The 140,320-nt window shown below is 37.0% G+C and overlaps 16 protein-coding genes and 1 non-coding gene across 19 annotated transcripts; 10 read left to right on the top strand and 7 right to left on the bottom strand.

Annotated features, from left to right (window-relative positions):
• The first annotated feature begins 8,936 nt into the window (after positions 1–8,936).
• NUDX1 (nudix hydrolase 1) lies at positions 8,937–9,897 on the top strand. The gene is made up of 2 exons (XM_022293416.2): positions 8,937–9,297; positions 9,391–9,897. Exons 1-2 carry the CDS (start codon positions 9,093–9,095, stop codon positions 9,681–9,683), a joined length of 498 nt encoding a protein of 165 aa, XP_022149108.1. The 5' UTR covers positions 8,937–9,092; the 3' UTR covers positions 9,684–9,897.
• Positions 9,898–11,141: 1,244 nt separating this feature from the next.
• On the bottom strand, positions 11,142–11,215 carry TRNAV-AAC (transfer RNA valine (anticodon AAC)). Its single transcript has one exon. It is a non-coding gene; the product is annotated as a tRNA-Val (tRNA).
• A 2,842-nt stretch (positions 11,216–14,057) lies between these two features.
• Positions 14,058–15,628, top strand: LOC111017586 (MIZU-KUSSEI-like protein (Protein of unknown function, DUF617)). The gene has a single exon (XM_022293397.2). It carries the CDS (start codon positions 14,613–14,615, stop codon positions 15,423–15,425), a length of 813 nt encoding a protein of 270 aa, XP_022149089.1. The 5' UTR covers positions 14,058–14,612; the 3' UTR covers positions 15,426–15,628.
• Positions 15,629–26,676: 11,048 nt separating this feature from the next.
• On the bottom strand, positions 26,677–30,324 carry LOC111017607 (RNI-like superfamily protein). Of its 2 annotated transcripts, XM_088128376.1 has the most exons (3): positions 30,180–30,324; positions 28,237–28,416; positions 26,677–28,114 (listed from the first exon to the last, which is right to left on the bottom strand). In XM_088128376.1, exons 2-3 carry the CDS (start codon positions 28,345–28,347, stop codon positions 26,879–26,881), a joined length of 1,347 nt encoding a protein of 448 aa, XP_087984502.1. In that variant the 5' UTR covers positions 28,348–28,416; positions 30,180–30,324; the 3' UTR covers positions 26,677–26,878. The 2 variants fall into 2 exon arrangements, with proteins under 2 accessions (XP_087984502.1, XP_022149116.2); XM_022293424.2 differs by lacking the exon at positions 30,180–30,324 and having other exon boundaries at positions 28,237–28,876.
• A 13,600-nt stretch (positions 30,325–43,924) lies between these two features.
• On the top strand, positions 43,925–50,645 carry LOC148209305 (protein decapping 5-like). Its single transcript, XM_088117869.1, has 8 exons — positions 43,925–44,354; positions 47,006–47,106; positions 47,764–47,835; positions 47,925–48,878; positions 49,266–49,331; positions 49,748–49,948; positions 50,058–50,171; positions 50,247–50,645. The coding sequence occupies exons 1-8, from the start codon at positions 44,207–44,209 to the stop codon at positions 50,391–50,393; spliced, it is 1,803 nt and encodes a 600-aa protein (XP_087973995.1). The 5' UTR covers positions 43,925–44,206; the 3' UTR covers positions 50,394–50,645.
• Positions 50,646–52,461: 1,816 nt separating this feature from the next.
• Positions 52,462–59,595, top strand: LOC111018662 (protein decapping 5). Its single transcript, XM_022294852.2, has 8 exons — positions 52,462–52,760; positions 55,849–55,949; positions 56,587–56,658; positions 56,745–57,698; positions 58,056–58,121; positions 58,563–58,763; positions 58,874–58,987; positions 59,065–59,595. Exons 1-8 carry the CDS (start codon positions 52,613–52,615, stop codon positions 59,209–59,211), a joined length of 1,803 nt encoding a protein of 600 aa, XP_022150544.2. The 5' UTR covers positions 52,462–52,612; the 3' UTR covers positions 59,212–59,595.
• A 1,309-nt stretch (positions 59,596–60,904) lies between these two features.
• On the top strand, positions 60,905–62,935 carry LOC111018610 (Cytochrome b561/ferric reductase transmembrane protein family). 2 transcript variants are annotated; one of them, XM_022294781.2, is made up of 5 exons: positions 60,905–61,418; positions 61,537–61,588; positions 61,676–61,872; positions 62,146–62,333; positions 62,529–62,671. In XM_022294781.2, exons 1-5 carry the CDS (start codon positions 61,269–61,271, stop codon positions 62,533–62,535), a joined length of 594 nt encoding a protein of 197 aa, XP_022150473.1. In that variant the 5' UTR covers positions 60,905–61,268; the 3' UTR covers positions 62,536–62,671. The 2 variants fall into 2 exon arrangements, with proteins under 2 accessions (XP_022150473.1, XP_022150472.1); XM_022294780.2 differs by lacking the exon at positions 62,146–62,333 and having other exon boundaries at positions 60,919–61,418; positions 62,529–62,935.
• Positions 62,936–63,816: 881 nt separating this feature from the next.
• LOC111018746 (SLH domain protein) lies at positions 63,817–68,442 on the top strand. The gene is made up of 11 exons (XM_022294978.2): positions 63,817–64,213; positions 64,294–64,380; positions 64,608–64,781; positions 65,584–65,672; positions 66,140–66,228; positions 66,304–66,407; positions 66,499–66,595; positions 66,664–66,739; positions 66,862–66,976; positions 67,147–67,678; positions 68,087–68,442. Exons 1-11 carry the CDS (start codon positions 63,943–63,945, stop codon positions 68,178–68,180), a joined length of 1,728 nt encoding a protein of 575 aa, XP_022150670.1. The 5' UTR covers positions 63,817–63,942; the 3' UTR covers positions 68,181–68,442.
• A 1,314-nt stretch (positions 68,443–69,756) lies between these two features.
• Positions 69,757–75,563, top strand: CHUP1 (Hydroxyproline-rich glycoprotein family protein). The gene is made up of 10 exons (XM_022294966.2): positions 69,757–69,932; positions 70,042–70,406; positions 70,620–70,678; positions 70,768–71,517; positions 72,424–73,809; positions 73,908–74,039; positions 74,258–74,439; positions 74,736–74,847; positions 75,012–75,155; positions 75,316–75,563. The coding sequence occupies exons 2-10, from the start codon at positions 70,298–70,300 to the stop codon at positions 75,415–75,417; spliced, it is 2,976 nt and encodes a 991-aa protein (XP_022150658.1). The 5' UTR covers positions 69,757–69,932; positions 70,042–70,297; the 3' UTR covers positions 75,418–75,563.
• Positions 75,564–75,592: 29 nt separating this feature from the next.
• On the bottom strand, positions 75,593–78,690 carry LOC111018739 (P-loop containing nucleoside triphosphate hydrolases superfamily protein). The gene is made up of 7 exons (XM_022294967.2): positions 78,351–78,690; positions 77,828–77,971; positions 77,673–77,747; positions 77,377–77,567; positions 77,093–77,264; positions 76,596–77,015; positions 75,593–76,172 (listed from the first exon to the last, which is right to left on the bottom strand). Exons 1-7 carry the CDS (start codon positions 78,564–78,566, stop codon positions 76,041–76,043), a joined length of 1,350 nt encoding a protein of 449 aa, XP_022150659.1. The 5' UTR covers positions 78,567–78,690; the 3' UTR covers positions 75,593–76,040.
• Positions 78,691–79,988: 1,298 nt separating this feature from the next.
• On the top strand, positions 79,989–83,495 carry LOC111018603 (uncharacterized). Its single transcript, XM_022294773.2, has 7 exons — positions 79,989–80,148; positions 81,038–81,100; positions 81,214–81,293; positions 81,676–81,784; positions 82,309–82,468; positions 82,679–82,842; positions 82,933–83,495. The coding sequence occupies exons 1-7, from the start codon at positions 80,146–80,148 to the stop codon at positions 83,293–83,295; spliced, it is 942 nt and encodes a 313-aa protein (XP_022150465.1). The 5' UTR covers positions 79,989–80,145; the 3' UTR covers positions 83,296–83,495.
• A 3,745-nt stretch (positions 83,496–87,240) lies between these two features.
• On the bottom strand, positions 87,241–90,519 carry LOC111018631 (uncharacterized). Its single transcript, XM_022294802.2, has 2 exons — positions 88,770–90,519; positions 87,241–87,648 (listed from the first exon to the last, which is right to left on the bottom strand). The coding sequence occupies exons 1-2, from the start codon at positions 89,626–89,628 to the stop codon at positions 87,629–87,631; spliced, it is 879 nt and encodes a 292-aa protein (XP_022150494.1). The 5' UTR covers positions 89,629–90,519; the 3' UTR covers positions 87,241–87,628.
• Positions 90,520–100,177: 9,658 nt separating this feature from the next.
• On the top strand, positions 100,178–103,854 carry LOC111018619 (transcription factor bHLH30). Its single transcript, XM_022294789.2, has 3 exons — positions 100,178–100,800; positions 101,105–101,350; positions 102,919–103,854. Exons 1-3 carry the CDS (start codon positions 100,519–100,521, stop codon positions 103,363–103,365), a joined length of 975 nt encoding a protein of 324 aa, XP_022150481.1. The 5' UTR covers positions 100,178–100,518; the 3' UTR covers positions 103,366–103,854.
• Positions 103,855–106,021: 2,167 nt separating this feature from the next.
• Positions 106,022–111,878, bottom strand: LOC111018682 (GC-rich sequence DNA-binding factor-like protein). Its single transcript, XM_022294883.2, has 6 exons — positions 110,506–111,878; positions 109,006–109,173; positions 107,707–108,383; positions 107,211–107,493; positions 106,782–107,071; positions 106,022–106,623 (listed from the first exon to the last, which is right to left on the bottom strand). Exons 1-6 carry the CDS (start codon positions 111,721–111,723, stop codon positions 106,431–106,433), a joined length of 2,829 nt encoding a protein of 942 aa, XP_022150575.1. The 5' UTR covers positions 111,724–111,878; the 3' UTR covers positions 106,022–106,430.
• Positions 111,879–112,860: 982 nt separating this feature from the next.
• Positions 112,861–117,200, top strand: SOG1 (NAC (No Apical Meristem) domain transcriptional regulator superfamily protein). Its single transcript, XM_022294947.2, has 6 exons — positions 112,861–113,117; positions 114,589–114,730; positions 115,265–115,451; positions 115,544–116,037; positions 116,368–116,742; positions 116,857–117,200. Exons 1-6 carry the CDS (start codon positions 113,110–113,112, stop codon positions 116,908–116,910), a joined length of 1,260 nt encoding a protein of 419 aa, XP_022150639.1. The 5' UTR covers positions 112,861–113,109; the 3' UTR covers positions 116,911–117,200.
• Positions 117,201–122,616: 5,416 nt separating this feature from the next.
• Positions 122,617–123,053, bottom strand: RTFL17 (ROTUNDIFOLIA like 17). Its single transcript, XM_022294948.2, has one exon. The coding sequence runs from the start codon at positions 122,928–122,930 to the stop codon at positions 122,799–122,801; it is 132 nt and encodes a 43-aa protein (XP_022150640.1). The 5' UTR covers positions 122,931–123,053; the 3' UTR covers positions 122,617–122,798.
• A 7,748-nt stretch (positions 123,054–130,801) lies between these two features.
• On the bottom strand, positions 130,802–132,509 carry GATL3 (galacturonosyltransferase-like 3). The gene has a single exon (XM_088118127.1). It carries the CDS (start codon positions 132,158–132,160, stop codon positions 131,159–131,161), a length of 1,002 nt encoding a protein of 333 aa, XP_087974253.1. The 5' UTR covers positions 132,161–132,509; the 3' UTR covers positions 130,802–131,158.
• Between the last annotated feature and the right edge of the window lie 7,811 nt (positions 132,510–140,320).

The raw sequence follows: 140,320 nt of genomic DNA, 5'->3' as shown, positions 1-140,320 counted from the left end.
AGCTCGAGCTTGTTCCTCTGCTTAGTCTCGAGAAGCAGGTAAGCATAGGAACCAAGCTGGGGGCCACCGACAGAAAGGAGCTAATCCACTTCCTCAGATCCAACTCGAACGTCTTTGCATGCTCTCATGAGGACATGTCTGGCATTGACCCAAAGATTATGACGCATCGCCTCAGCATAGATCCATCATTCCGACCTGTAAAGCAAAAAAGAAGACCTATAAACAAGGAGAGGAGTGATGTAATTGTTGAGGAAGTTAGCAAACTTTTGAAAGTTGAATACATAAGAGAAATTTCGTATCCCGAGTGGCTCTCCAATGTTGTATTAGTTAAAAAATCTAACGGAAAGTGGAGAATGTGCGTAGACTTTACGAACTTAAATAAGGCATGCCCGAAAGATTGTTTCTCACTGCCGAGGATTGATCAGCTCGTGGACGCCACAGCCGGGCACGAACTGCTCACCTTCATGGACGCCTACTCTGGGTACAACCAAATCAAGATGCATGTCCCAGATCAAGATCATAACGCATTCATAACAGACCAAGGTCTGTACTGTTACAAGGTCATGCCCTTCGGTTTAAAGAACGCAGGAGCGACCTACCAGAGAATGGTGAACAAAATGTTCGCCAAGCAGATCGGTCGGAATATGGAAGTGTATGTGGACGACATGCTCGTCAAGAGCAAGCGGTCTAAGTCGCATCTCTCCGATCTGACCGAAGCTTTCGAGGTTCTAAGGACATATCAAATGAAGCTCAACCCATCTAAATGTGCCTTTGGAGTCTCTTCGGGAAAATTCCTTGGCTTCATGGTGAACAACCGGGGGATCGAGGCCAACCCCGAAAAGATTAAGGCCGTGCTCGAGATGGAGGCACCTAAGACGCTGAAGCAGCTTCAGTGCCTCAATGGCAGGATTGCAGCCATGAACCGGTTTGTTTCAAGATCGACGGATAAGTGCCTTCCTTTCTTCAAAATCCTACGAAAGAAAGGGCCGTTTGAATGGACAGCAGAGTGCGAACAAGCATTTCAGCAATTGAAGAGCTACCTCTGTTCGGCACCTTTGCTCGCCAAGCCCCTGCCAGGGGACAAGCTCCAGTTGTACTTAGCAGTGTCTGACAGTGCCGTCAGCTCGGCCCTAATCAGGCAAGAGGAAGCGCGGCAAAACCCGGTCTACTACACAAGCAAAGCTATGACCGAAGCCGAGACCAGATACCCTCAAATGGAAATGTTGGCTATCGCTTTAGTCACCTCGGCCCGACGGCTTAGACCATATTCCAAGCCCATACTGTGGTGGTGCTCACTAATTTGCCCCTAAGAAACATCTTCCATAAGCCAGAAACTTCTGGACGCCTGATGAAGTGGGCGATGGAGCTAAGTGAGTACGACATCTAGTTCGAACCCAGAACTGCGTTGAAAGGACAAGCCGAGCTCACACCACCTTCCGAGCTGAGCGAGTCCGACCTACCGTGGACAATCTATGTCGACGGATCCTCCAATGAGAAGGGGTGCGGGGCCGGGGTCCTCTTGCTCGGACCAGGAGGCGAGCGATTTGAGTATGCCTTGAGGTTCGGCTTCCGAACTTCTAACAACGAGGCTGGCCTTGTGAAATTTCATATCGAGTGCTCTGCCCTCCCACTCGGTAAATCACTCTCTTATCTTCTTAGTGGCAGTATGCTTGGAGGCATACCCCCGCATGAAGGTGATACCCACATGAACGATCTGACTAGAAAGTCATTCAAAACTTGATCGAAGCAACCCGCTTTCCACCGGAGGGAAAGTCTTCCAAAAGCAGGTGCAAAAGTAGTAGCAGTAGCACGCGCCCTTGTATAGGTTGGGGAAAACGGAAGTGCGCTCTCTCTCCCCCGCAAGCGTCCTTCTTAGGTCGGCATATGGCTTTGGCCTTGCTTCTTCGGTTTTGGCTCATTCTTTTGATTGCCATGTCTCCTCCGTCTCGCAGAGCAACTCTCAACGGTCTGGGGGCCTCTTGTGTTAAGGTCTTCAGCGACTCCCAGCTGGTTGTGAGCCAGATCACGGAAGAGTACCAAGCCAGGGAACCCCGAATGGAGAAGTATTTGGGCAAAGTCAGATCGTACGTCGCCCAATTTCGAACTTACGAGGTAAGCCGGGTTCCCCGAGCAAAAAATTCTAATGCCGACGCCTTGGCCAAGTTAGCATCAGCGTACGAGACCGACCTGGCCAGGTCGGTCCTCGTCGAGATCTTAGATAATCCCTCGATCTCGGAGCCAGATCTGATGGAGATCGACGCTCCAGAGCCCTCATGGATGGACCCGATTGTGGACTTCATTAGTGGCAATTCACCACAAGATCCCAAGGAGCGCAAAAAGATGGCAAGGCAAGCAGCTCGGTTCGTGGTCCGAGGTGGAGCATTGTACCGACGCGGCTTTTCCTTGCCTCTATTGAGATGCCTAAACCCTGAAGAGGGCCTATACGTCCTCAGAGAAATCCACGAAGGAGTGTGCGGCAATCACTCAGGCGCCCGGTCGCTGTCAGCCAAAGTGATCCGACAAGGATACTATTGGCCGACCCTCAGCCAGGACGCCAAGAAGTTCGTTAGAACTTGCGCCAATTGCCAACGCTACGGAAACGTAATCCACCAACCTCCCGAGCTGCTCACTCCCATCTCGGCCCCGTGGCCATTCGCGCAGTGGGGGGTAGATATCATTGGTCCTTTCCCTTTGGGCAAAGGCCAGACCAAGTTCGCTGTGGTTGCTGTGGACTATTTCACAAAGTGGGCCGAGGCCGAGGCACTCTCCCACATAACGGAATCCAGAGTCACGTCCTTCGTATGGACAAATATCATATGTCATTTTGATATACCGCAGGCCATTGTGACAGACAATGGGAAGCAGTTTGACAACGCCAAGTTCAAAGACTTTTGCAGCAAGCTTGGCATAAGTCACCTTAGCTCGTCCCCCGCACATCCGCAAGCAAATGGGCAGGTGGAGGCGGTCAACAAGATCATCAAGCGAGGCATCAAACTTAGACTGGACTCCAAGAAAGGCAGGTGGGCCGAGGAGCTACCAGAGGTTCTATGGTTGTACCGGACCACCCAAAGAGAATCGACGGGTGAGACCCCGTTCTCCCTGGCCTTCGGCTCCGAAGCTGTAGTCCCGATTGAGATCGGCATGCCATCTGACAGAGTAGAGCATTACGAGCCTACAGCAAATGAGGAAGAGCTGCTCCTCAACCTCGACTTGTTGGAAGAAAGAAGAGCAATGGCCCAGCTACGCCTGGCGGAATATCAGGGCAGAATGGCCAGACACTACAACACCCGTGTTCGACCTCGAACCTTCCAAGTCGGACATCTGGTCTTAAAGAAGGTCCAAACCAATGTGGGTGCCCTTGACCCGACCTGCGAGGGGCCCTTTGAAGTCAAGGGAATAGTCCGACCTGGGACGTACATGTTGGCCGATCTGAAAGGGAACGTCCTCGCGCACCAATGGAACGCGGAGCACCTGAAGCGTTATTATCCTTGAAATGCCGAAAAGATTTTCAATGGATCTGTAAAAACTGTTTCAATCGGAAATGTGATGATTTAATTTCATGATTCCGAGTTCGACCAGAAATTAAATGGGGGCCACAGACTCCCACACGGTCACATTCCAACAGTCGGTTAAAATCCAATCCTCCAAAACCTAAGGGTACGAGGTGCGATGTCAAAACCACTGACGAGCTTAAAATTCAAACCTTCAAGGTAAAGGGGCGATGTGAAAAGTTCAAAATGATCAAGCCTTTGAACTTGAGGGTACGAGGTGCGATATGAAGAACAGCTACGGACTTAAGATTTTAGCCTTTTAACTTTTTTTAAGTTAAGGGCGCGATGTTAAAAAATCCAGAGTTTGTGCAATGTATTGAATACTAGACAGAGATTCGAATTCAAAATTTCAAGTATTTTTTAAGGCGCGACCTCAACAGTACAAGGTGCGAGGTGACATTGGCTTTAGCTTAAAGAAAAAGCAAAGAAAGGAAGGCAACAAAGTAAAAACAAATGGGAGCTTCTTTATTGAATGGAGAGCAGAGCCAAGGCTTATAGACCTTGCAGCTCTGCCCTGACACTTACAAACAAAGGAGAAGAGAAGAAAGACAGAGAAAGGCCTCATGAAGGATGACCGCCTAAGAGCCTGCTTGAGGAGCGCCCTCTTGAGTGGTGCCGACCTGGTCCTCTTCGAGATCGGAGTAGTCAGAGTCCAGATCTCTGACATACTTATCCACCAACGTTTGGGGGCCAGGGGTGCCGCCAAGCCCAGACGCCCATTGCTCGGCATACCTCTTCTTCAGACCACTGAGATCGATCTGAAGGTCAGGCATGTCGAAAGTAATGCCCTTCATGAGGAACTTGAAACCCGCGTCAGAGAAGTCTTTGGCAAATCCGTCGAAGTCAGGATGTTGCCTAAACGATTCCTCCAATAGGACTCCATTGCTGAGACGCTCTTTCGCCGTCTCCAGCTCGGCAGTCGCATGCTTCAGCTCCTCATCCTTCGCTTCAAGCGCCTGGAGCATGTCGTCATTCTCCTTCAGGAGTTGGAACTTCTCCTTTTCCAAGCCCCTGGTGATAGCATGGGCAGCTCGGAGCTGAGCCTTGCGTCTGTCCTCTTCCTTCTTCAGCAGCTCGGCCTTGGTCTCCACCTCGGCCTTCAAAATTTCCACCTCAGAGTGAGCCTTCAGCAGCTCATCCTTCATGGTAGAGGAAGCAGCCTCCAAGGCAGCAGAGAACTCCTCTTTCTCCCTCGCTGCCAGAACTTCCCTCCCATCCAGCTCGGCCTTTACAGCCAGAGTCGATTGAATGGAAGCAACAAACGCCTGAGAAAAAACACCAAGAAGAAAGTTAGACCGAGCTACCTGTTAGGTAAATTGAGCAAAAATGGAGACACCAATCTTACCTCAGCGGCATAGTCGATGGTCCTCGGCAGAACGGACCCAGGGTCACTTACAAATTTGGACGCCCTCCTTAGGCAGCGGTCCAAACTTGCAGCCGAGATGCGGGACACCTGATCCCTCACCCCAAAACTTGACGACTCAACTCTGAACCGTGCCGTCACGTCGGACGTCCCGCCCATCCTGGCTTGAGGATTGTCCACCCGATCTGCGAAGCTCGCAGGCAAGACCCCACGAGCTCCGACCTCCAAAGGGGTGGTGGTCTTCTTCTTCTTCCTCCTTCGCTTCAGAGGGACTTCCTCCCTCACCTCCTCGCCCAAGGGCGAGACGTCCACCGCCTCGGTCTGATCCCTGGGGCGCTTCTCCCTCGAAGGACCTCCAGAAGACTCTAGCTCGATCACTGGGGCTAGATCTTCCGAGGCTGGCCCTGCCACGGCAGGAGTGGCAGGTTCCGAACTCTGGGCGGCCTCAAGAGCATGGGCTCGGCCCTTGGACTTGCGTTTCACGTTACTCGCAAACCCGCAAACCATGGCTGCAAAACAAAGGAAAGAAATTAGCACAAAGTTAGAGGAAAAGGAAGGGGTAGCAAGCTCGGCATACCTAATTCGGAGTTCGGCCTTGGGGATTCAATGGGACGAACTGCAGGGTTGTAATCCAGCAGCCCGGACTCAAGCAGCAGCTTGTCGATCACCAAGGTTCCGACCTTCCTACCCCTCGGAAAATGCTCCTTGTAATATTTCAACGTGTCGAAGGAGGCTTGCGTAAGCTCGGGGACTGGTCGGATTGATACTGCACAAAGACAAAGTCCGAGTTAGACCTGAATGACAGGAAAAAATATGAACTACTCCGTACCTAGGTTCCCAAACCTAGTGGGAACGTCAAAAAAGGAACGACTTGACTCGTCCTTTGCAAGTCATTCCCCAGAAGCGTAGAACCACTTCCTCACCAATCCCTTGATGGAGGTCGGCCCCTTAACTATACCGCATGCGCCTTTCCTTGCGCACATATAGTACCGACCGGGCTTCTTAGCTATCCTTTTCGCTTCGAAGCACGCGAGGAGCTGGTCTACGTCCAGCAGCTCGACCTCTTCACTATCTCGAGCTCGTAGCCAAAAAAGGATGGCCAAAGCGAAAATGACACCCCACCCATTGGGGGCCACTTGAGCCGGAGCCAACCCAGTTCGGAAGAGAAATTCTTGGACAAAATGGTGAAGGGGAAGTCTGAGGCCGTACTCAAACATTTTGAAGTAGAGAGTGACCCATCCCTCTGGAGGATTGTCAGCTCTCCCCCCCTCCTCCGGAATCCTAAGGAGGATGTTCTCAGGAATAGCGAACCCCCTACGAAGGGGTCCGAGGTAGTGCTCAGGTATCCTAGAAGGGTATTCCAAACCCTGACCCGAGGTGGAGGCATCACTATCCTCCCCGTCATCGGAGAACCTAAAGTTTTCTATCTCCTCGAGCTCGGACTCTAACCTACGAGCTAAATCCTCATCGGATCCTAAGTCGTTGCTAAAAGAGGACGACATGGCAACTACGTTCGAAAGAGAAAGTGAGGGAAGAGACCGACCTACCAAGGGTTCGAGCTGCCTTCAGATCGAACTCCAAGAATTCAGGAAACGCAAGGTATGACCTGAAGGATTGGGGGTACTTATGGCTCGTCGGAGAAATTTCCCCACCGTACACGTGTGATCAACGAGCGACTAGGATCCTCCCGAAGATCCGAAGTGTCGGAATATTTGAATATTCCGACAACGGTTGTGTTTTCCCACGAATAGGAAGTCGCCACGCGTCCAAAACAAGTCGAATGAACTTCTCTGCCAGGTCGAGATCGGACCAGACAGAGAGGGGGCCAATGTTTGGGGAAAAGAATACCCTTGACACGTGGAGGACCCCTATTGGTGCTCTAAGATGACTCATGAGTCATGCCCAGCTCGGACCGCCGAGATCACCACCACTAGCGTTGACAGATGCTAAGTATGAGGGTCGAGGTGAACCTGGCCGAGGTCCGACCTACCGGGAAGCTCGGTAGGGGCCGATGTGAGCTACTGTCAGCGGCGTGATTATCGGGTGTAGTCGTCGGTCCCGAGATTACCGCGTGTAACCGACGGTCCCGAGATTACCGGGTGTAACCGTCGCGAGATTAGCGGGACTACCACCCATAAGTAGAGGACCTCACTCCACGATCAGGTACGATGATTTCTGACCTCGAACTAAACTGGGAATCCGACCTATACTGACTTGATCGTCGGAGTGCTCACCTTTTTGTGCAGGTCCGCCCAAGTATTCAGATCGGTCAGGAGGCCGAGTTCGAGCTGCAATCTGAAATACACTGTTGTGCATATCCTTGCATAAACAATATATAAGGTTTATTATTAGATATGCTTCACTAGTAAAATTACCATGTTTTTACCTTATCGAAATTATTATTTTATTCTTGTGTTTAAGTAATTTTGAACCTCTAACAAAATAAGTTATTTTTTTATAATAATCGGAAGACGGGAATTTGTCTTCTTATATCCACGCACATGTGCATGCCTCAAAGTCCATATCAAGAACATTTTATATTAAGCTCACCAAAAGGTTATCTGTACAATCAAGAGATTCCATATCCTTGCCGACGAAATCACCCATATATTCTTTTAACAAAATATTGAAAATAGGAAATAGGGATTATCCAATAATTTCAAAGGGTATCCGCCTTCTAATCATATTCCATTGGCGTCTCGTCGGTCAAGGTTTGGAAGCCCATTTAATAAAGTTGACGTCTTTTTCTTCTATATATTCACTAGCTTTCTTATTTAATTAAAGTTGCCTCCTTTATTTTACGTCTCTCTTTTAATGTTTCTAAATTTTAAATGAAAAAGAAGTATATAAATCAAACTACTACACATACATTTGAACTTCAGAATGTCAAAGTTAATGAGAACAGAGATTTGAAACTTTTAATTTAGTATTTTAATGAGTTGTATGCTCAAATTGAAATATCGTTTTAGTATAATTATTTAAGAAATATTAAAATGATATTTATTTATGGAGAAAAATTAAGGTTTGAGTCAAATATATTGATAAGAATGATTTAATAGGAGAGGGGAAGAAAGAGGAGAGAACAAAAGAGGAATCAGCAATGGCGCCGCCGCCCGCCGACACCGCAAGAAGCGCTCATTTACTTGACTACCCCCATAATTCCTTTTAAACTTTTTAATTTTCTAATAAAAGTGCCCCTAGAAATTTGAAAACTCTTTATTATTTTGAATTATATAAAAAATATCTTTCATACTTGTTAAAAAATTTGACGGTGATTAAGATAAATAGAAAATAAGTGCTCACCGGTAAGTATTCTTTACTCTTCTAAAAAAAACTAGTTACAATTTGGCGGTATTTTGCTTTTTTAAAAACATTGAATAAAAAAATTAGTTGTAGTAGGAAAAGGAAAATTTTTTAGGAGTATGTAATCCGAATCTGTTTGTTTTCAGATATTCAGTAATTCTATTGGGTAGATTTATTTTTTTAAATTATTTTTAAGTTCTATGATCTAAATAGTTGAACTAATAATGTGGTCCACTCCCATCAAACTTACCATTTAAATATTTTGTTTGTTTAAATCTAATTTCATCTTAAAACCAAAACAAATGTGTATCTCACGAACTAACAAACATGTCAAATCCGACGAAACTCACCTCAAGTACCACAAACTCACTTGAACACACTTCACATCTCATAAACTCATCCCAACTAACATACCGAGGTGGGAATCAAACTCACAACATCTCATCTAGATAGAATATTGATGTCTTAGATAATTATTATCTAGAAATTTACAATAAACCTTTCCCATGCAATCACTTGGAATAACTTAAAAAGGAAATACAGTCGCATTTAACACATATAATTACCAATTACCATTTGAACAAAGTCAATTCAAAAAGAAGGTAAGGGAAAAAAAAAATCCTTTCCCCATCTGTCAATCAATAGTAGACCGAAATAAAATTCTTTATAAACTGCAGGAAATTGAATATGGAGATTTTATTTTTATATATTAAATATTAATGGTATTTGAATTACACTGGAATCCAACTAAAAAAAAAGCATGATTCTTTTTCTTCCAGTTGCCTATAAATAGAGCTCATGATCCATCACCTTCCCTTCAACTCTTCAAACTGGACTATTGAAATCGATTAGTTTCAGTTGTAAGATCTTCAAATATGGTGTCCGTCGTCGCTGAGCCGCAACACACAATTAATGGAAATGCGAAGAAAGAAGAAGCAGCAATATCGCCGCCGCCAACGCCAACGCCGCAGGTAGCAGTCGCGATCTGCTTGTTAAAAGGGAATCGCGTGCTAATGGGGCGCCGCCTCGTGACCATTGGGAACTCCAAATATTCCCTCCCAAGTGGCCATCTCGAATTTGGTAATTCGCTTAAATGACCTAATCTCCTAATTAAATTAACAACTACTCTGTTTTAAATGAGCTCATGAATTCGAGATTATCACATTTTATCAGGGGAGAATTTCGAAGAATGCGCTGCGAGAGAGATGAAAGAGGAGACGGGGCTGGATATCGAGAAGATCGAGTTTCTAAAAGTGACCAATAATCTGTTTCTGGAGCAGCCAAGGCCTGCGCATTATGTGGTTGTGTTCGTGCGAGCAGTCTTGGCAGATCCGAACCAGACTCCACAGAATTTGGAGCCGGAGAAATGCGAGGGATGGGATTGGTATGAATGGCAAAATTTGCCGCACCCACTTTTTGGTCCCATTAAAAATATGGTCGTTGATGGCTTTAATCCCTTCCCATGAATACATACATCGTCATGTAGCTTAATTTCTAATTACTTATTCTTAATTAATGTCGCCATTCTTAGAAGAAGTAAAAAGAATAAAGAATTGTGGTTATAATGTAACAATTATGTGTTGTATGTTGTTTAATCTATGGCTGTGTGTTGTTGAGCGCAGACATCATGTGCTCTTCCTTTTTGTGGAAATATAATGTATCTCTCTTTTATTTTTTCTACTCTTCTATTTCAACATTTTTTATGTTGATAGATTTTAATAGGAGTGTTCATCCGCTGGGTTATATATAGGAACCGTCGGGTTTGAATTAGATGGTCAACCCAATCCAACCCAATATCTTCGAGTTGGGTTGTTGGATTGTGTTTTCTTTTTAATTTTTTATTTTTAATTATCATCGCAATGATCGAGAGTTAGGATTAAAACTAAATAAACGACTCAGATTAAGGTACAAAATAGAATAAGATAATATGAGAACTTTAAATAAAAAACTATGATTAAAATTAAATGAACGGTTGACATTGAATATATATATATATATATAATTAAAAAATACACATATATATATAAATTCGGGTCAGGTTGGATTGACCCAATTTTTTAAAGGTTGAACCCGAAACCCAACGTAATCCGAGGCTTCATCTATTGGGTTAGGTTCGTCAGGTTGTCGGGTTTTTTGAACATCCCCAAATTTTACAACGATAGAAGGGTTGGTTCGACATTTCAATAGACTAGTATCGCTAAAATTAGATAAAATATTAACGATTTTTAGCTTATTTGGAAGGGGGGAAGTACTTTTTTTTTTATTTAAATATTTTATGATTTTACATTTTCTATAACTTTTTCTATAAATATTCATACTCATCAAAATCAACATTTTTTTCCGATTTTTCTATCAATATTTTCATAAAATTAGGGCTTTGAAAATTTTATTGACTTTGACATTGCTTTCTAGTAATCTAACGTGATATATCAAATAAAATAGAGAAGTTGATCAATGGATACCCATCTTTGTGGTGAGAATGTTTAAAACCCTAAATGAATACCCATCTTTGAATTGTAACCAACAGGTTTTGTTTATGAAATCCAAAAAGACAAAAAAGATAATAAAAAAAGGTTATTTTTTGCAAAGGAAAAAAAGGTTATTTATTACCTTCTACTGCATTTTCGGAAATTACCGGATTTGGGGCCTCTTTATTCTATAATAAAAATAAAAAATACCTAGAAAAATTGGCGTCAACAGCCAATTTGTACTACCAACTTTATTTTGCTGATTTCAAAGATCTGGAAAATAAAACAGAGGTAAACATTGGAGTCGCCCGGATTCGAACCGAAGTGCTTCAATGTGCTAGACTAACGTGGTAACCAACTACACCACGACATCATTAAACGTCAGCGAACAATTGTAATTTTATTTTTACTTTTGCTAATTTCAAAGATTTAGAAAACGAAACAAAAAGGATAAATTGGCGTCGCCCGGATTCGAACCGGAGACCTTCAGTGTGTTAGACTGACGTGATAACCAACTACACCACGACACCTAATTGTCTTAAGATATTTTAATATAAAATATATTCAAATAAAATGTTCTGCTTTGTTGCAACATTTTTCCTTCTTTTTTTGTTCCAAGTTTTTTAATTGCTCCAAAGTAAATTGTTATTCAAATTTAGAATATAAAATGAAACTGAAATTTTAGTCTAACAAGGATTGCTAACCTAAGTAAGAAGTTCAAGTTGATTATCATTTTGTATTCTTAAAAATACATTAATGTTGTAATTTCAATTAAACAATGAATATAAAATATATATCTTACATGAAAAGGAGGTCTTCTTAAAAATACATCTATACCTTATACCAAATTTTTTTTAATACCATAGTTTGGAGATATGGGAGATCGAACTTACCAATTACCACTAAACTATACTTATATTGGTACCTTATACCAATCTCGATTAGTAGATAAATTTTATTTTGTTTTGAACAAAGTTAAATTAAGAGTGCAACACACCCCATTAACTTTACAAAGAATTAGTAATCACAATAATATAATTAGTTTGAAAATAGAACGGTTTGAATATTAGATAGATTTTTGTGATGACAGAAACGAGTTTATTTTTGTGGGCTCTACGCTTAATGGGCCGAGTCCTGGCCGAGCCGAAGATTCCTCTTTTGTTGGGCCGTTCTTGTTTTGCACTCGAGATGGGCCTATGAAGATGCATTTTGGACAAATCGTATCAAACCCATTTATATATGGCCTTATTACATATATACCCTTCTTTTAAAAGAGGTACAACTTGGAACAGGTGGGTAGCAATTCGTAATTTTAATCAGCACGATTAAACTAATATTTATTAACATTTTTAGTAAATCTGTAAATGCAAGTGGGAGAATTTCAGCCCATAATAAATACCTAAACTAATTTAACCTTTTCAATTCAATTATCATCTATAAACCTACTAATAGCTTCAAATCATAGTCAATTTGAACATAATTCTGGTGAAGACACTAATCTCTTACTAAAAAGGTCGTGAGTTCAAATTTACCGTCTCACGTGTTATACAAAAGGAATTGCTTCAAATCGTATATGTGTGTGTCTTTTTTGGACTTAGATTACAGATAAACCAAGATCGTATCTTTTTTTTTTTTCACTCTTAATGTGACCTTGACTTTTGAACATTTAAAACTAGGTTAGTTTTTTACTTGCTATTTTTGTACTAAAGTATTGTAATTTAAAAGTGTAAAGTTAGTGAACGGACTTAATTAGTTCATCCAAATCCTATTAAAGCTAAAAGCTAAAAAGTCTCTCTAGCTATTGTTTGTCAATGGGCTTGGTTGGTTCATCGGTGTCAATTTGGTTTGGTTTGGTTTGGTGGGTTATTATTTTATTTTATTTTCCTACCTTACTCACATGCAATTTCCACTATTTTTTTTAATTTAATTCACTTTTAATAATACAACCCCAACCCCCTTTAGTGGATAAAATTGTTGGTTTAATTTCATTCTATACCTATTTCGTTTTAATCTCTCAGTTCTTTGAATCTCTTAATTTTCTAATAAGAAAGCTATTGTAATTTCTATCCTTAACTTGTTATTAGTCATTTAATAACATAACTCGGATTGGGAATACCCAACCTATCACATACGGCTTCAACAGGGTCAAAATTGTCTCAATTTTATAAAAATCTAGAAACTAAAATAAAATAAAAAGAAAAGTCCAAAAACACAATTGGATTAAAAATAAAAATAATATAGACTTTACATCCCACTTCGTTGACACTCTTTTTTCTTTGTTGATAAATATATAAGTTAGATTTCACAATGAGAAATGTCAATTATTTAAATGGATTGAGGTGTGTAACATTTGAATTTTTAGGTGTGAGCCTAAAATTCAACATATATTTGTAGAAAGAGAATGAAAGGGTAACATGTCGAGCATGTGGGAGAGAGACAGATAGGTTGGAAACCTAGGGATCACCAAACTAAATCCAATAAATTCCACTATTTATTTTTACTTATTATTATTATTATTATTACAACATAGATAGATAGATAGAAGCTAGGGTATGTCATTTCCACAGCTTTTTTTTATGCTTTTTTTAATGTGTTTATCGGCTCAATGCTTCCATTTATTTGTTTTCTTTGACATTTTGACACTCAGGACAGAGCTTCTGAGCTGTTTGTCCCATGCAGTGTCAACACTATTGTTTTAGCCTTTTGTTTTCTTTTTTCCATTCCGGCTGCATTTATTTTTGTCTTTTTTTTTTTTTATAATATATATATAAAAAATCATTTTTAATGTGATATATATAGTACTGTACTGTTGAAATAATTTCTTTCAAGTTTCAAGAAAATTTTCACTCGAGATATTAAATGCAATCCTACTTGCATGAAAACTGGACTCTCAGGACCAAAATACTTGGCTAAATTTAATAATAATAAATAATGAGATGCCCAAATCCCCTTAAAAATGCAAATAGAGTAGAGCCTTCTTAAAAAAAATCATTTTAATAATTGATTCAATTTTTTCTTTACAGTTTTTCAAAAGTTTCATGTAATTTTATAGTTTGGTTAGGTCTTTAAAAATATTTGTAAGTTGACTAAATGTTGTGACTTTTATGACATATTTTAAACCTCTATTCATTTTCTTTCAAATATAAAGTCAAAGTTGAAGAAAGATGGGAAGCTAAAAGGTAGAATTTTAGAAAGCATTCAATCAATGTACTAGAGAAAATCTCTTGGTAATTTTATTTTTCGAGTTGTTTCGAGAAAAAGAATGGATGACTCTCCACGAGTAATGAGTTTAAGAGGTGTGAGTCAAATAGCACACTCATACTAGCTCTCGAAGATCAAGAGTTCAAATACAACTAACCATAGCAAATAATTGATTTATAAGCCTTAACGATAAGCCCGATTGAAATCAAATACAAACACAATTTGTGATGGTGTGAGAGAGATTGATATGGTTTGTGTAAAAGTAAAACATGAAAGAGGAGTTGTTTGAGACATAAGTGGCAGTGTGAAAGAGGTTCCCCACTAAGCCACAGGGCAGGGGGAGACACAGCACTTACACCAGGCTCTGCCACTGCCAATGCCATTGCATTTGTCTGTGTGTCTCTAGTGTATTGTTTGTTGGGAGTTGTGACAAATTGGGAAGCAAATTCAAAGATGGCGCACCCATTGCGGCTCTCGTGGGTACGGATTGATACTCTTGAAAACGAACTCACATTGGGGATTGTCCCCTCCACTCTCCACTATTCACTCTCTTTTGAATTTTGGAATTAGGCATCTGGTAGGGCTGTTCACCTTCCTCTTCCTTTTCCTTTACCTTTTTCTTTTCCAATCTCTGACATTTAATACCAAAACCCACATCCCCATTTTTCACAAACCCAATACCAATACAAAATCAAACACAATCCCATTTCTCTCCTCCATCCCCACATGAACACCATCATGTCCAAATCCCCCCACGACTCCTCCCTCTCCTTCTCCAAGCGCTACTTCAACTGGAAAAACAAATTTCAACACAATGAAGAAGAAGAAGACCCACAACAACAACAACAACAAATCTTGTCCTTCACTTTGTCCTCCCGCTTCACTGACCAAGATAAGGAAGACCAGAAGCCCAAACCGGAGAAGAAGAAGAAGCCTTCACCGGCATCGTCGTCGAACCGACCGGCGGTCTCCAGGATTCGAACTGCTTTGACTGTATTTGGGCGGATCCGGGCGAGCCACCGGCGGTCGCGGGTCGGCGGGCGGGTCGTGGGTACTCTATTCGGGTACCGACGGGGGCGTGTGTATTTCGCGATACAGGAAGATCCAAAGCAGAATCCGGCGTTTCTGATCGAGCTGCCGACGGCGACGAGCGTTCTGGTGAGGGAAATGGCGTCGGGAATGGTCCGAATGGCGCTGGAATGCGAGAAGAGAGGGGAGAGAAGGAAGAGCTGCAAGCTGGTGGAGGAGGCGCTGTGGAGGACGTACTGCAACGGGAAGAAATGCGGGTACGCGGCGAGGAGAGAGATCGGGGCGGAGGAGCAGAAGATTCTGAAGGCGGTGGAGCCGATAACGATGGGGGCCGGGGTTCTGCCGGCGGGGAATGGAGCGAATGGGTCCGAGTCGGAGGGGGAATTGATGTACATGAGAGCGCGATTCGAGCGAGTCGTCGGGTCCAAGGACTCGGAAGCTTTTTACATGATGAGCCCGGATTGTTGTGGTGGAGGGCCTGAACTCAGCATTTACCTGCTTAGGGTTTGATCCCTTTTTTGATTTTTTGGGGTGGAAATTTTGGATGGTGTTTTTGGGGGGATTTTGATTTACATTCAATGCATTGTTGGAAGTAATGGCGCATTGATTGATCGATATGTATAGTTTTTGTTCAGATTGGTATTGGTTTTGTGGGTAAAATTGAATCCAAAAATTTTCCCAATTCGAGATTCCAAACATATGTTTCTTTGTTTGTTTGTTCATCTTCGTTATTGATTTCTTTTCAAATAATTTAATGTAGCAGAATCAGATTTTAATGGTCATATGAGTATGAGCATTATATTTTTTTCCCAAATGGGCCGAATCTCAGTGTCATAAAACGGGGAAGTAGGAGCAGTACTATGCTATTGATTTTTCTCAAAATAATAATAATAATAAATTTTTTATTTTTTTTTTAAAAAAGCACTGTGCTATGCTCTTGAGGTAAGAAAATGAGAGGAAAATCGGCCGATCTGTTGTATGACTTGTTTTCTTTTCAGTTTTTTAGTTAAAGTAAAAGAATAGGCTAATAGCTTTATTTACTCTCAATTTATTGTTTTTTTTAATATATTGCTTTTGATTGCGTTGAATTTATAAAATAATGTAAATAAATCTGTGAGCGTTATCCTCAAATGGGATAATATCACACCATTATAAAGATACTTTAGGTACGATAAGATAGAAGTCTACAACTGTTTTTGAATAGGAGAATATTGATTGGATATTTCACAAATAATAAATTGTTATATGGTTTCACCCTTGGAAATAGGAGAGGGAATCAAAATTAGGAAGAAAAGGCAGAGGAAAATGAAAGGGTTAGCGTTTGGTTGTTGAAATATAAGCATGGTTTTGATTAAGAATAATGAAAGAAGAGATGTTGTCAGTGAGAACATTGGCACAATCATAAAGAAAAAACAAAAACACAATGAATTGGGAGGTGGGCATGTCTTCAAAATTTGATGATAATTCCTTTGTCTTTTCTTTATCCTATAATTTTGGTAACACTCACTCGTGGCCCTTCGCCGTTAAGCCCACCTTTATCATAATGTTTCAACCCACTTGGCCCCAATACCCATTAATGCTTTCCCAACAAAACCCACATTTTCTCCCCTTATTCAAATCAAAGATTTCATATAGAAAATTCAAATTTCTTCGAAAAGGCCTCTTTGAAAAGGTAATTTATACCGATCTCTAACCAAGAGATCATGAGTTCGAAACCCATCATCCTCAGAAACTAACAACGGTTGAAGAAATGAAAATATGTTGTTTTTGTAAATATGGTAAAAGATTAGTGGAGGTGGTGGTGGGAAGAAAGTGATTATAGTGAAAAGGAAAACATCTTTTGGAATGTATAGTGAAAATGAAAAGATTGGGGTTCAAAGATGAAAGTGAAGAAGGAGAGGAAGAAGACAAATGAAGTGTAAAGATACCCAAAATGGTGCTCTCTATGAGAATTGAGAAGTCAGAGGGGGAGGATGTTGGGTACAGCTGGGGCCAAACATACTGCATTTTGCATTATTATTTGTCTCCCCTCTTCCATTTCTCTCTCTCTCACACACAATTTCTTTACTGTTTGGAAACAACTTTCCATTTTCTAAAATAATCCTTTGATGCTCAAAATAGTTTGATACACTTTAAGATGGTTCAATTGGAAAAAATAAGAGGTAGAATTGTGTACAGCCCTCTCTATTTTTAAGTTTATTAAAAATTAGTAAGGAAGTTTTAATTAATATATATATATATATTATATATATATATATTAATTAATTCTTTTTCTAATTAAAAAAAAAAAGAATAGGCTCAACCCGTTAAAACGGGGAGGCCTAAAGTAGCCCACAGACCTCGGGCTCATTCATTGTGATGGCCCAGTCTAATTTGATTTGGCAATTAGGGGATCTCAAACGATTTGCTTTTTTTTTTTAATCTAATTTGTCAATTAAAAAAAAATCAGCAACTAAAAAATAATTTTTCATAATATATTTAATCAACTAAAAAAAATACAATGGCATTTTTATAAAAGTAGGAAACAGGACAAATGAACAAAAACAATTAAGCAGAAATTATTGTATTTATGCAAGTAGTGTATATTTTTCACTTAATTTGTAATACGACTTCTAAAATACTTACAAAAATTACTTTACTTAAAAATATTATTATGAAAGATCGCTGAATAAATAAATCATTTTCCTGTAATAAAAAAGTAAATAAATAAATTATTTTGATCAAAACATTTGCAATAATGGAATAAAATAATTTTGCTATCACAAAAAGAAGAAACATTTTCCTCAAGAAAAAGGAAGGAAAAAAAAAAGGAAGAAGAAACATATTTCAAATATTTTTTCACACGATATTAAACCTCCATTATGCTAAATTTGGAACCACCTTTATTAATAGTCTAATTTCTAATAGATTAATGGAAGGTGTAGTTTCTAAAATTACAATCCTAACCAAATCTAAGTAACTAATAATCCCTGTATAAAGACTTCCAAATCATTTTTTTTTTTTTTGTTAAATTACCATAGTGGCCACTCTATGTAATCCTTCAACTTGCACATAATAAACTACCCATTTAAAATCATAGTTATTTAAAATAATTTGAGAATGAGATAATAATTTTTTTCCTCTTTTTATTCTAACCTCTTAGTTGAATTATGTTTGTTTAGTACACAGTGATTCAACTTATGACTCGTAAGAAGAATAAAGTGTCTTAACGTTGAATTAAACTCATGTTGACAAATTGAATTATGTTTTTGGTAGCAATAATAGTTTATATATATCATACCATGTTTATAAATTATTAAAAATTGAGAAATTCGTAACTTTATGTATGGACTTAAGCTAATTATGATATAATGAAAGAAATTTTCAATAGAATTAAGCAAATATTAAATGGGGCATTTATAATTAAGGAGCTCATAAGTCTTCTATATATATACACACACATGAGAAAGTCTGAAAGTTTCACATTTATTATCTTCTTTCCTACTCTGAACATGGTAAAAAATGGTTATTAATATTATACAATTCTCCCGTTGATTCTCAAAGTTATTGGATTTTGGATTCGAAGAATTGCTAACTTAAATAAATTGGTCGATAGCCATATATAGCCTTGGGAGATTAATAAAAAGTTATTAATACTTTAATTAATAACAATTGCCCTCTCTCGAAATTAGAATATAACTTTTTCTTTATTGGGAGATTAATACTTTAGTTAATTATTGAGGTAATTTAAAATTAAGCGTTGCCAATAAAAGAAGGTGGGCGGCTTTTTAATGAATGAAGAATTTGAGACGATTCATTCTGCTTACTTTTCTCCCTAGAGTCACAGACAGGTGGATCTCATAAATTAAACACGTGTCACAGAAATCCTGCAAATCAATTTAAATAAATTATTTTTAATTTCATGGGTAATTGCAATTACATTACAATATATATATATATATTTCTATAAGGAAAAGAAAAATAAGATTGACCGACACTATATATATACAGTATAAATAAATATATGTAAAAAAAAAAAAAAAGAAACAATCGGCTTCTTTGGACGATCTGATCGTATGAAGAATTGAAATAAAAGAAAAAAGATATTTGTTTTTTCTTTTTTCTTTTTGGTTTAATTGTGAGGAATGGAGTCGATTTTGGAATTGTGCCTGTCGGAGGGGCCTGAAGGAGGAACGGGGACGCCTTTGGGGAGGAAGCTGAAGGTCTGTCCGACATATCGGAAGCCGGTCTTGTAATCAAAAGAATTATTATCCGACATGTCGATCGTCTTCCCCGGGCGAGTCGCAGAGCAAAATCCAGAAAGAAGGAGGAGGAGAAAAATGGAAAAAATGGCGATTGGGGTGAATCGAGAAGAAGCCATGGGGGAGAGATTTTGTGAGCTGTAATTGTAAATGTAAAGGGTGGGTGTTGAAATATTTTGCATGGGAAATATTTTATATAGGGGTAAAGCTAAAGCCTAAGCCGAAGGGGAATATTTTTTATTTTTTTATTTTTTAAAGTCAACGGTCCCAAAAATGGGTTTAATTTGGCAGTGGAAGAATACAAATTGCAATTCAAATTTGGGAAGAGATTTTTCCCGGAAAGTACGTGAAATTTCCTTGGGGTCACAATTTCTTGTGGTCGTAGAATTGAACAATTCCTTTTGTAATTTTTCAAATGTTTTGGTTACAAAACAAAAGAGATAAATATGTTATTAGTAGAAGAGAAGGAGTTGTGGGCTTTGGGTAATTATAATTACAAGTTTGTATTTTTTATTAAGAAGGGAATTTAAGCGAGACGTAGGGTTGATGTAATTAGGAATTAAGGTTGAAATTGAAATGTAAATTGAGGATCTTTTGCGTGGGAAGGTGAAATAAGAAAAGAAAAAACAAAAACAAAAACCAGTAGAATGCCACCCAACGCTAAACTTTTTAATTAAATTAATATGGCCTTTGACAATGCCTATTCATTTTATTTTTAACTTTAAGCCATCCATTTCTCTCACCTTTTTTTTTTTTTTTTTAGATTTTATTTTCAAGTCAATGTTCAAATTCTTTAAATTCTTATTCTTTGGTCACATCTTTGACCCTAGGAAAAACAATGCAAAAGACCCTCTTAGATTATTCATCCAAAACTTCCCACAATTCAATTACCCATATATCCTTCTACCCCAAAAATGAAGTTTCAAGTTTATTTCCAGAGTTGTGTTGTGTAATGTAAATCATGTATAAACTTTTTTTTTTCTTTGTATTTTCAGGTGAGGTAATTATTATCATTGATACTATAACCTAAACCGTAATGAATTCTTCTTTCTTGCTCATAGTTTTTTCACAAGAAATTCTCTCTCCTAAATCTATGTGCCGTTTCCATTTTCTTTCTTTACTTCATTGTTTCATTTTTTGTAGTCACTTGTACTTTTAAAGAATGGTGATCATGTAATTGATTTCTTTTATCTTGATGGGTTCTTAATTTTACTTCCTCGACTTCTCTTTGTGGAATCTTTTTATTTTAGACGATATTCGTAGTAGACTTTATTTCAAATTCTCTAATCTATTTTAAATTTTGTTGTAAGCCATTTTCCTCCATCCTCTGGGAGGATTAAAAATGTTAAGATTATGTCAATCCTAATTGAAATCCTCTAATATGTTGGCTAAATTCTCATCAACCTATAAAATTAGAAGAAAGTGAGGAATAATATAAAAAAGGACTAAAAAATTCATGAATAAGTTAAGTTAAATTACAAGTTTGGTCGTTGAATTTTGAGGATGTATTTCAAGTCTATGTCAAATAAATATCGGAATTTATAATTTTATATCTAATAAGTCTGTCCACGTGAAATTAAGTGAGACATATTATTGTTATTTTTATAAAAGAAAAAAAAAAGGTATTAAACACAACTAAGAATGAAAGTTGGAGGGACTATATTGGTAATTTTAAGTATTAAATTAAGAATAACAAGTGGAGAAAAAGGCCAAGAAATGGACAAGAGGAGATGCCCTGGTTGGTATGCAATTAGAGGTCGAAATGGTCAATTTAGGCCATATGCTTTTTCTTGATACCGACTTCTAATTCTACGCCTAAACCAACGCCAAGATGGGACAAATAAAAATTAGCTTCCTTTGCACCCAAAAAAAAAAAAACTTACATTATGGTAGAAATTTTTCTAATTACAATATGATAGAATTTTCTATGAATAATTTTATGGTTATGGTTTCCGACCTACCAAACATATTTCTTTAATTCTCCATGGAACAAACAAATTCATATTGTCATGCATTACTGCATGTTTCCTTTTCAGTCTATAACATTAAAGATGGATCTAAATTTTAGAATTAATCATCGTGATTAGTATCCTATCAAAATAATAATAAAATAATTTTCACTCATGATAAAAGATATCTAAACTGAATTTCGATATTAGAAAGTATATGGACCAAAATGACATTTTAACCTAATTTAACTGAATTTGAAAATCTAAATGTCTAGATTGCGAGCGTAACATTAGAATGAAATTAAGAATTGTGATTTAATCGTGAGATTTGATGCCAATTTGTGTATAATAAAATAAGGAATGGTTTAGGGGTGTGGATTAATATTGTAAATTAAAATAGTTGAAATGACACAAAGACAACATTATGGGGCACACAATAGTGCAGCAAGTAGGGGGGGAAGGGGATAGGTAGGGGGTGGGTTGGTGTCTCACCAAATCCTATGACTTTGTAATTAAAACAACTTTGCCACCTGTCTCTCTCTATTTATTTGGAGTCCAAATTTCTAATTATCAAAGGCTATAAATCTCATTTTTAAGAAAAAATTATTATTACCCTATTTTGAGTTCAATATGTACGGGTGGAGATTTAAACCTCTAATATTTTGATCTGGAATATATATTTTTGAACTATATGTTCAGATTGAGAATGTAATTTTATTGGTGGATGACGTCTAGTAAATTTATAGAGACCAAAATAACCATACTTCTATAAATTTCCAGTCCACTCCATTATTTTTTGTTCAATCGTTCAATCTTCCCAGTAATTTTTATATGAAGAAGCCATACTTAGTCGCAAACGTAGGAAGAAGGCATTGGACCTCCGATCGGATCCAACCCAAGGCACCTGACATATCCAACCTTCGGACCAACATGCATAACTACTTATCGGATAGCCTGTCCGACTCTCAACTTATAAATAGAAGGTCTCACTACAACATCAGGTATTGAATACTATCTTGAACTCTCTAATAAGTCCGAGTTTATACTAACCTGAGCATTGGAATATTTGTCCCTCTTGTGCAAGTCATTCCGACGTTCAAACTATTCCACTTATAATATCTTAATCAGGTTCCACCTTATCCAGTTTACCTAAACCAAATCAGCGGATTATAATATATTATAAAATAAAATTGGCCTTCTCAATTGAATTTTAAACTGTGATGATCTCATCTAAGTAACAAAATAATTATAATAACATTTCAATATATTTTGTAAATAAAGTCGAGTTCTAAACTTTGACATGGACAAATCAGTCAATTTTATAGTTAAAAAAGGCATAGTTGTTCAAAATTAGTTTAATTTTTACCTTCTAAGTCTGAAGTCAATGCTCGAGGAAAAAAATAAAACAATTTTCCAAGTCTTTGCGGTGTCTTTTCCGGAACATTTCAAACTGATATTTTGATTTCAATTGACCTTTTTCTTATTAAAATTTCATTATGTAGCTTTCTAATTAAGAAAATTCTATTCAATTTCTTATCAATTATCGCAGTTTGAATTCCAAAATTAAATATAAAGAAAATGACGTCAAATATTTTCGTGACATCAATTCCGAACTCAATTTAAAATATTTTACTTTGATTTTCATTTTCTTTGTAATGTAACTCCTGATTGTGACCTGAAAATTATTTAAACTTCAGTAAATAAATAAATATATATATATATATATATATATATATATATATAACACCGTATTTGGTCCAATTCGTTTTCGTTAAAAAAATTATTATTTACTTATTTATTATTTTATTATATTTATTGATTTAATTTAAAATAACATAATTTACTTTATTATAAGATTTAATGTAAAGTTTTAATTAAATCAAATTAAGTTTTAAAATTAGATTTTGTTGGAAAATAATTGGTTTTATTAGGATTTTATTTAATTGATTTTAAGATTTAAAAAACTGTTTTTCTCTCGTTTGATTTTTTCCTTCATACGTTCCCTCCCCTTCTTCTCCTCCCTCTTTTTCTCTCTTTCTCTTGTATGTTGACTCTTATGGCACAAGTTCAAGTCTCGGTGATAAAATTTTTCTGACTCCCGAACCAACAATCTGTTTTTGCAGACCTTGTCTTCATTTTTAGGCTCCACGTCGCGATGACGTTGCAACAATATATATAGGACAATTTGTAAAAAGACCATTGATAGATGATAGAAATTCAACTCGATCACAAGGAACTTGTGAAATTGTTGAAATTAAATCTTTAGTTATTGCAAAAGGTACAACCTACAAACTAGTACTCTTAAACTCTAAGTTTTGTTACAATCAAATTCTTGAACTACCCTGTAAGACTATAATTAGAGTTTTTAATTTCATTTCTATAAAATTTGAGAACTATAATATTAACTTGAAGGAAAAAAAGTTGGCTTTCAAATTCGTGTCAAGTTAACATCTTGATTTAAAAAACAAAAAAAAAAAAGATTTAAATAAAGCAACTGGGTTAAATTCTAGCGATTTTAATAATTCTAAGAGTTTGATTATAACAATACTTTTTATAGTTTAAATAGCATCATTTAAACATTTTGTAATATTTAAGAGTTTAATCGTATTTTGGAAGGTGAAATGTGTATAAGTGTAGTTGTTGCAAATTTTCTAAAAATATATTAAGATGTTTCCTATAAAAAAAAATAATAAATAAAAATATATTAAGATGCGCCGGAAAGGTCAAAAACCTCACCAATGATATGGGAACACATGAAATGTCTTTTTTTTTTTCTTTTTTTTTTTTACTGCAACGACATGCAATGTTAAGAATTTCATTGAAATTATATATCTAAATATAAGTTGAACATATAAAATGTTTAAGGTTGACTCGAAATAACTTTCATTTGTGGTCGATGTGTTCAGTCTTCACTCGGTTTCTGTATTTGAAATTCCAAGTCTCTCTTTGAATGGACTCTTCCCATTTTAGTGGCTATTGCTTTGGTTAATTTGTTTTTAAATATTTCTCTTTCGCCGATATAATGTTTAGTTATTGTTTTATTATTTGTAACTTTCTTTTTTACAATTTTTAGTATATATCTTATCTTGAGCAGTTATTCACAGGTTAATATGAGTGAAATTTGCATAATTCATGTAGTTAAACATTAAACTTTCTAATATCAATATCAACAAATATGGGGCATAGATTTAAATCCTAGTTTTATTTACAATGTAATTATTCCTAAAAACATCATGTTAATGGCTTACTAGAAATAATATTCTAACTAATTGATTCGTTAGTAGGAATCTTGATGGACCAATATTATATTTTTGGTAAAAATTCTTTTATTTTTTCAAAAATTAAAATGTGGTCAAAATTTGAGTGATGATGTATTATTGTAAAGATAATGTAATTCTTAAGATTATTTTGATACGTAGTTTTTGAAGGGATATATATGGAAAAATAATTAAAAATACGGTTCCTTTTTCTTGTCATGTCGTTATGGGTTTAAAATGGGCATTTCGAGCCTCGGCCCACTTTTAAGTTAAATCCAGCCCAAATGAAAAAGGCTTTCCGACCTAGTTTTAATATTGGGACTTTGTTGGGAAATATAATGTCTTTTTGCGGGACCTTTTAAAAACGTTTTCTTTCGCACAAATATATTAATTAAAAAAATGGGATAAAACTTGAATTGTAACCTCACAAAATTAAAATTATATTTAGGATTAATGATAAATTTACACGTTTTCTAAATTAATTTTAAAATCGATAAATCAAATTATGTCACGTGTCTATTGTGGTTCCATGAAATCAATTAATTCGATCAAATCCATGAAGAGATTTGGTCCAAGCCTATGGCCCATTAAGTCCATGTCTCGTATAAGACCCATCAAGACTCTATAAATAGGGTGGGTTACCTCTCATTTGAGACATTCGGAGAGATCCATAAACATTAGAGATTCAGAGCCACTAGAGCATTCTCATCCACAAGCTACAAGTCGAATAACTTCAACAAACTACAAAGCCGAAGACTTATTCTTCAATAAGCTGCAAAGCCAAAAAACTTCAAAAGTTACTACAAAGCTGAAGAACCTCACAAGTTACAAGTTGAAGACTTCACAAGTCGAAGATCTCACGAGCGAAAGTACTTCATCAAGCTACAGATTTTCGTCAAGCGAGTCGAAGAGAAGATCAAGCCACAAACTTCGTCAAGTATCAAACTTCGTAAAGTATATATGGTTCAAATCTCCAATTCCACATGTTGTTGAACTTTAGGGAAAAAAAAGGAAGAAATTACCTTTTTTTATCCCTAAAATTTAAACAACAAAGTCGTTTCATTTATAGGTTTCAAAATCACACACACTTTTATTTCTAATGTTTATAAAATACTTTCATTTGCCAAAATGAACCTAGTTTAGTGATCCTCGAAGGTTGAAACATCCCTGCTCTTAATTTTTGGTACTAAAAAAAACTTCAATTTAATCTTAGCGTTCTATTTTTTTGTTAGCCAACCTAATGGAAAAGTTATATGACATATTAAAGAGGAGAGAAAAAAAATAAAAATAAAACCTTTCCTTTCCCTCCCCACTCCTCCCTTTCCTTTTATGTGCAAAGCATGCCGCTACTTCTTTGCCAGCCCTCTACCCCTATGCTGCCCCCACCTACCGCCCTCTCTCTTTTAATCCATCTTCATCTTTTGTTTTACTAGCGATTTTTTCAAATTTCAAAAATTTTCCTTCTCTATGTGTTCATACCAAGAACGACCAATTTCTAATCGTTTCGAGTTCGCATGCAGAGAAGTAGCAATGACAAGAATGAAAGTAATATTAATTTTATAAGTTATACCCTTCAAAAAAAATAAATTTATAAGTTCATCACATCAACTATTTTATTGTAAAATATGTCGCGTCATCTTTTTACTAGCTAACCAAGATTTAACACCAAAATACTATATTTCCAAAATCTAATAAGTTGAGATGAAATCGAATTGAAAACTCTATGGACTACAAAAATTTTAAAAAGAGAGAAAAAAAAAAAGGGTCATTAAAGATTGCGTTTGCAGAATGGGAAAGTGGGTGCTTTGGTGGTAAAAGGGCGTTACCGGCCTCGGCCTTGGGATTGGTTCCACTGCGCCCTGCTCTCCTCTGACACCCTCTCACTTTCTGACATTATTGTCCTTCAACCCCCTCTCCTTTCTTTTTTCTCTCAATCCCCCTGTGCTATCCCGGGCTAAAAGTTATAATTTATAAAACATTATTCAATTATTTCACGACCAGTCTCACGGACAACATTTAGTATCGAAAGACATATATGAATTACTAATTCCTAAGGTCTAAGTGACGGTGACCATCATGGAATTAGAACATATTTTCTCTCAATTATCATAACCATTTTGAACCAATGAACCACCCATTGAAATATTTATCTTACTAAATTCAAATTAGGATATCATATCTGATATATTCAAACCTGTGCGATGTCATAGATTCGAGTTCCCTAATGTATGCCTAAGATTTTGAGTACAAATTAAACTTTATTGAAGAGCTAGGGAGAGAGAGAGAGGAGATACTTGGCAGTAGAAAGCTAGTATTTACACAGAAGACAACCCAACTGAGTCGTTGAAATAACTAATAAGTAAATCCATTACACTTGCACAAACCATTTAAACTCTTTTTGTTAGGACGTCAGCTGCAGACCAAATGGAAATGATTCCACCCCTCAGACTAAAGACTTGTTAGAAGAAACCTCTGTAGAGTGTAGAGTGTAACTCTGTTTCTTTTATAACAACCCATTAATTACTAAAACCATTGTTAATGTTAATGTTAATGTTAATGTCCTCCCCCATCAATTCCCACCAAAACCCTTCAATTTCAAACCTGGAATTACCATCTGAGGCAACCAAATTCGCCTCCTCCAAACTTGCCTTCGAGTTGGGTTTCAGTTTCATCAATTTCACTTCTTCTTCTTCTTCTTCTTCTTGCTTACATGGGTTCACTCCATAAGGAGCATTGTTTGCTGCTACCGTTCCAATGGGGTAACACAGATTTGGGTTGTCCCAGGCTCCAAATCGCCTCCTCATTTTCCCATAAAACCTTTCGGGAAATTTAAGGTCTCCATACAAATTGTTCCCAAATAGGTAAATTGTGCTAACAAATGGCAGAGTTGCAAGTTTTGGCGAGGGGTTTCCGGTAAGATTGTTGCGGTCGAGACCCAGAAACCTTAGTTTTTTCAATTCGGACAGTGAATCGGGGATTTCCCCTGTCAAACCCATGTCGGAAAGATCCAAAATCACCAAATTTCTTATGCTTTTCCAGTTTATGCTCTTGAGTTCTCCTCCAATTGGGTTGTTGGATAAGATAATCTCTTCCAGTGAATTCATATTCTCGAACGATTGTCCCAATCCGCCGGAAAAACTGTTGTTGCTGAGATCCAGAAGAGTTAAATTTCGCATATCGCCGATCTCACTCGGCAAGTTTCCACCCAATTTGTTATCACTCAGATCAAGTTTCAGGAGGGAAGTCAAATTTCCCAAACTCGTCGGCAGAGGACCCGTCAGCAAATTCCTACTCAAATCCAGAATCAGTAACTCGCTCAGCATGCCAAGACTTTGAGCAATTGGACCAGTGAGAGAGTTTCCGGCAAGAACCAGCCGCTTCAATTTGATCAAATTGCCAAAATTTTCTGGGATTTCACCCACCAATCCGTTCTGTAATAGAACCAAAGATTGCAGCTTCGTTAGATTCCCCAAGCTGGCCGGAATGTTCCCAGTTAGACCGTTGTTTGATCTGAATTCCAGAGATTCCAAACTTCCGGCAAGTTTTGGCCATTCTCCGGTTGGAAGCGAAACAGAGCTCCTTCTGTTCGAGACAAAGCAGTTGAAGAAGGACAGCGTTTTAAGGCGTTTGAGTTCAAACAATTGCTGTCTGAACTCAGCATTTGGAGCACAAGCAAGGGAGTTTTCGTGAGTTGGTCCAAGGTTTAGAGCAGTAACATACCAGAGCCCATCAAAGATATCACAGGAAACCCCCTGAAAGTAACCTCAAAAATCATTCCATTTTTTCCGTTTTCTAAGCTGATTCCTCATTTGGAAAATATTAGAAAAAAACAACAACAATACAAAAAAATGGAGGGGAAAAGAAGAAGAGTTACCTGTATTGGAGTCCATCCACAAGGATCTGGGTAGAGATCTGAGCCATTCCACCAATTACCCACAAACCCCTGTATTGCAGAGTACAGAGCATCAAGCTCTGTTTTCTCCATTGGGGCTTCCCCACCTTCTTGTGCATAGCTCCAACTTCCAAGGCAGAGGAAGAAGACACCAAACAGAATCTTCATTGCCATAACAGAACCAAATTAAAACAGAGTCACATACAGAACAAGGAGAGGAAGAAGTAAGAAACTCAGAAGCAGCTATGGCTGAGAAAACTGGTTTCCTCTGTGTTGGATTTAGAAGCCTTTGGTGACATGGGGGGAAAAAGCAATGGAACAGACAGCGGAAATGGTGTGGTTTTGAAGTAGACAACGTACATGCATGGGGTCACAAGAAAATATGAAAAAAAAAACTGTAGAGAAATCACATAAAGCCTAAAGGAAGCTAGATAAGGCAACGATCAAAGAAACAGAGAAAACCAGAGAGATTTTATAAGAATGTAAGAGATGCAAAGGAAGAGAGTGGTGGTGGTTGAGTTTACGGAGGAGAGAGTTGGGGAAAGAAAATGGGGGGCAAAGGGATATAGCCAAAGGCAAGCACAATTCTCAAAAAGGGCCAAAAAGCAATAATAGTAATAACAATAATAAAGATCAGAGCGCCATAAAACTACTGAAAGGCTAGCCAAGGCCCAAGGCAGCCCCCAAGTGAAAGCGAAATATGGGGCGGGGCTGCTTGTGTTTGTGCATGCATTTGCGAGTGGTGAGAAATTATTTAGAATAATTATTGTGTTAACAAAATTTATTACTGTAGTAGCATAGGATGGCTAAAAGGGTGAAGTAGTTGTGGGAATTATGGGTTTAGTCTTTAGGGGGTGGTGGCTAAGAGGGCCTAGATTTAGGGTTAGGGGATAGGACTGGGGGGAACTAAATGGGGCTTTTAGAAGGGGACCATTTTCCATGCAGAAGAAAGAGAAAGTTGCATGTGTATCATAATATGCATGCAGGGATAAACAGGAATACAAAAAATAATAAAAGTTTGGTTTTTAAATTTTTTGGGATGAGATTTTGAAGAGAAGAGGAAAAAGACAAAGGGGGATTTGGGGCTCACAGTGAGGAGGATCATTGCTTGCTCTTTAATTAGGAGAGCTGCAAATTGCAGTTGATTTGAGGTCTGATTCTCTCACTACTACAACAACCACTTTTAGCCTTTCTTTTCAACTCAAAAACTAATTCATTATCAAAACATTTCTTCTCATACATGTATTTTTTGTTCTCTTGAAATTAGATAAGTTTGCGAAAATATAATTAAATAAGATTTTTTTTAATATAAATTGATGTAAAAATAATGAAGAACGTACATTGAAGTTATGATTTGTTTTAAAACTGATTTGGGACGGAGTATTTTTTTAACCAAAAGAAAACGAAAGAACTAGATGAATATATAATTAAAATTGTTCTGTTCTCGAAACAAATCCGAAATTCCCGATTCCCAATAATTAATTTTCATGATAATTCGGACTCGTGATGCATGAGACGAAAGAAGAAAAAAAAAGGTGGTTATGAAGAAGATTTGGAAATTAATTTATCGAAAAAGGGAGACGAATATGTAAAAAGCAAAAAGCAAAAGGTAAGAGCGTAGGGTAGAGGAGAGGCATGGGCATGGCGATCGGGCAAGGGCTTGGCGAACCGCGCTGCTCGAAAAGAGGACACGGTTTTGTTTTGTTTTCTCTGCTTTCCATTCCACAAAAATTAAAAAAATTAAAAAAAAATCAGAGAGAGAAAGGAAAACGACATTCCATCTTTCCATGTCTGTAGTAGTGTGTACTGTACTGTGTGATTACGTTTCATCATCGCAGAGATAAAACAAATTAAATGCATGCAGTGGGAGGGATTTGTATTTAATTGAATTGAATTTATCGACGACAGTGTCTTACTTTACTTACCAGGAAGGGGCGATAATTTCGATTTGGAGCCGAAGCCGAAGCCGAAGCCCTGGATCTGGATCTGGATGCTGCCGAAATCAAGAATAATCCTGCAGAGATTCAGAAGGTGTTAGGTTTTAATTATGAGAGAGAAATAGGGCTTGGATTTCAACTGTGGACTAATTCTGCTTTGTGGTCGAGTAAACACGCAGCAGAGGCAGAGGCAGGGCGCGGCTGCCGCCTACATTATCCGAAGCCCACGGCGGACTGACAGCCAAATGTAACGCCCCGTCCAAGTTCAAGATTCGGAATTCAGATTTGGTCTTAATAGCCCCTAACATTTTCCTGCGACTTGATCGTGCCACCATCTTTAGTTATAAGTATTGTCTCCACCCACGTGTTTAAGCAACTAGTAGGTCATCCAACCTAGAATTGCTCTAAGTCAAGTTTAACTTTGGAATTCCTACCGAAAATGAAGGTACACAAATACAGGCAGTGATTATCAATTCAACTTTTCTTAACCATTTTTACATGATATCAAATCCCTTCTATGATTCATTCATGTTCCCCACTCGGACATCATAATAGTAAAGATGGAGGTGTGGTTTCTTCCTTGTTGGTTTCATTTAAAGGGTTTGGACCACAGCGCATGGCGGATGGCGGAGGGCCGGCAGACGTGGCTCGCTTTGTTGCTGCTGAGAGGTCGTTTTCCATCCTCTACTCTCTAATTATATGTAATTATTTTACTATGCCCTATTAGTATTGGTTTTTTTTTTTTTCTTTTTTCCTTCATTAAAATCTTTGGGCCAGCCACGCTTGCCCTACAAACACTTTATTTAAACTGATACATGACTTTTTGGCACTCATGGTGGTTTCAGAGCTATTAAAATTATTGTATGGTTTAAATTTTTAGATGTGGTATAAGGGAGTAGGTAATATTTTCAATTACTCTCGTATATTGTATATTTTAGTCCTTCAATTTTTAAAAGTTTAATCCTAGTTCTTCAATTTTCATTCATTATTATATAATTCCAAGTCATTGAATATTTTTATTTAATATTAATTCGGTTTATTTTTCAAGATTATCATGTTTTGAGGAGTGAAATTGAAGTTTTAAAAGTTAAAACGGCCAAAATTGAAATATATAAAGTTTGGACACTATTATAACTCATAACTACAAATATGGCTTTATAATACGAAATATTAATAAATGAAGGCAAAACATATAGTTTTTGTCCCCTTCTTTGGGTTTTTTTTTTTTTTTTTTAATTTAGTCCTCCTACGATTTAACATCTTTCAAATTGTACTGTTTTTCATTAGTATATGTTAAATGCAGTACCTATCAAGGTGACAGAAATGTCGAAGAGGATTGAGGTCACTAAAAAGAGAATTTTATATTCATCCTCGCTAAATGAAATTTCAACTTTTAATTCCAGCATTATCCATATTTTATATCTATTGATACGACATGTATAGTTCAAAACTATTAAATGTAAATAACTAAATTGAAAATTTTTAAATAAAAAAAAACCAAGCATATATTTAACCAAAATCCAAATAAATTTTACACTTTCTAATGATATATAAATACTTGTTGTCAATTCTAAGATGCATAGATATACAAACACGCCAAGAATGACATTGATTTGAGACGATACTCAAAGTTGCACTCTCTCTATCTCCAACAACCCCATAAAGTTTCATTGTAAATTAGTTTTCTTTATAATTGAAATACTGTTCCGTAAAACGTTTTAAAGATTAGAAACTTTTTGAAATGTTAGTCGGTCCTGTGCGGGAGGTATTGCTTGAAGTATAAGTACTTTTTGGATAAATTTTCCTAGATGTTATTATTGTTTCTTCTTTCTTTTACTTGAGAGAAGTTTGAGTCTTGAGGAAGAGATGAGAGGTAGAAATAGTCCCACCGCACGTGTCAATTTTCTCATTATATTTCAGATGCTTGTTCTTGAATTTGGATCGAAAGTCTTCAAGTTGGTCTTTAAATCTTCAAGTCGAGTTTTTAGTTTGGTGTGAATTATCTCAATTCTGAAAATGTTAACCTTCAAAATGAATGAGACCCCTTCTATTTATAGAGGTTTCTACGGGTTTAGTGGACTTTTGGGCTTGGGTAATTTTGGACTTAGCCCAACTATTTATAAGTGAATTTAAATTTATTTAAATTTAAATATTAATCACCTGGTCTTGGGTTTTGGGCCAGTGAATCAAATTAATTCCAAACTCAATTGTCACATGACCCAATTACATATTTTAAATGTCAATTTATCTTTCATTTTAATTTAGGATTAATATATAATTAATCTCTAAATAAAATAGATAATGACGCGGTTTATTATTGGCCCGAAATTTATGATTCTGGGCAAAACTTAAAAAAAAAAATCATGATACAAATTGATCATCAAAAATAGAAAGCAACGCTCTGAGCTTTGTTGTTATAGTCAAAATATATGTTTGGAAGCCTCACATTTATTGGTATCTAAAATTACTTGTATATCATGATTAAACCTTATTTTATATTTGAAAATGATTTCGACATAACTAAAACTATTTTTATTATTGTCAAAGTCACTTTTATTTAAAATAGCAATATTTTATAAGTTATTTTAAAAAATGGCAATGCCAAATTACATTTTAACATGACTATGTTAAGAAACTAAAAGCCAGGTAGGGAATCGCATGCCTACAGTTTAATTTAAGGGATGACATTTTAATATGTCTTATGTTTTACTGATGTAAAGTTTAAAAGTCGTATGATTTATTTTTAGACCATGAAAATTGATGAGTTATGTTGATGCGTGGATTTCGGTCATCCGGTTCTCCTCCTCGCACCTACCAAACTTGTTGATCCGGGACTAGTACCTGCAAAACCAGATGAGCTAAACCGGTGCGACTCTAGTCACACGGGCTCCGATGCTTAAGTTATCAGGAGGATAATGTGAAATGTAGCTAGTTTTAGATGTCCTTACCTCTAAGGCTGGATCGCTACTTATAGTCGCCAGGTTGTTCCAGAACATTTCATAGGTAGCTAACCCTAATTTCGTTGGCGGGCCTGAGCGAAACCGTGGATTGAAGACGAAGGGCCGCTGGAGGGCCGTGGGCCGTGCCACGGGTCGGGACCGAGCCCATCGCAGCCCAGTGGCTTCCTTCCGATCTTCACCTGTACCTCGACTTTCGGTTTCCATTGCATAACGAGTTATAGAAATTTGTGTTTAGTTTATGACTTTTGTGATTTTAAGTTGATGTTCCTAACTTTTTTCTTTTTCCTTTAATTTGCAACAGGAAAGAGGAAGATGATTACCATTTATTTTGAGACTGCAAGTTCTGACATTTGTATTTAAATGACAAAATTACCCTCAAAATAAAAGTAATAGAATAATAAATTTCACGTGCATCTTTCCCTTCTTGATTTTCATTTTGATTTGTTAGGAATTATAGGAAGGAAATAGGACTTAAATTTTTACCTAAGAAAAAATGCTATATAAATCAAATATTTAATATATATCAAATGTTTATGCAAGGATATGCACAACAGTGTACTTCTGGTTGCAGCTCGAACTCGGCCTCCGGACCGATCTGAATACTTGGGCGGACCTGCACAAAAAGGTGAGCACTCCGACGATCAAGTCAGTATAGGTCGGATTCCCAATTTAGTTCGAGGTCAGAAATCATCCTACCTGATCGTGGAGTGAGACCCTCTACTTATGGGTGGTAGTCCCGCTACTCTCGCGACGGTTTCACCCGGTAATCTCGGGGCCGTCGGTTACACCCGGTAATCTCGGGACCGACGGTTACACCCGATAATCACGCCGCTGACAGTAGTTCATATCGGCCCCCACCGAGCTTCCCGGTAGGTCGGACCTCGGCCAGGTTCACCTCGGCCCTCATACTTAGCATCTGTCAACGCTAGTGGTGGTGATCTCGGCGGTTCGAGCTGGGCATGACTCATGAGTCATCTTGGAGCACCAATAGGGGTCCTCCACGTGTCCAGGGTATTTTCTTCCCCAAACATTGGCCCCCTCTCTGTCTGGTCAGATCTCGACCTGGCAGAGAAGTTCATTCGATTCGCTTTGGACGCGTGGCGACTTCCTATTCGTGGGAAAATATAACCGTCGCGGAAGATTTATCGTCGGAACATTCAAATATTCCGACGCTTCGGATCTTAGGGAGGATCCTAGCCGCTCGTTGATTACACGTGTACGGTGGGGAAATTCTTCCGACGGGCTATAAATGCCCCCAATCCTTCAGGTCATACCTTACGTTCCCTGAATTCTTGGAGTTCGATCTGAAGGCAGCTCGAACCCTTGGTAGGTCGGTCTCTTCCCTCACTTTCTCTTTCGAACGTAGTTGCCATGTCGTCCTCTTTTAGCAACAACTTAGGATCCGATGAGGACTTAGCTCGTAGGTTAGGGTCCGAGCTCGAGGAGATAGAAAACTTTAGATTCTCCGATGACGGGGAGGATAGTGACGCCTCCATTTCAGGTCAGGGCTTGGAATACCCTTCTAGGATTCCTGATCACTACCTCGGATCCCTTCGTAGGGGGTTCGCTATTCCTGAGAACATCCTCCTCAGGCTTCCGGAGGAGGGGGAGAGAGCTGACAATCCTCTAGAGGGATGGGTCACTCTCTACTTCAAAATGTTTGAGTACGGCCTCAGACTTCCCCTTCACCCCTTTGTCCAAGAATTTCTCTTCCGGACTGGGTTGGCTCCGGCTCAAGTGGCCCCCAATGGGTGGGGTGTCATTTTCGCTTTGGCCATCCTTTTTTGGCTACGAGCCGGGATAGTGAGGAGGCCGAGCTGTTGGACGTGGACCAGCTCCTCGCGTGCTTCGAAGCGAAAAGGATAGCTAAGAAGCCTGGTCGGTTCTATATGTGCGCAAGGAAAGGCGCATGCGGTATAGTTAAGGGGCTGACCTCCATCAAGGGATGGGTGAGGAAGTGGTTCTACGCTTCTGGGGAATGGCTTGCAAAGGACGAGTCAGATCGCTCCTTCTTTGACGTCCCCACTAGGTTTGGGAACCTAGGTACGGAGTAGTTCTTGCGTTTTTTGTAATTTTCTTTTCTGTCATTCAGGTCTAACTCGGATTTTGTCTTCGTGCAGTTTCAATCCGACCAGTCCCCGAGCTTACGCAAGCCTCCTTCGACACGCTGAAATACTACAAGGAGCGCTTTCCGAGGGGTAGGAAGGTCGGAACCCTAGTGACCGACGAGCTGCTGCTTGAGTCCGGGCTGCTAGATTACAACCCTGCAATTCGTCCCATTGAATCCTCAAGGCCGAACTCTGAACTTGGTATGCCGAGCTTGCCTCACCCCTTTTCCCTCTAACCTTGTGATGACCCCTGTTTTTATTTTGCAGCCATGGTTTGTGGATTTGCAAGCAGCGTGAAGCGCAAGTCCAAGGGCCGAGCCCATGCTCTTGAGGCCGCCCAGAGTTCGAAACCTGCCACCCCTGCCGTGGCAGGGCCTGCCTCGGAAGATCCAGCCCCAGTGATCGAGCTGGAGTCTTCTGGGGGTCTCTCGAGGGAGAAGCGCCCCAGGGATCAGACCGAGGCGGTGGACGCCCCGCCTGTGGGCGAGGAGGTGAGGGGGGAAGCCCCTCTGAAGCGAAGAAGGAAGAAAAAGAAGGCGATCTCCCCCTCGGAGGTCGGAGCTTGCAGGGTCTTGCCTGCAAGTTTCGCAGATCGGGTGGACGATCCTGCGGCCAGGATGGGCGGGACGTCCGACGTGACAGCGCGGTTCTGAGTTGAGCCGTCAAGTTCCGGGGTGAGGGACCAGGTGTCCCGCATCTCCGCTGCAAGTTTGGACCGCTGCCTAAGGAGGGCGTCCAAATTTGTGAGCGACCCTGGGTCCGTTCTGCAGAGGGCCATCGACTACGCCGCCGAGGTAAGACTAGTGTCCCCATTTTTGCTTAATTTCGCCTAACAGGTAGCTCGGCCTAACTTTTTCCTTGTACCGTTTCTCAGGCGTTCGTTGCTTCCATTCAATCGGCTCTAGCTGTAAAGGTCGAGCTAGATGGGAGGGAAGTTCTGGCAGCGAGGGAGAGAGAGGAGTTCTCTGCTGCCCTGGAGGCTGCTTCCTCCACCATGAAGGATGAGCTGCTGAAGGCTCACTCTGAGGTGTAGATTTTGAAGGCCGAGGTGGAGTCCCAGGCCGAGCTGCTGAAGAAGGAAGAGGACAGGCGCAAGGCCCAACTCCGAGCTGCCCACGCCATCACCAGGGGCTTGGAGAAGGAGAAGTTCCAGCTCCTGAAGGAGAAGGACGACATGCTCCAGGCGCTTGAAGCGAAGGATAAGGAGCTGGAGCATGCGACTGCCGAGCTGGAGACGGCGAAGGAGCGCCTCAACAATGGAGTCCTACTGGAGGAATCGTTTAGGCAGCATCCTGACTTCGATGGATTTGCCAAGGACTTCTTTGACGCGGGCTTCAAGTTCCTCATGAAGGGCATTGCTTCCGACATGTCTGACCTTCAGATCGATCTCAGCGGTCTGAAAAGGAGGTATGTCGAGAAGTGGGCGTCTGGGCCTGGCGGCACCCCTGGCCCCCAAGCGTTGGTGGATAAGTACGTCAGAGATCTGGACTCTGACTACTCCGACCTCGAAGAGGATCAGGTCGGCACCGCTCAAGAGGGCGCTCCTCAAGCAGGCTCTTAGGCGACCATCCTTCAGGAGGCTTTTCGCTGTCTTTCTTCTCTTTTTTTTGTTTGTAAGTGTCAGGGCAGAGCTGCAAGGTCTATAAGCCTTGGCTCTGCTCTCCATTAATGAAGAAGCTTTGTTCAATTTTACTTTGTTGTTGGCGACATCTTTCCTTTCTTTGCTTTTCTTTGAACTGCAGCCAGTGTCACCTCGCACCTCTTACTTCTGAGGTCGCGCCTTTAACTTAAAATAGTTGAAAGTTTGAGTTTGAATCTCTTAATGTTCAATGCATTGCACCAACTCTGGATTTTTAACATCGCACCCTTAACTTAAAAAAGGTTAAAAGGCTAAAATCCTAAGTCCGTAGCTATTCTTCATATCGCACCTCGCACCCTCAAGTTCGGAGGCTTGATCATTTTGAACTTTTCACATCGCCCCTTTGCCTTGAAGGTTTGAGTTTTAAGCTCGTCAGTGGTTTTGACATCGCACCTCGTACCCTTAGGCTTCGGAGGATTGAATTTGAACCAACTGCTGGAATGTCATCGCGTGGGAGTCCGTGGCCCCCATTTAATTTCTGGTCGAACTCGGAAGCATGAAATTAAATCATCACATTTATTCTGATCATAATTCTTTTGGAACAGTCTTTACAGATTCATGGAAAATCCTTTTGGCATTTCAAGGATAATAACGCTTCAGGTGCTCCACGTTCCACGGGTGCGCGAGGACGTCTCCTCTCAGATCGGCCAGTATGTACGTCCCAGGTCGGACGATGCCCTTGACCTCAAACGGGCTCTCCCAGGTCGGATCAAGAGCACCCACATGGGTTTGGACCCGCCTTAAGACCAGATGTCCGACCTGAAAGGTCCGAGGTCGAACGCGGGCGTTGTAATGTCGGGCCATTCTGCTCTGATATTCCGCCAGGCGTAGCTGGGCCATTGCTCTTCTTTCTTCCAACAAGTCGAGGTTGAGGAGCAGCTCTTCCTCATTTGTCGTAGGTTCGTAATGCTCTACTCTGTCAGATGGCATGCCGATCTCAACCGGGACTACAGCTTCGGAGCCGAAGGCCAGGGAGAACGGGGTCTCGCCCGTCGACTCTCGTTGGGTGGTTCGGTACGACCATAGAACCTCTGGTAGCTCCTCGGCCCACCTGCCTTTCTTGGAGTCCAGTCTAAGTTTGATTCCTCGCTTGATGATCTTGTTGACTGCCTCCACCTGCCCATTTGCTTGCGGATGTGCGGGGGACGAGCTAAGATGACTTATGCCAAGTTTGCTGCAAAAGTCTTTGAACTTGGCGTTGTCAAACTGCTTCCCATTGTCTGTCACTATGGCCTGCGGTATACCAAAGCGACATATGATATTCGTCCATACGAAGGACGTGACTCTAGATTCCGTTATGTGGGAGAGCGCCTCGGCCTCGGCCCACTTTGTGAAGTAATCCACAGCAACCACAGCGAACTTGGTCTGGCCTTTGCCCAAAGGAAAAGGACCAATGATATCTACCCCCCACTGCGCGAATGGCCACGGGGCCGAGATGGGGGTGAGCAGCTCGGGAGGTTGGTGGATTATGGTTCCGTAGCGTTGGCAATTGTCGCAAGTTCTAACGAACTTCTTGGCGTCCTGGCTGAGGGTCGGCCAATAGTATCCTTGTCGGATTACTTTGGCTGACAGCGACCGGGCGCCTGAGTGATTGCCGCACACTCCTTCGTGGATCTCTCTGAGGACGTACAGGCCCTCTTCAGGGGTTAGGCATCTCAAGAGGGGCAGGGAAAAGCCACGTCGGTACAATGCCCCATCTCGGACCACGAACCGAGCTGCCCGCCTTGCCAACTTTCTGCGCTCCTTGGGGTCTTGTGGTGAGTTGCCCCTAATGAAGTCCGCGATCGGGTCCATCCATGAGGATTCTGGAGCGCCGATCTCCATCAGATCTGGCTCTAAGATCGAAGGATTATCTAAGATCTCGACGGGGACCGACCTGGCCAGGTCGGTCTCGTACGCCGATGCTAACTTGGCCAAGGCGTCAGCATTAGAATTTTCTGTTCGCGGAATTCGTCTTACTTCGTAAGTTCGAAACTGGGCGAGGTACGATCTGACCTTGCCCAAATACTTCTCCATTCGAGTGTCTTTGGCTTGGTACTCGTCCTTGATCTGGCTCACAACCAGCTGGGAGTCACTGAAGACCTTAACACAAGAGGCCCCCAATGCTCTAGCGATTCGTAGGCCGGCAATAAATGCTTCATACTCGGCCTCGTTGTTGGAAGTCTGGAAGCCGAACCGCAAAGCATACTCAAATCGCTCGCCCCCTGGTCCGAGCAAGAGGACCCCGGCTCCGCACCCCTTCTCATTGGAGGATCCGTCGACATAGACTGTCCAAGGTAGGTCGGACTCGCTCAGCTCGGAAGGTGGTGTGAGCTCGGCTATGAAATCTGCCGTTGCTTGTCCTTTCAACGCAGTTCTGGGTTCGAACTGGATGTCGTACTCACTTAGCTCTATCGCCCACTTCATTAGGCGTCCAGAAGCTTCCGGCTTATGGAAGATGCTTTTTAGGGGCAAATTAGTGAGCACCACCACCGTATGGGCTTGGAAGTATGGTCTGAGCCGTCGGGCCGAGGTGACCAAAGCGAGAGCCAACTTCTCCATCCGAGGGTATCTAGTCTCGGCTTCGGTCATAGCCTTGCTTGTGTAGTAGACCGGGTTTTGCCGCGCTTCCTCTTGCCTGATTAGGACCAAGCTGACGGCACTGTCAGACACTGCTAAGTACAATTGGAGCTTGTCCCCCGGCATGGGCTTGGCGAGTAAAGGTGCCGAACAGAGGTAGCTCTTCAATTGCTGAAACGCTTGCTCGCACTCCGCTGTCCATTCAAACGGCCCTTTCTTTCGTAGGATTTTGAAGAAAGGAAGGCACTTATCTGTGGATCTTGAAAAAAACCGGCTCAGGGCCGCAATCCTGCCGCTGAGACACTGAAGCTGCTTCAGCGTCTTCGGTGCCTCCATCTCGGTCACGGTTTTAACCTTTTCGGGGTTGGCCTCGATTCCCCGGTTATTCACCATGAAGCCGAGGAATTTTCCCGAAGAGACTCCAAAGGCACACTTAGCGGGGTTGAGCTTCATTTGATATGCCCTCAGAACCTCGAAGGCTTCGGTCAGATCGGAGAGATGCGACTTAGACTGCTTGCTCTTGACAAGCATGTCATCCACATACACTTCCATATTCCGGCCGATCTGCTTGGCGAACATTTTGTTCACCATTCTCTGGTAGGTCGCTCCTGTGTTCTTTAACCCGAAGGGCATGACCTTGTAGCATTACAGACCTTGGTCTGTTATGAAAGCGGTATGACCTTCATCTGGGACATGCATCTTAATTTGGTTGTACCCAGAGTAGGCGTCCATGAAGGTGAGCAGTTCGTGCCCGGCTGTGGCGTCCACGAGCTGATCAATCCTCGGCAGTGGGAAGCAATCTTTCGGGCATGCCTTATTTAAGTTCGTAAAATCTACGCACATTCTCCACTTGCCGTTAGATTTTTTAACTAATACAACATTGGAGAGCCACTCGGGATACGAAATTTCTATTATGTATTCAGCTTTCAAAAGCTTGTTAACTTCCTCAACAATTACATCACTCATCTCCTTGTTTATAGGTCTTCTCTTTTGTTTCACAGGTCGGAATGATGGATCTATGCTGAGGCGATGCGTCATAATTCGCGGGTCAATGTCAGGCATGTCCTCATGGGACCACGCAAAGACGTCCGAGTTAGATCTGAGGAAGTGGATTAGCTCCTCTCTGTCGGTGGCCCCCAGCTTGGTTCCTATGCTTACCTGCTTCTCGGGACTAAGCAGAGGAACAAGCTCGAGCTCCTCAGTGGGTGCGGCAAACTCTTTCCTCGGCAGGTCGGCCTCGAACTCGAGCGTCCCATCCCCACCGGCGAGAGTTTCGAGGGCGCAAACCGATGAACCTTTGAGTGCGGAGGCATAACACTCCCTCGAAGCGGTCTGTTCTCCTCGGACCGTGCCCACGCCATTGGGGGTGGGATACTTCAAAACTTGATGAAGTGTTGAGGGAATGGCCCGAAATGAGTGGATGATGGGTCTCCCAAAGATGGCGTTATAGACCGATCTACCGTCAATTACCACGAACTCGGCCATTTGAGTGACCCGAGTTCGATCCTGCCCCAGCGTGACCGGCAAGTCGATGCAACCCTCGGGGATGACCGATTCTCCAGAGAACCCAACCAGCGGTGTCGGGCTTCTCTTCAATTGCGACCTCGTCCATCCCAAGGCGAGGTAGGTCGGTAAGGACAGGATGTTGGCGGATGCGCCCCCGTCTACCAGCACTCTCCTGACCACCACATGATCAATCAAGGGAGCAATCACACGTGCATCATTGTGGGGCAGGTGGACCTCCTCCGAGTCGGCACCGTCGAAGGTGATTGGGCAGGTCGGCCCCTGCTCCCTGATGATGCAAACCTCGCGCCTGGCTGCACGGGCTAACTCCTTTCTTTTATGTCCGGACTGACCTCCGCTTGGCCCTCCAAAAATGGTATTGATGACCGCAGGTCGGTCGGTGCGCCGGGGTGGCGTCCTTGAACGCTTTCGCTCTTCCTTTTTCTCTGCTGAGCTGGTCCTGGGCTTTCCCACAAACTTCTTGAAGTAGCCATCTTGAATTAGATCCTCAATTTGGCGCTTTAACTCCCAGCAGTCCGACGTGTTGTGGCCGTGCTCCCGATGGAAGCGGCAATACTTGTCCTTGCTGCGCCTCTCCGGGGCTCCCCGAAGTTTCTCAGGACGCTTGAGTAGTTTTTCCATTCCAGACTCCTCGATGTTCGTTAGGATCTCGGAAATTGGAATCGTGGTCGGGGTGAAGCGTTCGTAAGGTCGGCTCTTGGTAGGTCCGCTCTCCGCCCTTCGATACTCAGCTCGGCCGCTGGAAAAGGATCCCTTGTCCTTGGACTTGGGATCTGCCCTTTCTACATCTTTTCCACTTCTACCCCGGCCGATCTTTCGATCCGGTCGGCCGGTTTTGGTTCGGAGGAGCTCCTGTCCATCGATGACTTTCTTCGCCTTCTGAAGCACCTCGGCGAAGGTAGTCGGGGCCTTCTCCCCAAGTTTCACCGTGAGGGCTTCGTCGGCTAGACCGGTGAGGAAATAGCACATGGCCGAGTCATCGGAGCAGTGTGCAACCTTCAACTGCTCCTCCTGGAATCTGGTGACATATTCCCGCAGTGTCCCACCCTCCTTCTGCCTGATGGTGGCGAGATGAGTCTCTGTCTTTTTGCCATATTGCCGAGAAGAGAACTGGGCGAGGAACTCCCTTCTCAGCTGAGAGTAGGTCGAGATCGACCTGGCTGGCAGTCTCCGATACCACAATCGCGCGCTGCCAGTAAGCGCGATCTGAAAGGCGCGGCATTTGATTGCGTCTGATGCCGCGTGGAAGTCCATGAGGCCTTCAAAGACCTCAACATAGTCCTTGGGGTCCTTCGACCCATCATAAGGCTTCACGGTAGGAGCTTTGAACTTCGGAGGGATTGGTGCTTCCAAAACGTCCGAGGTGAAAGACGATTCTCCCAAGTCGCCATCGTTCAGTGAATCGTCTTTCTGCTCACATTTGGCCTTTAAGGCCTCCACCTGAGCATCGAGCTCGCCCCTCAGCTGGTCGAACTCCTCCCTTGTGATTATCCCTACGGGATTGTGAGAGGATTCAGCCTGCTGGTTGGAGCTCCTGTGTGAGCGGGATGGTGACTGCCCTTTTCGGAGAGACGAGCCTCTCTTTCTGTTGAGATGCTCACGGAGGTCTCCCCTCTGGCGAGTGTACCCCTCGCTCTCGTTGTCTTCGGGACGTTCCTCCTCGGCTGGGCCGAGGTGGGAACCCCTTTGCTCGCGTACGTCCACGCGCGTCACTCGATTTTCAGATCGGGACCCTGCGCCTGCATCTAGCATCATTTCGTTATACATTTCCTCCATGGAGCGCATTTGTGTGCGCATTGTCTCCATCTCTTTCTGGAGCGCATCAAAATTCTCGCTTGTTGGAGCCGGGGCTGGACCCCGGGCGCCCTTCTTAGAGGTCCCACCTCGGCCACGGGTGGCCTTGGACGTCCTCGGGTGCGCAGGCGGTAGGGCTGGCGCGGTGATCCGCGCCGACCTGCGGAGGGGTTCCGTTGCTAGGCCGTCGTGACCTTGCCCCTCTACCGCTGCTGCTCCGACCTCCCTCTGGTGGGCATCGCTGGCAGCTAGAGTCCTTCGATCTGTCGTATTGGTCGAGTTCGCTGGTTGAACCATGTTCGCTCGCGTGTTGGTTTAAAAGAATTGGGATGACTGAGATTGTCGTTCCCCACAGACGGCGCCAAATGTTTATGCAAGGATATGCACAACAGTGTACTTCTGGTTGCAGCTCGAACTCGGCCTCCGGACCGATCTGAATACTTGGGCGGACCTGCACAAAAAGGTGAGCACTCCGACGATCAAGTCAGTATAGGTCGAATTCCCAATTTAGTTCGAGGTCAGAAATCATCCTACCTGATCGTGGAGTGAGACCCTCTACTTATGGGTGGTAGTCCCACTACTCTCGCGACGGTTTCACCCGGTAATCTCGGGGCCGTCGGTTACACCCGGTAAATCTCGGGACCGACGGTTACACCCGATAATCACGCCGCTGACAGTAGTTCATATCGGCCCCCACCGAGCTTCCCGGTAGGTCGGACCTCGGCCAGGTTCACCTCGGCCCTCATACTTAGCATCTGTCAACGCGAGTGGTGGTGATCTTGGCGGTTCGAGCTGGGCATGACTCATGAGTCATCTTGGAGCACCAATAAGGGTCCTCCACGTGTCCAGGGTATTTTCTTCCCCAAACATATATCAATAACTTTGCAAATTGGACCATCTCATTATGAAATAATTTATGTAGCAAATGAATCCCCATCTCGATGATTCTCATTCTTCTTTGATTTTCAATACGATTGATTTGAATGGTGAACTAGTTAAGTGAGTAGATTTATTAATCAAACAGAGAAAAAGAAGTAACGGATTAGTCGAGTTTCATTATCATAAAATAATTATCGCGATGATTAATATGGAAACCTGAAGTATTTAAAATCAATTTAATTTATTGTAAATAATTATAATGTTCAGATGATCAGAGTAAAAATATTGGTAAGCGTAAGCCCAAATGAGCGAAACGAAACAAGAACTCGCGCGCCGCTGGTTGAACTGAAATTGCGTTATCGGAGCAGTTTCTTTCTTAGATAGTTTTCTGTAGGCGCGAATGAATGGTTCTGCATAAAACGCACCGCAGGCGCAGAACCACTTTCCTTCAATCTCCTACCGCTTTCGGCTGACAACAGAACCCCACATTCCCGATCTCCAACCAAAACCCTACTCTCTTTTTCCTTCAGATTTGTTTCTGGGTCGGAGGTCATGGCTTCCGAGAGTGGTTCCAGATCCAGTTCCGCGGCCGATTCCTACATAGGAAGCTTGATAAGCTTAACTTCCAAGAGTGAGATTAGATACGAAGGCGTTCTTTACAACATCAACACCGAAGAGTCCAGTATCGGACTCAGAAATGGTAACGCCCCGCCCCCTTTACAGCTTCTAATCTTTTCCTTTTGTTTTTCTTTCTTGTGCGGGGGTTTGATTTGTTTTTCGTTGGATTCAATCCCCCTTACTTTACCGACCCTGATGTCTTTTTTTAGATCGGTAAAGTTCCCGATAATTCTTAGGTTTGGTTTCTGAGTGTGAAATTTTATTCTTTTCACTATTAGTAGGGAGAAACTACGAAGTGGTATCGGTTTGACCGGCTAATACTTTAATCTGTCTCGTTTTGTTGCTGGCCCTTGTGTGATTTACTGCAATAAGATTTAAATTTACTGAATATATTTCTACTGTGTCACGACCTTGACAACTGTAACCACATCACGGCTGATAATTGGCTTCCTGCAATTGTGAAACTGGATTTCCTGTTGAGTTTGCCGCTGGTAGTATCGCTTTGGTTTCCCCTTTCTCATATTCGTGTTTACTGTGTAATGTTGTGTATTAACCTGCTATACCATTTTTTTTATTCTTTGGTTGCTGAAACTTGGTTTGTAAACCGGGATTGGGATTGCATATCAAGTGCTACTCACGATTACCAAATGATTCAAGGCTTTTGAAGTGGAAGATATCTAATGCTTTACATTGCAGGGTTTTTGAGTCTTAATGATGGAATCATGGAATTACTTATCATAGATGTGGTTCATTTCTTGCTACGGTGAATAGTTGTTTTTTGGCAATAGAGTAAAAACAGTAGCCAGCAGATCAGTTTTATGATGATTTTAGATTGATAGTTGTTAGTTTGGAGGATTTCCACCCTATCAGTTTCATAAATGGATTTATACCAGGCACATGACATAGTGGACTCAGACTTTCTTCCTGCAGTTTGGTACAGAAAGGAGTTTGAGTAGAAATGGTATAGTTAAATCCTGAGATGTATCTCTCAGACTAAATTTTGAGTTAGGCAAACCTAGAGGGCTAGAGTTAGGATCAGACAAGGAGACATTCTCCTCTTCTTTTTCTGACTATTGTTGATGCTCTAAGCCATCTGCTAGAAACGGGGGTTTGGTTAAGAGAGCCTAAGTGGGGAAGAACATTGTTCTGCTTAATCATCTTTAACATGTTGATGGTTCCATTTTGCTTTGGTGCATATATATGGGGTTATACTTGAGGAGTCTAGCCTCTTTCTTATTTGGGAATGCCCTTCTGAGTCAATCCTTCCTCGTTGTTTTTCAGGATATTGTCAGGGAAAGGGTCAAAACTTAAAAGTAGAATGGAAAAATGGAACATTTGACATTTATGTTTGGAGTTGTATCAACTTTGATCAATCTTGCCCAGCTAGTATCCTCCTTTGTTTATTCTGATCTTTTGATTGCAAAGTCATTAAGCAGCTGGGCAAATGATTAAGGTAATTTCTATTTGGACTGGCGAATATCACGAAGGATGTGGTCACCTTGTAAATCGGCTAAAATCACTAGCTTGCAAGAGGAAGGGGGATCTGGAATTGGGAACTTGAAGTAGAAGAACATTGCCTTGACTTCCAAATTGGTGTGGAGGTTTGCGGTGGAAAGAGTCAAAGGGACTCTCTCGGCATTCTGTATAACCAGCACATTATGGAGAGATACAAGAGGCTGATCCACCTGGGCTTAAAGAAACCTCAGCAAAGAAGTACATGGAATATTGGGGTATAAATATAATGTAAATCAAAGATGGTACTCTTATTTTCTCGTGAGGTTGGCAATGGGGAAAGAGTTAGTTTTGGGAATGATAGTCTAACTAATTATCCGCTAAGTATGACTCTCCATATTATGGCTCTCTCTTGTTCTGGATTTTGGAAGGAGTCAATACGACTGATTTGGTCTAGAAATAGACACCCTTTAATGGTTCCCTCTCTCTCTCCCCTAATTGTTGTGAAACGTGTGGAAGTCTGTAGGAGAGTTAATATCATTTGTTGGCATTTACTTGACAGAAGCTCCTTTGGAACTTTTGGTATTTTCTAGTGGTTGTCCAACAACATTTTGGGTTGTATGGAGAAATTGTTATATGGACATCCCTCTAGGAACAGAGGCAAAGGAGCTTTGAGAAAATGTTTTCCTCACTATCTGCTTGGGAAATTTGGCTTGAGAGGCATTATAGGATTATCTTAGTGGCTCCTAGAGATCTTGAAGATTGTGTCATTCGTCTTATATTGGTATTACATTTCTCTTATCTGAAAAAAGATAAACGTTGGTATTAGCTCCCTCCCACCCATCCCCACCAAAAAAGGAAAAAGAAAAAAAGAAGAGGAAGGGAGAAAAACTGAACGTTTGCTGAATTGAATGAATAAAATCTTTTGGTGCTTAAAAATCAGCATCAGAAATTTGATGACACGCTGTTTGGAAAATTACATTGTGCATCATGGTGAACTGCTTAGTGAGTTAAGGTAGGTATTGTATGATGTATTGACACTAATTATTGGCCCATAATTGTGAAGTGATAGGTTGGGTTTCAGGTAGGTTTTGACATGAAAATTTATCAATTACTGACCCCGTTTCCTCATGTTTTGAGAAGTTATTGTTTCCATTAGGGTGACAAACAGTTGCTTAAATTCTCATCATTTTATACATGATAACATAGTGATGCATATTAAGCCATTTTCAAGGTGCCAGGCGAATTGATGCTAATATATCCTTATATTTCTTTCTTCAGTACGGTCTTTTGGAACAGAAGGGAGAAAGAAGGATGGGCAACAAGTCCCACCAAGTGACAAAGTTTTTGAATACATCTTGTTCCGTGGAAGTGATATCAAGGTAACATTGATATAGATATTAAGCATAACGTGGTAGTGGCAGTATGCTAAATTTTAGGATTACTATGTGACATTAATGTATCCTTGGTGTGGATACCAATGAACCTTGTAGCATACTTGACATTTTATAACATAGCTTCTATATCTGATTATTATTCAATGCTTTCAAAATATCTTTTATTTCTCTTTTGTAACATTACACTAATGAAATTCTGTTTCTTTAAAATAAAAAGAAGAAGACGAAGAAGAAAGGAAGAGATAGATATATGTATGTATGTATGTATGTATGTATGTATATATATATATATATATTTATTTATTTATTGGTTTTAAAATTATATTTGAAGATTATATCACTCTTTTCTTATTTTATTTTTAATGTTATATTGCACTATTTTTTGACAATAGTACATTGTCAGCTTTTGTATTATAATAACCCTGTAGGCTGTAGTACAGATAAGTCATGTCGTCATGATGTTGCAGTCTAAGAGAGGACACCTACATTGGCTGATCTATAGTTTCTGATGTGATGGAGCTTTTATTTAACTCACCACTATGTTTATACTTATTATCATGTACTTTTTTCTTAACCTGTGAGGATTGGCATGCACTGAGACTATGTTTGTAATTAGTTTTATCTCGTTTGCTCTTTGTGCAGGATCTACAGGTGAAATCTTCTCCACCTGTTCAGACTACATCCTTGATAAACAATGATCCAGCTATTATTCAGGTAAAAGATTAGTACACCCCCCACCACAATTTATTATGCAGAAAGCGTAGGTGAACTTACAATGTATTTGTGTGAAATTTCTCATGCAGTCTCACTATCCTCGCCCAGTAACGACTTCTTCAAGCTTGCCTCCTGTTAGTGGGCCTTTGCCAGACATTAATTCTCAAGCCATGCAAATGGGAATTCCTGGATCTAATTTCCAGGGTGGACTGCCTTTGTATCAACCTGGAGGAAATGTAGGGTCTTGGGGAGCTTCTCCTTCGCCACCACCTCCAAATCCAAGTGGTGGTGGACTTGCTTTGCCAATGTACTGGCAAGGATATTATGGCCCCCCTAATGGACTTCCTCACATGCATCAACAATCATTACTTCGTCCACCGCCTGGGCTGTCATTGCCGTCTTCTTTGCAGCAACCAGTGCAATATGCTAATCTTAATGCTTCTTTACCCACTGCTTCTTTACCTACTGGTGCACCAAATCTTTTAGAAGTTTCATCTTCTTTGTTCTCTGCCAATCCTAATACTCCTAGTTTATCCTCCACAGCAATACCACCAATAATTGTATCTTCAACACTTCCATCTATCCTGTCTGTTCCACAGAACTCTGAGATTTCATCAAGCTCAATGTCCAACAAGACAGTAAATTCTGCCCTTCCTCAAACTCCCTTAAATACCAATTTGCCTTCGCTCTCTCCTTTGACTACAAGTTCAGATGTCAATCCTGTTGTGCCTCCAACTACTAACAAAGCTACTGCAATTTCTGGTCCAGCATTATCTTATCAAACTGTATCCCAATCTACATCCTCTGTCGTTGGAACATCAAATTCTGTTCACACAAGTGCACCAGGACCTACCCTTGTGACTCCGGGCCAGTTGTTGCAAACTACTGCAGTTTCTTCATCTCTGTCTTTGCAAACAGCTCAAAAGGACGTGGAAGTAATTCAAGCATCTTCCTCATTAGCAGCCGAACAAACTGTTCCAGTTCTGGCAGATACTCAGCCACCATTATTACCATTACCCGTATCTTCACGAGCTGTTCAGAAGGTACTCTCTCTATCTTTCTCTGTGGCCTAAGCATACTCATGAAACCTTGTTTAACTTTTGGGGTGCACGTACGGTGACAATATAGTCAAATGTCCTTGGTTAAAGAATATATAATCAGGCCTTGTATTTTTGGTGCTCTGACATTCAGGCCTTTCAGATATCAAGTGTAAATATGCATTTGTTCAAAAAAAGTGTAAATATGCATTATCTGTTCCTGAGGCAGTTATGATCTCATTAAAAGCTGATTACCATTGCTTATGACTAGAAGATTGAGTGATGTGCATATTTGTCATTGACTCATGTACAAAGATCACTGTATTTATCTGCCTAATGTATTTTTCATGCTACGAAGGATTCTGACATTCTAACAACTTTTATTTTTTCCAGCCAAATGGTCCAACTTCACAAACTCGGCACATCTACAGGGGACGCGGTAGAGGAAGACGATATGGGGTAATGTGTACTTCTTAAATTAGGTCTATTATAAATAGTAGGAATACCTCTGCTGTCAATTATGTGGTGAGGGTCATGATCCCTGAAGATTTGGTGCATCGAACTAGATTAAGCACTGAAAAGATATGTGGTATGTATCGTGTTTTCTTGTCTGCGCCTCCAGTTATCCTCAATGTATAGGCTTGATTTGGTGCAACTTTATGCAAATTTGAAACCAAATAAGATTTAAAAATTTTATGAGGTTAATAACGGGGCCAAATTAAAATTACCTTAGTTTGATTAGTGAGACAAGCATGTTAATGTATTGTCAATTGAATTTTTTGTTCGTTAGACAGATTGAATGGATTTAATCTGCACGCATGAGATTATTTGCCTATTCCTAAAGAACACAATATTCTGTGATTTTATTTGTGCAGAACTCGCATCAAACAGAAAAATTCACAGAAGATTTTGACTTCATGGCAATGAATGAGAAATTTAACAAGGATGAAGTCTGGGGTCATCTTGGTAAGAATACCAAATCTCATCCAAAGTACAACGGTGGGGATGAAAAGTACAGTGACGAAGATGAAGTCCACGATGAAGATGAAGGTGAATCGTCAAAGTTAGAGATCAAGGTCTTATTTGCTATGCCTCACACTTTGAAGCAATATTAATTGGTGTCTTGAAGAAATGTTTGTTTCCCTGCCCACATATGCATAAAACTGATTCACTTCGTGTCTACAGCCTGTATATAATAAGGATGACTTCTTTGATACTCTCTCGTGCAATGCTGCTGATAATGAAGCACAGAATGGAAGGAGGCCCAGATACCTTGAGCAAGTCAAGTTGGACACTGAGGTATGTTGTTTAAGTTGGTCAATTTGTTTGTTTTAGAGCTGTTTTTAAATTGTATTTGGATGTTTGTGGATGCAGACATTTGGAGATTTTTCAAGATACCGAGGTGGCCGTGGTGGTTATGCCTATGGACGTGGTGGTCGTCGTGGTGGTGGTTATTATGGTAGAGGGTATGGCCATGTTGGAAGGGGTCGGGGGCGGTATATGAATAATTACAATCCGTAGGTGGCCCTGATTATGGTTGAGTGTTAGACTGATGAGAGCAGCTAAATATCTGAAGGATCTGCTATGACTTTCTTTTTGCATTTTATACTGTTTGTGCAGAAAATAAACAGTAGAATATTGGGTTCTCTCTTTTTATATCAGAGGCTCTCTTTTGTGCTTTTTCTTTGTTATAAAGGTGCAGACGTAATTGCATTTGGTTGTAGGCTCTCTAACCCATAAAATGTACTAAAGGAGTTCTAGTTCTTCAAGTCATCCTTGGTATTTTTTTCCTCTTCTGTAATTAACTGTGAACCTGCCTCTTATTCCACACTTTGCTAATGGCTATCAGCCTGACAGGTGAAATCATTATTTATTATTTTTTCTTTTTTTTTTTTTAACTTCTGCCTCCTATTGTTATATTGTAAAAGTTCATTTTAGGGAAATAAATTTTCAATTAATCCAAGCAAACGATCAATTAATGTACTTTCTGATGGGAAAAAATCTTCTACTCCTACCGTAAAAATAAGCAAAAAAATAATTGAAATTTTTAAAGAAAGTAATAAAATAAATTAACACTAATTAATGTGAAAAATTTTAAAACTGGAGAAAAAATCACGATCCGCAAAGAAAAATTTACAATGTAAAAAATTGTTACAATCACACGAATTTCTCTCTATGTGATTCCTATTACACAGAATCTCTTGTATTTGGAGACCCGTGTATTTTGTCAAAATCCAACCCTTTCTGAGCTCTGATTTTTCTTAGAATATTGAGTTTGGGTCTGCTTCCTTTGTTCATTTAAATTGGTCATTCTCCTCAGCGGTGAAGGTGGGTAGAAATCAAAATGTTGATGCAATAAGTTGATCTGTGAAATGGGCACAAGTGTATGTGTTATTTCTTGTTGCGATTTTCAGCAATTTTAGTCCATATTTGGCTGAAATTGAAGGAAAAATACAAATATTTATTAAAACTGTCTAGAATCAGAATTGGAGTTAGATATATCAAAATTACTTTTATATCATTCTCTTGATTACTAATAACGAATATATTATTGTGCCAATGATTTTTTTTAATTATACTAGTAGTAAATTTATTTTATTTTTTACTATATTATTGATAGTAAACTTTTTTTATTAATTTTATTTAATATTATTAAATAATGAATAATTAAAATAAAATCACATAAACTCAAATAGGTTCTTATTAGAACAATTGTAATTTAATATCAAATATTATTAAATTTTGTTATATTAATATCAAATATTATTTAATAACAATGAATTATATTTTAAAAATGTTATCGATATTAATTAATAATAAGTAAGATTAAAAAATCAAATATAAATTTATAATAAATTTACATCAACTAATAAAATTTTGTTTAAATTTCTCTTAAAAATAATTAGCACGGTAACAAAAAATAAATAATCAAACTATAAAATAGTTTACTAAAAGAGTTATGAGTCTCATTAATAAATGATAAAAGTAGCAAAATAATGATAATAAATGTGTGAGTCCACGTGATAAAGAATAATAATGGAATTGATGAGTGTGTTGGAGATAAATGAGATTTACAGAATAAAGTTACTAAGTTTGAGGTTGCTACTACTATTTAATTATAGGTTAAAATATTATTTTAGCACGTTTGTAGTTTCAAAATGTTTGTTTTGATCCTGTACTTTCAATTTTGGTTGATTTTAGTCCCTGAATTTTCAAAATGTATATTTTGGTCCTTTAATTTTGTTCTTAATCTCATTATTTTCTATCACAATTTTAACAACTTAAATCAATATATTTCTTAAAATGTAAACATTATTTTATATTAAAAAGTTCATATTATATGTAAAATTTTGTAAGAAATGAATTAAAATGATCACTTTTGAAAAGTATAAAAACTAAAATGAATATTTTTAAATACATATAAATTAAAAATGAACCAAATTAAAAAATATATCGATAAAAATAAACATTTTTACACCATAATATTAATAAGTAAAAAAGTAGGTAACCAAAATTGTACAATCAAGATAATGAAAAAATTGACTCCCGAAAATTTCCATTCAAAACTAAAGATGGCCTTAGATGGTTTTCGTAGGCGCGAACGAATGGTTCTACATAAAACGCACCGCAGGCGCAGAACCATTTTCGGCTGACAACAGAACCCCACATTCCCGATCTCAGGTTCCCTAACCAAAACCCTACTCTCTCTTTCCTTCAGATTTGTTTCTCGGTCGGAGGTTATGGCTTCCGAGAGTGGTTCCAGATCAAGTTCAGCGGCCGATTCATACATAGGAAGCTTGATAAGCTTAACTTCCAAGAGTGAGATTAGATACGAAGGCGTTCTTTACAACATCAACACCGAAGAGTCCAGTATCGGACTCAGAAATGGTAACACCCCCTTTACAGCTTCTAATCTTTTCCATTTTCTTTCTTGTGCGGGCGGGGGTTTGATTTGTTTTTCGTTGGATCCAGTCTCTCTTACTTTACCGAGCCTGATGTCTTTTGTTAGATCGGTAGAGCTCCCTATAATTCTCAGGTTTAGTTTCTGAGTGTGAAATTTTATTCTTTTCACTCTATTAGTCGGGAGAAACTACGAAGTGATATCGGTTTGTTTAGTTTCGATTGTGAAACTGAATTGCCTGTTGAGTTTGCCGCTGGTAGTATCGCGTTTGTTTGCTCTTTCTCCTATCCGGGTTTACTGTGTAATGTCGTGTATTGTCCTGATATTCCATTTTTTCTACTCGTTGGTTGCTGAAACTTGGTTTGTAACCTGGGATTGCCAAATGATTCAAGGTTTTTGAAGTGGAAGATATCTAACGCTTCACATTGCAGGGTTTTTGAGAACTTAATGATGGAATCGTGGAATTACTTATCATAGATGCGGTTCATTTCTTGCTTATGGTGCATGGTTGTTTTTTGGGAATAGGGTAAAAACAGTAGTAGCCAACAGACCAGTTTTAAGATGATTTTAGATTGATAGTTCTTAGTTTGGAGGATTTCCATCCTATCAGTTTCATAAATGGATTTATACTAGGCATATGACATAGTGGGCTCGAACTTTCATCCTGCAGTTTGGTACAGAAAGGAGTTTGAGCCGAAATGGTATAATTAAATTCCGAACTGTAGTCTCTTATGTAAAAAAAAAAAAAAAATCCTGAACTGTATCTCTCAGACTAAATTTTGAGTCAGGAAAACCTTGAGGGCTAGAGGTAGGATCAAATTTTCAAGATATCTAAGACTAGGAGTTGTCCTCTTTTTCTGATTATTGTTGATGTTCTAAGCCATCTACTACAAATGGGGGTTTGGTTAAGGGAGCCTCAGTGCGGAAGTACCTTGTTCAGCTTAACCATGTTTAACACGTTGATGGTTCCATCTTGCTTTAGTGCATATATGTGAGGTTATACTTGGGGAGTTTTGCATCTTTCTTATTTGGCAATGTCCTTCTGACTCAATCCCCCATCCTTACTTTTCAGGATCTGGTCAGGGAAAGGGCCATAACTTAAAAGTAGAATGGAAAAATGGAACGTGTGACATTTTTGTTAGGAGTTGTATCAACTTTCATCAATCTTGCCTAGCTAGTTTTCTCCTTTGTTTATTATGCTCTTTTAATTGCAAAGTCATTAAGTAGCTGGACAAATGATGAAGAAAATTTCTATTTGGATTGATGAATATCACGAAGGACGTAGCCACCTTGTAAATCTGGCTAAAATCACTAGCTTGCAAGAGGAAGGGGGATTTGGAATAGGGAACTTGAAGTGGAAGAACATTGCCTTGACTTCCAAATTGGTGCGGTGTGGAGGTTTGCAGTGGAAAGAGTCAAAGGCACCAGCACATTATGGAGAGATACAAGAGCCTGATTCACCCAGGATTAAAGAAACCTCAGCAAAGAAGTACCTGTAGTATTTTGGCATAATGTAAATCAAAGATGGAACTCTTATTTTCTTGTGAGGTTAGCAATGGGGAAAAAGTTAGTGGAATTATAGTCTAGCTAATCAGCTGCTAAGTATGACTCTACATATTATGGCTCTCTCTTGTTCTAGATTCTGGAAGGAGTCAACTCGACTGATTGGGTATAGAAAAAGACACCCTTTTATGGTTCTCTCTCTCTCCCCCTTAATTGTTGTGAAATGTGTGAAAGTTTGTAGGGGGTTAATATCATTTGTTGGCACAATGCACATTTGGATTTACTTGACAGAAGCTCCCTTTGGAACTTTTGGTATTTTATAGTGGTTTTTCAACAACTCTTTGGGATGTATAGAGAAATTGTTATATGGACATCCCTCTAGGAATGTAGGCAAATGTATTTTGAGAAAATGTTTTTCTAGCTATCTTTTTCGGAAATTTGGCTCGAGAGGCATTATAGGTTTATCTTAGTGGCTCCTGGAGATCTTGAACATTGTGTCATTCGTCTTATATTGGTATTATATTTCTCTTATCTGAAAAGAAAAAATGTTGGTATTAGCTCCCTCCCACCCATCCCCATGAAAATAAGAAGAAAAAAAAAGAAAAAGAAAAAGAGAGAATAATTGGATGTTTGCTAAATTGAATGAATGAAATATTTTGGTGCTTAAAAATAACATCAGAATGTTAGGATCCCAAGTATACTAAACGAAACTAGATAACTATATTGCAATATCAAAAAGATAATTACTATATCAATAGCCTTTCGAGAGGACTATCTCTCTCCCAAAAACTATACTAAGTTCTCCACCTTTGAATATTTCCAAAAATTGTCCCTTCCTCTGCCTACTTCCTCTATTTATAACCAACTCACCCCTAACTAATTACTATAATGTCTCCGACTAATATACTAATACTATTCCCAAACTATCCTTAGGAGTACTTTCACACAGAAATTTGATGACATGCTGTTTGGAAAATTACATTGGGCATCATAGTGAACGGCTTAGTGGGTTAAGGTAGGTATTGTATGATATATTGGCACCGAGTCTTTGCCCATAATTGTCAAGTGATAGGTTGTGTTTCGGATAGGTTTTGACATGAAAATGATAGGCCTCCAGTCACAAAGTTTTACACTCGTAAGAGAGGAAAAGAGGGGACCGTGTAGTAACTGAGAGCATATGATTTGTGGGTCCCAAAAAATATTGTTAGTTAGGGAGAGAGTGTCGTGAGGCATGTTTTTGGGGTGCTTTATAGAGTAGGAATATTGGAGGGGAGGGGATTTTTGGGATATATCTTGTAAGGCTCATATTTTGAGTATTTGGGAGAGTTGCGGAGCTCTCGAATCTCCCTTGGTTTGCTCTTTTATCTTAAATAAGATTGGGTCTTATCAGAAAATTTATCAATTAGTGACCCCGTTTCCTCCTGTATTAAGATGCTATTGTTTGCATTAGGGTGAAAAACAGTTACTTAAACTCTCATTATTTTTAACATGATGACATAGTGATGCATATTAAACGATTTTCAAGGTGCCAGGGAACTTGATGCTAATATACCCTTATATTTCTCTCTTCAGTACGGTCTTTTGGAACAGAAGGGAGAAAGAAGGATGGGCCACAAGTCCCGCCAAGTGACAAAGTTTTTGAATACATCTTGTTCCGTGGAAGTGATATCAAGGTAACATTGATATAAATATTAACTATAGCGTGGTAGTGGCAGTATGCTAAGTTTTAGGATTACTATATGACATTAATGTATCCTTGGTGTGGATACCAATGGACATTATAGCATACTTGACATTCTATGTCATAGCTTCTATATCTAATTATATTATTCAATGCTTTCCAAAGATTTTTTATTTCCCTTTTGTAACACTAACACTACATTAATGAAATCCTGTTTTTTTAAAATAAATAAAAAAAAGGAAGAAGAAGAAAGAAAGAGATATATATATATATATATATTTTATTTATTGATTTTAAAATTATATTTGACGATTTAATAATATCACTCTTTTCTTATTTTATTTTTTATGTTACATTGCACTTTTTTTTGACAATAGTACACTGTGAGCTTTCGTATTTATAATAATCCTGTAGGCTGTAGTACAGATAAGTCATGTCTTCATGATGTTGCAATCTAAGATAGGACACCTTCGTTTGCTGACCTATAGTTTCTTTATGTGATGGGGCTTTTATTTAACTCACCATTATGTTTATACTTATTATCATGTACTTTTTTCCTAACCTGTGAGGATTGGCATGCACTGAGACTATGCTTGTAACTAGTTTTATCTCGTTTGCTCTTTTTGCAGGACCTACAGGTGAAATCTTCTCCACCTGTTCAGACTACACCCTTGATAAACAATGATCCAGCTATTATTCAGGTAAAATAAAATACACCCCTCACCACAATTTATTATGCCTAAAGCGTAGGTGAGCTTACAATGTACTGGGTGAAATTCTCATGCAGTCTCACTATCCTCGCCCAGTAGCGACTTCTTCAAGCTTGCCTCCTGTTAGTGGGCCTTTGCCAGACATTAATTCTCAACCCATGCCAATGGGAATTCCTGGATCTAATTTCCAGGGTGGGCTGCCTTTATATCAACCTGGAGGAAATGTAGGGTCTTGGGGAGCTTCTCCTTCGCCACCACCTCCAAATCCAAGTGGTGGTGGACTTGCTTTGCCAATGTACTGGCAAGGATATTATGGCCCCCATAATGGACTTCCTCACATGCATCAACAATCATTACTTCGTCCACCGCCTGGGCTGTCAGTGCCGTCTTCTTTGCAGCAACCAGTGCAATATGCTAATCTTAATGCTTCTTTACCCACTGCTTCTTTACCTACTGGAGCACCAAATCTTTTAGAAGTTTCATCTTCTTTGTTCTCTGCCAATCCTAATACTCCTAGTTTATCATCCACAGCAATGCCACCAATAACTGTATCTTCAACACTTCCATCTATCCTGTCCGTTCCCCAGACCTCTGAGATTTCATCAAGCTCAATGGCCAACAAGACAGTAAATTCTGCCCTTCCTCAAGCTCCCTTAAATACCAATTTGCCATCGCTCTCTCCTTTGACTACGAGTTCAGATGTCAATCCTGTTGTGCCTCCAACTACTAACAAAGCTACTGCAATTTCTGGTCCAGCATTATCTTATCAAACTGTATCCCAATCTACATCCTCTGTCGTTGGAACATCAAATTCTGTTCTCACAAGTGCACCAGCACCTACCCTTGTGACTCCGGGCCAGTTGTTGCAAACTACTGCAGTTTCTTCATCTCTGTCTGTGCAAACAGCCCAAAAAGACGTGGAAGTAATTCAAGCATCTTCCTCATTAGCAGCCGAACAAACTGTTCCAGTTCCGGCAGATACTCAGCCACCATTATTACCATTACCAGTATCTTCACGAGCTGTTCAGAAGGTACTCTCTCTTTCTCTGTGGCCTGGGCATACTCATGCTACCTTGTTTGGTTTTTGGGGTGTACATACGGTGACAATATAGACAAATGTCCTTGGTTAAAGGAATATATAGTAAGGCCTTGTATTTTTGGTGCTCTGACATTCCGGCGTTTCAGTCATCAAGTGTAAATATGCATTATCTGTTCCTGAGGTAGTTATGATCTCATTAAAAGCTGATTACCATTGCTTATGGCTAGAAGCTAGAGTGATCTGCATATTTGTCATTGTCTCATGTACAAAGGTCACTGTATTTATCTGCCTAATATATTTTTCATGCTATGAAGGATTTTGACATTCTAACAACTTGTATTTTCTCCAGCCAAATGGTCCAACTTCACAAACTCGGCACATCTACAGGGGACGCGGTAGAGGAAGACGATATGGGGTAATTGTGTACTTAAATTAGGTCTATTATAAATTGTAGGAATACCTCTGCTATCAATTATGTGGGTGAGGATCAGGATCCCTGAAGATGTGGTGACGAAATCTCGGTGCATTGAACTAGATTAAGCACTGATAAGCTATGTGTTCTGTACTGTGTTTCCTTGTTTGCGCATCCAGTTTTCCTTAATGTATAGTCTTTCTTTGGTGCAACTTCATGCAATTTGAGATTAAATAAGATTTGAAAATTTGAATGAGGTTAATAATGAGGCCAAATCATAATTACCTTAGCTTGATTAGTGAGACAGGCGTGTTAACGTACAGTCAATTGAATTTTTTGTTCGATAGACAGATTGAATGGATTTATTCTGAACGCATGAGATTATTTGCCTATTCCTAATGAACACAATATTCTGGGAAGACATTTATGATTTTATTTGTGCAGAACTCGCATCAAACAGAAAAATTCACAGAAGATTTTGACTTCATGGCAATGAATGAGAAATTTAACAAGGATGAAGTCTGGGGTCATCTTGGTAAGAATACCAAATCTCATCCAAAGTACAACGGTGGGGATGAAAAGTACAGTGACGAAGATGAAGTCCACGATGAAGATGAAGGTGAATCGTCAAAGTTAGAGATCAAGGTCTTATTTGCTATGCCACACACTTCTAAAGCAATATTAATTTGTATCTTAAAGAAATGTTTGTTTCCCTGCCCACATATGCATAAAACTGACTCACTTCATGTCTGCAGCCTGTATATAATAAGGATGACTTCTTTGATACTCTCTCGTGCAACACTGCTGATAACGAAGCGCAGAATGGAAGGAGGCCTGGATACTTTGAGCAAATCAAGTTGGACACTGAGGTATGTTATTTGAGTTTGTCAATTTGTTTGTTTTAGATCTGTTTTTTTAAACTGTGTTTGGATGTTTGTGGGTGCAGACATTTGGAGATTTTGCAAGATACCGAGGTGGTCGTGGTGGTTATGCCTATGGGCGTGGTGGTCGTCGTGGCGGTGGTTATTATGGGAGGGGGTATGGCCACGGTGGAAGGGGTCGGGGGCGGTATATGAATAATTACAATCCTTAGGTGGCCCTGATTATGCCTGAATGTTATAGACTGATGAGAGCAGCTAAATATCACAAGGATCTGCTATTACTTTCTTTTTGCATTTTATACTGTTTGTGCAGAAAATAAATAGTAGAATATTGGGTTCTCTTCTTATTTCAGAGGCTCTCTTTTGTGTTTTTTCTTTGTTATAAAGGTGCAGACGTAGTTTTAAGGAGCAGTTGGTTGTAGGCTCTCTGTCGACCCATAAAATGTACTAAAGGAGTTACTAGTTCTTCAAGTCATCCTTGGTATTTTTTCCCCCTTATGTAATTAACTGTGAACTTGCGTCTTATTCCATACTTTGCTAATGGCTACTGAAGCCTAACTGGTGAAATCATTATTTATCATTTTATGTTTTATTAACTTCTGTGTCGTATTGTTATATTGTAAAATTTCATTATAGGGTGATAAGTTTTCAATTAATCCAAACAAACAATTAATGTAGCCAGCGTTTTGATCAAAAGTCATGAATTTTATTTTTTTGGTTCATATATGGTTTCTTGTTGCGATGAGGGGGGAGGACTCAGAAGGGAAGTGAGGGTTATTTGATGAAAAAATTTGATATTTGTAAGGATTGAAAGGTAAATTTTTTTATACATTTTGCAATCTCCCATTAATAGTGTAGAACTTAGAATTTCCAACCTATAATTCAGGTAACTTATGTTTTCGGATTCGATCAAAACAATAGAAATTTTGAAAACGATTTTTAATTCTAAAAACGATTTTTGGATGTTTTCAGTGTTTTTAGATTTAGAATTTAAAATTTTTAAGATGTAGAATTACATTAAAAATGATTAAAACTTTGATTAATATATTACTTTATATTATAAACTCATTTTATGTTTGTTAAAATTAAAATATGTAAAATATAATGTATTCTAAATTATATAATTTGTAAAATAATAATCATACAAAATTTATAAAAAAATCTAAATAAATTAATTAATATAAGTTCGATTCCCACCGTACATGTACTAACAAAAAATTAATTCATATAAGTTTAGATTAAATTAAATATAACAAAAAATTAATTAATATAAGTTTAGATTAAACTAAATAGGTAGTTTATAGCTCAACTTTAATTTTCATTGAATGCGGTTTTCAAATTTCTGTTTTCTAATTATTAACCAAACAACCTTTATAATTTGTTATGTTGGATGGAATTTCAACTCTTATTCAACTGAGAAAAAAAAATTTATAATTTGTTAAGGAATCATTATTACTAATTGTTGGTGGTCAAAATTAAAATGGACACGTGTTAGCACCTACATCGACCTGAGTAATTCGACCAACGATCTAGGGGTCCGACAGTTGTAACCACCGGTCGGAACGACTCCAATGACTTTGTCTCCCGTGCTGGCCTATAAAACAGACACTCCACCCCGCTATCCAGGTACGCAATTCCTCCTATAACGACTTGATACAGCTCGAGTATACACACACTTATTTGGACGTTGGAGTCTCTGTTCTCTAATGTAGGTTTCATTAGGATCACACCTCGATGCTCGTCCTTGTTAGCTCGGATCTATTAGTTAGGTGGAAACTAGAATCAACACTAATTAAACTATTTTGTCGAGGTTGTTTGACTATCGCTATCCTGAATCTCTTTCAATCCATTGCTGACAATTCGTTAAATAGCACGATGGGCTGGGAAATTTTTATTTTACCCTTGAAGTTTCCATTCTAGTCAAAGCTCAAATTTTATCGGTACAAGCTTTGAAATTTAATGTGCCTCATGTACAAGATTTCCAAACGGATTTTCTTAAAATCGATGATCGAAACTTTAAATCGATCCAATTTTGTAAAGTCCCAGATGGAAAAAATTTGAAATTTTCTCTATAATTGGCTCCGCGAACAGTGCCCCAGATAAGTTTTCCAAGTGCAACGCCGTGCACTCAACAGCAGCAGCATACCTTAAATTAAAGTGGACCCACGGATTTCATTATCGGTCGTTTCCACTTTCTACGGCGAATCAGCGACTGTACTGGCGGCGGAGCCGCGATCTTGTGGAGCTGAAGGGCGCCCCCTCCGTCCCCATGGCCGCAACATTGGCTTCACTGGTCCCATTACTCATCTTTGCCAGAATCTTTGCTCTGCTGGTCGCCGTTCTGGTCTTCGTTTGGGCTCTTGCTTTCAGTTCCAGCTTCCATCATCGCTCCCCCTCCCGGGAAGATCATATCTTCGATGTACTGTACTGTACTGTACTTTACCCTTTGTTTTTCTTCTTATTTTTAGGGACCTAATTAATTTATGTACCGATTTAAGCTCGATATTTCTGAGAATGAGCTTGGGTCTGCTTTGCAGGTTCTGCATCCTTTGTTCATGGTAATTGGTCTCATTCTCCTCAGCGGTGAAGGTGGGTAGAAATCAAAATGTTGATGCAATAAGTTGATCTGTCAAATGGGCATCAAGTGTTTGTGTTTTTTCTTGTTGCGATTTTCAGCAATTTTGGTCCATAGTTGGCTGCCGGGTTCGAGGAATTTGAGGAAATCTGTTCATCTGAGTCTTCAAGGGCTGGCTTTGGCTTCTGGGATTATCGGAATTTGGACCAAATTTCATAGGGATCGTAGCTTTTTGGCTAATTTCCACAGCCTGCATTCTTGGATGGGTTTACTTGCTGTCACTTTGTTCGGAGCTCAGGTTTTCACTTCCACCCCTTCCGCCAAATTCTAACTTTACTTTCTCTTTCTTGCTTGATCCAATAGTTGACCACCTCCAAAATTAAGATTTGTTGATTGCAAATGAGAATCATAAAGATTTGTTTTAGAATGTAATGTTGCAGAACCTTTCTACTTTTTTTTTTCCTCTTGTTTTTTACCTTTTCAGATGTCTCATGCAAGTGAAAAGTTTGGAATCCCACGTGAATTCTTGTTGAGATCTGCTACTGATATTGACAATTGCTTCAATCAATAGATCATATTGAATAATCCACACAATCACTTTCAAAGAACAGTGATATTGAAGTATCACAAACAAGCCTTGAATTCTTGTTCAGAATTAGGAAGCCCCTTGCCCATCTTGAAGGCCATGTGGAGGAGTAATTTATTACTGGTTTCTTACATTCAAACTTGGCTGGGGTCCTCTGCCCCTCATTTATTATGGTAGTTCTCTAAGATATTGAATGCTGAATCTCTGAAACTGGTTAATACCATTGAAAATGAAAACCACAACCAATTAAACTTCTCATCTGTTATAAGATTTTCAAACTTGTTATAACAAAACATCCAAATCGAACAACCGAACGAAACGGGAGGATTCAGATGGTAATGTACTAAACATGTGGTGTTTGAATGCAGTGGATGATGGGTTTTCTGAGCTTCTGGCATTGGAGGGAGGTGAGGGGAACAAGAGAAAGAGTGCTGCCATGGCATGTGTTTGTTGGGTTATACAGTTATGGATTGGCAGTGGCAACGGCAGAAACAGGGCTTCTTGAGAAGTTGACATTGTTGCAAACTAAGAGAAATGTCCCTAAGAAAGGTCCTGAAGCTATGGTTGTCAACAGTCTGGGACTGGCATTGGCTTTGCTTAGTGGAATTGTGATTCTCACTGCTATATCTCCCAAATATCCTCCTTCCCTTCCCTCTAAACATCCATTTTTCTCTAATTCCAAGCTCTTGCCTTCTTAATACGAGTACTGCATCTTCTGCCATTGTTTTTCCTCATGTGTATAAGCCATAAGGCTTGTCTTTTGCAGGCTTCAGAATTTCCTTATTCTGTGTGTGTGTGTGTGTGTGTGCATGGTGTGTAGTGTATGAGAAAAGATTTCCATCTGATTATTCAAGGGCTTGTAATTTGGAGAGAAATTTGGGCTTCTAAAGTTGGCTTGCAAAATGTGATGTAATTTATTTGTTTAAAAGTAATTTAACTATGAAAGTAACTGAGTTTGCAATCAATTAAAAAATAAAAATAAAAATAAAAAAAACTAGTGGACAAATTGGATTATTTTTATAATGAATGAAATGCCATCGGTTAAAACCAAAATGTTTATAAATTTTGTAATTTGTGTTTTCTTGTCACGTGCATAAACAACGTTGTAGTTTAATAACCAAATCTGAATTTTAATAAAAGTTCAAGGTTTCCCCGTTTAAAGCTTCTTTTCTTTTTCTATCAATTCCTAATGTTGATTTTTTTAAACATTAAAGTTGTGATGATGAGGAATTTATATCGAGTTGAGAGTGTCAAATAGTTATTTTAGATGTTTTTTTAATTTCTTTATTTTAGATGGTGTTAGGGTAGGAAAAAGCTATAGTTTTTTCGATTTAAATTTATTTTCTTTAAGAAATTTAAATTGCCCTTAAGAATTTGAGTGTATTTTTTTATGTGCTCTACATAAGTTGATTTCACGTGAAGTGTGTATGGCTAGCACCAATTGGTGTGTAATTATGATGGAGATGTCTAAAAAATATGTTTTTTTTAAATGAAAAAAGGGTCGTATTAATTAACTATTAATTTATTATTTGCCAATAAATTGATTTGTTAAATTATATATAAAAAAAAGTAAATAAACAAAAATGAAAATTCCGTTATAAAAAAAAAAAAAAAAGTTTTCACACACTGCCGGTTCCACTGCGGTCCACTGCGGTCCACTGCTGATACCTCATCTTTCCAAGCAAACGCTAACTCAAGAGTCAAGACTCTGCCTTGGGATTCTACAGTCTTCGATCATACTGCCCAGCAAGAACTTCCGAAAAGCCCTAATTCTCCTCAGTAATGTGCTCTTCTTCTTTACCATCTACATTCTCTCTACTCCTCACGAAGTCTCCTTCGATTTCACGGCGTCGGAATGTAATTTCCCCCAAGTCGCATCTGTTCCTCGGCCATCTCAGGCCCACCAACTCTACATTTCGTCTTACCGCGTCATTTACCGACAGAGACCTCGAGCTCTCCTCCTGGTTTCATCCCGACCAGCCCAACAACGACGCCTATGGTGGCTGGATATTGATCAACTCACCAACTACCGACGCAAAAGCCGCGAAACGAGGTCCCTTTTACTTCCCTATCAATCACAGTTCAATAAAGATTTCAAATTGCCCTTGGGTATCTGAATATTGTGTTTCGCAGGTCTGCCTCGTTTCGTAATAGGGGTGGTTGGGACCTCGCTTGTTGTTCTGTTTGCGGCCATTGCTCACATTTCACTATCGAGAAGAGGTCAGTTGGATATCTTTATGCTGTTTTCACCGAATTGAATATCTCCTGATGACTATTGTGGTTAAATTTTTGTAGCTGTAGGCTGAATTTTTCTTTCACTTCTCTTGAATTTCAAGTTGGCAAGATTTAATCATTACCCAAGTAATGGGATTTAGTTAATACCTAATAATTGCACGTGGAAAATTGAAATAATTGTCTACTTTACCAGAGTTTGCTTCGTTTTACAGGGTTTAAGTTTCAGTGGCGTAGTCCCGTGAGATCATTAGACGGGATATTTAGTCGTACGGAACCTGAAGGTGATCAAGGCAACACAGTTGACTATTGTTTAATAGATGACGAGTTACCGACTGAATCTGGTGCTGAGTCTATATCTGATTCTAGAACTAATGCTGTTACATCAGGTATTCAATTCAACATCTTTTCTTTTTAAAATTCTTAATCTTATGATCAAGTGTAAGCTGATCATAAGCAATAGCTTACCTACATTGGACCTTTGTTATACTAGTTCACCTTATGCAAGAAAATGTGTCTTGCATGATGGTACTGTTTGGTTGCGTGATGTAATTAAAAAGTAAAAAGTAGTGTTGTCCATTTGAGGTTACAGGAGTGCATTGTGAGATGCAAATCTCCCATCCCCATGGTTTATGTGCTCTGGTTTTTCGACGTGAGAGTGAAACTGAGCTTACTTTATATGTGTTGCTTTTTCCAACTCATCTGTTGCTCTGTAAGGAATGTGGTTGTCACATCACAGGATATGGTATTTTTTTAGTAGCCTAGTAGGTTAGCCCATGATATGAAGGGATTCAGCATGGTGCACATAATACTTGCAACTTCTCATTTTTACCCCTTTCTACTAACTAGCATTAAGATCACGGGAAGTTAAGAGTTTGGATTGGAATGGCTGAGAATTAACTTTTTATTTGTTGCAATAAAATATAACTATTTTCAAGTAACTTAGTAGCATCATAATTCTCTTGATATTTTCATTGATAATTCTTATGATTAGTTTAGCATCTAAAGAATGATTGTTCATGAAAGCTGTTGATGTTAGACTGTTCTGTCAAAAGATATGTGTTTGTGTTGACTGTTGATGATTATGGCAACATATCTTGTCCTTGTGCAGTTGTGTGGTTTAGGTTTAGATATCTCAATTACATAAGACCAAGATAATCATACTTTCCCCTTTACTTTTATGCACTTCAGATTCTGGAAATAAGCTTGAACGAGTTATAATCACTGTTCCTGTGGATTCTGCTCAAGATGAAGCTCTATCGATTTTGAAGAAACTGAAGGTCTGCACAGGACTAAATTAAGATTTTGTAGGCTTGTAAGAAACACAAGTTTGATCAAATGTGGGAAAACTCTTAAGTTGGAGTTGGACCACGTCATGAATCTTTTGGAACTTCAAATTTTGCTTCCAACTATGTGTTGTACTGCCTGCATGTAGCTAAAATTACTCACCTCTTTTTGGAGTAAGTATAAACTGAATACTTCTGGGAATTTCTAAAAATTATATGTATGAATAATGCCCACAATGGACAATTACGGAATGGACTTATGACATTGATTCTTATAAAGCATAAATGTCTCAAATCCATCCTCTTTCTTAATGAAGCCAATTCCAGAATACAGATCCCCTAAAATTGTCATTTTAATATTCTGGTGGCTGGTTGTGCGTTGTTCCCATATTATTGAGCCTTTCATTGTAGTCCAGTAAGAAAGAAGATTTTAGGTCTCAAAGATTAGGATATGCATGCAGGTTATTGAAGATGATATTGATGCTGGGGAGTTGTGTACTAGAAGGGAATATGCAAGATGGCTAGTTCGTATGTATTCATCACTGGAAAGGTAGAAATTGATAAAGTTCTTTTCTGAAACCACATAATCACTCTTTAAACCTTTTTTCCCCCTTTCTCCATATAGGAATCCAAAACACCATATTATTCCATCAGTCTCCCTTTCTGGATCAACAATTGCTGCTTTTGATGATATAAGTTTTGAAGACTCAGATTTTGAGTCCATTCAAGGTGAGGTTTTTTCTTCTTATTTTCTTGTTTTAGAGAAAGTGTTTAGTTGATTGTTGCACCATATGAATTTTAGTCCTGGATTTTTTTTCAGCTTTAGCAGAAGCTGGTATCATACCCAGCAAGCTATCACCAAACTATGCAAATGATGGCTTGGGAGATCGAGAGAAAATTTGTTTTTTTCCCGAGAGGTACAATATGTGCATAAATTTTGGATCTATTTGACTGAACTCCATTTATGATTGTATCTATGCTGCAGGTTTGTCTCTCGCCAGGCTTTGATAGACTGGAAAGCCCAATTAGATTATGAGTTTGTTCCTGGAATACTAGAACGGGTACAGAATTTCTTGTATAGTCCATTGTTGTTCAATTCACGTGCAATTTGTCCTCTTGAAAAATACATAAAAACCAATGATTATCAGAGTGTGATAGCATTTCGACTTTTTCTACAGTCCAGATATCAAGTACAAAGGTGGGTTTTATGGACTTGAAGGAGATCAGTTCAGAAGCATCGCCACAACTGTTCGTGGATATTTTAGCTGGGGATAGAAGCATTCTCAGAAAAGTTTTCGGTATTCCTTCTATCCCATATATTTTATGTCTACTTAAGAAGTTATAAGTAAATTAAGTTCGTGGTTTTTTTGTAATGTCTCAATATGCAAATGTACATAGATGGGAAAAAAAACCTTAGGTACCTGTGCATTTAATATTGCCTTTAAAAGTCTATATCTGCTGTTTACAGGTCAAATCAAACGATTTCAACCAAACAAACCTTCAACAAAAGCACAAGCAGCAGTCGCATTGGTAAGCGGCAGGATGACAGAAGCAACCTCTGCTGAATTGTCAAGACTGGAATCAGAGATTTCTGCAAGAAAAGCTGAGATAGAAGTTATCAAGTTGGAATTAGTAGAAAGAGGAGACATACAAAGGTCTTGGGATGAGAAGCTAATTGAGGAGAAAGAACGCCTTGTCAAGGTGGAGGAGCTTTATCTTGCTGCGGTTACTGATTTGGGAGACGAAAAGATAATTCAGGAGAAGTTATTTTCCGAGTATTTAAAGCAGAAGGCATCTATAGATTGTCAGAGGCAACTTCTTCTGAGCCTTAAGGAAGAAGTTGATGGGATGACAGCAAATCTTGCTATTGAGAGATCTGTATGTGGGGCAGAGCAGAGTGAGCTATATAATATGCGTGCTGATTTACAGAACCAGCTTGAGGGAATGCTTGATACGAAATCTGTGCTTGAAGCTGAGAAAGAAGCTCTCCGTATTATAAGGTAATTAACTTTTAGTCTGTCATGTCCTCCTATCTTCTTTCTTTTTAACTTCTGAAATTCTTATTTTTTGCGTTTGTCCAAATATTTTTTTATTGGCTTTGTTATTTTTTCATGAGATAAGTATTATTTGCTATGGAATAATGTTGCAAGAGGATCCTCCTCTATGCTCTATCATTATGTCAAGAGGAAAAAATGGAAAAAAATCCTGTGTCATAGTTTTTGTATACTACTTGAACAATTTTTTAATCGTTTTACTCGTACAATACCATTAGAGAAGCCAAAATAATGGCAAATTTTCTTCATTTATGTTCTCTATTTAATGTAGATATTGATCTTGCTAAAAGTAATTATTTGTGACTTAAAATGCTGTAATGTAGTCTTTGAGTGAATCATTTATTCTGAATGCAGATCTTGGGTAGAAGATGAAGCAAGGAAAAGTCAAGCTCGTGCTAAGGTTCTCGAGGAGGTTGGACGAAGGTGGAGATGGGACGATCAAGCTTGAATTTTGCCCATACTACGTAGAGTTGTCCCCAAGTTTATTCATAAATATCGACAGCAAGAAGAGTTCACGTTGTAATTTTGCAAGTACAATGCAATTCGGATCAGAGGCTTCATTACAGTATCTTGCTGTCACAGCAGATTTGATTATAATTCAATTCAGATTGAGGATTGATTTGATTATGATCAAGCTGATCCTGATCATCCGGTGTAAACTTCATTTGAACTTAGAATATAGAAATTTTGGTGATACTCGCTTAAATCAACTGCACCAGGTGTACGGTCAAGCCGCGTGGCCATTTTCACTCATTTGAAAGCCTTTCTTTTTCTAAATCTTTAATTGTAGCTCTTCAGGCTGCAATCTCATGCATTTTTCTAGTGATTAAAGCTGAAATTGATGGGGAAATATACGTGGTTCTCACAGTCGCTGCCAATGCCAGCTACACTTCCACGGGGATCAATTGCCTCCACCAAAACACAGCGCCTTGGATGACATATTGGCTGCTACTGCTATTGTGGCCTCCGAATTCACTTATTTATGACCTAGAAAGCAACTTTTCGCAATTTAAAATCTTGGTTCAATAATATTCCCTACTTATCAACTCCATCGTTTCCAAATCTCTCGTTCAAGTTCAAGCCTAATTGATGGGCAAAAAGATCACTTCCCATTGGTTAAAGTAGTATTTTTGGTTTAACAATATGCGAGAATGGGGTTTCAAACTTCAAGCTAGTTTTTTATGTTTAGATTTCAGCCCACTTCATTTCTTGTCAATCTGAGAGAGATTTTACTTCACATAATCTTTTTAAGCATTATGGGCTAAAGCCTAAAAGATTACAGCGAACACACTAGTGTTTTCAAAGACGATAGGGGGTCGCCAGAAGAAAACAAGCAGCCCGAGAGACATGCCAAAAAGGATGGCATGTGGGTTTTAAAGGTAACTCAGGCATAGTTTGGCTTATTTTGTTGTGCGCTTGACAACATGGTTCCATATGCTTCGGTCCATTGAGCAACACTAGTCTTTTCAGCCTCCACTCGTGCTCGCCAAACCTACCCTTTTTTACGCATCGTGTCCATCTTCTTTCACACTCGTTCTGTGGTGAGCTTAAAAGCAGCATTTTCTTAATGTAATTTAAGGCTTGGCCCACCGACCCACCCTTTGCAAAATTTCCTCTCGATGATGGGTGCTGCTGCTGGTGCATATCAAGTTATCAACGTCATGTAAACAAATCGAACTTTTAAGTTATAATCCTAATCCACATATTGTCTCCCTTTTTCTCTTCTAATTCTGTTTTTATTTTATTATCTTTTTTGGTTTTTTCTTGGGGGCAGCAACTTCGCGATTTCTATTGCTAACTCTAAGCAGGATAGTTTAAGAGACCCACAAGACTATTTGATGACTATGGTTTATTGATAAGGCTGGAAACTGTCAAAAGTTAAGAGTTGGACAAACACCCACCAATTAGGTAGACAGCAGCCAGCAAGAACATTTGTATTTATTGAGACAAGTAAGAGTTTGTTTTCTTCTTTGCTCACAAATTAACTCTCCACGGCTTAATCTCTCTTCATTTTTGGTTGACAGATATAGACATAACACGGATAAGAAAGGGAGGTCTTCGGCCGGCTGTTCTCTTCAAATTTCATGGTCTTTTTCAGCTTTGTTTTTTGGTGTTATTACTGTGTGCTCAATCCTTTGAACGAGTGGTGTAACTTGTTAAATGCCCACAAATTCATGAGACGCAATCCTAAAGGAGAAAGGTTGGCCACTTGTTATTGGTGGTTACCGTGGCTCTTAGCATCAGAATTTGTCTTGAACTTCTAGTCGTTGAAAACTCTTCTGCTTACCAAGCAAGTCTGCTTTTTGTAGGATCCATAAACTTGAGAAGATGATAAGGGTGATGGGTCTTAGAATGCTTGATAGAAACATGGCCATTGAACTTGCGTATTAATTGAAAAGACCAACCTGGTTTCTCGCTCCACTTCTTTCGGTTTGTTCTGCATTCTAAGGGGCTCCAATGGTTTGAAATGTTAGTCATGGGGGTGGGGAGTAATGGACAATATAGTTGTGCAGAATTCGGTTATCTCAACTGGGAAGTTAAAATCTTTGTGTCAGTATTTGCTTGATGGTACTCAGGTTAGGGCTCCTGGTTGCTGCTTCAGTTGCAGCCTATGCAGTAAGGCAACTCAATGTTAAAAACTCGAGCTCCGTTGCCTCCATCAACAAGCTCGCAGGTATTCATATATTTGAACTACAGTTGTTCAGCGTTTTACTCTTCTTTGATAATTTTATCATAGACCTCGTGTTTACCTTCTGTTATCTATCAGTTTGATGCAAAATTGATTTTCCCTTTGGTGATTTTTGCTCCAGCTTTTGTCTCATTTATATTGTTGGATAGGTTTTATCATGTTGTCTGATGTATTGAAACTATTCTTTTTGTTTCTTAGAAAATGGTGAAGAGAAGGAGGAGGTTAAACATTCTAACCATAGCTTCAAAGATGATTATGTAAGTAGATACTGATAACTTTCTAGACTCTTCATGATTTCTTATCTTGCAACCATCTCCTTTATTGAAAGAGCTTTCTTTTATTTTAGGGGGAGGAAGAGGAGGAAGAAGAAGAAGTCAAGTTAATCAGCAGCGTATTTGATCAAGTTCCTGGATACACAACTGAAAATGAAGAAGATATTTTACCTGAATTTGAAGACCTTCTCTCTGGAGAGATTGAATTTCCATTACCTGAAATTGATAACAGTAAGGCTGAGAAAGATAGAGTATATGAAACCGAGATGGCAAACAATGCGAGTGAACTGGAGCGATTGCGTAACTTAGTAAAGGAATTGGAGGAGAGGGAAGTAAAGCTTGAAGGTGAATTGCTCGAATACTATGGATTGAAAGAACAGGAATCTGACATTACAGAGTTACAGAGGCAGCTCAAGATCAAGGCAGTAGAGATTGATATGCTTAATATTACCATTAACTCTTTGCAGGCTGAGAGGAAGAAGCTTCAAGAAGAGATTGCACAAGATACTACTGTGAAGAAGGAGTTGGAATTGGCAAGGAATAAGATCAAAGAGCTGCAGAGGCAGATTCAGCTTGATGCTAACCAAACAAAAGGCCAGCTATTATTACTCAAGCAACAAGTTTCTGGTCTGCAGGCAAAGGAACAGGAAACTATAAGGAAAGATGCTGAAATAGAAAAGAAGTTGAAAGCTGTGAAGGAATTGGAAGTTGAAGTTGTGGAACTTAAGCGGAAAAACAAAGAACTCCAAATTGAAAAGCGGGAGCTGACTATTAAACGGAATGCTGCTGAAAATAAAATCACGACTCTGTCCAATATGACAGAAGTAAGAATCCAAAATAGCTCTTCCGACCCTTCTTTTTCCATTTTTTATTTCTTCTTTCTTCTGAATTTTTTAATTTAACCAAAAGGATGGGGGAAAGATAACAAGTTAGGTGACGTTTGGGAGTTATTCTGAAAAATAGTTTTCAGACTCAACATTTTTATGTTCTTTGGTCGGAGGCTGTTAAAGTCTAAGGTTTGTATAAAATTAAAAGTTCTACTTGCAGGGCCTTGAGTTTGGAGTAAGAATAACTTAAGTTATCAACCCATGCATGTTGTCACTGAATTTTTTTTTTTCTAAGAAGCAAAAAAACTATCTTTCAAAATGGCATTGCATGTTTCATTCCAAAAATAGTAGATACGCTAAATGCATAGATAATATTCAGCTAGAGGAGTAAGATACCAAATGAGTAATCAATATTCCTCTGTTTAGAATGAGTCCGTTGTGTGAGATGGTAGTTAGTGCAAACTTGGAACATCAAGCAGCATAAGTCTGACCTTGTCATAGAAGCAGAGTATGATGAAACTGAAATACTAATAAGAAGAAATAAATTTTGTTTTGCTTTTATGTTCTTTAGACTTTAGATATTTGTCCATATAGATTGGAGTTTCATGTTATAAAACTAGGAAACAGGATAGCCTCAAGAAGTAGTGTTCTTAATGTTGCCTTTAACCTGTATGATTCTGTGCTATGTACATTCAGAATGTACAGTAAATCTGCAAAAACCAGATAATAGAAAATGCTTCTAGTTTGATCTCAAAAGATTTGATTCTTTATTGGCAAAAGTTGTTCCACAAGTATGCATAAAGAGGTTTCAATATGGCCAAACGGGGAAGTAATTGATGTTTGATAAAAGTTATCTGTGTACCTGAATGCCCATTTTTCTTACTACGTCTTACTCTGTTGCAGAGTGAATTGGTATCCCAGACTCGAGAGGAAGTCAACAATTTAAGGCATGCAAATGAGGACTTAATGAAGCAAGTTGAAGGACTTCAGATGAACAGGTTCAGTGAAGTTGAAGAATTAGTGTACCTTCGATGGGTCAATGCATGCTTAAGGTATGAACTCCGCAATTACCAGGCTCCTACTGGAAAAGTATCAGCTCGTGACCTCAACAAGAATTTAAGCCCAAAATCTCAGGAGAAGGCTAAGCAGCTCATGTTGGAGTATGCTGGATCAGAACGTGGACAAGGGGACACAGATCTTGAAAGCAACTTCTCCCAACCATCTTCTCCTGGAAGTGAGGATTTTGACAATGCTTCAATAGATAGTTCCTTTAGTAGATATAGTAGTCTCAGTAAGAAACCCAGCTTGCTCCAGAAGTTGAAGAAATGGGGTGGTAAAAGCAAAGATGATTCTAGTGTTGTTTCATCACCAGCCAGATCCTTTTCTGGGGGTTCTCCAAGCAGGATGAGCATGAGTCAGAAGCAAAGGGGTCCATTAGAAATGTTGATGCTCAGAAATGCTAGTGATAGTGTCGCAATCACCACCTTTGGTACGATGGAACAGGAAACTCCCGACTCTCCGGGCACTCCGAATCTCCCTAATATCAGAACACAAACACCTTCTAGTGACTCCTTGAATTCAGTGGCAACATCATTCCAACTGATGTCTAAATCTGTTGATGGAGTGTTAGATGAGAAATATCCAGCATACAAAGACCGACATAAGTTGGCATTAGCAAGGGAGAAGCAAATTAAGGAAAGGGCCGATCAGGCAAGAGCAGAAAGGTTTGGCAATATTTCAAATTCAAATTTGAACTCTGGATTTAAAGGTAAGACCGAGAGAGAGAAACCTGCAGTTTTGCCGCCAAAACTTTCTCTAATAAAGGAGAAACCAGTTGTATCTAGTGATTCTGCTGATCCATCTGGTGAAAATAAGACAACAGAGTCTCCAGCTATCAGTAGGATGAAGCTAGCAGAGATTGAGAAGCGATCTCCACGGACACCTAAGCCACCACCAAAACCATCTGCAGGTGCTTCTGTAAGTACAAATCCCAATCCTCAGGGTGGAGTACCAGCTGCTCCACCTCTACCACCTCCACCTCCTGGTGCCCCACCACTGCCTCCAGCTGGTGGACCACCTCGACCGCCTCCTCCTCCAGGAAGCTTGTCTAAGGGTGTAGGTGGTGATAAGGTTCACAGAGCGCCTGAGTTAGTTGAATTCTATCAGACATTGATGAAACGAGAAGCAAAGAAGGATACTCCTTTACTTTCTTCTACATCATCTAATGTATCTGATGCCAGAAGTAACATGATTGGGGAGATTGAGAATAGATCATCATTCCTCTTAGCGGTTAGTAGATCATCCTTTTGCTTTTGCCTTTGCATTATCTTCTCATCTTTGTCATTAATAGTGATTTGCCAGTTGGTAACTTTGTTGACTAAATCCAGGTAAAAGCTGATGTTGAAACTCAAGGTGATTTTGTCATGTCATTAGCGGCAGAAGTACGAGCAGCTACATTCTCTAATATCGAGGATGTTGTGGCCTTCGTTAATTGGTTAGATGAAGAGCTATCATTCTTGGTAAGACGGTCATTTTATTTACTGAACTCCAATATGCATTGAATTTTGATGCAGAAGAAAAGGACTGGCTAATGGCTATCATTCTGAATAGGTTGAAAATAAATTGAAAGAAGTGGTTTTTGTTGTGCATTGCTGTAATCCAGCTAGTCCTCAAGTCTGAACTCAGTTCCTTAGACCTTTATGTTTACTAGTTTCTTTCTTTTCTGCCTTTGATTAAGGTTGATGAAAGGGCAGTGCTCAAGCACTTTGATTGGCCAGAAGGTAAAGCAGATGCATTGAGAGAGGCGTCTTTTGAATATCAAGACCTAATGAAGTTGGAGAAGCGGATCACCACGTTTGTTGATGACCCTAAACTCCAATGTGAAGCAGCTTTAAAGAAAATGTACTCCTTGCTTGAAAAGTAAGTATTCCCTTACAACGACGCGGTTCCTGGAAGAGAATTTGTGATGGAACGTCAACCATTTTGGAAATACTCATCTTTGGCATGTTAAGTAGTTCAATCACCATCTCATGATTCTTGTAAATTTTGATATGATCAACTGTCAAAAAATTTGTCAAAAAATTTACTGTGTCACTGCTTTCGAACTAATGCATATGCATTACTGTGTGCTGCCATTTTCAAATATTGAGAACATATCCCCGTCTCTAATTATGTTGTCATCTCCAACCATTGTTTTTGTTCTCGTCTTTTGACAGGGTTGAGCAGAGTGTCTATGCACTCCTACGCACAAGAGACATGGCTATCTCGCGTTATCGAGAGTTTGGAATTCCAGTTGATTGGTTGTCAGACACAGGAGTTGTTGGAAAGGTATAGCTTGAAAAGTTCAATCTTTTCGTTATCAAGAAATTTTTATTTTGAGCATAGTTAGCATTTGTTAGCAAAAGTACTGGAACTTGCAAATATGGAGTATGTTCATATGCGGCCATAAATGTCTCAAAATGTGTAATGTAATCATACTTTAACAAGTGCAGATTAAGCTGTCTTCTGTACAATTAGCAAGGAAATACATGAAGCGTGTAGCATCAGAACTTGATGCAATGAACGAACTGGAGAAGGAGCCGAACAGAGAGTTTTTGGTCTTACAAGGCGTACGGTTTGCTTTCCGTGTTCATCAGGTACATATTGCCTCTCTTCATTCTTCAAAAAGAAAACAATAGTTACAAGCCATCATCAGACGAGCAACTGCATTTCAAAGTTGAATAATCTTGTTTCCAATCAAGTTCTAACTGATAAACGAAACCTGCAAAGCTGACATTGGATTCTATATGTTTCCAGTTTGCAGGAGGCTTCGATGCGGAGAGCATGAAGGCTTTTGAAGAATTGAGGAGCCGAGTTCAAACAACACAGATAGGAGACGACAATAAGCAAGAAGCCTGAATTTTTTTCTTCAAGTTCATTATTATCCCAATTTAATTTCAGCAATCATATACTACATGTAACTCAATGCTACTACAGAAGATCATTCGCATTGGACATTGTATATTTACCAATCTACTGGAAAGATGCGAGAGATTATGTACTCAGTCTGGTAGCTTCTGTGCGCTGTACAGTATGGAATTAAAAAGCAAGAAAATACTGAATTCAATTCAAGAATAGACAGTCAAATAGAAATGAATCAGAAATATAGAATTGGAAATATACAGTTCTCTCTTTATCCTTAATTTCAGACCAACCATGGTCAAATTGCAAATTCTCCGCCCTAGTTGAGCCCCCTAGCCAGGAATTTTTTCCATCACCATTGATGGTGTCAGAATGTTGAAGAGAAATGCTCAAGATCTTGCAGAAATAGAGCGAAAATCATAAATGGAGAGAGAGAGATGAACCATTCCAATTCCAACAGACCCTCAAAATTCTATTACCTTGTGACTTTTGGTAGATTAAAAAATTGTACATTTGTCTTAATGACTTCTAACGGATCTTTGGTTAATTGACAATTACTATGAATAATTTCGAAGTGGCACCTGAAATGGGAGCCAAATGGATTTTTGTGATTAATTACGTCAACGCATTGTGATCACAAGACTTCTGTCCATGAACTTGGCACCACCCACCTTCCCTTGAATTTCTTTAGGCAGAGAAATGACACGCCTCTGATCTCCAGCTTCTACCAACAGCTCAGACCCTCCCCTATACTGAGTTTCCAAAGAAAAGAACTAATGAGTCGCATGATGGTAAACTGCGATTCTGTCACAAATCTAGTGTCTGAGAAACATGCCTCGGACAGTTGGAAACTGGAATATAGACAAAATTGCAACGAGTGGAGAATCTTCCAAGTCAACTCTACAAAATGCATGCTTAAGCATTCACTAAGTCGAATGCATACTTTAGCATTATAATGAAGCCAAGGAGGACATTTGTTCTCCCCACTTTTTAACTCAATAGCTAAGTCATTCCTACCCCCATGATATATTCTCTTCTTATTTTAGGAAAAATGAAGAACATGTATATCAGATCATTAGAGCAACTTTTCTATGAAATCCTTAAAGGGATAGAAGAACATTCAAGAGCATTTACAGATTAGGGCAATAACCGACTAATAGAAAGAATGAACGTGCCTGGTAAAGCTTGATTTCTGACTTCTCGAAGCCTGGCATGAAAAGTGTAACCGATCTGTTTCCAGGATCGAATTTTACAGGTGATAGCAGACTGCTGATATGGCTTTTTGACGAAGACAGAAGGTCTCTCGGGCCTTTACTTGATGCATCATGCAGAACTGTGTTCCAATCTACAGGGGAACCAATTGAGAACTTTGGCATAAAGGCCAAAGATAAAGGGGAAAAGTTCTCCTTCAACCTAGAAACGGATTCTGCATCCAGGTGTGAAGAAATGAAAGCAAATGCACCAGAAATTTGTGCACCAGCTTGAATAGTGCAACCCCAGTACCGTAATGCAGACTGAACAGAGGCAGGACTAGTTGGATCCATCACTATAAAGCAGCCAAATTTACTTGGCTCTGAAAATGCAGAAGACCCTCTCTGCACCAAGAACCACCAATCAACAATTTCACTAGATTCCATTCATATTGTTTCATAAGAGTGCAGACCAAGCTTACCTCTAACATGCGTTCCAGTGCCTCCCATATATCTGTACTGGTTCTACCACTGAGATGGGAGCCTGGCCTGCTTATACCCATGGCTTCATCAACAAGCCTCAAAATTGAAGGAGTAGCCAATCTCCCAAGATCGGTTTTTTCAGCAGCGCTCCTCATATATTTTAGGTACAACCTATCCAAAGTTTTTTTAGGCTTTTAGTGATACATTTTTTCCCGTTTGGGCAGAGGGAGAGGGGGGAGAGAGAGAGAGAGAGAGAGAGAGAGAGAGAGAGAGCATCTTGAACCTCGCTTTACTGGCCGCTCCCATGATCCTTATTGTTTCCTCGGTGCTGATACCGTCATATATTACTATGTCATAGTTAGCTTTTCGGTCTCTTTGGGCCATATTCTCTGAGAACCCAAGAAATTTCTCAAGTAGAAGTACCGAGAAGACAGAATCCATTCCTGGAAGTACTCCAAGCTCTTCTCCAACCACCTATCAAAACATCAAGAAGATACATTGCAAATCCACCAAAGTAGAAACACTGAAAGGCAACCTTGCATTTAATGATGCACCATATTCTAAAGCTCACATACCCACCCCTTCAAGAACTCCTTGTGTCATGTTAAGACGAGAATCTGCTTGCCTTAGCTGTTTGAGAGGTTCAAGAAGCATCTGTAATCATTGACAAAAATAAGTCTGAAATCCAAAGCAGAACCATGATGACTGAAAGAGAAGTGAACGGAAAAACACACTTGAGTGGTTTCCAACCTAACAGCTGAGAGGTTGTGACCGCATTCGACGGGAGAATTCCCAATTTTACAATCCAGAAGATACTCAGACGTAGGGTCTTGATTATGTATCACCAGACACGTCCGCAGTCCAGCCAATGCAAAGTGCTGATGACCCATCAAATAAAAGAAAATACATAAAACGAAAAGTAAGCTAGAAATTTGTGATAAGATCCAAGATGCATCCATCTATTAGATTCAGAAGGACACCGCACAAATATTATGATTGGTGGTCCATAAAATCCCATGCCAAACAGGAAAACGGGACAAACTCAAACAGTTCGTGTTTAGATCAGGAATGCGAGTAATCAAGCATAGAGAAAATATAGCAGAACGCAATTTCAATCTCAAGCACAGAAGTAGGTGTCCGCAGGCAATAACACACAAAATCCCAGAACCCAAAAAAAATCAGAAAGCATTGGCCAAAAAATAGTCAAGAAAAAGCGAAGATCTAAAAAGCCCCCCTCCAAAAAGAACACACGCAGACCTGAGCGGCGAATACCGCTGAAGAGGTCTTCCCCGAGCCGCCTTTGCCAAGAAAAGTGAGCAGCCTGGTTGGTTTCTGGTCCATAATCTCTTTGGAAGACTGGACTGGCAGAGCTCTTCTCCTGCGAGTAGATGCTGCTCTTCCGGTTCGAATTGGCATTGAAATGGGAATTGGGTTTCCAAAGAAAGAAGTGGAATATAGCAGAGACGAAGCCATAGAGCAATGTCCTGATAGGTAACTGGACTGGAACAGGTGGAGGAATTTCGCTTTATATCACCTCCATTTCCGCACTTCCCGCTCCGGCTCGGCTACCTAACCAAGACAAATTAGGATCACGTCTTTGTAAATTATGTCTAAAAAATTTATCAATTTCATGTTTAATACTTTGTTAAATTTTCAAAGGTGTCTAATAAATATTTCAACCGCCAACTTTGAGACTTGTTGGGTTAAGATTATAATATCGTGAGTTGTTGGGTTAAGGTCATGGTCCCTAAGTTTGATTGCTTTAGATTTTTTTCTCGTTAGCTCCATTTTTGTTAATTAATCGCGGAAAATACGTAAAAGAGACTCCGAATTCTATCCATAATACATAGTTTTCTTACCTCCTTTAAATTTTATTTACTCTCTAATCATTTTATCGTGACAAGGAACAATATTTTTGTTGAATAAATATACGCTGTACATGTGAATTGTGAATTGTGAACTTGATGAACACCAAAACTTGATAAAATAGTCGAGACACGTTTCAATAGTGCTGACCTGAAGACAATTATTTGTTCTGCACAAGTTGCTAGCAGACTACAACGATCGTCTCAACAGGATACAACAACTAACTCCGGTAGAACTGCAACCTCAACTACTTGGATCTGGCAAAGTTCTTAGACACTTGCTCTCAATACAAACAAGAACAATAACTCAAAAAGAAGAGAGAATTATTATGAGAGGAGGAGAATACTCAATTGAGATATGCTTGAATATCTCAAAATGAAGAAATCCACAATTATATATAGTTGTACAAACAAGTAACATCTCGCTCAAAATTAAACATATATATAACATTTTTACATATGTTACATAGATAACTTTAATACATGTATTTGTAACTTTAACAAAATAATAAAATAACTTAAAATTTAATAAATTAAATAAACAAAACCACTGTGATAATAAATAAGAATAATATTCACGAAGTATACGTGAATAATTTCTTTTAAGTTTCACTTTTTTTCACACCTTAAGAAACCAACAATTTTATCATACCCTCGAGATTGTTATCCCGAGTGACATTAATTTTTCATGTAATTGAGATTTTTTTTTCCAGCCCGTAGATACATTAGATTTTCATCTTTATTTTAACTAAAAAAGCTAATGGAAGGATTGTTTTTAACCATTGTAAAAGTTAAAGACTAAAATTAAAATTTTTAAACTATGGGAATATAACTAAAACTTGGTCCGAAGTAGTATAATTGAAACTACTGCACTCACGTGTATATCTATTTTTATAACTCTTGCACCAAAAAAAAAAAAGAAAAAAATTAATGCTCTCGAAGGAAATTTTTTATCCTCATATTTATTGTAATAAAAGAACAAAAATGATCATAGTTCCTTCTTCCTTAATGTGAGATGTTGAAATCTACACCCCATATTTATTTATTTTATTAGAAAAACAGAGTACTATATAAGCACAACAGCGCCAATTAAATCGAATCAGTCGACCAAACGATTGCTTGTTTCCTTAAATTCGCACCGGGAGATTGAAACGGGAGGAAGTTGAAGGAGCCGACGACGATTCATAATGGTATGTAATTTCGTTTTCCATTCTAGGGTTTATTGGTATATGATCTGATTCTATGTGTTCGTAGAAATCAGGGTTTAGAATCGATTAGGTCTTTTCTTGTCTTAACATAGCTTAGCAGTTACATTTGAGGAAATAATTTATTATCGGATATCGTTCTTTCGTAGGCGAATCAAACGATTTGGTAATTGGAGTTATTATTACTCCTAATGATTGTTTTAGGTCGAAAATCGTAGAATCTATTGTTGTATTTAACCAGAAAACGATTCGATGGAGATGGTTCTTGCATGGATTATGCAAAATAATTAGGGTTGTCTTGAAAAGCTATTTATGAACCCGTGTTCTGTATATGTTTCCGGAACTCATAATTTTGGAAGAAAGAACAACTTCTTGTCAATTTGTCAGTACACTTTGAATCGTGAAAGGAAAGCAAGATCTTTTTTTGTTATGTTTTTCTTTCCAGAAAAACGGTTAACCAAAATGCCCTTATTAAAAAAAAAAAAAGAGAGAAATTTGTTCTGAACTGCAGAATTTTTTTTGGAAATAGTTTTCACAAATTTGCAGTGATAACTTTCAGTACTGATTCTGTTTGAATGGTTGAGTATCTCAGACTTCCTTTGCTGTTCAATAGAGTTGACTCTTAAATTGATAGGCATCATCTCTGTCCTTTACTTTATTAATTTGGTAGATTGCGTTTCATGTGAAACTTCAGCCTGGAAGTCTATTAACTTGGTATGCAAAGTTGATCATGTATATATGTATATTTATAATTATTTTGTTGATTTTTTCTACTGTATCAATTGGTTATCCTTCAATGAAATATAAACAAATTATTGGCTACAAATGTCAAATTGTTGAGGCTTACAAGCCATTTTTTGTCTGCATTTTTCAGTCTTCACTTGCAGCTGCTAGAGCAGACAATTTTTACTATCCACCAGAATGGACCCCAAAACAGGTATCTCTCTTATTCAACCATATTAGTAAAATAACTTTCCCTAAGGAAATATCCATATCGTAACATAGATGCACGGATTTTCAGTTTCTCACGCTGAATTTTCCTTTTCCCAGGGGTCTTTGAACAAATTTCATGGTCAACATGCTTTGAGAGAGAGAGCAAGGAAAATAGATCAAGGCATCTTGATAATAAGGTATGTAGCTAAGAAGTATACATCCTCTCAGTGGCTCAACATTATTGGCTGAATTTGGCCTGGGATTGTTGATATCATTTGATAATGTAAAAAACTTATTTAAACTTTGGAGATAGGCATTCGTGCCATAAAAGGCATTTTGTCTTATTCATTTTTTAAATTAAAAAAATCTAAAGTGTGGTGTTTGGCTCCAAAGCATGCATCTTAGTGAAATGTGTTTATTTTTTAAAAAGTATACATCCTCTCATGGCTTGGTGTTTTGCCTAGGTGCTCTTTTTAAAAAGGGGGTTGCGTTGTTTTTGGAGTGAGCAAGTTTCCATGTCGATCATTTAATTCACCAATTCTATTTTCTAACTAATTGAAATGTGTTTATTTTTTTTAGGTTCGAGATGCCTTTCAATATATGGTGTGGTGGCTGCAACTCAATGATAGCAAAGGGTGTTAGGTTTAATGCAGAGAAGAAGCAAGTTGGAAATTATTATTCTACTAAGGTATTGTACATGTCCAATATTACATATTTGGCTTTTGGTGCTTGATTTGAAGGTTTACTATGCTATGAGACTATGACCATGAAATTGGCACACACACAATGTTGTACCATGTTATTAAGCATTTGCACTTCTGATTCATTCTAGAACTAGGTTTTGGTATTAAATATTTAGTTATTAACCTTGTTACCCTGACCACTGGACTAGTGTTTTGGAATCACGATGATGTGCTGATTGGAAATTAAGTTTATAAACTGTTTCTGTTTTTTGTTTTCCTTGTTTTTTATAAAGTATAATTTTTAAACAGAACAACATGTTTGGATCACTTTGTTCTGTTTGGTGAACTGTTTCCCTCGAAATACAAGTTGTGTTGAATAGTGATTTCTTGTGGTCGTATCATTTATTTAGAAAGAACGTTATCAGTTTTTAATTTTTATAGACAAGTCTACAGAAAGTTTTCAAAAACTGTTGTGCAGAAAACCCAAACAGCTTCTGAATGACTAATTTTCTCTTCTTGCCTCTTTCAGATATGGAGTTTTTCTATGAAGTCAGCATGCTGCAAACAAGAGATTGTTATTCAGACAGATCCAAAAAATTGTGAGTACGTGATCATTAGTGGTGCACAACGGAAGACTGAGGAATACGACGTTGAGGATGCAGAAACCTTTGAACTCCCTGCAGATGAAGGTGATTGTTAACATCACTAACATTTATTTTCCGGGGTGGCTAAATTTATTTATCTTTTCATCTGGGTTCATTGTTAAATCTCCCGTTCTTGACATTTACAAGCTGAAATCATAATGAGTCTGTGAAGGAGAGTCTCATCATAGATATTGAAAGCTGGTGGTTTAATCTTTCAGAATGTTATTTTAACTCTTTTTTAATATTTTTTTACAGAAAGGGGTAAGCTTGCAGATCCATTTTATCGACTTGAACACCAGGAAAAGGATATGCAGAAGAAGAAAGAGGCTGAGCCAGTGTTGGTGCGCCTCCAGCGACTCTCAGATTCTAGGCATGCGGATGACTATACTCGGAATAGAGCACTTCGGGCTCAGCTTAGAGTATGTCGTAACTACCCTGTTTCCCATCTCTTTTCATTCTGCTTTCAACCTTGAAGGATCGTTCTAACATACTTTTATCCATCTTCTCAGAGTCAAAAGAAGAGAGTTGCTGAAGAAGAAAAAGTTTCTCGTAAGATGGGCCTCGGCATACGATTGCTTCCCTCAGCTAAAGAAGATGCTGCAGCTGCAGCTTGTACGAAGTTCTCTTCAAAGTTTGAGAAGAACAGAAGGGATAAACGGGCATTGATTCATGCATCCTCGATATTTGATGGATCATCCGGATATTCCATGCCTGATAAGAAACGATTAGAACTAGAATCCAAGAGAAGGAAGATCTGTGCATCTGCAGCTTCAAACATACTGACAGGGGGCTTCAAGCCATCATCTTGGTCACGAAGTGCTGCTAATTCAAGCAAGCACGATGGAACTTCTGTTACTGCCAGACGACTTTAGCGTGCTTGCTTTTTCCAATTCTAGGTCTAGCCGTTGGTTTCATTTATGTATATAGATTTTATGTGGGCTTATCTGAGGTTTTTTAGAATCCTATTGGAACATGTTGGGGCCATTTCTGGCCAATGTGCAAGAATTCTCTCAGAACGTTGAATATGCTTCGTGTAACATCAGTGTATATTTCAGCTTGTACAATTTTTCCACTTGATGAATTGTGTCTGCTGTGTAGTATTGCCGGCGGAGGGGATATCGAGGAGATGGACAGTACCAAATCTGGGTTAATATCCCTCGGTTCGACCACAATTTCTTTATGTTAAAAAATTCCCCCTACATCGTTGTCTATGAAGGCCAAAGTTGCCTACCATGGACACAGGTTTCAGCATGTCTTCACTCTTCATCCCTGTTAACAGTGAATGAAGCTAAGAGAAACAGGGAGACGTGTTGATAACAGTGGTGTCCTAAAGACGAACGTACTCTTTAAGAATCTGGCAGTCTCCTGTTCAGATTCCTTCCTTCACTTTTCTGTGAAACAGTAGATTTTTGCATTAGAAATGGGATATTATGTTGTTCTTAGTTGGGCAATACTGCCAGACCCTGAATCACGCAACTGTGATAAAATAAACAACTAGCAACCAAATCTAATCCACCAAAATAACTAACCTGATTATGATAAAAGAGCTGCCTTCTGTCGGTTCACTTCCAGTACGGCCAAAGAGTCATCAAGCCCGAGACAGAGGAAAAAGAACTCCTTAAAAGTAAGATCTCTTCTCAATGGGATGGTGTTTTTGAGCCTAATAATGCAGCACTTTTCATGTTCACTTTCTACTGAACAGTCTCTTTCACAGCTTGTGTTTATTGTCCTGATATAGGGGCAAGGATCTGATCGTGTGCATTTTTCCTCACATTCTACGTTTGGTGGTAACCAAGAATGTATCTGCAGCATATGAATGGATTTTTTCCAAGCTTTCAGGTCAGTACTCTACTGGTTAAACAATCCGTTTTCTTCCTGTTCTTCTCTCTCTATGTTTCTCTCTCATATGGTGAATTGTGGCATGTGATCTGGTTTATTCTATCAAGAGAATGACACTAGAAACTAACGTACGTCTCCAAATAAGTCAAATTTTCTTGTACTAGTTTTGGTAGAAAGAAATTGATATGATCATTTACACCTATTTGACTAGAGTAAGACCATTACAAATGTCTAATATTTGGCTAAAGCTTCTCTAGATTCGATGTAATAAATAGCTCTCTCACTTTAATCAATTAAAAATCTGCGTTTTCAGAGTGATTTTAAAAACACACACCAGAATACGTGGCCATGCAAGTTGCAAACAAGGGAGTCTGCAAAAAGTGTCACATCAACTTCAAATGCCATGCCCCTGTGCTTGACTTTTTAGCCTCCCCCATCAGTCATTTTTGCATAACATTTTCTCCTCTCCATGTATTCTATTTCTGTAATGTCAGTCCTTTCCCTTTTTATGTTAGCCACTCATTACTTCACTTCCCTTTCCTTGGTGCTTTTGTTTTTTGAACTTCCCTTCCCTTCAAATAGCGAAGTCCACAGTGGAGCTAAGACAACAAACAAGAGAGGCAGTCTAGCACAAGATATGGGTTCCTCCTGAAGTTGCTGTTTGAACCATTGGTGACATAAAAGGTACTTCATTCTGCTTTGATATATAGCTCATGTTGATTTGGGTAGTTTTATTTCATGTTTGTTAATGTGAATTTGGTTGTTAAATCTTTGATGTGTTCGAGATGAAACTTATCCATTTCTGGTCTAAGTTTGCATGAATTTGCTTGTTGGACTTTAAGCAACTTGTAATCTTGTAAATATGAAAATATGTCGTCACAACTTTAACAATCATTTTCTTGAATAAGGAATCCCAATGCCTCTTTGGAGACAACAATTCATTTGTTCACTCTCTTTTGAGACATTTAGTGCTTGTTTGGTAGAGCTGAAGCACACCATATTATTTGACTTAATTTAGGGCTCTCACCACTTTTATTTGCACCTTATAAAAGATTATCAAACCTCATCTTTTAATTAAAAGATGATTATTTTAAATATCATCATCTAATAAAATATTATTCTACTAAAAGATTATCAAACCTCATCTTTTAATTAAAAGATGATTATTTTAAATATCATCATCTAATAAAATATTATTCTACTACTCTCTGTTTCACAAGAGAAAGTCTCTTGTACCAAGTCAGCTCTTCTAATACATCATTTTATTCAATAGAGCTTAATAATGAATCACGTGTGAGATGACATGGACTCGCTATTTTTGCTCAACATGTGAAAATTTTCATGTAGGGGATTACCACTTGCGTGTTAGGCATACGAGGAAATGTATATACCTTAAACTTAGGGCATCATTGCTATGAGCCTATGATAACTTTTTTGGTCAATGAGCTCTAATCCCCACCGTTGTATTGATGTGTTGTGATATTGTCCATCTTAGACACAAAATAACATACTAATGAATGAAAATTAAATTTGAAATGTTTTTCTCCAAATCAATCAAAATCTTGGCTGCACCCATAAGAGAAGAAGGAAAGAAAAGATTTTTTTTTTTTATTACGTGGGTTGTAAGTTCAAACTCGACTTTTTGGTCGGACATAGATACCTTAACCAGTTGAACTATGTTTCGATTTGGCCGGAAAGAAGTCAAAATACAGAAATATCTTTGTTTTCTACCCAACCCTTATGCTAGAGTTATGACCGGAGAAGTAATTGTACTTTTCTTTAATTAAAAAAAATCACAACTTTATCATTTTCATGAATAAAACTTGCCTAGTTTTGGTAAATAGTTATAACTTTTCATTCCCAATTGATCAATAATGTTATTGTTCTATACATAAGAAATAGAGTCAATGATGGATTCTAAGGAATTCCTATATTAATTTTTAAAAAATAAAATCTTGTAATATAAAAGAAAAAAGTAACCTTATCTTGATCATTTTATTATAGTAATTTTTCAAGAAGATAAATTAATAAAGATGAGATGTTATAAAAAAACCTATTTAGAGTTCAAAATCTCCTATCTTTACTTTGGCTATAATGTATTTGTTTAGATACGTTTAAGTGTGCAATAGTTCAACATTTTAAGCTCTCTAAAATTTTTTTTTTTTTCAAAATCTCTTAAAACTAGTTGTCACAAATGAGTCAATATATATATTTTTTTATAAACATATCATATCATCATTTTATTAATAAAATTAAAGATAATAACTATGCACGAATATAAGAATGACGAAATTAAGAAACAAGAAACAAAGTGAACTGTAGGCGCTACTAAAATTGCTCCCTCTCCCACAAATTGTTTTCATATTTTCAGATATGTGTTTGGTAGCAGATTTAGTAATTGAATCTTAATTTGAACAAATGTTCAATGTGTGTTTTGTAATATATTTGTAAACCCTAGGCAGTTACAAATTAAATTTTAGTTTGATCTATAAACTTATATTAATTAATTTATTAACATTTTTTTTATAAATTTTGTATAATTATTATTTTAGGAGGTTACATAATTTATAATACTTTATATTTTACATGTTTTAATTTTAACCAACATAAAATGAGTTCGAAGTAATATATTTATCATTTTTAATGTGTAATTCTACATCTTAAAAATTTCAAATTCTGAATCAAAAAACACTGAAAATATAAAAAAATCTCGTTTTCAGAATTTCTACCGTTTGGATCGCAGAATCCGAATACAGTTTTCAAAAACGGATCTCCAAACAAAACAGGCCTTTAGTTTTTGAAATAAATTCTTGACATGAACAGTATATTGTTTGTTAATGATTAATTTTGAACCTGAAAAAGCATAGATAAAAATGTTATGAAAATTTTCAAAATGTTCAAAAAGCTACTGCTTAAAGTTAATGAATGATCAAGATTCAAGCTGTCTCACTGAGAGAAAAAAAATGGCGTTTGGTAAAAAGGAAATAATATTCTCTGTCTAGGCAAAGATTACTTTAGTCAAAAAGAAAATGATATACACCAAGAGATCATGGAAATCTGAATGAATGTATACAAATTACAAGCTAGGCTAGGCAGCCGATCACACCATTATTAAATTCAAGTACTACAAAGAAAAACAAAATAAAAAGGCAGCTGATTTATGAGTATTACACTAATTTTAAGGAACATTTATTCATTGCAATGAGACATAGGAAAAGAACATATATATCTAAGACTAAACAAAAGCTTAGATTCTGTCGGAAATTACAAACGATCAAGCTTCCTCATCCCTTGAATCTTGTATCGTTGATTTTCTTGCTTGATTCTCCATAGAAGACCAGCTCGGCAGCTCATGATCAATTTCATCTAGTTCCAGCCATTCAAACCTGAAAATTACAGGTACATTATTCCCTTTTGATTTCAATTTTGTATATGTCAATGCTATTAATTTATTTACTTACTTCGTGTTTCTAAGGTACTATCTCTTACGACTAAAAGGTTGTAAGTTCGAATCCTCACTCCCACTTGTTGTACTTCTTCCAATAAAAAGAAAAAGGAAAAAAAATAGTCTTCTTCTAGCTAAGTTTGTGAGTGTATTGAGTGAAAAAATAAAAAAAAAACTAAATACTATAGGTTCTACATATATATAATATGATAAGAGCAAACCTTGAAATAGTAGCAAGTAATCTTGTTTTATAACATAATCTTATATTTACAAACCTAAGTGACCATTGCGCATTTGTTTTATAACATAATCTATCCTACGATAATCAAGTTTAGATTGAAAGAAACAACCATTCTTTGAGATGATGTTGGAATCATGGCTTCCTCTTGGATATCTAAATGATCATCTTTATTTTGTAATTATGACATTGCATCGATTTTCTTAATTGAATTGGACTACTTTTTTATATTCTATAGGTATGTATCTCACATATTGCAAATAGTCTCTTGGTCCCCAAAAAGGGAAAAAAAAAAAAAACCGAAGGGTGTCCATGATTTCTCTAATGTCAACCTCAGCTATATTTGAGCATTATTCCTATCCCTTTATCGTAAGTTTAAATCCTATATTTATGATGTAATATTCTAAAAGAAGAAAATTACGTTACTTGATGAGTAGAAATTGAAATTGAACTAGGGTTTTGCTCTTTGGCAGAAATAGCATTTTGATCCCAATAGTTTTCCTTCGGATAGAATAATGCGGATGTCTTGAATTTTAAGTTCAGTAGAATAGTTTTCAGGGAAAATTTCATTTTTTTACCTAGGTATTTAAATTTAGCTTTGGTTTATCAATTTCAATCTTAAAGCTTTGAATTTCTATCGGTTTAACTCATTTGAATAAGTGTGGTAATTAATACCTTCTCGAAACCAAATTCGAAAATTACCCCACCAACCAAACCAGTAATTACTCATACAAAATTCAACCAACAAAAGCACCCAAAACCATATCACAGAAAGAACCCAATCTAACAACTTTACTAAAACCCTAGCCAACTCTTAAACTTACCTGCAGGTGATGCTTTCATATCCATGGAAGAATCAGCAAGATGAACCACTTTATTCTCACAGTGATTGGAAACCCGAATTGGGTTTGGTTCAAAATCAAGTTTTGATTTCTCCAAACGAAGAATCAGCTTCTCCCTCGTCCTCTCCCTCGCTCTGGCCCTCGCCTTACATCTCGATTCTTTATCCACAATACGCAGTTTCCTTCTTCTCTTCTTCTCTCTGGGAACTTCCTCAAAAACCGATAAATTATTATTTTTGGAATCACAACTTTTGGCGTCGTTGCAACAATTGGGCAGCCCGGCGAAATACTTCTCCTTGAGTTCCTTAATTGCACTTCTGGATTTGGTGAAAAGCCACTCCACGGTCTTGCTTGCTTTGTCAAATCCAAGCATGTCTTGTAGATCGAAGAAACTTCTAGCGATTTCTAGGGACAGCCTCATCCGCCTGTCTCTTGGCCCTTTTGAGGTGCAGATCTTGCTGTGTCTGTCCTTGGTCGTGCTTCTTTTTGTTCTACAAATTGGGTTTTTGGTGATCTTCTTGATCTCCTGATCTTTTTTGGTAATGTTCTCGGCCTCATTATTGGCGCGTTCAGATTCGACCCCAACTTCTTGATCAGGAGCAGGATTGGTGCCATGAAATTGCTGTTTTTGATAGTACAACAAAATGAATTCTTCATCAAGAAAAGGGTTGTAGCTGTAGTTGTAGCAATCAATGAATTGTAAGGAAGGTGGGCTGTGTTGTTGTTGTTGTTCTAATATTGTAGAGAAGGTAGGGTTTTGATTTTCATCATTGATGGAGGAAGTGGTGATCTGGTTCATAAATGGAAATGAAGAGATTGGATTGCTGCTTGAAGCAAGCATTTTTCTAAAAATGGATATATATTTTTATAGCCTCAAAAGAAAAATGAAGGATCGTTTGGGAATCTGATATAAGAGAGGAATCCAAATTCTGGGTGTTGGAACAAAGAAAGAGAAAATGATGGAGAAGAGAAATATATGATAAGTTCTTTTCTTTTCCCTTTTTCTTCTTTTTGAGAATATTACACCACGTGTTGGTGTAATCTAAATGGTTCAGGTAGAAATTCGAATCTACAATCTCTTAACTTAACCTTTTTTTAGGATTGTGACGAAGAGAAAAAGTATAAATAGTAGAAATGAATGTCTGTGTTGTGATATGAAAGGTTGAGGGAGAAGGGTTTTAATTTGTTTAGGGATTTGAAAGATGAAATCTTGATTAATTGGGGTGTTGAAATGACAGTATGGAATTATGATGAGAGAGTTAATTAAGGAGGGGGATAGAGATATTGAGCACAACCCAGAAGAAATGGAGACATCTCACGTGATTGAGGATAGAATGAAAGCAACTTATCGAATTATTTTTGAAAAAGGAAGTGACAGAGAGAGGACTCAGTGCTCACAAATTAGAGCTTCAAAAACATTCAAATGGGAGAGTATTAAGCATAAATTGGTACGCCTAGAGAGACAGAAAAGAGGAGAGGCCGTAAATGAAGTACTTTTCTTTAGCCTGCTTTAATTACCTCTCCATGTAAAAGGTGAATTTTTTTTTTAATTTTTTTCTGAGCAGGAGACTGAATGTCACGTCAAAGATTCTTTGACTGCTCCATTTTTAATTTCAAGCTATGAAGGTTATCTTACATGCCAAATAATGTGTCATTTTCATTTGCATTTTCATATACATCAGCCAGCCAATGAGTGACTTATTGCCTTCCTTAGCTCAGATATATCTGTACTCGATAAGAAGTAATGATTCATTGTGGACCTCAGCTTCATATGCCGTTGCTTTGTAAATTTAATCTTATACTAATTAGTGATGATATACTTATGATAAATCCTATATATATACACGAATTTAATGGTATGAAGAGTACATGAAATTTATTTCTCCATTGCCCATATATTTCAACCTTCCTATGGATGCGTTTCTTCGAGATCTTCACGATATACATCGTTCTTCCTGCTGGTGTTGATGCCTTCATACGGGAATGCATAAATATCACTCTCTCAAACATCGGAAATGTGCTTTGGTGCAATGGTTTTTGCTCTATCCTTTGGTTTATTTGGCTCGAGAGAAACAACCGTCTCTTTTCAGATAGATATAGACTTGCAGCTCTTCTATGAGATGATATAAGAACGACTGCTTCCTCTTGATCATCTAAATCAAAGTTCTTTTGTAATTATGACATTTCCACCCTCTCTTTAAGTTGGAGCGCTTTCATTTAGCCTCTCTTTGTTGTATGTTTCTCATATACCTTTTGAAATAATGGTGATTTTGTTTTTTTTTTAAAAAGAGTATATGAATTTTTTTTAAAAAAAATCACATATAATATGAGGAATTTACTGTCGGGAATGCCAACAATATAGATCTATGGTATAAGTAGAAAAGAATTAGTTGGCCAAAAGATAAAAGCATGCAATTTTTCGATGTATGTGAGGTCTTTTTGGGTGGAAACTAAAGCAAAGATATAACGATTTAAACTCAAATAAACAATATCATACATTTGTAGAAATATATAGAGAGAGGATGATCGGTTATCTTAATTAGTGGAATCAAAACTATGTCCAGGTGCCAAATGGTTTGAGAGGGACGATTTGTTTAATAATAATACAACAAAGAGAGGTTTACAAGAACATGTGATGCGCTCTAGAGATAGTTGGGTGATATTAGAGGAGAAATTGACTTAGATAAGAGCAAATTTTTGATGTTGACATGACAAATATAGATGACTTGCCTATTTAAAAGAACATTGTGGACGAGAAAAATAGTATGACTATGAAATCAGAAGAAATTGTGTGTTAAATTGTTTGAAAAGAGGATTGTTCGGAAATGTGAACAATGCCCTATCTACTGGTACGAGAAATTTTGGATGAAATCTAAAACAAACCTATGAAGGATTTTGAGTACCACTATGGAAATATAGGATTAATATATAGTCAGAACAATTTGCATACTCAACATTCCTCTTCCTTTTGTAATCTGCCATGATTTTTCTGATTAGATCACTCAGGGCATGAAATGAGTTTTATATTACAAGTACTGAAAATTTTCAGTCATTTGTGGTATCTTTCTCAAATGTACATTAAATTATATTCTATACGGAATTGGTCCAAGAGAATTTTGACAATAAATTAATTGAATAATTTGGTTTGTTTACATTTATGCTTTAAATAATACAACACTAATTTTACAAACTCATCCTAATAGAGTTAAATTAGATTCCTCATTGGTTCTCCTGCATATTACAACACTATTTTTTCTTTTTAAAGAAAACATTTCATTTAGGAGGCATGTGAGAAACATGCCTATAAAAGAAAGAAGCTATATGGAAGTATTCCAATTAAACGAAATGGTAGAAATATCATCATTACAAAAGGATGTGATTTTGAGAACGAGTAGAAGTCAGAGCTTTAACATCTTCCTAAAGGCGAGCACAAGGACATAATTTGTCCAAGAAAAATCGATTGTTTCTTTCCAACCAAAGATTCCACCAACACTATTTTACTAGAGAATGGACCTACTGCTATCCGAAGAGGAGGGGCCTCAACGAGAAAAATCTCACAATAGGGTAGATGAGAGACTGATAAAGAGTAGTGAAGATGATTCCATAAGCATATTGTGCATGAACAATGGAACATCAAATGACCTAATGATTCATTCGAACAATTAATGGCATAAGACACAACAAATGATCTAAAGTTAAATTAGATATAATAATTTTCTCTGAGGCGGCGGATCAGACTTACCATTTATATAAATTCGGATCATATACTCTTAAAAATTTTATTTTAATCCTATAGTTTCATTAAATCTTACTGATCGTGGTTATTGTCATCAATCATGAGACGTTAATTTTTATGAAAAATTAATGCAAAGTTTTCTTTTTAACTCACTAAACAATTGAGGGGAGTGTTGCTATTTAAGTAAACTTGTGCATATTTGGAGGCAAAGGGTAGAAGAGAGATTCAAAAAGGGGTATTAGACGTAGTCAAATATTTGCAAAAGCCCTAAATGAATAATACCATAGAGAGAGTGAGGTGGAATTGTTGCCATCAAATCTGGTGCATTTCTGTGGCAAATGTTATTGCTCCCTAAAAGCCAAACATTACTAAAATCCAATCTTTATAATTTCTAACATTTACAAACTCAATTTCAGGAGGCTTCAACAACTTCATTCATATATGCTTTATAACATAACCTATATAATAATCTAGCAAAAACCAAAACCTTTTCCCATGAAATGGGCCTTCAGAGTGGCCCAAATCTCCCAACTATGGGCTCTGAGCCAAAATCTCTTTAATTTCAGGAATGATAAAATAGAGATAATAGATAGAAATTTCAAATTTGGTTGTTATGGGTGGGATTGGGATGAAGCCGTAAAGAACTGGTCTTTGGATTCTTGAAATTTAAGTGTACTGAAAATGTTTTCCAATTGGTGTACGTGAAATAAATGGAAGTGGTAATTGACAAAGAATTGAGGTGTAATGCACTCAAAGCTTAAGTGGGTAAGTGGTGATCAAGTTTCTTCTCTGTTTTTTAGTTAAATCATAATTAATTAATATTCTAACCATATGCTCTCAAATTGATTGAGTGACAAGAGAACCACGGTTTTTAGATATTGGTGTGCTAAATGTTGGGAATTTTATAGTTTCCGGAGCTTAAATTTTCTTCTGCATAAATAATTAATTAACTTTATAAAAGCTATAAATCAAACACTATTTTATTTTAATTGTCTCGGTCCATCTAATCAACTAAGAAGACAAAATAAAGCATATTATTATTGTTTTGGGTTGGTGCGTAGGATTTATAAACTCTTCTTGTCCTCGTGAATAAGATGATTTATTTTAGTGGTGGGCTTTAATTATTCTATGCAGAACCTCGATCGCTAGTCCCAACGCCCACCATTTGGGAGATGCATGTTTTGGAGTTGCACTGCGAGTTTAAATACTATTTTCGTCTCTATAAATTTTCACCTTTTGATTTATTTTTAGAATATTTATTTTAACTTTTTACTATTTTCAACGTTATTTTAGTGGTACTTGAAAAAAACATTAATTTAGTGGTATTGAGACTGCATATGAATTAATAAATAATGTAGGTGGTTATCATAAGTTTGAAGTCCTTCCCTCTCAATTTACTATGAACCAATAAGTCACATGTGATGATAATTTTAGTTTATGAACTTTTAAAAAAGGATTGTTTTGATCTTTTTGTTTTCATTTTTATCTATTTTTTTTTCTATCATGATTTAAGTATGGTATACTTCACATACTAAATTTATAAAATTAATTTTCATGTAAATTTAGAACTTTGTAAATGGAGCTCAAAATGATCGTTATAAAAATTTTAAAATTAAAATAAACAAAAATTAAAAATATACCTACCAAGATATTTAAAGTGTGTGGAGAGAATTTTATGAGACGTCAGTATAGATATCATTGTTTAGTTTCATTTCTTCCTGTTGTTTTCTACTTGTTGAAATTTTTGTGGTGAAAAATAGTGAGAAATTAGATACATGTCGGTTGTTCTATAACCAAAGTGACACGTCAGAAGAAGAGGACGACACGTGGTAATCCACCGGCCGGCTATTGGATGGACTTGATTCGACGTGTCATTATATTTTGTTTCATGAAGAAAGAAACCCTTTGCTTGAGTTGAGGCAACGATGACGTCATTCTTCAGAATCGTTGCTGACACGTCGTCTACAATGTGGCTTTACAAATTACGACGAGTCGTCTGGAATTTGCTAAAAGGACAACTCGCTGTCTTCTTTACATTCCAGTTCATGTTTTACCTATCGTTTTATTTTATGATTAGATTACAAATTTAGCCTCCATAATCTGTATTTTAAGAAAAACCTCGTGCGACAATGATGTATTTATGAGATAAGATGACATATTATTGGTAAAAAATTAGATCCTTGCAAACAAAACAAATTAATACTTAATACTGTAACTTAAGAAGTATACATTAAGTAACACCTATTGAGATTCTACCAAAGTGAGCAAGCAGTCAAATTTTAGCTGTAAAAAGTTTTCTGATTTATAATTAAACTGTGCTTAAAGGCTTTACTTCTTATTTTAAGGATTTGAAATATATATATTTTAGCACAACACATTGAAGATTCGAACCCACGACTTCTTGATTTGTAGATATTTTATAACTAGTTATGTTTAATTTATTTTTTAAATACAACCAAGATTCGATCTCAAGACCCCTTTAGTTATCTCAACGAATTGAGTTAGATATATAATATCTAAAAAAAACATCAATAATTTAAACTCCTAACATAAGCCCCTAGAACAACTAACCCCACTAAAATGTTAAACTACAAAATTAATTTCACATTCTTTTACCCTTTCTCCTTTGTTCTCAACCCACCAATATTCCATATTTCTTCCTCCATAATCTATTTTTCTCTACAAGAGGAAGGTGATGAATTATATTGTAATTTAATTTACAGACCTTTTCATTTCTTATTTCTTGTTTGTATTTTAGTAAGAAGTAAAAGGTATATAGGACATAAATATTTGCCATAATTAAGGACCTTAATATAATCAATTATGATAGGTGATTTTTGTCTAAACATCTCAAACCAAATCTTGAGAACTTCTATTTTGTGTGTTGTGCCCAACAACCTCCTTGGATTAAATAGTTTGTCCTTATATACCCACATCACCATGTGTCAATGATAAAGAGCCTTTGAAAAAGAGAGCCCTCTCTTCATGATGTCCCTTTATTCAAGTCCACGAAGAAATAACCTAATTTCAGATAACAGATCTTTAGTTAAAGAAGATAAAAGACAGAGAAATGATCATGAATATATCATAAACATAAACATCATAAATTTGCTTACATTAGATTGATCAAGAAAAGAAGTAACTCCAATGAGATTTGAATATTATACAGATTTAAAACTCATAATTACCACTGTCTGATCTTTTACATCCCTTTTATCCCAACCTGTTGAGAGAACTTTTGGCCACAAGGAGACATTTCTCGCAGACACAAATGAAGGCCCCTTGGTGCGAAAGAATTCAAAACAAGAGTCATGATAAGCGAAAAAGGCCAATTTGGCTTCTCAATTATAATTCTGCAAAGGCAAAAGGGTAAAAGAAAGTTTCTGCTTTGATCAACTTAGCTCCTGATCTAAATCTCAATTTTTTTTTGTTATTATGATATCTCCGCCGTACCATTTAACTGGAAGCTTTCATTTAACCTTTCTTTGATATGTTTCTCACGTACTACTTAATGAAATGGTCGGTATCTTTTTCGAAAAGAGAAAATAAAATAAAAGATGAAAAGGGCAGATTTGGTTGAGAGCAACGTCATGACAGGGTGGGATTGATGTCATCATAAAACCCACCAAAATGGCCATTCTCTTGTGGCTTGTGGAGGCTAGTGGAGGTGCAGCTATCATCAATCCTTTGAATGCCACTATATATATATATACACACAAAATTAAAAAGCCACACCCAACACTCTCCTAAATCATTAACATGTTTTTAATACCATGTGCTCTTAAGATTTGCCCAAGATACTTGGCTGCTGCCCTGCCCTGCCCTTGTCATAATATTTATATATCACAACCCTCACTTTTCTCTCCCTTTTCAACATTTTTATCTTGGATTTCACATGAAATGTTGAGTAAACTCTCGAACTAATTCATTCAAAGAATAAGGGTGAGATTTTATGGGTTTCACAACAAATCTGAGTGGCCCCAACTAGTTAAAGTCTTTCTCTCTGTATCTTTACGATAATATAATTTTTGTTTATTTAAATGTAGGTGGGTTGAAAGATCACTTGATGTAGTAGCTGAAGTTTGAGTTGTTCGATCAAGTAAGAGAAACTCGATGAAATTCGTAACTGTCTCAAATTTTTTTTTTTTTATAATTGTCTGAATATTATGCTCCTTTTCGCCCGATAATTAGGATAAACACGAAAATTAAATCTTGTATAAAGATGGAGACCCCCAGTACGTCAAAACTCATTGCCATGGATAAAGAAAAACTATTTCAACATTAAAAAACAACAAAAACTAGAGCAAACATAGATTCGAAATTGTACCCAAGCATCATCCATTGGTTCTATTCCCGATTCATAACTCGAAAATTTTTCTGGCTCTTTGTTGAGAGCGCCAACAGGAGTTTAGCTCAACGGTAATTGACATATATCTCTTTGTTAAGAGAGCTTTAGCTCAACGGTAATTGACATCTGATTAAGAGATCATGAGTTCGAATATCCCACCCCACTCGCTCAGAAAAGTGTAGACGGGAAAATCATAATTTTATGTCAATAAAAATATTGAAATTAATATATACTGATCAAAATCTTAAGTGGACTCTTCTTCTTAGAACACGTTATCTATTAATAAAACTTAATTAATCATTGAGATTTATATTGTGGGATAATCGATGTTGATCCTTTTTAGTTGTAAATTTAATGGTTCTCGTATTCAACAAAGATCTAGTGAGCTTCTCTTCGACAGCTGTATGTTACATTAATTGAGCTCTATAATTATTGACAATCCTTAAAGTATGATTTAGTTAATTTTGGATATAGACTCGCATAATTTGGTTTTAGACTATCTTAATTATCTAACAAAACAAGATATATTGTTTGTTTCACCCTACGCCTACACAAAAGCTAATTAAGTCTTATTTCCGCCGAATTAATAATACATACTTTTTGAGTTGAAAAGAAAAGTCCGTAACTTTGAACACATCTCCAAAAGGGCATGATTGATAAACTTCAAATAAGGCAATGTAATTTATAAAATATATGAGTAAAAGAGAATTTTCACAGATAACCATGCAAAAGACGCCCGTGCTTTAGAGTGTTTCAAACTCAAAAGAAAACAAAGTTAAAGTCAGTATATGGAGCTTTGATAATGCTGAGGCAAAGCCAAAATAGACACCAAAAAGAGAGAGGAGAGATGGATTAGCGACACAAGACAAATAGACAATCGTGCTGAATTGTGGAGGCCAGAAATGAAAATGTTTGTACTTTGTTTAGAGTTTGTGTTGTGGTAATTAATCAAACAGGAACAAGAAAAAAAAAAAGGGAAAAACTTTTCATGTAATCTCTGTAGCTCAGAAAAGAGAGAACAAAAATAAGCACTTTTGAATCTTTGATTGGATCAGACAATGCTTAATTAAGACAAAAACTGAGTTCTTTTTTTTCTTTTCTTTTCTCTCTCTCTTTCTATCTCTGAACTATAATGTTGCTGAAAAGGAAAAGAAAGAAAAAATGGTGAATAGGTTTTTAATGATTTTTGCTTTTCTTTTGTAAGCCATGCTCTGCTAACGTAGCTGTGTTATTTACCAGAACTTGCCGGCCAGCAAAGACCCTCCACGCCTCTTTTTTTTTTCTTTGCTTTCTTGTTTTTGGCGCAAGGACTGCAGGGAGAGAGAATTAGTTGAGGCAAAATACCTCAAATAGGTCCAACCAAGTAGGAAAGGCAAAAAATGTTAGGCGTAGAAGCTAGAGTTTTCATATCTTGCGAATAGCATTCGGCTAATAGTGATTTTATACAGTGAATTTGTGAGGGAAAGCTTTGAGAATCGTACCATCCTTTCAAAAAAGTGACTGGAAACATCTATTATTATTCCCCTACAACTTGCTGCTGCCCTTTAGGAACTTTTAGGTAACAACATATATCTCTTAATTAACAACCCTACGACTCATGCCACTCCCTTATTAATCTCGATTGTATATCTCGATCTTTTGCAAACAATGTCCCACGTCAATCATGAAGACGGTTCAGTAAAAAAAATGGACAATATCATACTATTTATCAAAGGGATGCCTATGATTTAGTGCTATGGATTTTGTGTTCTATGAAACATTTGGTTGGAAAAAACAACAGTACCTATTCGGAGGTCTCTAGATCAGCGATTCAATTTTGGTAAGATATCAAAATAGACGCCTAAATCCCATCTTTTTTGTAATTACGATGTCTCTACCATTTCTCTTAATTGGAGTGCTTTCACGTAGCTTCTTCTTTTTCACCTACTTTTGTAATGAAATTGTCTCTTTCCTATATATATATCATACTGTTATAGAAACAATACCCAATTTCACCCATCAAAGAGAAAATGGTGTCTGGTTTGTAACTTTGATTAGAAGGCATTCAAAAGAAAGAGTAGAGTAAAGGAGTATTTTTTTTCTACTTCTTCCCTGTTGGCCTTGATGAAGAAGGGTTGGTACATGATGGGGTGTCCAAAAAGTGATCTAATTTTGATATATATTGACATGGGAAGTGGGAACCCATTCACATTTCAAAATGAGCAGTGAGGATCAAGATAAACCCACATGATTAATGCACAAAGCTGATAGCTGAACCCAAGAAATTACTTTTGTGTTTTGTGAGAGAGAGAGAGAAAGAGGATTGTGGAGTGTGTTCCAAGACACAATGATTACATATGGTGTTAAGGAAAAAGGCAGAAAGGGCTGGCGTGGACATGGCCAAGAGTATGGAACCAACAATGCCCAAAACAAATTATAAAAACAAAAACAAAAACAAAAAAAAGGGCAAGGAAATGAGGAAAGTTTTAAAGAAAAATGTTTTGGCGAAAGCCAAGCTTTTTACTATAATGATCTTCTCGGCCCCTTTTTTGTCCTTGCTCGGTCGACAAAGCTATGTTTTGTATCTTCACTCTTTTCTTTGAACCTTTGTGTTCGTGTTTTCCCCATTATTCTCTCTCACTACTCACCACACAACGCAATTATATATGTTACACACATTAAAACTTAATTAAACTAGCTACCCACCAACTAAGAATAACCCTTTTATGTCATACTTAATTATGAGATTTCTTTCTTTTTGTCATATGTATATAACCAATACTTGTCATCACACGTTGCCATCATGAGCATAGTGTTAGGGATAACGGTATCCCGAGTAAGAGTATCTCCACAATGGTATTATGATATTGTCCGCTTTAGGTGTAGTCCTCAAACAACGGTATCTCGAGTATCTCCACAATAGTATGATATTATCCGCTTTAGACATATCTCTCACGACTTTCCTTTTGATTTCACCCAAAAGGTCTCATACCAATGAAGATAATTGTCTTCTCTCATGATCATTCTCTATCCTAACCAATAATGTGGAGCTTAATTTGTTTGCAATCACCTTACAAACCCAACATGTTGTTCAATAGTAATTCGCATATACTACTTCATTCGAAGTCGGAAACTCTTTAGTTATAGTGCATAGGTTATCTATATCATTGAATATAATATATCGGTAGATTTCACTGAGATTTTTAGACCATTAAAAATATACTACATCAAAAAGTCAGTTGGATGCGTAGGCGAGTATTTATATCTTTAATAATTATAATATAAAAGGTCTCATCATCTCAGTCTGGAGAAAAGGTATAGGGGGGATGGACAAAGAATAATGGCGTAAGAAGAAAGGAAAGGTGGTGAGCTATAGAGAGCTCTATATATTGGAGTGGTAGTGGGGAGAGATTGCAGAGAGATGGATGACTACTGAGAAAAAAGATCAGAAGACAAAGGAAAACCAAAAAGACACAAAAGGCAAAGCTCAGGCTGAAGGCAAATGGATTGAAAAAGCACAAAGCACAGATTTTTTATCAAGAATTCACAGCGAGAGAGATCAGAGAGATGAAGATTAAGACTGATCAAATTCCAAACATGTATCCATTTTTTTGATCCTCTAGCTTGTTCATAAAAAAGAAACTTTTTTTTTCTTTCTTTTGAGTGATATGCGTGGGGAGGATCAAGAAGAGGAACATCAACAGCAGCATCAGCAAGGAGAGTGCTCACAAACAATAGAGAATATGTTTCAAGAACAGCTTCTTCTCCAACATCAGCTCCAAAACAATACCAACGATAATATTATATATGGAGATCATCATCAGCATCATCTTCATCATGGAGTACTTGGAGGTGGTGGAAGAGGGTTGATTTTCCCGGCAGAAGTAATCTCGCCGGTTCTCCACCCGCCGTGGCCGCCGCTCCCGGTCCGACAGCACAACCCATTTCTGGTCCCTGCTCCTCTTCCTCCTCCTCGCCCATCATCCGCGGGATATTCGAACTTAAACTAACAGCACATACCGATCCAGGAAAAATATAAAATAACGACTAACTAAGCTTCAACCATAAATTCGACAAATAAGTGAATTTTTTCTCTCTTTCTCATTTATTAGTTGAATTTATTGTCGAAGTTTAGTTAGTTGTTATTCTATATTTTTCTGGATTTTGGTGCGCTGTTAGTTTAAGTATGAATACTCGGCATCATCTTCATCATTTGGTAGTTTGTTTAACCGGAGACGTATTAATTGTGTGCAGTTTGGTTACGACGGTCCATCGGCGGCGGACCACCTGGGGCGGATCATATCGAGCACGCTTGGACCGGTGGGTTCGGGAGCTCCGTTTGGGCTACAAGCGGAGCTTGGGAAGATGAGTGCTCAAGAAATTATGGATGCTAAAGCTCTTGCAGCTTCTAAAAGCCATAGTGAAGCTGAGCGGAGAAGAAGAGAAAGAATCAATAACCATCTGGCTAAGCTCCGTAGTTTGCTTCCAAGTACCACTAAAGTAAGCACCTTTTTCTTCTCTATTAAATTCCCATATTTCATATAACCATTTATTCATGGGCTTTCACTCTTTGGAACAACACCATGCTCTCCATTCTTTTATCTTATTGACTCTCACATACCCTTTGGATCTAAGTTACAATCTTTGAATCATATACAAATACAAATTCCTTGCATAATATATCCAAATCTTAGAAATTTCTAAGATTTCATTTTCAACTTTTGGGTCTATACCTGGTTTCACCCAAAAAGATGAAAATGTTATCCTAGTGAATAATGTTTCCTAGTCACCACTAAAAATTTGTCGGCTATTTACTTTCTTCAATTCTCTTTCTCCATTTCTCTCTCCTACCTGTCAAAATTTTAATAGTCGACAAAAAAAGGTATTTTTCTATATCCGCCTAGTTCATAGTTTAAAGCTGAGAGGGATATTGTTAGAATTACTCATAGTTCTTACAACTTCGTGGAAGAATATCAAAGGAAATGTTTTGTTTTTGTCTTGAAACATCTTGTAGTTAGGAAGGATGGAGGGGGAAGAAGAAGAGGAAAGGAGAAAAGGAAAATAACCGTTAATGTCGCTGGATTGATATGATAAAGAGGAAACAAAGTTGCAGATGGAAAGGCTTTTCGGTTGGGAAATTTGTTGCCGGATGTCGGTCAAAAAAAAACTACGTTAGAGAAATCAAAAGAAATAAAGACAGACAAATTCAGCATTCTTGTCAGTCACCCCCCCTTAGACTAGAGACACCCTTCTCAACTCAGCCCCACTACCAATGAACCTAAACCCAAAACACATCCCCCACTACTAACTAATTACCCAATGCCCCAAAACTTAGAATTTTCTTGGTGGATTATTTTGTACTCCCTTAGTAATAAACAATGTTTCAAAAAAAAAAATTAAAACTTGAATGAAAGAATAAGAAATTATTTGAAATGTATAAGAAGTAGTTAAAATATGGAGATAAATTTTCAACTTTAACATCTAACCCTTATTAAGATAGTTACTTTTAAGAGTCTATTCAAGGGAGCCCTCTAACAATTGAAAGATGATAAGGAATCTTAGAAAAGATCGATTGAGACTTCTTCATCACTACGTGTTTGTCCAGTCTAGGACAGCAAAGATCTTCCAATCTACGTGCGTGCGAAGAGTCTGGTCTGAATTTAGGTCTAGTTTGCCCGTCTGTTACTAGGTTCGGGAATGGTGCCAGGCGGGGCGCTGCCATGCCCAACAGCTCTACTACTACGACCTTCACTTGATTTGGATGGTTGGCAAAGATCTCATGAGACGCAAACGACCATATTAACTTACATGTCTATCCCAAAACTTTCTTACTTTTAGCGGTTCATAAATATTAGTGAGATTGAGATTCATTTACATATGATTTTATGTCTCATTTGTTATGTTGTTTTTGTTTTTTGTTTTTTTATACCCAATTTAAGCCTAATGGTAGTAGTAGTAGAATAGGGTAAGCTATATATGTTGATAAAAGCAAAAGTAAAAGGAGATGAAGTTAATTAAAAAGGAAGGCATTGGGGGGATGGTGAGGTTTTTTTTTTGTTCACGTACAGACGGACAAAGCTTCATTACTAGCAGAAGTAATACAGCACGTGAAGGAGCTAAAGCGCCAAACGTGTGCAATAGCGGAAACAAGCCCAATTCCCAGCGAAGCCGACGAGCTAACTGTCGACGACGCCTCCGATGAGAGCGGTGGCGGCAAGTTCGTAATAAAGGCCTCTCTTTGCTGCGACGACCGCTCCGACCTCCTCCCCGACCTCATCAAAACACTCAAATCTCTGCGTTTACGGACGCTAAAAGCTGAGATCACCACCCTCGGCGGTCGCGTTAGAAATGTCTTGTTCGTCACCAGAGACGACGAGGACAGCAGCAGCAACAATAGCATAAGCTCTATTCAAGAAGCACTCAAGGCTGTCATGGAGAAGCCCGGAGGAGGGGATGATTCTTCTTCCGGGAATATTAAAAGACAAAGGACAAATAACAACATCAATATCCTTTAATTTCATTACTTATTTATGACTACTACTTTTGAGTTATGATCATTCCCATTTGATTTGTTTTGTTTTGTTTTCTTTACTCTTTTTGTGGGTTTTTGTTTGCTTTTTATTGGGGGATCTTTTTCGTGGGGAGAGAAACATGAGATGCGAGCCAAAAACAGAGAAAGATATGGGATTTTTGGGGTTTTTTTTTTTTTTTTGGTTCTCTGGGATGGGATTTTGAAGGGCAGAGAAGAGATTGTGTTGTGGTTAGAAAGTACTGGGAGAGAATGGGGAGCTTCGTACGATGAAGTAAAGTTGAAGAAAAACCCTAATGAGGCATGCATGTGATGCAACCAAAAAAAAAACCGATTTTTGGGATGTAAGATACGAGCTGATATTTTTTGCATTATATTGTCTTTGACCTTTTTGAGGCTGCCCATGAAATGAGATCTTGTCTTTTATGTTGTGTTTTAATTTCTATTTTTTTTTCTACACGGTTTGTTTGTAATATCATGTGTTGTTCTTTTATATATATGGAGATTACCACTAATATAATACATAGGATTGATTATATAAGTTGTTTGGATCTCTTAACTTTTACAATTGGTGTCTTCATTGGAAAGTTATGTCTTTTAAGTCTATTTGATATTTGTTTATGATAGGGTAATTATTAAACTATATCCCACGTTGAAAAGATAGAAGATGTCTACCAAGAATTTATAATGTAAGTGAGCTATTCGTTTCATTAATAATTGATTTTTAGATGAAATCATATATGAATATTGATATGGTATTAGAGCCCAACAAAGCTCAAACGAACCTTAGTAAAAAAAAATGGGATCTTGCCAAGATTGATGAACCTAAAAGAGCTATCATCTTGAGGGGCATGTTAAGATCTCACGTTGAAAAGATAAGGGACATAACAAGGTCGATTTATAATATAAGTTGGTTTCGAGATGGAGAAACTCATGACTGTTTATATGATATCAAAGTCCAAGTACAACTCCATACGAACATCTGACCTAAAAAATGGGATCTGATCAAGATTGGTGAATCCAAAAGAGACACAATCTTTAAGAGATATGTTATTAAGGAGTGAATTACTCATCTTATTGTCAATTAGGTTTTGAGATGAACCACAGAAATATTAATAGTTAAAGAATCACATCAGCGGCGTAATAATGATTTATAATATAAGTTTGTATTATTTAAGAATTATTTGATGATCAGATAGATTTCTGCTAAATTTTATGCTTTTGGTTACATAAGCATAACAAAACTAATAATAAGAAGACATATTATGTCTACCAATGGGTCGTTTTGGATTTTCTGTTCTCTAAGTATACAATTAAAGGGATGAGCTTTTTTTTCTTTTCCTAAGGCATTTCCTGGCTGGCCGTACATATCCAAACATTATTATTCAATGAGGGTTTTTTTGGTTGCCAAGATGATGATGTATTAAAAAACATTAACAAATCATCATCTGAAGCGTGTTGACCTTTTCTACTTTAATTCAATTAAATTTTTAAGATTTCTCTCATATGCAAGTGGTAAATAACCACGAGAAAAATCTATGGTAAAAAAGAGAGTATTTTGACCCATTTTTTATGTTTATGTCTCTCATTTTTTAGAAATAATTCCAAAATTGTATAGAAATTTTGAAAACAACAAAAATATTCATCTTTGTGCTCGTATAGGCTAATGGTATATGGTATGGTAGAAATCCACATTTGAAATTGCTAAAGAGTGTCTCATCTGAATTTTAAAAAAAATAATGTGAGCAGATTATCATCATTTAACTATATATAATCACGTTATTTGTTATTAAAAGTTGTAACAACATATTCGGTCAAAAACTATTTAGAAAAATGCTAATACTTGACCAATACAAATACCAGACAAGGGAACAGTTCTTTCCTATTAAGCTCTAACCTAACTTTGAAGGTGTAAACCAGAGACATTATAATAGATAATAGATATTAATACCCAATCAATAATCTAAAATGTCTAAACACAAAATCTGAAAAACTAACCACGTACGTACAAAAATAATCAACCCAAGTATCACCATCCCGCAACATTCCTCATCTCATAACATTTGGTTATTTTCACTCCCAAGATAATTATTTTTTTAGAGAAGTAATGTTTGATACAAATATCACCATAAAAAATTTTAAAAAAAAAGTTATAATCATAAAGCACATAAAAGGACTAGATGGAAATAATTGAGATAGTGACATAGGGTATATCATCCTTTGCAAAAAAAAAAAGACGGGGGTATATCACATATTGACACGTGGCATAACAGTATAATAGAAAAAGGAAAGTGAGACATTCTAATTTAAGGGATGTAATTAAAACATCTCATCTGCCCACATTTAAGTAATTGAAACTTGTCAAAAATATACATATATCTACACAGATAGTTAAAAGGTAAAGGATTGGAAGTGGAAAGAGAAATCTATGGGGTCATATATTTTAAGAAGGAAAAAAACAACTGGGCCAGAATGGTAGACCCAACTACCGAGCTCCAATAACACGTAGCACAAGGCCCAATATATTTCATTAGTGGGCTTTTTTGGTATGCATATCGTTTACAAATATAGCGTAAATTTAACCATTAATTTCTAAATCAAATAAATAAAATATTAAACTTTGATCCTTCTATCGTAAACTATTGATCTACTAATATTCAGTGTCATTAAATTATTATCTAACAGCCATATCACTTCTATCATTTTAATTGACCTCAACTAAAATATCACCTGAAGTGACCTCTCTTTTTTAGCAAATTATTCTAGAAACGTATTTCTCAAAATTACAATACAATCCGGTATCAAAAAGAAAAATTCCCATGACGCAAAACATGTTCACGTTCCTGGGTCACTCCACACCTAGCTTTCTCTCCAGAATCTAAAGCTGCATTTGCTAAGAAGTTGTCAACTTAGCAAGAACAAAAACTTCTCGTCAACAACAGCTCCTTCGGTGACGGTTTCTCAACAATCTTCGAATAATGCATTTAGCATTCTACCCAGGAATCTAGATCACCTTTCAGATAAATAAGTGCACCGGTTGCTCATCGGAGCTCATAATGCCTCCTTGAGATGAAAGGTCTTCGCAATGTCCCTTGCATTGTCATACTCATTCAACTCAACTAGCATCTTCTTTAATCGCCGAGCGAGTCCATTTGTATCACTCTCCGACACGCCCAGAATATGCTTCTTCTCCAACGTTCTTCCAAGCAGCAGAATGTAGTCTACCAATGGTTGCAACTTGTGACTGCAAAACAATATTCAGCATCGCAAGTTTATCTATCTGATAGCAGAGCATTAAAAATATAATTCACTACAGCTCATATAATGTGCTCTTTCCCTTCAGTGATATTAATTAGCAAGTATACTGCCAAAAGGAGCAAACTACTGTATGGATATGCAAACCTGCGATCACCGGTGATGCTGGGGCCTGTCCACACTCCTGAAAGGGAAGCAATGATTCTCTCAGTTCTTGTGACTGCATCATGGATGTTCGCTGTTATGCTTCTAACATGAGGTAGAACTTTTCCGTACAACAGCTCTTCAAGAGCAAGCTTTTCTAAAATGGGCAATGCAATTATTTCTTTCCACAAGCCGATGTTTCTCATCAAACGCACAGACATGCCAAACCGATATGCTGCAATTCGAGCAGCATTTGGAACAGCTTTCATCACAAGTGCATTCCATGTAGGAACCTATCATTTCGTAAACATGGTCCAACATGAGCAAATTTTTCTGGAATAATCTCATTAAGAATTAAAATGAAAACATCACGGTTCACAAAGCAAAGCAGTTGAAGGTATAACAATTACAGATGCAAAACCTAGTTCGTACCATGAGATTTTCAACAGCACTCGACAAACGGGTACGAATAAGAACCAGTAATTCTGTAAGAGCTTCACTTGATGTTGGAACGTAGTTAGTAATCAAGCTTGTAGCAAAAGCCGCATTTCTGGTTTCACGGGTGCTAAGCATGTCCCAGCAATGAGCAATTTCATGGTGCAATATTGGAAGTGCAACCTTCTCAACTAGTTCTGGAACAAGGTTAGCATCAGCATCATTTGGAGCAAAATCACTTCCATCCTCAGGCATACCATAGTTGAACAGCAAAGAATGCCTGAAACATTAAAATATCTCGACATTGGAAAAATGGAAGTGAACCAGTAACATAGAATATGTAGTAATGAATTTAACTTCAATAAGAAAGTACCACAGACAGTTCACAGTTTACAGAAAATTACATCTACGATTGATGTTCGTCTTGCATATTGAAACATTTTTTAAGGTTACGTACACAATTAGCACAATAAAACTTTTAAATACATCATACCAGTTCATATCGAAAAAATCTGCATTTTCATGTAGTGGGTCCCACTTCAAGAGCTCCAATCTCACATATGGAGAGAAGATAGAAGGAATGCTTAATGACATATATGCATCACGGTACGTTGCTGAATAATCTCTCTTCCATTCTTCAAACCTCCGTTTCACCACAGCAAGTTGAGAAAACTCCTCGGCTGCATCACTAAAAATCTGAGCAGCAGTCTGGAGCAATAAATTGTGGTTTGACTGGTATGCTGCACTCTCACTATCACTCTCATCAGTGCTAGATTCTCCCTCAACTTTTTGATGGCCATCAACCTCTGTGGATGTTAGTCTCTTGGAATCATATTGAGCTCTTCGCCGCTTCCGAGCCTCAGCTCTCCGTTTCATATCCATACGTTTCTGCAAATTTAAATCCCTACCAAATTCATCTAACTTTGCTGGTAGGATAGCTTGTTCCCTTGCAGATGCAATTGCTGCCTGGGCTGCACTTGTTGCAGCAGCAATAATTTCAGTGCTGCTCCCTTTCTTATTCAAAACAGATGTAGCTGCTTTCACAGCTGTTTCTATCTCCACCACTTCATCGTCATTATCAGCTACTCTTCTCTCCACAACAGTAGAAGCTCGTTCTTCGTGAAGTTTCTGCATCTGCTCCTCAAGTTCCTCTATGAATGGAGCTTTATGCTAAAAACAAATGATTAACGAGATGAAAAACTTGAATGCAGAATACAGAAAGACATAGATCACAATCATTTGACTTCTTAAACAAGTACACGAACAGGCCTTAATTAAATAAGGGAGACAGTAGAGTACAAGTGAACCTGATGTAGGACCTTACATCTCAATCTACATAGAATTTTAATGTGAAGTGATAACCATAATTTTCTAGTTTATATGTATATAACGGAAGGGGGAAACTGAAGAGCTAAGCAATCCTAACATAAACGAGACATATGTCTAATGCATCCTTGACATACAAAAATTGACTTCACTAACAGAATCATAAAAGAGAGAGAGCTATGCTCGGGTGTAGGCATAAAAGGGCTTGTTTGCATATTCATAAGGAAGAATCAAGCTTTTATGAAAATTAGAAACTAAAAAAAATAAGGCTTTATCCAGCTTGCCTTAAATTGAGTTTGAAATAAACGATTATAAAGTTGCTTCATGTTTCTAATTCTCATACATTTTAGCAGATATGTAACAAACAACGAAATACAATCTGCCTTTAAAGATCTAGTCAAACATGCATGACAAACAAATTTCAAAATCCATAAAACATGCAGGACATAAGATAGGATATCCATACCTGCAAAAAGTCACAGATAACAGAAACAAAGTCTCGAAGCTTTTGCATGAATATGAACTTCTCGCCAGCAGCAGAAAGAGACTTTTCAAGCACTGTGATACTCAAAAGAGATGCAGACAGATTTTCGTCAGTCTTCAACAGTGATGATGCAGTTCTTCGATAAGATTCCTGAGTATAATAGACAATGTAGGTCATGTATATACAGAGATCCATAGCCATAAGCAAAGTTAATCATGATAACATGTTATTTCGGAAAAAAGCCATTCATAATAAACTACATTCCAAGTAAACCACACTGTCGCATGTATACCAATATAAACTAAGATAATGAAAGCCAAATTAACTCAAATATCATCAAACATATTTCTAGAAGCACATTTCTCAATCCCGGAATTCTCCTATAACTTCCACGTTTATCATAGCACAAGACCCAGATGCAAACAGGAAGCCCGAGATACATGCCAAAAAGGGTAGCATGTGGGTATAAAGGTCATTCGGCTATAGGTTTGACTTAAATTGTTGTGTGCATGACAACATGGTTCCAATATGGTTCAGTCCATTAAGCAAGCGGCTAAGAATTAAATTCAGCCATCCATTAGCAAGTCAAACCTTCCCTCTTCTATGCATCATGTCCATTTTCTTTCACACTCATTTTGTGGTAAGCTTAACGCAGCATTTTCTTAAGTTTATTTAAGGCTTGGCCCACCCACTTCCTTTTTTTTTATATCCTTGAGGTGTTCAGACCAGCTTGCACATCCTTCGACTATTCTCGTGGGACAACTACCCGACCCTATTACTTGGCCCACCCACTCTTGGAAAATTTTCTTCTTCATGATGGTGCATGCAACGTCAAGTAAACAAATTAAACCTATAATATTAATCCCCGTATTGTGTGCATTTTCTCTTCTACTTCTATTTTTATTTTATTGTCTTTTTGGGTTTTTTTGGGTGGTCTCTATTGTTAACTCCAAGCAGGTCAGTATATGAGACCCACAAGAATACTCGATGACTACGGTTTAGTGATTAGGCTGGAAGCTATCAGAATTAAGAGTTGGATAAACAACCACCAATTAGATAGACAATAGCCAGCAAGAACATTTGTATTTAGTGAGACGTGAGAGTATGATCTCTGCTTTACCCTCAATTTAATCAGTTCTTCGATAAGATTTATAATAGACAATGGAGGTCATGCATACACAGAGATCCATATCCATAAGCAGAGTTAATCAGGAGAACATGTTGTTTTGGAGATACGCCATTTATAGTAAACTACATTCCAAATAAGCCACACAGTGGCTTGTATATCACTATAAACTAAGATAATGAAAGCCAGATTAAATCAAATATCACTAAACATATTCCTAGAAGCATATAGCGCAATCTTAGAATTCTCATGTAAGTTTCAGGTTTATACTACTGTACCATAAGACTGACATCAGGGGAAAATGTGTTATTGAATGATGATTTGAAGTTTTAGATACGGATAAAAACTAACCATACCTTAAGCCTCCCCATATTATCCTGCAAAGCCTTTTTAGCAATCTCAGCTTGCTGAGATATCGATAGCCCATCAAAACCCTGTGAAACACCAACAGAACCCCCTATACTTGTTGCTGTAGACATGGTAGGAACCGAATTATACACAGCTGTAGTGGGGTAAATTAAATTTTGTTGCTGAACACCCTGAACAACAGGAATACTAGTGCTCTCCACCCTAGTAGAACCATCATCCATTCTCTTCCCCAACCCCTTCCTAAACTGCTCCTCCTCCCAAATTTTCTCCTCCTCATCCTCATCGCTGCCCTCAATATCCTTTCCTACTCCATCAATCGCTTGCTCACCAACTTCCTCAAACACCCCTTTCTTCGAGCTCTCCAACTTCCCTCCAATCATGGCTATTCTCCCCGGAAACTCTGTCTCTTCATCGCTCAATTCCCCCGGCGCGGTGCGGTTGCTCCCTGCATCTAACGATATATAATCCGGCGCTGCAACTCCAGCCTGTCGCATTCGTTCCCTTTTCGCGCGGATTGCATTAATGGTCGCTTGATCGGGAATTGACGACCCAGATGAATCCTTTCCTCTGCCAATCCCCATTGAAGCCATTCGGGCCAAGGTATCTTCCTTACTCCTCCGAAACGAACCGGCCGTTTTCCCATTACCATCCCCTGCTTCATCCTCAGAGCTCGACTCTTTAGCTTCTCTAGAATTTTCCGGAATCTGTTCGGCGGGTTTGAGAAGACCCTTTAGAACAATAACAGGTTCCGAGGAAGGCTTAGATTCGGACGAGGGTCTTGAGCTCGCAAGCGTGCGGGTATTCTTCTGCAACTCGCGCAGGGCCTCTTTGGTATAAGTGCCAGCTTGAGGCTGAACATTTGAGGGAACAGATGCCGAAATTGGAGAAGAGTGAGAGAGGCGGTCCTTTAAGGCAGTGATCTTGTGGGTGGAGGAGGGCTTGGGAAGTCGAGTAGAGGGCTTCTTGGAATTGGATGGTTTGGAAGATGAAGAGCGAAGTGGGGCGTCGTTCTCTTCGTCGCTGGCGAAGCTGAGAAGCTTCGGGACCTGAGGGTTTGGCTTCTTGGGTTTATTGGCGACGGTAGACGAGGGTTTTGATGACGCGCTCGGAGCGCTGATCGAAGGGGCGGCGGAGCCATTGGGTTCGTCGTCGTCGTCATTGTCGTCGGCTCGGCGGCGGAAGTTTCTGGCCCGGCTGCCGGACATTGTGATTGTGCGACACAATTCCGATGGCTTTGCGTTCAGGCGAGGAGAAATGCGAAGAACGAGTTGCCACTTGCACGCCCCGAAGCGGACTTCAGATTCAGAGGCCGTGGATACTTGCCATCGGGTTTGGGCCTGGATTCTGGACTGTGTCTGTGCGACAAAATCTCTCTGTTTTTATATTATATGTAAATTTTATTAGGTTTTTATTTTTAAATACCTTAATTTTATTCGCCAAATGAATAGTTGAGATATATATTCTCGACTTAAAGACTGGGAGTTCGATCCCCACCATAATTCAATCCCTAATTTCCGAGTTTTTAAATCAATTTTAGTAAAATATAACGTGAAAAACTAAGTGATTTTTCTTTTTAGTACAATAAATTAGGGTATAAGAGTTTGAACTTTCTCTGGCATTTTTTTCTCAATCTTTATCGCCAATCCTCAAAATTTTGAAACAGGGATGGATTCTCCGCGCGGGAACCTATCCCTAGTGAAAATAACTAATTTTTATGGATCTCACCAAAATTTATTGGATTATTGAAGAAATTCAAATACTCATACCATTGAAGTCTTTCCTATTATAAAAATAAAGAGGGATACAAACAAAGTTGCTCATGAAATTGCTAGGAGAGGGCTTAAAATTGCCAATAATAGGGTTTGGGACACTGTAGTCTTAGTCCCTGCTTAGATGTTAGGATCGGCAAAAACTGATTTTCACTCTTTATTTTTATAGTGAAGTACAATTTCTTTAAAGAAAAAAAAAAGAACTAAACTAAAAAATATTAAACGACAAATGACTAATTTAATAATGTCATAAATAATAGAGACTAAAATCAACAAAACACTAAACATTATTACATTATACTTAATTATGCATACACCCAAACATTAGTGGAAAAGTTGATGTTATTAAAAGAAAAAAAAAACATTTTGCAATATTGTGTTCTTATTCATGTGTGCGCGTCTGTAGAATTGGTCGCACGCAGTCAAGTAGAAGACCAATCATCGACCACAAAACAAATGGAAAATCGATTAATATTAAAGTCAACTCCAAGTCGCCGGTTGAAAATTCTACGGAGCCGCACACAATCTAATCCCACTACGAAAGTGGTAGACTGGTAGCCATTTTTAATTCAAACTTTCCCCACAAATACCAGTTTTCTCCGTATATTCAAATTTCTCAATTCCTTCGTGTGGGAAAAGGTGAAAAGAAAGATCCTTTCCATCATCACTGACAGGACGGGAGGAGAACAGTAATTGGGCCTCAAAGTTTCGAAAACCGAAGATCGCCTCTTCAATCTCTCACGCGGTATAGCATCAAAAAGTAGATGGGGCGACAGCGATTAGAGAAATAACAGTTTCTGGATCTCCCGTTCGCTGTCTTCCATGGCGAGGTACCCCTTTCATTTTCAGATTTTTCGATCATTCTGTTGGTTTATGGTTGCAATCTGGTATTTGGGTCTGTTTAAATTCTGCTAGTCTTCAATCACAACCCCATTTTTCTCACGTTTGTTGAATTCCATGCCTGTAGCTCCCTCGGCGGCCTCAGTATTCATTGTCTTGTCTGAATAGAGTTGGTTCCTTAGTTGGGATTACCTTAAAACCAAGAATAAGAGAGAGCTTTAGTTAGGTATTCGATTTGCCTGTCTTTGTTAACATTCTCAGAATTACCCAATAATTACTTTACTAAGTGGCGTTTTGTGGAATTGGAAGCTTGATTCATTCCTCAGGCTTTCTGTTTCTGTGTAAATTACTTTAGTATCTCTCTCATTTTCATATGACCACAACGTCCTTTATCTTCAACCCACTTTTCGGGTACCCAAATAGAGGGCATCTTATTTCCAAACATCCTATTTTCATGCTGCTCATATTTTTCATTTGGTGCCAAATGTTCCTGATGTTTTTTTAGCAGGTGCTCACTTAGAGCTTCTAGAATAGTTTCTACATGTTTAAGACACCCCTCCCAAGTCTTGCTATAAATCTTACTAATGTCGGCTTGTTTCATTCTTTAGTTTATTTTTTACTATTGTCATGTCATATCCTCGTAAATAGTTATATGAGATGGGCTAATTTCAGTCTTTCAATGATGAAACATGGTTTCGGTATTCCCATTCATTATATCTTCTTTGTTTTGGAGTTTATGACTGATTTTTCTGTAGGTTTTTTTATTAACTTCAGGCCCTCTTTAAGCCTTAGTAAAGGAAAAGTAAAACTATCTTTCATTTTTTATTTGGTCGCTTGTTATGGGTCAATGCCTAGCGATCTTCTCTCTTTCTTTTATTTATCAATGTATCTTCTCCCTATCCTAGTTGATCCGAAAAAGGGAAAAAACGGGTAAATGATGGGATTAACAAGGTGTTCATAATACTGGGGGGAAGTCTTTATTCATAACTGAATTTGATTCTAAATTATTCAAATTCAATGCCAAAAACCTCTTTTTATAGACGGATTAGTTCAACTTACTGAGAATTTGGTCGCTTGTTCATAATTTGGTCTTTTTATAGAGGTGTTCATAATTTGGTCGCTTGTTATGAGTCAACTTACTATCTACTAACAAAGTATTGTACGAAAAGGAAATCATAAAACTACCCTATAATTCCCTACATCACTTATAATGCTGAAAGCCAAACTATTTCGAATTGAATTCATTCCCTTGGGTGTATAAATTGATGGATGAATTGGATGTGTTAAAATGAAATCAACCACTCTATTGGTTTTATTTCTGCAAAACCCAAAAGTTCCTTGTAGATTTTTAAGTACACATGTAAATTAACTGAAATTTAATCAAGATCTCATGGATTTTATCATAATGGAACGTAACAGTCCATGGTTTTGACTTTCTGGTGTCATGTTTGATTTCTGCAGACCATCATGGTTGGTAGATAGCAATAGAATTGCAACAAAAATTAAGAGTGCATCTGGGACAAGCAATCCTCGAAGTGTTGAATGGAAAAGCAACCCCAGCAGAAGTTGTCCGAATTGCCAACATACCATTGATAACAGTGATGTATAGCTTCAATTGTTTATTTAATAGAAAGATACTAGTGTTCAGGTCTATCGGTTATAATTTGTGATAAATTTTATTCATGTTCTGAGATTCAGCATATACTCAAATTTTTACGAAAGTGATAAACTAAAAAGATCTATAATATTTCACTCTGTTACAAAGTTTTCCTATTAAGATCAGCATTTTCTTTACATTCTACCTTCTTGCTGACATACCTTTGCTTCATCTGATGTAGAAAGCTTCGGACTTGTTTTGTAATGCAAACCTTTTATACTATTTTCCTTAGTTCCAACTTCCTTGTCCACTTGCACTGATGGCTTTTTGATGTGGAAGAGTGTTAGACATTCATAGTTTCCTTTCAAGAGCTGATGTTGGATGTTATTAATCCAGTAAAAGTTACATCCTGGCAAGATAGTACTAACTCTTAACTCATTAACCTCAATAACTGTTTGATGTGCTTTACATGTTGCCAATATTAAATTTCTCTAAAATTTATGTTGGTTCTTAGGGCAGTTGAAATCTCTTTTTTTCCAGGTTGCTCAAGAGTGGCCAGGACTACCTAGGGGTGTAAAATTTGATCCTTCTGATCAAGAAATTATATGGCATTTACTAGCCAAAGTTGGTATTGGTGGTTCAAAGCCCCATCCCTTCATTGATGAGTTTATACCAACTGTTCTTGAAGATGACGGCATATGTTATACCCATCCTCAAAAATTACCAGGTTGGTCAAGACTGGACAAACACCGACCCGGTTTAATTTTGTTTGATATGTGCTATCTCTGATTAAAATGTTTTGTGGTTAAAATATTATAGGTGTTAAGCAAGATGGCAGTGTATCCCACTTCTTTCACAGAGCAATCAAGGCATACAACACTGGAACTCGAAAGCGTAGGAAGATAACCGATGATGATTTTGGAGATGTTCGCTGGCATAAGACTGGAAGGACAAAACCTGTGGTCATCAATGGGGTTCAGAAAGGGTGTAAGAAGATTATGGTTCTATACATGAGCTTTGTCAGAGGAGGCAGAGCTGAGAAAACCAATTGGGTTATGCACCAATATCACCTAGGGACAGAGGAAGATGAGAGGGATGGAGAATATGTCCTTTCCAAAATATTTTTCCAGCAACAAAATGTCAAGCAGGGTGAAGTTACTGAACAGGAGATTCCTGAAATCATTGATGCCGTAAAAGTTGATCCCCGCACTCCAAAGTCTGTGACTCCTGAGCCTCCTCGCATTGAAAGTAGATCTGCGGATGTTGATCCGGAACCAGATTCTGTTATCACTTCCACAAGTACCCTTCCTCAGGTAAATGAAAAACAATATCTTATTCTTCATTTTCCATAAATTCGAACCCACAAATCATGCTCTGGTGATATGCATATGATCCAGATTGATTTTAGTTCTTACGGCTTGTGTTTCGTTTCACAGCATGCAAATTTTGAATCTGAAATGCTGAAGAAAACTAATTTTCTCCATTTATAGGTTTCAGTCCTAGCTTTGCTGGAAACAGCTAGTTTCTCTAAAAACCTGCTGGCATCTGTTGAAAATGGATGTCACTTCTGGTTCCAATATTTATATTTACATTGTTATGCATCATTTGTTCTCTAGTTCTAATATGGGTCTGGTTGTTATCAGGTTCCACCTGAATTCGAGAAGTTAGACAATCCCGATATCGTCAAGCTAGATGGTTGTTCTGATGAAGTGATCGACGATAATGAAAATCAGCTTGAGGAAGAACCAAAATGGTGGGAAGGAGAGTCACAGAACATATTAGACTCCCAACAGCTTGTGGAAGCATTGTCTCTGTGTGACGATCTTCTTCAGAGCCAGTCTCCCCCTAGGGAAGGGAACTCCACCAATGGCGCATCGGGGAGCAAGTCTTGTCTTTCCGAATACGCAAAGTTAGGACCAGAGGATTTAAAGAAGGATCTAGAGGAGTGCCAAAATCTCGTCCTTGATCCAGCAAACATCGAACTCGACACGCCTCCAGAGTTTCGACTTAGCCAGCTTGTATGTCTACATTTTTCATTCTACAGCCAGTTCATTGATTTATCCGAACACATCATTTACTCGAATTCTGTTCCTCCCTAAACTAAAATGAATTTATCTTGGTGCTTCGAACAGGATTTTGGATCACAAGAAAGCTTCTTGGCCTGGGGAGGTAAGGTGGTAGAGTAAGAATGTGGTGCCAGAATTTTGTTTGTGCTGCAATCGATTAACATTCATTCTGTTTCACAAAGCTCGAAAGTGACGATATATATTTTTTTTGGCGACGAGCTGTGACCGTGATATGCAGCACAAAAGTGGCAGCTATGTAAAGAAAACTGCATCTGTAAACTCATGTTTGAACTTTGTTTAAACGCTTAGAACAGAAGAGAGTGAAAACTGGAAACTGAAAACTGAAAAGTGGATTGTGTTGTGTGTGAAGCTTGAACTTTATTGACTAGAAGAAGACGACATTTATAGAACCAGAAAGGAACTGTGTGTGTGTGTGTGGTTTTGGGGAGTCGTTTTCAGAACCAACTAAGATAAAGATGTTATAAACGAATTGGAGTTGAGTTGGGTGTGGATATCCATCCAAAGTTCACAACTTTTTGTGATTGGTGGAGGAGATGAGCATGAGCTGGCTGAGAGTGGCTTTAGGGGACTGCTGGGTTATAGCTGTAGGATGAAAGCAAATGGTTGTCCCCCGAGTGCGTGTGGTGTTGCCTTGTCGACAGGCCTTTAGGATTTAGGAATAGGATGCCTGCGTCTGCGTCCGGCATTCAAATTCCAGTATGCTCCTTGGTCCCCCTCCTTTCTCCTTCATTTTCTTGCCCACACGTCGACATGTGTTCATAGGTTCGGTATAGATGAGGGGTTGAATCGGTATTGTTAAATTTCATCAAAATATCGATATTTTCATGTGCCCATGAGTTTGACATCAACATGACGAGATATTTACGTAGTATTGTAAAAAAATTGATAAAATATATAAAAAATATATATATGAATATAATATCATTAATATGGATATAAGGTTAATGTTAATAGTTTTTTAACTTATTTAAAAAGTGTAAGATGTTTATTTGTTAATTTAAATTTTTGTTATGAATTTTTATTTTTATAAATATCCATCAACATCAACAATTTTGTGATATTTTCATTCTACATTTTCATCAAATTGAGAATTCGACGCTTCCATTGACATAAACATCTAAAATTTTACTTTATTCTAATTAGGACCTTGCCTCCGTGATATGACCAATAGGCGTGATGAGTAGAGTAGATAAAATATTTTGTAAAAATGACATTGGTGTTTAAACTCGTATATCAATGAGCTACATTTAACAAGTTACATATACTTTATTGAAAAAAATATCAATGATATAGATTACATATATGATATATTAGTGATACGCTTTATGAATGATAGAAAAATGGTATATTAATAATTTACAAAAAGAAAATTGTCATATTTGTAAATTATTTTTTTGGTTACAAATTTATAAATATGATAAGTAGCTTAAAAAATAGATAAAATTAGATAAATTTTTTGGTAAAGAAGATGGAGGTTGTGTGAAAAAATTATGGGTCTTACTGCACATGAGAAATATCGTAATTGTCCAAAATTTACCTGTTTTCTACTCGACACATTTTCTCTTTTATCTGAAATCCCACTTGACTTCCTCTATTTCTTGTCCAATTTAACTTTTATACATGCTTTATATAACGTCACCTCATCACATTCTCATCCATGCCTAAAGAAAATTTCTTATTTGATAAACTTTTCTAAAATCTGATTTTTTGAGAACTTAGACAAAACCATAGGGTTACAACTAAATTGAAACCAACTCCTAGTTATCTAATCATAATTTAACCTCCATTTAAAATGTAGAGTGATTTATTAAATAAAAAATGGTTAAAAATTTTAGTTTTACATATCCTCCTAACAAAAACATACTCTCAATCATCATATTCTTAGGCCTCATATATTTAAAAAAAATGGAGTATCTAACTTAAAAATAAAACTCTCATGCTTGGAATCAAAAATGTAAAATCATAAATAATGAGAAATTATGATTTTACCTCATAAATAATGATAACGTTCTCGTTCCTTATTTTTCGTTTCCAATTTTCTTAAGGAACCTAAGTATTTTATAATTAACTTTATTTCTTGCTTCTCATTTTTTAACAACATTCTCACAATTGTATAGACATTTTAAAAACAATCAAAACAAGTTTTTATTTTCTCGTTATTATTTCTAATTTGTACCAAAGCATATGTAAAAATATTGTTTTATCATATTTGAATTATTAGAAATTGGAACTATGCGGTACATTTTTCTTTATTAAAAATAAATAAACAGAAACGTGTGCAAGAATATTTACCGAAAATTTTCGAAAAGAAAAAAGAAAAAAGGGTCAAGATGCATTCATGTAATGAAAGTCTATGATTGACGGAAAGATGGAGGATGGCGGGCCCCGCGGCTTGATAGGAAGAATCGGACGGCTGTGGTGGGGTTACAGATTGGGAAGTGCACGTGGATGTGATAAGGCTGCCGTTTTGACCAACCACGTTCTGTCTTTTTCCCTGCCAGAGCTGCTAGTGCTACTCTCCTCTGTGGCCGACACCACACTATCATTTTCCCTAACCTTCTCCATTTCACCACGTGTCACCAAATATTTCTAACATTCCCGTATATTTTTCACCCTACAAAATCAATAAATAGTATTCCATTTTCCCTTATTTTTTAAAATTATACGTCTTATTTCGGAAAAGAAAAATATCTATGAAATCCGTATATTTAATTAGTATAACATAAATGGAATAAGACCAATACGTCATGTGTGTTCCTAATTATTAGCATATAGTTTAATTAATAAGGTTTCTCAATCAATATTTAATGCATGTCCCTCAGCAATACAAAACCAACGACACAATGTTTTCTTCCAAACTAAAATTATTTAAATTTTTTGTTTGTCCAAGTGTGGGGTTTTGTTTGTAAGCTAAACCCATAAGCAAGAGTGGTTTAATTATTATTTCGAATATATAAATAAGTAGCATTTTTCTAGTGTGTTTTAAATACAGATTGTACAAAGTAAGGTATATTTTAAAATATATGGTTTGTTATGATTCTTTCTTTCTTTTGAGAATATATTTCTTTTTAGTAGATAAAACAAAAGAAATAAACGTTTTAACTTTTAATGCCCATGATTATTATTAAGGGATTTTGTGGTGGACAATGGTTTTGCAAACTTTAGAGGAATTCATATTATGTGATGGGTTGAATGAATATTGGTAGTTGGATATATAATAGCATAATTATTCTTAGAGATATATTAACTACTACTTTGACTAAGTGTTGCATGTTTACACACATTGACAAATGAGGACTCAACAACCTCTCATAATGACACTGCCACTATGTGATATAATTAAGTAACTGTAGTCAATTTTCATAAAGTAAAAATTGGGATATGGATTTTACATTTTTCAATATGTTCTAAATTTTCATAGGATTATCGAAATAACGTTTTAATTATTACTAAGCTACATCAAATAGGCTTGTTTGATTCAAAATCATGTTAAATTATAAATTATCCCTGAACTTTCATCAAATTTGGCTTTGCACAAGAGAAGAGACAACTGGCCTACGGAAAGAAGGGCAATAATTGAAGAGTGTCCCACAGCACACAATCTTTTTGACCACCAACGACCCTTAATTTGAGAGGCCAAGTATCCTTAAACAAACAACAATCCATTCATTTTAATACAATCAAATGCTGTTTGTTTGGGGACAAATTAATCAACCCATTACCCCAACGTTTATGATTTTATTATAATTTAATCCTCCACCTAAACCAAAACATGATACAACAATAATACCCAAATGCTATATATTATTTTGTCTAAGGGTACAAATTCAAATTGTGAAATTAATAGTTTAACTTAACTTTATTTATTTATGTGTGTTTGGAATTAGGGAAAAAGGGAAGGGGAAGTGGGGGTGTTAATTTGGACCAAAATAGTCCAACTCCTACTCCTATCATTAATCTTATCTCAACTTCTTCACTTCCTATCATTAATGGCCCTACTTAAATTCCCCTCTACATTATCATTCATATTATTCCACTGCTTTTTTAACCTTTTTTCCACTAACCCATCTTTTCTTTTGGTTTTATTATCATCGCATCACCTAATGGTTTGTTTTAATCTATGATGGGTGTATATATTCAAAATCTCTTGTTAAAGAATCCACTCGTTATATTATACAAGAGAATGTTTATTAACTTAACTTGGTTCTAATAAAGCTAAAACTCTTTTTCTTTTCTTTAGAAGAATTTATCCACATATAATGTAATATCATATGAAACTAAGATAATCAATCGTTCTTTAGTACAAATAATTTGGAGAAATCGGGGGATTGAACCTCCGACATTGAAGGAAGGAGTAAATATCAATTACCGTTGAGCTATGCTCATGTTGACTAAGATAAGATAATCAATTGTTCGATTTGATTATTTATCCCACATTCGTTGAACTATAGATAGTTTTATAAATTTAAGCACGTGAATTATCAAATTTTCCTTCTCAGGTGATGATCTCTTACAATTATTTCAACTAAGCAAGTTACTCCCAGCAAGTCATGTTCATGGGATAACGGTTTTTTATATTTTTTTATTTCTAAATATCATTTTATATATATATATATTTTTTTATTTGGTAAGATGTTATCAACTCACCATTTAAAGGTTGATATTTCAATCCCTCATTCTAATAAATAGTTGAACTAAGAAAACCATAACCAAAATTTAGTAGAGAAATTTCGCTTCATATCATAAATTTAATATGTATTTTTTAAATAGCAGTGAATTTCCTTGTGTTTGAGTTTTAGTTTGATTTAGGTTATACTATGTTTATAAAATTTCAAAATTTTTACCACATTTGAAAATATCTATTTTGTTTAGTATAACATGTGGGAATGGGGATCCAACTTAAAACTTATTGGTTGGAGATTTATACCAATTACAACTAGGCTGCTTGAAAAGATCTATTAATTCTAAATTATTTATGAAAATTCATCCATTTAAAAACTATATAAAAAAAAACTTAAATTTTGATTTTTTTCCCTTTTCAATTGTTAAGAACTTAAAAAGAAGATTGACTAATATAATAAAAAACTTAAATTTTGATTTTTTTTCCTTTTCAAATTTTAAGAACTTTAAAAAGAAGATTGACTAGTATAAATGATCATATAGTAATAGATTATATAGAAAGAAAATGAGTGAGATAAATTTGAGTCATAGCTTTTCTTTTGGATTAATAAAAAAACTTGATATCATTGTCGATAATTGTCTTCACTTAACTATAGATCAATTTATTTCTTAACTAACGTAGAACTTCAGTTGCACTCATTGCAATAAATTTGTGATAAATTTTTATAACCCTAGAACATTAACAAATTCATAATTTAGAATAAACGCAATTAACATAGCAAACATAGGCTCTAACTTTGAATACATTTATGAGTCAAACAACCTAAAAGTGATATTAAAAAAATGGAACATTAAATGTATGGTAAAAGCAATAAAGAGAGAAAAGAAAAGAGAAAAGGGAAAAAGGAAGAGAAAATCCAAGTGGTGAAGTGAAGGTGAAAGGGGTAAAAGCAAATTCCAAAAAGAAACAAGTCCAGACACACAGAAAAAAGGGCAAAAAAAAGGGGGTACTGAAAAGAACTCAGCACATGGGGCTTTTCTTTTCTCGAGAATCCAATCCAATTCCACACCCATCCACCATTCCATACCTTAATTCAAATAATTTCTTGAAGATCCCCACTTCCAAACCCATCAACAAATTAAACAACAAAATTAGCCAAAGAAAGAAATTTGGAGCCGTTAAAATTGGTAGAATATGAATATATATAATATAATGGATTGCAGATTTACACGTTAAATTGCTTCCTCAAAACAAAAAACTAAAACGCCTACCCCAATACAAAAATTTTTGTTAACTCAAAACCCTTCAAGGTATATACAAGAGGCAGCCACCAAAACCAAAACGCAGCGTTTGGATCCGTGGCCGCTCAGTCATGCCAACAAAGAAGCATCACGACACAGCGTCTGATAATGTAAAGCCTAGCCCTCTGCTCTCTCACAACCCCGCCCAGCCCTCGGCTCGAGACCCTCCTCTTCGTCGTCGCACCGCTCATCTTCATCTTCAAAACTTAACACAAAACGCAAAACTTTTCGAAATTTTTAGTCGTTTTTCTTCTTCTTCTTGTTGAGGTTGGATTTGAGATGTGGGGGAAGCCAGCGGAGGATTCTTCTTATATAGAAAAAAGTGGTGGGTGTGAGTCATGACTGAGTTGGCTTTTTTTTTTTATTTAATATTTTGGAGCGTGATAGAGAGTTTCGTTTCATGTGTCCCCCATACCCACGAGACCAATCCTCACATCGGACCCACATTTAACCATCATATATTTAAATTTTTATATTTATGTTTCTCTTGTTATTTAATATGGAATCATATATTTCAATTTATTGCATCTATATGTGTGTGTGTGTGGTCCATAAGATATATAGAGGAGAATATATATATATATATAGCCATCTCATCTGATCCCAATAGTTTTGATTTCCCGTTCCTATCCCTTCTCGATTTATATACGTTTTTGTGAAAAGATGCATTTTACCATCTTGGAATTATTAGTTTGAAGAAAAGAAGTTGAATTTCTATGTTGTGTTTTTTGGACTTGATGTTGAATTTCTTTGTAAAATTGGGATGTGTGAAGATGTGGTGTTTTTTTTTTTTCTCTGTCTCCAACGAATAGTCTATTATGTGGATTGTCGATTATTTTAATAATTTTTATTATAGGTTTTTTAAAAGAAAAAAAATAATGGGAGATATTATAAGAGAAGGAAATGAGATTAGTGGAAATTCAAGGGAGCATAACTATATATTACACGGTTAGTAAATGACAGTTTTGACTTTGATATATAAAATGAAATCTACTTTTAAGGATCTAGAATTATGAAAGAGAATTTGATCGAGAAAAAAAAAAGATTTATGAAAGAGAATCCTCGAGATTATATTAAAAACTAGGGAATTATAATTAGCACGGCTTATAAGCTGAGAACAAAATTTCCCAAAATTAATGTTATTTTGTACAAGCCAACCACATGGAAATTGCATAAACAAACAAATATTCATATAATTTAAAATAATTTAACTTTTGAAAAAGATTGAATCTTTTGTCCTAGTAATTTCAATTGTCAATTTAAATTTAAAAGAATAATTTTCCAAGTCCTCATCAGATAGCTGGGGTGGTTTAGGACCTCAAAGAATAATTTTGAGGTTCACCGACTCCTAAGTATCTAATTTAATTATTTGAGGATTACTTGACAAGCTTATTTTAGATAGCTAGACTCATATATTTAGTGGCATAATCATTAAAACTGACGAAGTTATATATAATATATGAATTAGATAATAAACACAAAGTTGAGATTCATAAACTTATTAAAAATCTTTTAAAAGTCCACGGATTAGTAGACGACACACCCTTAAAATTTATGAACATATTAAAAAATTTTATAAAAAAATACAATTCTAAAAGTTCATGAACCAAACTTATAATCTAGTAAATAATAATGTAATATATAGTGAATGATTGACGAGAAACAATTAAAAAAAATAATAATAGAGTTATATATGAAACAAAAGTATATATTATACATAATAGTAATAGTATGGTGGATATAAATGATGGGAGAGGTGGCAATGGTGGTTTACATACGTTGTATCTAAATGAGAAAAATTAGAAGACAAAGAATATTTAAGAGCATGGGGGAGGTCGGGCCCCCAGCTTTAGGGTATGTGTGCCTAATAGAAATACAAAGATTGGTGTGTGTAGGACTTTTGGCCACCCACCACCAGCACAGTGGGTCGGCCATTGAACCAGCAAGGGAGCCAAGTTTCCATTGTTTACGAGAGACCCCTATGCCAATGCCCTAATTCCATCTCCCTCTTTGTCGGATCATCCCCACACCCCTATTCAAACCCTACCTACTATCTTCTACTCTCTTTCAATCCTTACATCATCTTATAAATATCTCCAGGAGTATGCATATTTGTCTCCGAGTAACTAGAGCTCGGTTGGATTTGGTTGGGTTAAGAGAGATTTTGGGATCAACCAGAATTTTTGATTTGGCCATATATAGGAACCGTCGGATTTACCCAATTCTTACGGTTTGGGTTGGGTTGTCGAGTTATTGGGTTTTTTTAACACCCCTAACGCTCTGATGGAGAGGTAAAATGTTATGGTTCTAATATTCTGTTTAATTTAGTCTTCTTTTAGTGTAATCCTTTTATAAAGAATGTACGTAACTCTCGAACACAGGATCATCCGATACCATCTTAAGGATGAATAAACCACCACTCAACCCAAAAATTTAAGCTGATGGGTTGAGTAAATTTAATTTATATATTAAATATCTAATACATATCCATCTGTAATCATTATCGTAAATAAGAAAACGTAACTCCAAGAAATTAATTTTCCTTGTTTTACATGAAAGGATAAGTTTCAATAGTCTGAATTTGTGTAGCCTAAGAAATTAATAAACTCGTAGTGTAAGATAAATAAACTTAGGTTAGGTTTCCTAGTTAGCCCTAATTAAGCTGAATCTATGAGGTAAACACTGTCCGAGTCTTCATCGTTGGTGTAACTAATCACAATTAATTTTAACACAAGTTCAGTTTAATTAATTAATTTATTTATTTATTGAGGATGATAATGATTGGAAGTAAATTATTGGGAAGAGTAGCATTGTTTGTCCCGGAATTTATTGCACGTATTAGGGCTATAATATGATGACGAATTGAGAGCTCAACCTAATAATAATGACAAATTAGAGCTGGTTTAAATTATTAATTTTTTTATTTTCTTCTGGAAGTGGTTTAAATTATCTTTCTAAAGTGCACCTTTTGGCAGCACTCCCATTTCCGATTCTTTCGTTAGCTGGGAAATTTGAATTATTTGAATGTCTTATCAAACAAAATTAGTGCCAATGCCACCTAAACCAAACATTACCATTATATAAACCAATAACATTCCTTTTAGTTTCATTTTCCAACCTAACAATTTTGTAGTTTCCCACTTTTTCCTTTTTTTTCTTTTTCAATTATTTTGTTAAAATTAAATCTTTGCTGAATTTTAAAAGTTAAATGTAGATATTCTTAAATTTTTCTCTCGTGACATTCACCGATATAAAAAAAAATCTAAAAATTTAGCAATGTACAGTATCTCAGCTAACATTAAAGTATTTTTAGGGAAAAAAGAAAGTAAAAAGTTTAGGTCAAATCACGGAGCCCAGTAAAGGTGTAAGTTTAATTAAGGCATGCCACGACGCAAATCTTGAGATTTTAGCTTAATTATTTTTTAATCATAAACCCATTGGCATTTGCATGGCATGGCTTTGAACAGACTCAAAATCAGCCTGGAATTCTGACACAGTTGTCGCCATATAATTATTAATTCTTTTTTTTTTCCTTATCTTAGTATTTAATTAACCGTGTTTTATAATTTTAATTATTTTTATAACACGAGACAGGACAGTACCACTACTATATATGAGTATATTATATTGTAATTTGGCATTGGACTTCTAATTGGAAATAGCAGCTAGCTCCTGAGAATGGCTCTTGGGTTAGTTTGAAATCACACACTCACGAATTTCAAAAAGGTCAAGTGAAATTTCGAGGCCATTGCCATACCATTACCCTTTGTGTTCTTTAATTACTATGTTAATCTATTTCTTAAATTATACCCTCAAATATTTTATTGTTTTGTAATTGAAGATGGTATAAGATTGTCCATTTCGGACCTAACGTTTCCGACTTTAGTTTTGGTTTCACTCAAAATGTCTTATATCAATGAAGATAATTGTCTTCTCTTATATACTATGGAACGCTCCCTTCTTTAGGTAAATATGAGATTTTGTTTGCACTCACTTACAAACTCAACACTAATCTCTTTATTTTGTTTATTCTTAACAAAAATAGGTTTTTCAATAGACGCATAGAATAGCCTCACTAATAAAATTGAATCGATTCAAGAATATAATATGTTATATTGGTAAATAATTTGAAATGGTGTGTGATTTCTAATAATTAATTTGCTGAATATATAAGTGAGGGACAACATCCCTATCCATAATACACGGTATTTCTTTAAAATAAACAAAGAAAATAACTAATGTATTGGTGTGAATAAATTGAAAAAAGCAGAAACCAATTGGGATCATACCCCTCATTAATGACCCTCTATTTCCCAAATTAATGCCATTTATTTTCCTCATGTTCAAAATATCTAACCCCTGCCTTAGCTTCCCACTGACTTCCATTTTCAACCCACAGATTTACCATAATTCAAAATACTGTCACTTTATTTTTTAAATTATCAATTTCAACACATTTCAAGTATGTTTACCATTCGAATACATAAGTTCGTTAAAAGAAAAAACAAGTTGAAAGAGAAACGAATATTCACAGTCTGATAAATCTTTTTAAAAGACTAATTAACGGAGTGAAACAAGAAATCTAAAAGAAAAACAATAGTAATAAGTAAATCCTTTAGAGGTAGAAGTATCAATACTTTTGGAGGTTAAAGCCCAATCACAAGGTCTAAGACGACCCCGAAAGCACTTGAACACAGAAACATACATAACTAAGCAAACTCTAAATTTTACCATCTCAAACAAAGTAAGTTTCATTCACATTGCTTATTAAACCATGTGAATTCAAATTTGACAATATAAGTAAAAAAGACAATATATGAAAGTATATGAAAGGTCCTATTAGTTCCATTATTTGGCAGTCGGAGCAGGAAATTCACCCAGTGAAAATCTTGCTTCATGGTAGGTATGTGTCAAACTCAAAATACCCATAATTCAAACAAATTAACTTTGGTGGGTTCAAGGTAAAAGTAAAACTGAAAAATTCACAGAATAGAATAGAAATTCAAAAAAAATAAAAAAAAATCAGTAAGTAGAAGAGATAATATATACAATTATTACACAGAGAGAGCAAAGAGGCAGGCAACTGACAGAAAAGCCTCAGGAAATTGCACGAACCAAAATATTTCCACACACACACACATAAAAGTGGAGTGAGTAAAAATTTCACAAGAAAGATCACAAGAATCAAAAAGAGAAAAAAAAAAAAAAAGAAAAAAAGAAAAAAAGGCAGTGGCAGGGTTGAGTATGAAAGTAGAGAGTGTCTTTTACTGGGATTCTTCCACTTTTAAAAATTTGCCCAATTCTAAACAAATGGCATTGTTTGTACATAACAAGGAATGGTCAGAAGTTGGGTCAGAGTTGCACGTGAACATCTTGCATTTTTTTTTTCTTTTGTTTGCAATATATTTATTTTGATTTTTGGTGTTTATTTTGATTTTCTTTGCCTTTATGATTGTGTTATCTCAAATCACATTTCCCCATTTGTTTTTCCCTTTGCTTCATCACTTGACATTCGCTACAAACAAAACTCCCCCACGTGGATGCTCCTTACTTTATATCTACATTAGCCAATTCATTTTCTTTTAGTCTTCTGGTTTGCCATTAAAGGGAGAGCCAGGGGCCCTACCCCTTAATTCAAATTTTTATTTAATTAATGCATTTAAGAATTTATGGGATTTTGTTCTTCCAACTGTTTTTGGAATACTTGTTTGTGTTCTAACAACAAATACTTCCATCAAATTCTAACTGCGTTGTCACACTTCAAGAATGAACCAAAGGGTATGTACTCCTTTCCATTTATCATCTTAGATTATAAAATTTTATTAACAAGTTAATTGTGATTTTAAGGATTTCTAATTAAAACTTTCGAAATTGGAAAATTATAGATATATATAAAGTTATAATCTACCTAGCTCTATGGCTTTTTGGTTAAATTATCAATTTGATTTACACGGTCCAAATTTGGTTAAATCTTATAGATTGCCTCTAAATTTAAATTCATCCAACCATTTTCTTTACTTTTTACTCGAGGATAAAATGTAATGTTGGGAATACAACCAAAGTCCTATATCAGTTTGGAAAGATGAAAATCCATAGTATATAAGGAATGGGGCAATATCTACATTAAGATGATGTCTTTTGAGAAACGTATTGGAGAATCCCTTGTCTGGATATATCTTGATATGATATTGTCCACTTTAGACATAAATTATCTTGATATTACTAACAGATATGGAACATTATGAAAAACGATACTAAACCACGAGATCAGATGGACTAAAGCTATCATCTGGTTTTTTCCAAGGATGGGTTTAGATGTAGATTTGAAGGGTAAAATAACATTGTATTAACAAGTGATTAAGCATGTTTTTTGGAAGCAAACTAGAGAAGGTGTATTCGTAGAATACGATGGAGTAATAACAGCTGGGTGTGTGGTACATGGTACAGTGGAAGATATTACAAGATTTGATGTCTAAAAATCAATTAATGTTGTTGTTGACTAAATAAGCCAGCTAAGCTAATCTCATCAACTTCAACCTTCACCGCCATTCTTTATAACACTCCCTTAGACCTAAAACCCAAACCCTATAATCTATAAGAAACTATAGTCTAGCTCATTTATTTTCCTTTTCGTTTTCCAAATAATTCATTTAATTTGTTGGTGCAAGTGTTCGTGAGGAATTTGGGAGAAGATTTTACTCGAATTAGTAATTTTGATCAGTATTTATGTAGGTAGTGTTACAATCTCGTCCTCTTATACTTTCTCTCAAGTGTAAACTTGATTTGAGTGTTGAAGAGCTTGTTCTCGTATAAAATAAATTGGTACCTTCAGCTTATAGTTTATGTTGAACTATTTTTGAGATTTTCGACTTGTAACTTGATGAAATATTTGGTTTGTAGCTTGATGAAGTCGTCGGCTTGTTGCTTGAATAAGGTTTTTGGGCTTACTAATGAAGTTCTTCGGCTTGTAGCTTGATGAAGTTTTTCGGTTTGTAGTTTGATGAAGTCCTTCGCTTGTATAGCTTGTAAAGTTATTCGGCTTGTAGTTTGTAAGATTATTCGGCTTGTAGTTTGTGAAGTTCTTTAGTTATACTTGATGAGTTCTTTCGGCTTATAGTTTGATGAAATTCTTCGATTTGTAGTTTGTGAAGTTCTTCGGATGTAGCTTGATGAAGTCTTCAAGTCTTCTTGCTTAAAAAGAGTTATTCTGTTGCTTGCTTGGCAAAGAGAAGATTCAATATTTTTTAATTATCGTTGTTTCAAGTCGTCAATTCTTTAAGTCAGGTTGGCTCTGGATGCATCACTATGAATTATTATATTTATAGTGTTAGTTGGTCTAATATGGGTCATGGGCTTAACGAGATTGGGCCAAATCTCCTTATAGGAGATCCAATTAGCTGATGTCATTAGACAATGGCATAATAGACTTTGTCGATTTTTAAATTATTTTAGGACGTCACATATAAATTTTTTATTAGTCCTATATATAATTTTAAATAATTACATGGTATTTAATCATTATCCAAAATTTTCTCCTTGTAATAATATAAGATAACTATCAAAACGTAATCTCCCTCAGTGAAAGAATGTTTCTCAGCCCATATTTGTTATAATACCAAAAAAATAAAAATAAAAAACCTCTCTTCTTAGATCGAATGTTTAAATCCTTTCTTGTTAAATTAAAGAAAAAAGGAAAAAGAAAATCGTTTAAATTTTAATTTTTATATGCATTACAATTTGAGAAGGATTCACGTTTTTTCATATGCCTTTTTAAGGAGACCGATTTCGCGAACTTTCTTGGGCCTTCTAATACATTGGATTGACCTGAATAACTTACCATAACTGTCATGTTAGTTATGGGCCAAGCCCATGGGCTTCAGAATTATACAAGGCCCCACCTTATAAGCCGAAGAAGCCGTCTCTGGAGAGATGCCCCACCACCCAATGTTTTGAGTTTAAATAGACTTCTTTTATACATATGTTGTTTTGAAAACGTTTAAAATTATAGACATTAATGAAATTGAATTCTCCCTACAAAAGTTATCTGCATAGATTATTAAAACTGTGGTGGAAAAAATCAATTAAGGCACATTTTTTATTTCTCAACTAAGAAAGAACTCATATAATTACAATCGAATGAAGTCGGCTGATTCAACCTAATCATATCATAAAGATCGTCAATCATCTAGAAAAATTCAAAAAATTTGTTCAACATCACTTCAGTCTTCAAGTTTTTAAAAATCAAAAGGGAATCAATTTTTTACATCGTGGCAGCAGAACACAAAAACCCCCTTATTATTCGCTAAATCCCAGCCCAGCCCAGCCCAGCCCAAAATATAACCACCAACAAAACACGCCATTTGGGCTCACTCGTCTCGTCACCGGCTGCCGCCTCTCGACGGCGAGGTTTCTCACTCCGGCGACTTCAGTTGTCGGAAAACAGAGACGAATGACGCGAAAGATCGTAGGGGGCCCATAAGCTATCGAGCGGACACGGCTTCTTTGCATCCAATCTGAGCCAGGGCTTCCCCTTTCCGCTCCAATGGAGGAGGCTGGCCGGACCTGGATGAAGATCCCTACAAATTCCTTTCAAATTGTCGCCGCCGAGCCCATGTTGATTCCACCGGTGCTCCACTCCTTCCACATCACCGGCGAAGACCAGTAAAAATGGAGGCAGCGACCCCAATTCGTAGATTCTGTTCCTCTTCTGAATCCTCATCCATTTCTCGAGCCTCTCCGTGAATTTCCCTTCCCTCCATTTCCACAAATCGATCACCATCACTCCCGTGTTGAAGTAGCAGGCCTTCCGCCCCCGAAACGACGCCGCAAATTCCTGATTGAACCAGAACTTAGGGGTGAAGTAATTCGTGAAATTCGCGTGACAGTACTCCGGCGCCCCCAGCACGCGAGTTCCCAAATTGATATTCCACAGCTTCGCCACGTCATCCACCACCACCAGATCGGAATCGAAGTAAATAATGCGGCCGACGGTGGCCGGCAGAAGGTCGGCCAGGTAGATTCTGGCGTAGTTGAGAGGCTGATCTAGGGCTCGCCGAATGGAGTAGGTGATTTTTCCCCTCACGAGATTCGAATCGAAATGGTAGATATGGAACTTCAGGTACGGGAACGTGGTGGTGATGATGCGGCGGAGCTCCAACCGCCGGTGAGTGACGATGAAGTGGAACACGATGTTTTCTGGGCAGGACGAGTGCTGAAGCACTGAAAAAACCCCCGCCACCGATCCCCGGAGGTAGGTAACATCCAAAGTCATGGCGATGTGGATGACGGACGGCATCGCCGAACGGCGACATTCCCGGCCGTTCCGGAATGCCGGCGCTTCTCTGAAAACGGGAAGCTCGCCGGAGACGACCGTGGACGGAAACCCTACGGTCGTGGCGAGGAGGAAGAGTAGAACCAGAAAGGCCATGGGGGGTTTTTTGGCTGCAACTTCGTGGACTGAGAAAGAAAGAGAAGAGGAGGGGTAAAATTGGGAATTTGAAAGGATTTAGGTTATGGTGGGCCCAGGATATTAAACGGACAAAAGAAGCCAGGCTGGAAGTGAAACGACCGCATCTTCATATCATCGCCGTGAATGAGGTGGGGTTTTTTAAGGCATGGACGAGCCTATTAGAGAAATTCATCAACAGCCGTACATAAAATCAATCAAAATCCAATCATTCAAAACGAACGGCCGTGATTGATGGAAATGTGAGACGTAGTATAGTGTAGCTGCTTTTACTAAACAGTTGACTTATTCTAGAAAGGAAACCCGTGTCAAAAAATAATAATATAATAATAATAATAATAATAATAAAGTTCCACTTCCATCCGACCAATATAATCTGGTTTTAATTGGATATAAATCCAACGACATTAGATTGGGACCGTCGGATTATTAACGGCAGTAATGATCGGTACCGTCGGACGCTGGTGTGGGCGTCGTCTTTACTTTGCTTGTGCCTTGGGCCAATCTCTATCGAAATTAGGTGGAATTTCCGAATTTAATTTTTAACAACTGCCCTTTTGGCAGTTGATGGTGTATTATGTATATAATCTTTTATTATCTTTTTCCAAATATTTTATTTATGATACGGATACTGTAAATGCTCTAATGAGTAATAATTCAAATGCTTTCAATTACTTTTCCTTATTTTATTTCTCTCATATTTATTGCAATATTACTGTGTTGTGTTGTCAGTTGTGGTAGGTAAGGCAGCGGCAGCCGCTGCGGCTTACAAAAACCCCAAGTTGCTTGTAGAAATCATGGCTCTCGTAAAAAGATAAATAAAATAACTGGCTCAACCTACCTACATTATTAGAGTTGAGAGACTCAAATATGTCTTAATCGATTAAGCTAGGTATAATCTATAAATGTATTGGATATTTTAATCTCTGATTAAGCTAGGTATAATCTATAAATGTATTGGATATTTTAATCTCTACTCCATGTTGTTGAACTAGAAAAAATAAATATTGTATTATGTTAGAATATTACATCATAAATACAAATATAAGAATTAAACTTAAAATCTTCCTAGAGAATAATTAATGTCTTTATTTTAGGTATATGATGCATGTACTTTGTTTTAATATTACCTGCCATGAAAGAAAAAGATCAAGAAAACCAATGTTTCTTATTGCCCATGAGAACATTGAGATATTTTGTGCTTCACGGATTTGAGGTAGGAATGACTAAACTGATTTTCCACCATAAATAAATGTTTATTGCAGCATTGTTTGCAAAAATTAATAAAGCTTAAGAAAGCTGCGAAAACAGTGAATACCTGTGGAAAATTTTGGTAAATAATAAATATTCGCTAGAAATAATAGAGTCAATGTCGGAAGCATGAGAGCTTAAAGTGTCACGTGAATAAAGGCAAAGCCACCAGAAACTTAACGAAAAATCAGAGGTGAAAACTACCCAAGATTGAAACAAAACGCGAGGAATTTCATCTATAATCTTAGTATCCCACCGCATAAGTATAACTAAATTTAAAACTTTGTTTATTTCGTTAAATCTATTATTAAAACATAAATATTTGAATGACTACTAATATATTAAGAAATAATCAATGGAAAGAATACCTAATAAATGTAATGTGAAAAAATCAATTGAGGGTATTTTAGGGACAAAATTTCATGTTTTAATGTTGGAAATCTAGAAGTATAAATAATAAAAAGATATCGACAATTATGAAATATTAATTCCAAAATATTTGTGAAATATTGATTTTAAAATAACTCGGAGAATTTCCCTATCTATTTGGATATGGACATGGTCCATGAACTTCACGACAAAGCTATTACATGGGCTAGCCCATCCATTTTCCTTGGGCCTTAATGCCTTCCTTTCCGGCCCAACTCTGCAGTGTCATACTCTATTTTGGTTGGGCTTTATGGGTACAAGCCCGAATGGACCTGAATCCAAAACGCTTTTGGGTTGAGCCCTGAATAGAAAATATGGCCCGGCCCACTTGGGAAGTTCACCGGTAATTCGGTAAAGGCCGGCTTGGTATATCCTATTTCTTGTTTGTCGCTTTTGATTTTTTATAAATACAAGTGTTTAGTAATTATTTATTATTTATTATTTTTGGTTTCCATATTTAAAAATCATTTTCAACATTGTGCAAAATTCGTATAAATAACAAGATAAGGTTTCAATAAGGTTCTAGTTTTCAATTTTTCGAAAAACATAAATAAAACTATTATTTTATTATTCTTGACTTATAAATACATAAAAAATATTAAAAAATAAATATAACATTAAAATCTTTGGACGTTTAATTTTAAAAATTAATTTTCATACAAATTATTTATTTTCTTAATTTAAAATTTTAGAAAAAGAAAAATAAAAAATATCACCAAACATATTCTTGTTTATTTTTATAAAATAATAAAAGAAAATCAAGAAAGGATTATAGAATGTAGTCTTTTTTTTTTCTTTCAAAACTTCGTCCAATTTTTTTTCTACAAAATCTTAGGAGACTCCAATTACAGTCAATCGTACTTCTGTTTATTAAAAAAGAAACGAAAAATAAGAAGCATAGATGACTTTGGAAGAGGAAACGACTATTACTGGGTCCGATGGTGCTTATAAATCAACGCAGCAGTGACAGCTAATTCATTACTTTGGGAGGGGGAGGTGTGTTTGACTTTTGACTTTTCTAAGTTCTTAAATATTCCGACAATCAATTCCCTCTTTTACCTCTCTCTTTCCTCCACATTTCTTCCTCTAGCCCCATACGAATCCATAATCACAACAACAATTGAGATATCATATATAAATTGAACTTATCTAATCTACCAACTTAAATTTTAGATTGAGTAATGGTTTGTTCATTCTTACGTGATATCAGAGTGTGAGATATTGTGTTCGAAACCCTTGCATTGTTGTTTATTTCCTATTTGTAATGATTTTCTTTTATTGGGTCTTGTATAATTATCAAAGCCCATAAGTGAGGATGAGTGTGTTGAAATATCAAGTTGAGCCATATTCACCAAGACAACAGATACGTTCTCTAATGAGGCGCCACATTTTTAGAGCGATCTCTCCATCGGGAGCTCACCTTTAGAAATAGAGACACCCTCCTCCTACACAAGGAACACAAAACAATATTCTCTCTCGAATATTGATCGGATAGTATATTGACTACTATGTTTTTCAGATTCTTTGTATAACAAAAGTATGATCTTTGCAATCAAGCCTGAAAATTGTCATGATCAAACAAATAATTATGATAAAACCCCCTCAAGATAAGGATTTACATATATTATTTATAATTTCACACCTATAAGATACGCTCCAATAAAAAGAATAATAAATTGAAGATGAACTTATATATTTATTCCACTGTATTTTCCAATCACAGCAAAGATAAAAATGAAAGATTGAACTTGTTGATTACTTTATATCGAAAGGATATTTTTTATGTATATATTTTAATATCAATAGCTTTCGTAGAGTCTTCCTTTTAATTAGGCTTCGTAGGATAATCAACGAAAGAAAGTGGTTAATTGAATATCCTAGTTTAGTATTAAGGTAAGTGGGGGAGGAAACACCACGTCATTGTTTAAAACACCACAAGAAAAAAGTCGGAAGTTTCATTAATTAAATTAAATTAAATTATTTCTTGAATGAATCAAGCAAGGCCACAATCCCATATCTGACAATTAATTTAGGAAAAAAAGGGGGGATAAAGAGTACAATAATTATGGTAAAGGGTAGGGTTGGAAAATGGAAATTGGCCACTAGCTTTTCAAATATTAGACTTTTTGTTTTTCTTCATGTTGTTTGGTAATGCATCAAGTTGCTATTATTAGTATCATCCAGCTGAAGTCTGCTGCAAAAGCAACTAAACTGTTTGACCAATCACATTTCATTCCAATGCTCTCTCTCACTCCTAAATTTAATTTCAAAACTCATCATTTGCATTAAATTATAATTATGGTAAATGCCTTTAATAATATAATCTCCATTATATTATTGAAATCTCTCCTTTCAAAATATATATGTATAATTTTCAACTAATTAACGACAATCTTAAGACTCATAAACATAATATCACAACTACATTAAATGTTTATATTGACCTTCTCTTATTTGACTTGAAAAGCTTATTATAAAAACTTCAAAGTCAAGCGTGTGTTTGACTTGAAGTAACCTTTGGTTGGATGACTTCCTAAAAGATTCTCTTAGGAAGCATAGGAGTGAAAACAAAATATGATTTTCTTAACAAGCATGTGAATGAGGACAAAACACAGATACAAGGTTTGGTCTTCAATCATATATTCTTCTTAAAGAAGTGGTTCGCCGAATAGTTTTTTGTTTTCACATAAAAAAATATAGATTGTCAGTAAAATATAAATCGTCTTTCAAGTTGTTCCTTTTTTTTACTGAACGTACAAGTTATATTGGATTCATGGTAAGAGAGCTTAGCTCTGCAAGCAAAGTTTTTTTTGAATGGTGTTGTATCTCTAGAGGAGAGTGTTGAATAACTTAGTGCAAGGAGTGTCACGTCTTCCCTAAGGATATAACCTAGCTTTGCACCTTGACCCAAAAACTATTTCTCTAAAACTCTTTATTTTCCTGATTAATATTTGTTGGATTGCTTATTGTGTTTACAGATGTCTGGTAGTTTTTGGCCTTTTATTTTCTGAAAATATATATATTTACGTGAACTAATAATTAGTGTAAATACAAATAATTTTGTGTATGATATGTATATATTAAAATTTTAATGTGACGAGGAAAATATAAAATATAAATGAGTTGCAATGCAAATGTTGAATAACAAACCTTGGGCTGGGAGTTCCTCGATTAGTATAGAAAGCTTTATAAATACACCAGTCCCATATTCTTGGATATTCCCACTACTAATTCATTTATTTATTGCCTACTAATTAAATTTTTAATCATTTGTATATTTCAATTTAGTTTATATTTCTCGCATGATCAGATTATGATTGTTTGATTTAGTTTTCAAAATAATGAGATGTTGACCATAGTGATTAATACGGTAAATGACTTTGTATAACTTGAATTTACACTTTTCAAGGATTATCAACATTTAAATATAACAAATGAAGATATTTAGCAAATAAATTAAATTTAGTTGACCAATAGTCTTAATTATCCTATTGATCTATAAACTATCAAAGCATTAAAAATTACTCCACTAACCAATTAATTAACATGTTAGATTATTTTAGATTAATTCCATACATGCGAACATATTTATAGTTAATTTAATTCAAATGAGTCCTTTTAAAAACCACATCAATTTTTTCTTCCAACCCCAATTTTGACCCTTCAACGAACATGTTTATGCGTGATTAGTTGAAGTAATAAGTAAATAAGTTAAATTAGACCACCAATCCAATCATTTTAACTTTCAAACTCTATGGAATGGTTGGATTGGGGAGGAGTGCAGTGCTAACAAAATTTCACATTAATTAGAACTTGAATCAAATGATACTCGAATACGAAGGGTATTGTTGTCCTTAACAGGAACTGAATCGCACAGTTTTTACTAGTAAAAAATGACCAGCCAAAACTTGAGTCAATTGATTTTGACTATTCTACGTAACGACGGAGATGGGGTACGAATGGGACGGTGGAATTGAGAGTATGGCAGCCCATAGAATATGAAGAAGAGTCGAAAGCATGTAATATAAATATAGAGGGAGATTAATGTAGGTGGGAGAGATTGCATCCCCATCCCCACCCAACTTGCTCTCCCATTTCAACACTACATAACATAACACCCACTCCTTCCAAGTGGCCTAATTTCATTTGACATTTTTCTCCTCCAAAATTAAAACTAAAATTTGAAGTTTCCATGTCGGCAAATATGACGTATTCGTCTTTTTATTGCCCCCACTTGCATTTTCTTTTGAATTATTATTGTTAATTTTCTCTTTTCAGGGATTTAAATTAAAATAAAGACACCAGAACAGGAATTGTGGGTCCATTCCATTTCACCTTCGTTATTGTTTCGTCTACTCATGTATAATATATTAATATATTAAATAAATATATACCGTTTTTTTCTTTTTATTATTTTTTTATTTTTTGCATGTGATTTAACGCGCGTTCACACTTCTTTTCTTTTATTTTCCTTTTCAATTAAATAATAGCCGTTGGCATTCGCATCAGCTAATCTCACCAGTCGTCTAATCTATCTGACCAATTAATTTTGGCCTCCCTTTAATCACTCGTTCACTTTTAGGCTCAATTTGTTTAATGGGAATAGGAACCACATTAAACATCAATCAAAATTAATTCAAATAAAAAAATACTATAGGATTAGGATACAATATTTAATCTCATTCTATACTATATAACCAAAAATTTAAAAGATTGATTTTAGTCTAAATATATGTTTATGGTCTTATATTTTTGTGTTTTTAAAAATTTTATTGCTTACGTTTTAATATTTTTTTATTATATTATCTTTATTGATAAATGTTCAAATTGGCCAATCATAGACTTTAACTGTGTAGTTCACATGCAAAATTTATTAGAACTTAAACCAGCATAAAACAAGAAATATCAAAATGTAGGACTATATATATATATATATGTTTTAGTCACTAATATTTAGTGTCTTCTCAATTTAGTTTCTATTGTTTAAAAAATGTATGTATGATATTAAATTTACCCAACCCATCAGTTTAAGCTTTTGAGTTGAGTGGTAGTTTATTCATTTTTAAAATGGTATCAGAGTAGGAAGTACTGTGCTTAAGCTTTTGGGTTGAATGGTGGAGAATAATTTAAATTAATGTAAAAGGAAGAGGAAATGTTATAAGTATGAGATAATATCTCTTTTGGGTCGAGTGAAATCAAAAGTAAAGAAAAAAAAAATTAGAAACATATGTTTAGCATTTTATTTTATTTGTTAGCACGTGAAATGATATATAAAAAGAAATAGTTTTAAAAGAATAAAAATGTAAGGTCCACAGATTGAGTTTCCTTACCTTTTTGTTAATGAGAAAACAAAATCTCATTATCCTACCATTCAGATTCTTAATTTGTGGTAAACATAACAGCAGCATAGGGAAGGAAGGAAAACACTTTTCATTTTTGCATTTTCACTCAATTTTTATTTTTGAGTTTTAAAAAATTAAACTTATTTCCTTGCAATTTTATTTTTATATTTTAAACTTTTCTTTGACAATTCTTTCAACTCCTAGCTAAATATATCAAATAAAAATACATATTTTAAAACTTGCCTTTACAGTTTTCAGAATTTTTTTAGTTACCAAGGTTTTTTTTTAGAAAAATAAATATTTAAAACAAAATAACTATCAATCTTAATCTACAATCTCACTATCAATGTTCTATAGACGTGTGAAACAATTATTTGTAGATTGTAGTACACAGTTCCTTTCGTATTATTGTTGTGGTTTATAGTAATAAATTAAGTTTCCAAACAAATCACATGCATGCATTCAATCCCTATTCGATCCCATTGTTTGTCTAGATAAAATCGAGAAATCATTTGATAGAAACAACTACATTTTAAGGACAAAGACGTAATTCACGTAACACGGAATAGATCATACATTAGAACTTATCTCAAATTTATTCACTCCACTCCAAACTATACAAAGACTTTAAATATCACATATATAACTCCAACATTATTTTCAACCAACTATAAAAAAGAATTAAAAATTATATAGAGTAAAATGAAACCATATGAATGGTAAAAATATGGAGTGGGTTGGTGTCTCAACCGATAATTAATTAAATCATTTCAAATGCTATTTTAGTAAATGATGCAGAGAAGACTAGTGACATTGATCCACAAGAAGCTTAGCAAATTCTTGAAATAACGGAAGATAACTTGAGGAAAACTCAGGACAAGAGACAAATCTAGCTCTCAGACCAGCTAGGACACGAGTAGAGGCTATCAATGCCGTATCCGGTTAATGCGTCTAAATAATCAAGTGAAATGGAATTTTCGTGGAAAAAAAATTAAAATTTTAAAATTAAATAAATATAGATTAGTACTCAATCACAAACTTTTGCCAAAACTGATATATGCAATAAAAAAAAGTATTTATATATATATGAAATAAATAA

Source organism: Momordica charantia (genome assembly GCF_013281855.1).
Source record: "Momordica charantia cultivar OHB3-1 chromosome 9 unlocalized genomic scaffold, Mcharantia_2.0 BLBB01000009.1, whole genome shotgun sequence".
In the NCBI taxonomy this organism is placed as follows: Eukaryota; Viridiplantae; Streptophyta; class Magnoliopsida; order Cucurbitales; family Cucurbitaceae; genus Momordica; species Momordica charantia.
The sequence above is the reverse complement of the archived record's forward strand: the minus strand, read 5'-3'. Positions and strand labels throughout refer to the sequence as shown.

Bases quoted from the DNA above. Each gene is read 5' to 3' on its own strand.
- LOC111018682 (XM_022294883.2), bottom strand. From the start codon at position 111,723: ATGTCCGGCAGCCGGGCCAGAAACTTCCGCCGCCGAGCCGACGACAAT. The intron at 109,174-110,505 runs GTATGGTTAGTT...TATTATACTCAG, and splicing joins ATAATATGGGGAGGCTTAAG to GAATCTTATCGAAGAACTGC. The intron at 108,384-109,005 runs GTATGGATATCC...ATTTGTTTTTAG, and splicing joins TTATCTGTGACTTTTTGCAG to CATAAAGCTCCATTCATAGA.
- RTFL17 (XM_022294948.2), bottom strand. From the start codon at position 122,930: ATGAAGATGAGCGGTGCGACGACGAAGAGGAGGGTCTCGAGCCGAGGG.
- CHUP1 (XM_022294966.2), top strand. From the start codon at position 70,298: ATGGTACTCAGGTTAGGGCTCCTGGTTGCTGCTTCAGTTGCAGCCTAT. The intron at 74,040-74,257 runs GTAAGACGGTCA...CCTTTGATTAAG, and splicing joins ATGAAGAGCTATCATTCTTG to GTTGATGAAAGGGCAGTGCT. The intron at 74,848-75,011 runs GTATAGCTTGAA...TAACAAGTGCAG, and splicing joins ACACAGGAGTTGTTGGAAAG to ATTAAGCTGTCTTCTGTACA.
- LOC111017607 (XM_022293424.2), bottom strand. From the start codon at position 28,428: ATGGCAATGAAGATTCTGTTTGGTGTCTTCTTCCTCTGCCTTGGAAGT. The intron at 28,115-28,236 runs GTAACTCTTCTT...GGTTACTTTCAG, and splicing joins GTGGATGGACTCCAATACAG to GGGGTTTCCTGTGATATCTT.
- SOG1 (XM_022294947.2), top strand. The intron at 115,452-115,543 runs GTTGGTCAAGAC...AAAATATTATAG, and splicing joins CCATCCTCAAAAATTACCAG to GTGTTAAGCAAGATGGCAGT. The intron at 116,743-116,856 runs GTATGTCTACAT...TGCTTCGAACAG, and splicing joins AGTTTCGACTTAGCCAGCTT to GATTTTGGATCACAAGAAAG.
- LOC111018610 (XM_022294780.2), top strand. From the start codon at position 61,269: ATGGCCGCAACATTGGCTTCACTGGTCCCATTACTCATCTTTGCCAGA. The intron at 61,419-61,536 runs GTACTGTACTGT...TCTGCTTTGCAG, and splicing joins GGGAAGATCATATCTTCGAT to GTTCTGCATCCTTTGTTCAT. The intron at 61,873-62,528 runs GTTTTCACTTCC...GTTTGAATGCAG, and splicing joins TCACTTTGTTCGGAGCTCAG to TGGATGATGGGTTTTCTGAG.
- LOC111017586 (XM_022293397.2), top strand. From the start codon at position 14,613: ATGAACACCATCATGTCCAAATCCCCCCACGACTCCTCCCTCTCCTTC.
- LOC148209305 (XM_088117869.1), top strand. From the start codon at position 44,207: ATGGCTTCCGAGAGTGGTTCCAGATCCAGTTCCGCGGCCGATTCCTAC. The intron at 47,836-47,924 runs GTAAAAGATTAG...TTTCTCATGCAG, and splicing joins ATGATCCAGCTATTATTCAG to TCTCACTATCCTCGCCCAGT. The intron at 50,172-50,246 runs GTATGTTGTTTA...TTGTGGATGCAG, and splicing joins AAGTCAAGTTGGACACTGAG to ACATTTGGAGATTTTTCAAG.
- NUDX1 (XM_022293416.2), top strand. From the start codon at position 9,093: ATGGTGTCCGTCGTCGCTGAGCCGCAACACACAATTAATGGAAATGCG. The intron at 9,298-9,390 runs GTAATTCGCTTA...ACATTTTATCAG, and splicing joins AAGTGGCCATCTCGAATTTG to GGGAGAATTTCGAAGAATGC.
- GATL3 (XM_088118127.1), bottom strand. From the start codon at position 132,160: ATGGCCTTTCTGGTTCTACTCTTCCTCCTCGCCACGACCGTAGGGTTT.
- LOC111018662 (XM_022294852.2), top strand. From the start codon at position 52,613: ATGGCTTCCGAGAGTGGTTCCAGATCAAGTTCAGCGGCCGATTCATAC. The intron at 52,761-55,848 runs GTAACACCCCCT...TTCTCTCTTCAG, and splicing joins CAGTATCGGACTCAGAAATG to TACGGTCTTTTGGAACAGAA. The intron at 56,659-56,744 runs GTAAAATAAAAT...ATTCTCATGCAG, and splicing joins ATGATCCAGCTATTATTCAG to TCTCACTATCCTCGCCCAGT.
- LOC111018746 (XM_022294978.2), top strand. From the start codon at position 63,943: ATGTGCTCTTCTTCTTTACCATCTACATTCTCTCTACTCCTCACGAAG. The intron at 66,740-66,861 runs GTACAGAATTTC...TCTACAGTCCAG, and splicing joins TTCCTGGAATACTAGAACGG to ATATCAAGTACAAAGGTGGG. The intron at 67,679-68,086 runs GTAATTAACTTT...TTCTGAATGCAG, and splicing joins GAAGCTCTCCGTATTATAAG to ATCTTGGGTAGAAGATGAAG.
- LOC111018619 (XM_022294789.2), top strand. From the start codon at position 100,519: ATGCGTGGGGAGGATCAAGAAGAGGAACATCAACAGCAGCATCAGCAA. The intron at 100,801-101,104 runs GTCCCTGCTCCT...AATTGTGTGCAG, and splicing joins GACAGCACAACCCATTTCTG to TTTGGTTACGACGGTCCATC. The intron at 101,351-102,918 runs GTAAGCACCTTT...GTTCACGTACAG, and splicing joins TGCTTCCAAGTACCACTAAA to ACGGACAAAGCTTCATTACT.
- LOC111018603 (XM_022294773.2), top strand. The intron at 81,294-81,675 runs GTATGTAGCTAA...TATTTTTTTTAG, and splicing joins CAAGGCATCTTGATAATAAG to GTTCGAGATGCCTTTCAATA. The intron at 82,843-82,932 runs GTATGTCGTAAC...CCATCTTCTCAG, and splicing joins CACTTCGGGCTCAGCTTAGA to AGTCAAAAGAAGAGAGTTGC.
- LOC111018739 (XM_022294967.2), bottom strand. From the start codon at position 78,566: ATGGCTTCGTCTCTGCTATATTCCACTTCTTTCTTTGGAAACCCAATT. The intron at 77,265-77,376 runs GTTCAAGATGCT...AACTTTGGATAG, and splicing joins GGAGCGGCCAGTAAAGCGAG to GTTGTACCTAAAATATATGA. The intron at 77,016-77,092 runs GTAAGCTTGGTC...TTCTTGGTGCAG, and splicing joins CACTGGAACGCATGTTAGAG to AGAGGGTCTTCTGCATTTTC.
- LOC111018631 (XM_022294802.2), bottom strand. From the start codon at position 89,628: ATGCTTGCTTCAAGCAGCAATCCAATCTCTTCATTTCCATTTATGAAC. The intron at 87,649-88,769 runs GTAAGTTTAAGA...TGTAATTTTCAG, and splicing joins TATGAAAGCATCACCTGCAG to GTTTGAATGGCTGGAACTAG.